The 144179-nt window shown below is 49.0% G+C and overlaps 3 protein-coding genes across 6 annotated transcripts in view; 1 reads left to right on the forward strand and 2 right to left on the reverse strand.

The window, feature by feature from the left end:
- Window positions 1–8810: 8810 nt before the first annotated feature.
- On the reverse strand, window positions 8811–26472 carry POGLUT1 (protein O-glucosyltransferase 1). Its single transcript, XM_073617607.1, has 11 exons — window positions 26303–26472; window positions 23500–23584; window positions 23266–23409; window positions 21321–21456; window positions 21108–21229; window positions 20956–21015; window positions 19404–19503; window positions 19261–19319; window positions 17114–17281; window positions 15212–15268; window positions 8811–9474 (listed from the first exon to the last, which is right to left on the reverse strand). Exons 1-11 carry the CDS (start codon window positions 26379–26381, stop codon window positions 9318–9320), a joined length of 1167 nt encoding a protein of 388 aa, XP_073473708.1. The 5' UTR covers window positions 26382–26472; the 3' UTR covers window positions 8811–9317.
- A 3700-nt stretch (window positions 26473–30172) lies between these two features.
- LOC141129525 (vang-like protein 1) lies at window positions 30173–84039 on the forward strand. 4 transcript variants are annotated; one of them, XM_073617609.1, is made up of 9 exons: window positions 30180–30317; window positions 60557–60636; window positions 64482–64545; window positions 69382–69484; window positions 71964–72568; window positions 73780–73904; window positions 80303–80411; window positions 82232–82457; window positions 83111–84039. In XM_073617609.1, exons 2-9 carry the CDS (start codon window positions 60579–60581, stop codon window positions 83384–83386), a joined length of 1566 nt encoding a protein of 521 aa, XP_073473710.1. In that variant the 5' UTR covers window positions 30180–30317; window positions 60557–60578; the 3' UTR covers window positions 83387–84039. The 4 variants fall into 4 exon arrangements, with proteins under 4 accessions (XP_073473712.1, XP_073473710.1, XP_073473711.1 ...); XM_073617610.1 differs by having other exon boundaries at window positions 64485–64545; XM_073617611.1 differs by lacking the exon at window positions 60557–60636 and having other exon boundaries at window positions 30173–30317; window positions 64485–64545.
- A 9802-nt stretch (window positions 84040–93841) lies between these two features.
- CASQ2 (calsequestrin 2) overlaps window positions 93842–144179 on the reverse strand; it is a 110331-nt gene continuing 59993 nt past the window's right edge. The window contains exons 2-11 of the mRNA XM_073617613.1: window positions 123753–123837; window positions 123534–123634; window positions 120400–120511; window positions 119091–119164; window positions 118346–118476; window positions 117127–117172; window positions 107829–107883; window positions 107528–107628; window positions 103155–103229; window positions 93842–94323 (exon numbers count right to left, since the gene is read on the reverse strand). Of these exons, the coding sequence (XP_073473714.1) occupies window positions 94093–94323; window positions 103155–103229; window positions 107528–107628; window positions 107829–107883; window positions 117127–117172; window positions 118346–118476; window positions 119091–119164; window positions 120400–120511; window positions 123534–123634; window positions 123753–123837 (1011 nt within the window). The 3' untranslated portion in view covers window positions 93842–94092. The remainder of the gene's footprint in view (window positions 94324–103154; window positions 103230–107527; window positions 107629–107828; window positions 107884–117126; window positions 117173–118345; window positions 118477–119090; window positions 119165–120399; window positions 120512–123533; window positions 123635–123752; window positions 123838–144179) is intronic.

A 144179-nucleotide genomic window follows, 5' to 3' on the forward strand; every position in this document is an offset into this window, starting at 1 on the left:
CAATATAGAACTGAGGGGCCCAATATAATGACTGAGGGGCCCAATATAGAACTGAGGGGCCCAATATAAGGACTGAGGGGCCCAATATAGGACTGAGGGGCCCAATATAAGGACTGAGGGGCCCAATATAAGGACTGAGTCCCTATTATAGGACCGAGGGGCCCAATATAAGGACTGAGGGGCCCAATATAAGGACTGTGTCCCCATTATAGGACTGAGGGGCCCAATATAAGGACTGTGTCCCCATTATAGGACCGAGGGGCCTAATATAAGGACTGTGTCCCCATTATAGGACTGAGGGGCCCAATATAAGGACTGAGGGGCCCAATATAAGGACTGTGTCCCCATTATAGGACTAAGGGGCCCAATATAAGGACTGAGGGGCCCAATATAAGGACTGAGGGGCTCAATATAGGACTGAGGGGCCCAATATAAGGACTGAGGGCCCAATATAAGGACCGAGGGCCCAATATAAGGACTGAGGGGCCCAATATAGAACCGAGGGGACCATATAAGGACAGAGGGGCCCAATATAGAACCGAGGGGACCAATATCAGGATTGTGTTCCATTATAGGGCCCTCAGTCCAATAATAGAGACACAGTCCCAGTCCTTATATTGGGGCCCTCAGTCCTATAATAGGGACACAGTCCTAGTCCTTATATTGGGGCCCTCAGTCCTATAATAGGGACACAGTCCTTATATTGGGCCCCTTGGTCCTATAATGGGGACACAGTCCTTATGTTGGGCCCCTCAGTCCTATAATGGGGACACAGTCCTTATGTTGGGCCCCTCAGTCATATATTGGACCCCTCAGTCCTATAATGGGGACACGGTCCTAATATTGGGCCCCCCGGTCCTCTAATGGGGACACAGTCCTTATGTTGGGCCCCTCAGTCCTATAATGGGGACACTGTCCTAATATTGGGCCCCTCGGTCCTCTAATGAGGATACAGTCCTTATATTGGGCCCCTCGGTCCTATAATGGGGACACAGTCCTTATATTGGGCCCCTCAGTGCAATAATGGGGACACAGTCCCAGTCCTTATATTGGGGCCCTCAGTCCTATAATGAGGACACAGTCCTTATATTGGGCCCCTTGGTCCTATAATGGGGACACAGTCCTTATGTTGGGCCCCTCAGTCCTATAATGGGGACACAGTCCTTATGTTGGGCCCCTTAGTCCTATAATGGGGACAAAGTCCTTATATTGGGCCCCTCAGTCCTATATTGGGCCCCTCAGTCTTATAATAGGGACACAGTCCTTATATTAGACCCCTTGGTCCTATAATGGGGACACAGTCCTTATATTGGGTACCTCTGTCCTTATATTGGGCCCCTCGGTCCTATAACGGGGACACAGTCCTTATGTTGGGCCCCTCAGTCCTATAATGGGGACATAGTCCTTATATTGGGCCCCTCAGTCCTATAACGGGGACACAGTCCTTATATTGGGCCCCTCAGTCCTATAACGGGGACACAGTCCTTATATTGGGCCCCTCAGTCCTATAATGGGGACACAGTCCTTATGTTGGGCCCCTCAGTCCTATAATGGGGACATAGTCCTTATATTGGGCCCCTCAGTCCTATAACGGGGACACAGTCTTTATATTGGGCCCCTCAGTCCTATAATGGGGACACAGTCCTTATATTGGGCCCCTCAGTCCTATAATGGGGACACAGTCCTTGTGTTGGGCCCCTCAGTCCTTATATTGGGCCCCTCAGTCCTATAATGGGGACACAGTCCTTGTGTTGGGCCCCTCAGTCCTTATATTGGGCCCCTCAGTCCTATAATGGGGACACGGTCCTTATATTGGGCCCCTCGGTCCTATAATGGGGACACAGTCCTTGTGTTGGGCCCCTCAGTCCTATAATGGGGACGCAGTCCTTATATTGGGCCCCTCAGTCCTATAATGGGGACACAGTCCTTGTGTTGGGCCCCTCAGTCCTTATATTGGGCCCCTCAGTTCTATATTGTTCCCATTATAGGACTGAACAAAATATTACAGCACACATGCAAAAAATTACATTTGGTCACATCATATTGCTATATAGGACTGAGGGTTCCATTATTGGCCTGAGGGGCCCCTAAATAGGACTGAGGGGCCCAAAATAGGAGTGTCACTGTCCTCTCCCCCACCCAGAACTGACACTGTCCTCGCAACTGACACTCCCCTCCCCCACCAGGTCCTGCTACTGAAGAGTAAAGCTGAGTGTGAGCAGGGCGCCCCCTATAGGAGAGAACCAGGCCCTGCTACTGGAGGGTGTGAGCAGGGCGCCCCCTATAAGAGAGAACCAGGCCCTGCTACTGGAGGGTGTGAGCAGGACGCCCCCTATAGGAGAGAACCAGGTCCTGCTACTGGAGGGTGGAGCTCAGTGTGAGCAGGGAGCCCCCTATAGGAGAGAACCAGGTTCTTCTACTGGAGGGTGGAGCTCAGTGTGAGCAGGGTGCCCCCTATAGGAGAGAACCAGGCCCTGCTACTGGAGGGTGTGAGCAGGGCGCCCCCTATAGGAGAGAACCAGGCCCTGCTACTGGAGGGTGGGAGCTCAGTGTGAGCAGGGAGCCCCCTATAGGAGAGAACCAGGTTCTTCTACTGGAGGGTGGGAGCTCAGTGTGAGCAGGGCGCCCCCTATAGGAGAGAACCAGGTTCTTCTATTGGAGGGTGGAGCTCAGTGTGAGCAGGGAGCCCCTATAGGAGAGAACCAGGTCCTGCTACTGGAGGGTGGAGCTCAGTGTGAGCAGGGTGCCCCCTATAGGAGAGAACCAGGTCCTGCCACTGGAGGGTGGGAGCTCAGTGTGAGCAGGGCGCCCCCTATGGGAAAAAAACAGGTCCTGCTACTGGAGGGTGGAGCTCAGTGTGAGCAGGGCGCCCCCTATAGGAGAGAACCATGTTCTGCTACTGGAGGGTGGAGCTCAGTGTGAGCAGGGCGCCCCCTATAGGAGAGAACCAGGTCCTGCTACTGGAGGGTGGGAGCTCAGTGTGAGCAGGGCGCCCCCTATAGGAGAGAACCAGGCCCTGCTACTGGAGGGTGTGAGCAGGGCGCCCCCTATAAGAGAGAACCAGGCCCTGCTACTGGAGGGTGTGAGCAGGACGCCCCCTATAGGAGAGAACCAGGTCCTGCTACTGGAGGGTGGAGCTCAGTGTGAGCAGGGAGCCCCCTATAGGAGAGAACCAGGTTCTTCTACTGGAGGGTGGAGCTCAGTGTGAGCAGGGTGCCCCCTATAGGAGAGAACCAGGCCCTGCTACTGGAGGGTGTGAGCAGGGCGCCCCCTATAGGAGAGAACCAGGCCCTGCTACTGGAGGGTGGGAGCTCAGTGTGAGCAGGGAGCCCCCTATAGGAGAGAACCAGGTTCTTCTACTGGAGGGTGGGAGCTCAGTGTGAGCAGGGCGCCCCCTATAGGAGAGAACCAGGTTCTTCTATTGGAGGGTGGAGCTCAGTGTGAGCAGGGAGCCCCCTATAGGAGAGAACCAGGTCCTGCTACTGGAGGGTGGAGCTCAGTGTGAGCAGGGTGCCCCCTATAGGAGAGAACCAGGTCCTGCCACTGGAGGGTGGGAGCTCAGTGTGAGCAGGGCGCCCCCTATGGGAAAAAAACAGGTCCTGCTACTGGAGGGTGGAGCTCAGTGTGAGCAGGGCGCCCCCTATAGGAGAGAACCATGTTCTGCTACTGGAGGGTGGAGCTCAGTGTGAGCAGGGCGCCCCCTATAGGAGAGAACCAGGTCCTGCTACTGGAGGGTGGGAGCTCAGTGTGAGCAGGGCGCCCCCTATAGGAGAGAACCAGGTCCTGCTACTGGAGGGCGGGAGCTCAGTGTGAGGAGGTTGCTCCCTATAGGGCGCCCCCTATAGGAGAGAACCAGGCCCTGCTACTGGAGGGTGTGAGCAGGGCGCCACCTATAAGAGAGAACCAGGCCCTGCTACTGGAGGGTGTGAGCAGGGCGCCCCCTATAGGAGAGAACCAGGTCCTGCTACTGGAGGGTGGGAGCTCAGTGTGAGCAGGGAGCCCCCTATAGGAGAGAACCGGGTTCTTCTACTGGAGGGTGGTAGCTCAGTGTGAGCAGGGCGCCCCCTATAGGAGAGAACCAGGTTCTTCTAATGGAGGGTGGAGCTCAGTGTGAGCAGGGCGCCCCCGATAGGAGAGAACCAGGTTCTTCTATTGGATGGTGGAGCTCAGTGTGAGCAGGGAGCCCCCTATAGGAGAGAACCAGGTTCTTCTACTGGAGGGTGGAGCTCAGTGTGAGCAGGGTGCCCCCTATAGGAGAGAACCAGGTCCTGCTACTGGAGGGTGGAGCTCAGTGTGAGCAGGTTGCTCCCTATAGGGCGCCCCCTATAGGAGAGAACCAGGCCCTGCTACTGGAGGGTGTGAGCAGGGCGCCCCCTATAGGAGAGAACCAGGCCCTGCTACTGGAGGGTGTGAGCAGGACGCCCCCTATAGAAGAGAACCAGGTTCTTCTACTGGAGGGTGGAGCTCAGTGTGAGCAGGGAGCCCCCTATAGGAGAGAACCAGGTTCTTTTACTGGAGGGTGGAGCTCAGTGTGAGCAGGGCGCCCCCTATAGGAGAAAACCAGGTCCTGCTACTGGAGGGTGGAGCTCAGTGTGAGCAGGGCGCCCCCTATAGGAGAGACCCAGGTCCTGCTACTGGAGGGTGGAGCTCAGTGTGAGCAGGGCGCCCCCTATAGGAGAGAACCAGGTCCTGCTACTGGAGGGTGGAGCTCAGTGTGAGCAGGGCGCCCCCTATAGGAGAAAACCAGGTCCTGCTACTGGAGGGTGGAGCTCAGTGTGAGCAGGGCGCCCCCTATAGGAGAGAACCAGGTCCTGCTACTGGAGGGTGGAGCTCAGTGTGAGCAGGGCGCCCCCTATAGGAGAGAACCAGGTCCTGCTACTGGAGGGTGGAGCTCAGTGTGAGCAGGGCGCCCCCTATAGGAGAAAACCAGGTCCTGCTACTGGAGGGTGGAGCTCAGTGTGAGCAGGGCGCCCCCTATAGGAGAGAACCAGGTCCTGCTACTGGAGGGTGGAGCTCAGTGTGAGCAGGGCGCCCCCTATAGGAGAGAACCAGGTCCTGCTACTGGAGGGTGGAGCTCAGTGTGAGCAGGGCGCCCCCTATAGGAGAGACCCAGGTCCTGCTACTGGAGGGTGGAGCTCAGTGTGAGCAGGGCGCCCCCTATAGGAGAGAACCAGGTCCTGCTACTGGAGGGTGGGAGCTCAGTGTGAGCAGGGAGCCCCCTATAGGAGAGAACCAGGTTCTTCTACTGGAGGGTGGAGCCCAGTGTGAGCAGGGTGCCCCCTATAGGAGAGAACCATGTCCTGCTACTGGAGGGTGGAGCTCAGTGTGAGCAGGGCGCCCCCTATAGGAGAGAACCAGGTCCTGCTACTGGAGGGTGGAGCTCAGTGTGAGCAGGGCGCCCCCTATGGGAAAAAAACAGGCCCTGCTACTGGAGGGTGGGAGCTCAGTGTGAGCAGGTTGCTCCCTATAGGGCGCCCCCTATAGGAGAGAACCAGGCCCTGCTACTGGAGGGTGTGAGCAGGACGCCCCCTATAGAAGACAACCAGGTTCTTCTACTGGAGGGTGGAGCTCAGTGTGAGCAGGGCGCCCCCTATAGGAGAGAACCAGGTCCTGCTACTGGAGGGTGGGAGCTCAGTGTGAGTAGGGCGCCCCCTATAGGAGAGAACCAGGTCCTGCTACTGGAGGGTGGGAGCTCAGTGTGAGCAGGGCGCCCCCTATAGGAGAGAACTAGTTTTTGCTACTGGAGGGTGAAGCTGAGTGTGAGCAGGGCGCCCCTATAGGAGAGAACCAAGTCCTGCCACTGGAGGTTGGGAGCTCAGTGTGAGCAGGGCGCCCCCTATAGGAGAGAACCAGGTCCTGCCACTGGAGGGTGGGAGCTCAGTGTGAGCAGGGCACCCCCTATGGGAAAAAAACAGGTCCTGCTACTGGAGGGTGGAGCTCAGTGTGAGCAGGTCGCCCCCTATAGGAGAGAACCATGTTCTGCTACTGGAGGGTGGAGCTCAGTGTGAGCAGGGCGCCCCCTATAGGAGAGAACCAGGTCCTGCTACTGGAGGGTGGGAGCTCAGTGTGAGCAGGGCGCCCCCTATAGGAGAGAACCAGGTCCTGCTACTGGAGGGCGGGAGCTCAGTGTGAGCAGGTTGCTCCCTATAGGGCGCCCCCTATAGGAGAGAACCAGGCCCTGCTACTGGAGGGTGTGAGCAGGGCGCCCCCTATAAGAGAGAACCAGGCCCTGCTACTGGAGAGTGTGAGCAGGGCGCCCCTATAGGAGAGAACCAGGTCCTGCTACTGGAGGGTGGGAGCTCAGTGTGAGCAGGGAGCCCCCTATAGGAGAGAACCAGGTTCTTCTACTGGAGGGTGGGAGCTCAGTGTGAGCAGGGCGCCCCCTATAGGAGAGAACCAGGTTCTTCTATTGGAGGGTGGAGCTCAGTGTGAGCAGGGCGCCCCCTATAGGAGAGAACCAGGTTCTTCTATTGGAGGGTGGAGCTCAGTGTGAGCAGGGAGCCCCCTATAGGAGAGAACCAGGTCCTGCTACTGGAGGGTGGAGCTCAGTGTGAGCAGGGAGCCCCCTATAGGAGAGAACCAGGTCCTGCTACTGGAGGGTGGAGCTCAGTGTGAGCAGGGAGCCCCCTATAGGAGAGAACTAGTTTCTGCTACTGGAGGGTGAAGCTGAGTGTGAGCAGGGCGCCCCCTATAGGAGAGAACCAGGTTCTTCTATTGGAGGGTGGAGCTCAGTGTGAGCAGGGAGCCCCCTATAGGAGAGAACCAGGTCCTGCTACTGGAGGGTGGAGCTCAGCGTGAGCAGGGAGCCCCCTATAGGAGAGAACCAGGTCCTGCTACTGGAGGGTGGAGCTCAGTGTGAGCAGGGCGCCCCCTATAGGAGAGAACTAGTTTCTGCTACTGGAGGGTGAAGCTGAGTGTGAGCAGGGCACCCCCTATAGGAGAGAACCAAGTCCTGCCACTGGAGGTTGGGAGCTCAGTGTGAGCAGGGAGCCCCCTATAGGAGAGACCCAGGTCCTGCTACTGGAGGGTGGAGCTCAGTGTGAGCAGGGAGCCCCCTATAGGAGAGAACCAGGTCCTGCCACTGGAGGGTGGGAGCTCAGTGTGAGCAGGGCGCCCCCTATGGGAAAAAAACAGGTCCTGCTACTGGAGGGTGGAGCTCAGTGTGAGCAGGGCGCCCCCTATAGGAGAGAACCATGTTCTGCTACTGGAGGGTGGAGCTCAGTGTGAGCAGGGTGCCCCCTATAGGAGAGAACCAGGTCCTGCTACTGGAGCGTGGAGCTCAGTGTGAGCAGGGCGCCCCCTATAGGAAAGAACCAGGTCCTGCTACTGGAGGGTGGGAGCTCAGTGTGAGCAGGGCGCCCCCTATAGGAGAGAACCAGGTCCTGCTACTGGAGGGTGGGAGCTCAGTGTGAGCAGGGCGCCCCCTATAGGAGAGAACCAGGTCCTGCTACTGGAGGGTGGAGCTCAGTGTGAGCAGGGCGCCCCCTATGGGAAAAAAACAGGTCCTGCTACTGGAGGGTGGGAGCTCAGTGTGAGCAGGTTGCTCCCTATAGGGCGCCCCCTATAGGAGAGAACCAGGCCCTGCTACTGGAGGGTGTGAGCAGGGCGCCCCCTATAGGAGAGAACCAGGCCCTGCTACTGAAGGGTGTGAGCAGGACGCCCCCTATAGAAGAGAACTTCTACTGGAGGGTGGAGCTCAGTGTGAGCAGGGCGCCCCCTATAGGAGAGAACCAGGTCCTGCTACTGGGGGTGGAGCTCAGTGTGAGCAGGGCGCCCCCTATAGGAGAGAACCAGGTCCTGGTACTGGAGGGTGGGAGCTCAGTGTGAGCAGGGCGCCCCCTATAGGAGAGAACCAGGTCCTGCTACTGGAGGGTGGGAGCTCAGTGTGAGCAGGGCGCCCCCTATAGGAGAGAACCAGGTCCTGGTACTGGAGGGTGGGAGCTCAGTGTGAGCAGGGCGCCCCCTATAGGAGAGAACCAGGTCCTGCTACTGGAGGGTGGAGCTCAGTGTGAGCAGGGAGCCCCCTATAGGAGAGAACCAGGTCCTGCTACTGGAGGGTGGGAGCTCAGTGTGAGCAGGGCGCCCCCTATAGGAGAGAACCAGGTCCTGCTACTGGAGGGTGGAGCTCAGTGTGAGCAGGGCGCCCCCTATGGGAAAAAAACAGGTCCTGCTACTGGAGGGTGGGAGCTCAGTGTGAGCAGGTTGCTCCCTATAGGGCGCCCCCTATAGGAGAGAACCAGGCCCTGCTACTGGAGGGTGTGAGCAGGGCGCCCCCTATAGGAGAGAACCAGGCCCTGCTACTGAAGGGTGTGAGCAGGACGCCCCCTATAGAAGAGAACTTCTACTGGAGGGTGGAGCTCAGTGTGAGCAGGGCGCCCCCTATAGGAGAGAACCAGGTCCTGGTACTGGAGGGTGGGAGCTCAGTGTGAGCAGGGCGCCCCCTATAGGAGAGAACCAGGTCCTGCTACTGGAGGGTGGGAGCTCAGTGTGAGCAGGGCACCCCCTATAGGAGAGAACCAGGTCCTGCTACTGGAGGGTGGGAGCTCAGTGTGAGCAGGGCGCCCCCTATAGGAGAGAACCAGGTCCTGCTACTGGAGGGTGGGAGCTCAGTGTGAGCAGGGCGCCCCCTATAGGAGAGAACCAGGTCCTGCTACTGGAGGGTGGAGCTCAGTGTGAGCAGGGCGCCCCCTATAGGCGAGAACCAGGTCCTGCTACTGGAGGGTGGAGCTCAGTGTGAGCAGGGCGCCCCCTATAGGCGAGAACCAGGTCCTGCTCGCATCATAATCATTACACACAATGGATGCCAGAAATATCTTAGAAAACATTTATTGTACAAAAACAGGACTGGGAGATTGATGTGTGGGTGAGCGCCCCCTAGCATAAGCATGATGTACACCAGCGCCCTCTAGTGTCCAAGTTATGATGTAGCATGTATATGATATACATCAGCCCCCTCTAGTGGCAGAGATCTAATATGACATATATATGCTGTACACTAGCTCCTCCTGGTGTCAGAGTTCTGATGTAGTATAGCCCCACCTACAGGCTTTGTTGAGGAAGTGAGGTTCTGAAGAGGTTCTATGGGCAGGATTGGCACAGAGCCAATAGGAAGAACTTGCAGCTCATCCAATCATTTCCAGAGTCCAGCACACGAGGGGAGACCCCCTTCCTCTGTATATCTCTGTACTCCGCTCCGGTAGATGTAGAAGTGATTTCATTCTCCAGCCGGGCTTGGTTCTTCTCATATCTTGGGATCGGATGTGGGGGACGCAACATGTTGGGGTGGAGTCTGTCCATCTGATTCCAGGGATGAAAGGTTAGAGTTCCTGGTGGTCGGGATTCCTGGTTACCTCCCGGTAGTCCTTCCGCCGGCGGACCTTGTATGTGAGAAGCTGGGAGTACTGTGTGAGGAGAGAGCGCCAGTACCGGGCGACGTCCTCCATCCGCAGGTGCTCAGCGATGAACTGCTCACCCCTGCAGACACAAGAGGGTTAAATAGTGAGGAAAGCGGAGGATGGGGGTGCAAGCTACTGACCCCACCCAATGAAGAGCCAGAGGATTAACTGGATCTCCTAGTACATCTGATCAGAGCTCAGGAGCCACCCAGAGGACTGATTGCCTACTGTCCCCTCAGAGACCCCAGGGAGGACAAGGCCACCCACTGCTCCTCAGGGGGCCCAGGAATAACAAGGCCACCCACTGTCCCTAAGAGACCCCAGGGAGGACAAGGTCCCCCACTGCTCCTCAGTGACCCCAGAGAGGACAAGGTCCCCCACTGCTCCTCAGTGACCCCAGAGAGGACAAGGTCCCCCACTGCTCCTCAGTGACCCCAGAGAGGACAAGGCCACCCGCTGCTCCTCAGTGACCCCAGAGAGGACAAGGTCCCCCACTGCTCCTCAGAGACTCCAGGGAGGACAAGGCCACCCACTGCTCCTCAGTGACCCCAGAGAGGACAAGGTCCCCCACTGCTCCTCAGTGACCCCAGAGAGGACAAGGTCCCCCACTGCTCCTCAGTGACCCCAGAGAGGACAAGGTCCCCCACTGCTCCTCAGTGACCCCAGAGAGGACAAGGCCACCCGCTGCTCCTCAGTGACCCCAGAGAGGACAAGGTCCCCCGCTGCTCCTCAGAGACTCCAGGGAGGACAAGGCCACCCACTGCTCCTCAGTGACCCCAGAGAGGACAAGGTCCCCCACTGCTCCTCAGTGACCCCAGAGAGGACAAGGTCCCCCACTGCTCCTCAGTGACCCCAGAGAGGACAAGGTCCCCCACTGCTCCTCAGTGACCCCAGAGAGGACAAGGTCCCCCACTGCTCCTCAGTGACCCCAGAGAGGACAAGGTCCCCCCACTGCTCCTCAGTGACCCCAGAGAGGACAAGGTCCCCCGCTGCTCCTCAGTGACCCCAGAGAGGACAAGGTCCCCCGCTGCTCCTCAGTGACCCCAGAGAGGACAAGGTCCCCCGCTGCTCCTCAGTGACCCCAGAGAGGACAAGGTCCCCCGCTGCTCCTCAGTGACCCCAGAGAGGACAAGGTCCCCCGCTGCTCCTCAGTGACCCCAGAGAGGACAAGGTCCCCCGCTGCTCCTCAGTGACCCCAGAGAGGACAAGGTCCCCCACTGCTCCTCAGTGACCCCAGAGAGGACAAAGTCCCCCCGCTGCTCCTCAGTGACCCCAGAGAGGACAAAGTCCCCCCGCTGCTCCTCAGTGACCCCAGAGAGGACAAAGTCCCCCCGCTGCTCCTCAGTGACCCCAGAGAGGACAATGCCACCCCACTGCTCCTCAGTGACCCCAAAGAGGACAAGGTCCCCCACTGCTCCTCAGTGACCCCAGAGAGGACAAGACCACCCGCTGCTTCTCAGTGACCCCAGAGAGGACAAGACCACCCACTGCTCCTCAGTGACCCCAGAGAGGACAAGGTCCCCCACTGCTCCTCAGTGACCCCAGAGAGGACAAGGTCCCCCACTGCTCCTCAGTGACCCCAGAGAGGACAAGGTCCCCCACTGCTCCTCAGTGACCCCAGAGAGGACAAGGTCCCCCACTGCTCCTCAGTGACCCCAGAGAGGACAAGGTCCCCCACTGCTCCTCAGTGACCCCAGAGAGGACAAGGTCCCCCACTGCTCCTCAGTGACCCCAGAGAGGACAAGGTCCCCCACTGCTCCTCAGTGACCCCAGAGAGGACAAGGTCCCCCACTGCTCCTCAGTGACCCCAGAGAGGACAAGGTCCCCCACTGCTCCTCAGTGACCCCAGAGAGGACAAGGTCCCCCACTGCTCCTCAGTGACCCCAGAGAGGACAAGGTCCCCCGCTGCTCCTCAGTGACCCCAGAGAGGACAAGGTCCCCCGCTGCTCCTCAGTGACCCCAGAGAGGACAAGGTCCCCCGCTGCTCCTCAGTGACCCCAGAGAGGACAAGGTCCCCCGCTGCTCCTCAGTGACCCCAGAGAGGACAAGGTCCCCCGCTGCTCCTCAGTGACCCCAGAGAGGACAAGGTCCCCCGCTGCTCCTCAGTGACCCCAGAGAGGACAAGGTCCCCCGCTGCTCCTCAGTGACCCCAGAGAGGACAAAGTCCCCCCGCTGCTCCTCAGTGACCCCAGAGAGGACAAAGTCCCCCCGCTGCTCCTCAGTGACCCCAGAGAGGACAATGCCACCCCACTGCTCCTCAGTGACCCCAAAGAGGACAAGGTCCCCCACTGCTCCTCAGTGACCCCAGAGAGGACAAGACCACCCGCTGCTTCTCAGTGACCCCAGAGAGGACAAGACCACCCACTGCTCCTCAGTGACCCCAGAGAGGACAAGGTCCCCCACTGCTCCTCAGTGAACCCAGAGAGGACAAGGTCCCCCACTGCTCCTCAGTGACCCCAGAGAGGACAAGGTCCCCCACTGCTCCTCAGTGACCCCAGAGAGGACAAGGTCCCCCACTGCTCCTCAGTGACCCCAGAGAGGACAAGGTCCCCCACTGCTCCTCAGTGACCCCAGAGAGGACAAGGTCCCCCACTGCTCCTCAGTGACCCCAGAGAGGACAAGGTCCCCCACTGCTCCTCAGTGACCCCAGAGAGGACAAGGTCCCCCACTGCTCCTCAGTGACCCCAGAGAGGACAAGGTCCCCCACTGCTCCTCAGTGACCCCAGAGAGGACAAGGTCCCCCACTGCTCCTCAGTGACCCCAGAGAGGACAAGGTCCCCCACTGCTCCTCAGTGACCCCAGAGAGGACAAGGTCCCCCACTGCTCCTCAGTGACCCCAGAGAGGACAAGGTCCCCCACTGCTCCTCAGTGACCCCAGAGAGGACAAGGTCCCCCACTGCTCCTCAGTGACCCCAGAGAGGACAAGGTCCCCCACTGCTCCTCAGTGACCCCAGAGAGGACAAGGTCCACCACTGCTCCTCAGTGACCCCAGAGAGGACAAGGTCCCCCACTGCTCCTCAGTGACCCCAGAGAGGACAATGCCACCCCACTGCTCCTCAGTGACCCCAGAGAGGACAAGGTCCCCCACTGCTCCTCAGTGACCCCAGAGAGGACAAGGTCCCCCACTGCTCCTCAGTGACCCCAGAGAGGTCAAGGTCCCCCACTGCTCCTCAGTGACCCCAGAGAGGTCAAGGTCCCCCACTGCTCCTCAGGGGGCCCAGGAAGGACAAGGCCACCCACTGCTCCTCAGTGACCCCAGAGAGGACAAGGTCCCCCACTGCTCCTCAGTGACCCCAGAGAGGACAAGACCACCCACTGCTCCTCAGTGACCCCAGAGAGGACAAGGTCCCCCACTGCTCCTCAGGGGGCCCAGGAAGGACAAGGCCACAAACTGCTCCTTAGTGACCCCAGAGAGGACAAAGTCGCCCACTGCTCCTCAGTGACCCCAGAGAGGACAAGGCCACCCACTGCTCCTCAGTGACCCCAGAGAGGACAAGGTCCCCCACTGCTCCTCAGTGACCCCAGAGAGGACAAGGTCCCCCACTGCTCCTCAGTGACCCCAGAGAGGACAAGGTCCCCCACTGCTCCTCAGTGACCCCAGAGAGGACAAGGTCCCCCACTGCTCCTCAGTGACCCCAGAGAGGACAAGGTCCCCCACTGCTCCTCAGTGACCCCAGAGAGGACAAGGTCCCCCACTGCTCCTCAGTGACCCCAGAGAGGACAAGGTCCCCCACTGCTCCTCAGTGACCCCAGAGAGGACAAAGTCCCCCACTGCTCCTCAGTGACCCCAGAGAGGACAAGGTCCCCCACTGCTCCTCAGTGACCCCAGAGAGGACAAGGTCCCCCACTGCTCCTCAGTGACCCCAGAGAGGACAAGGTCCCCCACTGCTCCTCAGTGACCCCAGAGAGGACAAGGCCACCCACTGCTCCTCAGTGACCCCAGAGAGGACAAGGTCCCCCACTGCTCCTCAGTGACCCCAGAGAGGACAAGGTCCCCCACTGCTCCTCAGTGACCCCAGAGAGGACAAGGTCCCCCACTGCTCCTCAGTGACCCCAGAGAGGACAAGGTCCCCCACTGCTCCTCAGTGACCTCAGAGAGGACAAGGTCCCCCACTGCTCCTCAGTGACCCCAGAGAGGACAAGGTCCCCCACTGCTCCTCAGTGACCCCAGAGAGGACAAGGTCCCCCACTGCTCCTCAGTGACCCCAGAGAGGACAAGGTCCCCCACTGCTCCTCAGTGACCCCAGAGAGGACAAGGTCCCCCACTGCTCCTCAGTGACCCCAGAGAGGACAAGGTCCCCCACTGCTCCTCAGTGACCCCAGAGAGGACAAGGTCCCCCACTGCTCCTCAGTGACCCCAGAGAGGACAAGGTCCCCCACTGCTCCTCAGTGACCCCAGAGAGGACAAGGTCCCCCACTGCTCCTCAGTGACCCCAGAGAGGACAAGGTCCCCCACTGCTCCTCAGTGACCCCAGAGAGGACAAGGTCCCCCACTGCTCCTCAGTGACCCCAGAGAGGACAAGGTCCCCCACTGCTCCTCAGTGACCCCAGAGAGGACAAGGTCCCCCACTGCTCCTCAGTGACCCCAGAGAGGACAAGGTCCCCCACTGCTCCTCAGTGACCCCAGAGAGGACAAGGTCCCCCACTGCTCCTCAGTGACCCCAGAGAGGACAAGGTCCCCCACTGCTCCTCAGTGACCCCAGAGAGGACAAGGTCCCCCACTGCTCCTCAGTGACCCCAGAGAGGACAAGGTCCCCCACTGCTCCTCAGTGACCCCAGAGAGGACAAGGTCCCCCACTGCTCCTCAGTGACCCCAGAGAGGACAAGGTCCCCCACTGCTCCTCAGTGACCCCAGAGAGGACAAGGTCCCCCACTGCTCCTCAGTGACCCCAGAGAGGACAAGGTCCCCCACTGCTCCTCAGTGACCCCAGAGAGGACAAGGTCCACCACTGCTCCTCAGTGACCCCAGAGAGGACAAGGTCCCCCACTGCTCCTCAGTGACCCCAGAGAGGACAATGCCACCCCACTGCTCCTCAGTGACCCCAGAGAGGACAAGGTCCCCCACTGCTCCTCAGTGACCCCAGAGAGGACAAGGTCCCCCACTGCTCCTCAGTGACCCCAGAGAGGACAAGGTCCCCCACTGCTCCTCAGTGACCCCAGAGAGGACAAGGTCCCCCACTGCTCCTCAGTGACCCCAGAGAGGACAAGGTCCCCCACTGCTCCTCAGTGACCCCAGAGAGGACAAGGTCCACCACTGCTCCTCAGTGACCCCAGAGAGGACAAGGTCCCCCACTGCTCCTCAGTGACCCCAGAGAGGACAATGCCACCCCACTGCTCCTCAGTGACCCCAGAGAGGACAAGGTCCCCCACTGCTCCTCAGTGACCCCAGAGAGGACAAGGTCCCCCACTGCTCCTCAGTGACCCCAGAGAGGACAAGGTCCCCCACTGCTCCTCAGTGACCCCAGAGAGGACAAGGTCCCCCACTGCTCCTCAGTGACCCCAGAGAGGACAAGGTCCCCCACTGCTCCTCAGTGACCTCAGATATGGGCAGAGCTCAGGAGTCACCCAGTGAGCTGACACTCCTCATTGCCCCTTTGGGACCCTGTAAAGGACGGGCCCCTTCTCATATCACTGGTTCAGGTACCAGGAGTCACCCAGTGAGGTGACCCACCCACCACCCCTCAGGAAGGACTGGGGCCTCTCTGGTATATGAACTGATCAGATACAGGCAGAGCTCCAGGAACATCAATGTCCTTCCACAGGCAACACAAATTCTGAATGAAATACGGGGCAGAGGTCAGGAATGAGAGATGTACCTTTCTGCAATCTTCTTCGCTTCATCATCATTGTCCTTCACAAACTGCAGCAACTCCCTGGAGGAACAAGAGAGGCCGTGAGTGGAGGAGAGAGCAGAGAAATGAGGAACAAGAGAGGCCGTGAGTGGAGGAGAGGAGAGAAATTAGGAACAAGAGAGGCCGTGAGTGGAGGAGAGAGCAGAGAAATGAGGAACAAGAGAGGCCGTGAGTGGAGGAGAGGAGAGAAATGAGGAACAAGAGAGGCCGTGAGTGGAGGAGAGGAGAGAGCAGAGAAATGAGGAACAAGAGAGGCCGTGAGTGGAGGAGAGGAGAGAGCAGAGAAATGAGGAACAAGAGAGGCCGTGAGTGGAGGAGAGAGCAGAGAAATGAGGAACAAGAGAGGCCGTGAGTGGAGGAGAGGAGAGAGCAGAGAAATGAGGAACAAGAGAGGCCGTGAGTGGAGGAGAGGAGAGAGCAGAGAAATGAGGAACAAGAGAGGCCGTGAGTGGAGGAGAGAGCAGAGAAATGAGGAACAAGAGAGGCCGTGAGTGGAGGAGAGGAGAGAAATGAGGAACAAGAGAGGCCGTGAGTGGAGGAGAGGAGAGGAGAGAGGAGAGAAATGAGGAACAAGAGAGGCCGTGAGTGGAGGAGAGGAGAGAAATGAGGAACAAGAGAGGTCGTGAGTGGAGGAGAGGAGAGGAGAGGAGAGAGGAGAGAAATGAGGAACAAGAGAGGCCGTGAGTGGAGGAGAGGAGAGAGCAGAGAAATGAAGAACAAGAGAGGACGTGAGTGGAGGAGAGGAGAGAAATGAGGAACAAGAGAGGCTGTGAGTGGAGGAGAGGAGAGAAATGAGGAACAAGAGAGGCCGTGAGTGGAGGAGAGGAGAGAGCAGAGAAATGAGGAACAAGAGAGGACGTGAGTGGAGGAGAGGAGAGAAATGAGGAACAAGAGAGGCTGTGAGTGGAGGAGAGGAGAGAGCAGAGAAATGAGGAACAAGAGAGGCCGTGAGTGGAGGAGAGAGCAGAGAAATGAGGAACAAGAGAGGCCGTGAGTGGAGGAGAGGAGAGAGCAGAGAAATGAGGAACAAGAGAGGACGTGAGTGGAGGAGAGGAGAGAAATGAGGAACAAGAGAGGCTGTGAGTGGAGGAGAGGAGAGGAGAGAGCAGAGAAATGAGGAACAAGAGAGGCCGTGAGTGGAGGAGAGAGCAGAGAAATGAGGAACAAGAGAGGCCGTGAGTGGAGAGGAGAGAAATGAGGAACAAGAGAGGCAGCGAGTGGAGGAGAGGAGAGAGCAGAGAAATGAGGAACAAGAGAGGCCGTGAGTGGAGGAGAGGAGAGAAATGAGGAACAAGAGAGGCCGTGAGTGGAGGAGAGAGCAGAGAAATGAGGAACAAGAGAGGCCGTGAGTGGAGGAGAGGAGAGAGCAGAGAAATGAGGAACAAGAGAGGACGTGAGTGGAGGAGAGGAGAGAAATGAGGAATAAGAGAGGCTGTGAGTGGAGGAGAGGAGAGAGCAGAGAAATGAGGAACAAGAGAGGCCGTGAGTGGAGGAGAGAGCAGAGAAATGAGGAACAAGAGAGGCCGTGAGTGGAGGAGAGGAGAGAGCAGAGAAATGAGGAACAAGAGAGGCCGTGAGTGGAGGAGAGGAGAGAAATGAGGAACAAGAGAGGCCGTGAGTGGAGGAGAGGAGAGAAATGAGGAACAAGAGAGGCCGTGAGTGGAGGAGAGGAGAGCAGAGAAATACAGAGAGTGCGGGAGAGAAGAGGGGGGGGGGGGAGAAGTACGAGGGTCTTTGACCTTGGATGAGGGAAGAGTCATGTGTTAGGAGGGGGAGGGTGTCACTTATGCTGGGAGGGGGATATGGGGGGCGATTCACCCTCCTAAGTCTGTATCTGATTGGACAGGCCTCATAGCTCCTCCCCACCTGAGCTCGGTCAGCTCCTGGCTGACGGGAATGTAGTGCACCCACGGCTCCAGGCGATGGTAGAAGAATTCCTGCCACGTGTCCCCGACATGGAACACCAGAGAGCCGCACAGGAAGAGATGCTTCAACCGGAAACTGGCCGCCACACCGCGGAAATTAAATAAATACCTGCCGGGAAAAAGAGGACATTTATTACAGGTACAAGAGAGAGGGGGAGGGGCCACAGGTGAGAAGGAAAGAAAGGAGGGAGGGAGGGGCCACAGGTGAGAAGGAAAGAAAGGAGGGAGGGAGGGGCCACAGGTGAGAAGGAAAGAAAGGAGGGAGGGAGGGGCCACAGGTGAGAAGGAAAGAAAGGAGGGAGGGAGGGAGGGGCCACAGGTGAGAAGGAAAGAAAGGAGGGAGGGAGGGGCCACAGGTGAGAAGGAAAGAAAGGAGGGAGGAGCCACAGGTGAGAAGGAAAGAAAGGAGGGAGGAGCCACAGGTGAGAAGGAAAGAAAGGAGGGAGGGGCCACAGGTGAGAAGGAAAGAAAGGAGGGAGGGGCCACAGGTGAGAAGGAAAGAAAGGAGGGAGGGGCCACAGGTGAGAAGGAAAGAAAGGAGGGAGGGGCCACAGGTGAGAAGGAAAGAAAGGAGGGAGGGGCCACAGGTGAGAAGGAAAGAAAGGAGGGAGGGGCCACAGGTGAACCAGAGGGGAGGGGCCACAGGTGAGAAGGAAAGAAAGGAGGGAGGGGCCACAGGTGAGAAGGAAAGAAAGGAGGGAGGTGCCACAGGTGAAACAGAGGGGAGGGGCCACAGGTGAGAAGGAAAGAAAGGAGGGAGGGGCCACAGGTGAAACAGAGGGGAGGGGCCACAGGTGAGGAGAGAAAGGAGGGGCCACAGGTAAAAACAGGGAAGGGAGGGGCCACAGGTGAGAAGGAAAGAAAGGAAGGAGGGGCCACAAGGGAAACAGAGAGGGGAGGGGCCACAGGTGAGAAGGAAAGAAAGGAGGGAGGGGCCACAGGTGAAACAGAGAGGGAGGGGCACAGGTGAGAAGGAAAGAAAGGAGGAGCCACAGGTAAAAACAGAGAAGGGAGGGGCACAGGTGAGAAGGAAAGAAAGGAAGGAGGGGCCACAAGGGAAACAGAGAGGGGAGGGGCCACAGGTGAGAAGGAAAGAAAGGAAGGAGGGGCCACAAGGGAAACAGAGAGGGGAGGGGCCACAGGTGAGAAGGAAAGAAAGGAGGGAGGGGGCCACAGGTGAGGAGAGAAAGAAAGGAGGGGCCAGAAGTGAAACAGAGGGAGAGGGGCCACAAGTGAGAAGGAAAGAAAGGAGGGAGGGGCCACAGGTGAAACAGAGGGGAGGGGCCACAGGTGAGAAGGTAAGAAAGGAGGGGCCACAAGTGAAATAGAGAAGGGAGGGGCCACAGGTGAGATGGAAAGAAAGGAGGGGCCACAAGTGAAATAGAGAAGGGAGGGGCCAAAGGTGAGATGGAAAGAAAGGAGGGGCCACAGGTAAAAACAGGGAAGGGAGGGGCCACAGGTGAGAAGGAAAGAAAGGAGGGAGGGGCCACAGGTGAAACAGAGAGGGGAGGGGCCACAGGTGAGAAGGAAAGGAGGGGCCACAAGGGAAATAGAAGGGAGGGGCCACATATGAAAACAGGGGAGGAACCACAGGTGAAAAGAAAAGATGGGCCACAGGAGGAGAGGTCACAGATGACAAGGAGACGGGGGAGTGGTCGCAGAGGACAATGAGATATGGAAGGCGTGGTCAGAGGTGACAATGATACGGAGGAGGAGTGGTTAGAGGTGACAAGGAGACGGGGGAGGGGCCCCAAGTAAAAAGTAATGCTGAAGGGGCGGACCTTTAGGTAGATGGTGGTAACAGGAGAAATGAGGAAGGTAAGATGAGGGGCTGGATGGGGGGGGCACTAAGCAGGGGGTTGCTATAGAGACAGTCTAGGGCCGAGGCTGTAGAATAGGAGGAGTAGGCGAGACGGGGAGGGGTATTAGTTAAGGAGGCGGAGCCAAGTCTGAAAAGAGAACCGGTACTGAGAGCTGCCCCATGATCAGGGAGCACAGGACAGTGAGTAATGATTGGTTACCGTAAGGAAGGTGGGAAGACGGAAAGAGATGGAGCAGGTATGTAGAAGAGACAGAAGGCGGCCATACTTAAACGCACAGTGATCCACTAATGGCACCTCCTTGGCTGGCGGTCTGCCCAGGGTGTCCTGATGAGAAGAACGATGGAAGGTGAACATTATATGAAAAAAAAAAACATGGGAGATCATCCCATTCCTAATCCTCCTCTTTACCTTCTCCGACCTCCAGGCCTGGTTCTTGGTGTATTCGGCATCCACCAGATCTGGGTTTTCCCGGGATAGAAGAATCAGAGGGTCCCGCTCAGGGCTGGTCCTGTGTCATGGAAGGAAGGGAGGGAGGGATGTCATTGAGGTCACAGCCAAGGTTCCTCAAAAAAAAAACAAAAAAAAAACCTTCATCCTCACTTCCCCTAATCTGCCTGGTAAGGTCTGGGCAGGAAATGGGAGTCCATTCAAGGACACAGGAAGTCTCATACTGTTGGGTTATACTGCCACCTATGGAAGGACTGGACACAGGAAGTCATATACTGTTGGGTTATACTGCCACCTATGGAAGGTTTGGACACAGGAAGTCTCATACTGTTGGGTTATACTGCCACCTATGGAAGGTTTGGACACAGGAAGTCTCATACTGTTGGGTTATACTGCCACCTATGGAAAGATTGGACACAGGAAGTCTCATACTGTTGGGTTATACTGCCACCTATGGAAGGATTGGACACAGGAAGTCATATACTGTTGGGTTATACTGCCACCTATGGAAGGTTTGGACACAGGAAGTCTCATACTGTTGGGTTATACTGCCACCTATGGAAGGATTGGACACAGGAAGTCTCATACTGTTGGGTTATACTGCCACCTATGGAAGGTTTGGACACAGGAAGTCTCATACTGTTGGGTTATACTGCCACCTATGGAAGGATTGGACACAGGAAGTCTCATACTGTTGGGTTATACTGCCACCTATGGAAGGATTGGACACAGGAAGTCATATACTGTTGGTTTATACTGCCACCTATGGAAGGTTTGGACACAGGAAGTCTCATACTGTTGGGTTATACTGCCACCTATGGAAGGTTTGGACACAGGAAGTCATATACTGTTGGTTTATACTGCCACCTATGGAAGGTTTGGACACAGGAAGTCTCATACTGTTGGGTTATACTGCCACCTATGGAAGGTTTGGACACAGGAAGTCATATACTGTTGGTTTATACTGCCACCTATGGAAGGTTTGGACACAGGAAGTCTCATACTGTTGGGTTATACTGCCACCTATGGAAGGATTGGACACAGGAAGTCTCATACTGTTGGGTTATACTGCCACCTACGGGAGGACTGGACAAAGAATCACTGTAGGTGAGCAGCAGAAAAAGATCGAAGTTCCACATGGCTCGTTGCAAGCAGAAGGATATGGAAAACCAAAAGCCAGGACAACCATGTCAGCTGCAATCAGACAATTTCTCCAGCAACAATGTAGAAGAGAGACTTCAGTAAAGTAAAAATAAAGAATAAGAAACAACAACACTATTAAAAAATGTAATTTACCTGAAAAAAAGAGGTCCATCCTCCTAGAACATCAGCAAACAAATAAGGCATGCTGGGAGCAGGAGGGGCTTATATAGGGACTGTCTTTTCTTTTTGTTTGCCAGTGTCCATGTCTCCTACAGGAGGCAGTATAACCCGAAGGTGAACAACTTCCTGTGTTGTCAATGGACATGAAGGAACATGGACGACCGTCAGAGCTCCGGCCACCAGACCTTACCTGGAGCCTCGGAAATATCCTTTGGACATCTTCTTCTCCCAGGGCCAACGCCTGGCTGACCTAAAAAAACAAGAACAAAATTTGAGAAATACAATGCTCTGGGAGAGCCCGCTCACGGTCCTGCACTGCGGGAGAGCCCACTCATCACTCACTGCTTTAGGTCCTCCCTCATCAGGTCCCAGCGTCCCAGTCCGGTGGGGTAGATGGGCCACACAGCAGGGCCACCTTCCCAAAACGTCCAGGCGGGGTACATGATGTCTCGGTAATCTGATGTCTTTCAGAGAAAGGAAAAAAGAAATGTCACATACATACTGCACACGGGAACACACCACCTTGGACTAGGAACGTCAGAGAGCTCTCCTCACCTTACTAAACGAGAAGACAGGAATAACCGGCTTCATCCAGTGAGGAACCTGAGGATAATCCCTCACATTTATCACCATCTCCATATCTGGGAGATCCGGCAGAAGCTCCAGGAAAAAGTGCTCCACCCCACTACATCTGTGTGGGAAAACATGGAGGACACATGGGATAAGACATGAGAAAAACGAGGAGGAGCTCCACCCCACTACATCTGTGTGGGAAAACATGGAGGACACATGGGATAAGACATGGGAGGAGGAGCTCCACCCCACTACATCTGTGTGGGAAAACATGGAGGAGGACACATGGGATAAGACATGAGAAAAACGAGGAGGAGCTCCACCCCACTACATCTGTGTGGGAAAACATGGAGGACACATGGGATAAGACATGAGAAAAACGAGGAGGAGCTCCACCCCACTACATCTGTGTGGGAAAACATGGAGGACACATGGGATAAGACATGGGAGGAGGAGCTCCACCCCACTACATCTGTGTGGGAAAACATGGAGGACATATGGGATAAGACATGGGAGGAGGAGCTCCACCCCACTACATCTGTGTGGGAAAACATGGAGGAGGACACATGGGATAAGACATGGGAGGAGGAGGAGGAGGCGCTCCACCCCACTACATCTGTGTGGGAAAACATGGAGGACACATGGAATAAGACATGGGAGGAGGAGGAGGAGGCGCTCCACCCCACTACATCTGTGTGGTAAAACATGGAGGACACATGGGATAAGACATGGGAGGAGGAGGAGGAGCTCCACCTCACTACAAGGAGGACACATGGAATAAGACACAAGAGGAGGAGCTCCACCCCACTACATCTGTGTGGGAAAACATGGAGGAGACATGGGAGGAGGAGGCGCTCCACCCCGCTACATCTGTGTGGTAAAACATGGAGGACACATGGGATGAGACATGGGAGGAGGAGGAGCTCCACCCCGCTACAACTGTGTGAGAAAACATGGTGGACACATGGAATAAGACATGAGAGACGGAGGAGCTCCACTTCACTACATGGAGGACACATGGGATAAGACATGGGAGACGGAGGAGCTCTATCCGACTACATGGAGGACACATGGGATAAGACATGGGAAGAGGAGGAGCTCTATCCGACTACATGGAGGACACATGGGATAAGACATGGGAAGAGGAGGAGCTACACCCCACTACATGGAGGACACATGGGATAAGACATGGGAGAAGGAGGAGCTCCACCCACTACATAGAGAACACATGGGATAAGACATGGGAGATGGAGGAGCTCCACCCACTACATAGAGAACACATGGGATAAGACACGAGAGGAGTAGCTCCACCCACTACATGGAGGACACATGGGATAAGACATGGGAGGGAGGAGGAGCTCCACCTACTACATGGAAGACACATGGGATAAGACATGGGAGGGAGGAGGAGCTCCACCTACTACATGGAGGACACATGGGATAAGACATGGGAGGGAGGAGGAGCTCCACCTACTACATGGAGGACACATGGGATAAGACATGGGAGGGAGGAGGAGCTCCACCTACTACATGGAAGACACATGGGATAAGACATGGGAGATGGAGGAGCTCCACCCACTACATGGAGGACACATGGGATAAGACATGGGAGGAGGAGGAGCTACACCCGACTACATGGAGGACACATGGGATAAGACATGGGAGGAGGAGCTACACCCGACTACATCTGTGTGGGTAAACATGGAGGACACATGGGGGGGAGGAGGAGACCTGCCCTTAGCAGAATAGAATGGACATAGAAGAGATGTTGGCAATGCTCCGATGGTTCCAGTACCAGACATGGTGGACATCCTCAGCAGCTTTACACATCATGTATTATCAGTCCAAAGTGACCCCCCAATACCCTCACACAGCAGAGTTCTGAATCCCGGGGTGACAATGGCATTGTCCTAGGATGGGGACTCACCGTGCCGGGAACATGCACTCCTCCTCTCGGTACAGCCGGTGGTTGATGATCTGGTAGTGGGTCCCCAACTTACGACTGATAAGATTTTTCATCACATCCCGAGATATTCCGGAGCGGAACGGAGCCAAATCCTGCTGTGTGACCCTGGAGGAGGAGGAGAGGGGCGGGGTCACATACAACTTGTGGGCGGTACAGGAGGGGGTGGGTGGGGTCATGGAGGGAGGGGACACTCACCATTCATAACAGGTGTCATTGTGACAAGGGGCGTGGCTTTCCACCCTCTTCTGGATACGATGGAGATAAGGAAACCAGCGAGGATCTAATGAGAGAAAATAGTCCAACTGTATACAGACATCACCGCCTACTTACCCCCAAACCCCGCCTACCTACCCCTAAATCACCACCTACCTCCCCCCAAATCACCGCCTACCTACACCCCAAATCACCGTCTACCTCCCCCCAAATCACCGCCTACCTACACCCCAAACCCCGCCAACCTACCCCCAAAAACCCCGCCAACCTACACCCCAAATCACCGCCTACCTACACCCCAAATCACCGCCTACCTACACCCCAAATCACCACCTACCTACACCCCAAATCACCACCTACCTACACCCCAAATCACCGCCTACCTCCCCCCAAAACCCCGCCTACCTCCCCCCAAAACCCCGCCTACCTCCCCCCAAATCACCGCCTACCTCCCCCCAAATCACCGCCTACCTCCCCCCAAATCACCGCCTACCTCCCCCCAAAACCCCGCCTACCTCCCCCCAAATCACCGCCTACCTCCCCCCAAATCACCGCCTACCTCCCCCCAAATCACCGCCTACCTCCCCCCAAAACCCCGCCTACCTCCCCCCAAAACCCCGCCTACCTCCCCCCAAATCACCGCCTACCTCCCCCCAAAACCCCGCCTACCTCCCCCCAAATCACCGCCTACCTCCCCCCAAATCACCGCCTACCTCCCCCCAAATCACCGCCTACCTCCCCCCAAAACCCCGCCTACCTCCCCCCAAATCACCGCCTACCTCCCCCAAATCACCGCCTACCTCCCCCCAAATCACCGCCTACCTCCCCCCAAAACCCCGCCTACCTCCCCCCAAAACCCCGCCTACCTCCCCCCAAAACCCCGCCTACCTCCCCCCAAATCACCGCCTACCTCCCCCAAAACCCCGCCTACCTCCCCCCAAATCACCGCCTACCTCCCCCCAAATCACCGCCTACCTCCCCCCAAATCACCGCCTACCTCCCCCCAAAACCCCGCCTACCTCCCCCCAAATCACCGCCTACCTCCCCCCAAAACCCCGCCTACCTCCCAACAAATCACCGCCTACCTCCCCCCAAAACCCCGCCTACCTCCCCCCAAAACCACGCCTACCTCCCCCTAAATCACCGCCTACCTCCCCCCAAAACCCCGCCTACCTCCCCCCAAATCACCGCCTACCTCCCCCCAAAACCCCGCCTACCTCCCCCCAAATCACCGCCTACCTCCCCCCAAATCACCGCCTACCTCCCCCCAAAACCCCGCCTACCTCCCCCCAAATCACCGCCTACCTCCCCCCAAAACCCCGCCTACCTCCCCCCAAATCACCGCCTACCTCCCCCCAAAACCCCGCCTACCTCCCCCCAAATCACCGCCTACCTCCCCCCAAAACCCCGCCTACCTCCCCCCAAATCACCGCCTACCTCCCCCCAAATCACCGCCTACCTCCCCCCAAAACCCCGCCTACCTCCCCCCAAATCACCGCCTACCTCCCCCCAAAACCCCGCCTACCTCCCCCCAAAACCCCGCCTACCTCCCCCCAAAACCCCGCCTACCTCCCCCCAAATCACCGCCTACCTCCCCCCAAAACCCCGCCTACCTCCCCCCAAATCACCGCCTACCTCCCCCCAAAACCCCGCCTACCTCCCCCCAAATCACCGCCTACCTCCCCCCAAATCACCGCCTACCTCCCCCCAAAACCCCGCCTACCTCCCCCCAAATCACCGCCTACCTCCCCCCAAAACCCCGCCTACCTCCCCCCAAATCACCGCCTACCTCCCCCCAAAACCCCGCCTACCTCCCCCCAAATCACCGCCTACCTCCCCCCAAAACCCCGCCTACCTCCCCCCAAATCACCGCCTACCTCCCCCCAAAACCCCGCCTACCTCCCCCCAAATCACCGCCTACCTCCCCCCAAATCACCGCCTACCTCCCCCCAAAACCCCGCCTACCTCCCCCCAAATCACCGCCTACCTCCCCCCAAATCACCGCCTACCTCCCCCCAAAACCCCGCCTACCTACCCCCAAATCACCGCCTACCTACCCCCAAAACCCCGCCTACCTCCCCCCAAATCACCGCCTACCTCCCCCCAAAACCCCGCCTACCTCCCCCCAAATCACCGCCTACCTCCCCCCAAAACCCTGCCTACCTCCCCCCAAAACCCCGCCTACCTCCCCCCAAATCACCGCCTACCTCCCCCCAAATCACCGCCTACCTCCCCCCAAATCACCGCCTACCTCCCCCCAAAACCCCGCCTACCTCCCCCCAAATCACCGCCTACCTCCCCCCAAATCACCGCCTACCTCCCCCCAAAACCCCGCCTACCTCCCCCCAAATCACCGCCTACCTCCCCCCAAATCACCGCCTACCTCCCCCCAAAACCCCGCCTACCTCCCCCCAAATCACCGCCTACCTCCCCCCAAAACCCCGCCTACCTCCCCCCAAATCACCGCCTACCTACCCCCAAATCACCGCCTACCTCCCCCCAAAACCCCGCCTACCTCCCCCCAAATCACCGCCTACCTCCCCCCAAATCACCGCCTACCTCCCCCCAAATCACCGCCTACCTCCCCCCAAAACCCCGCCTACCTCCCCCCAAATCACCGCCTACCTCCCCCCAAATCACCGCCTACCTACCCCAATATGGAGGTCCCCCCCCCCCCAATACAGACATCCTGCCTACCTCCCGCTCCCCCCCCATAGTTCTGTATTACCCCTCCCCCATAGTGCACTATTACCCCCCATAGTCCTCTATTGCCCCCAGCACTCACCTCCCGTCTGCCCCTCCCCCTGAGCGCTCAGAGCCCCCAGAAGGAGCAGACACAGCAGCGCCATCTCTCCGCCATCCATTGATCGGGTCTGATCCGCCCGCTCGGCTATCTCCACATAACAGAGATCAGGAGCCGGAAATAGATCCACCTCCACCCCACCAACATGATGGCGGCCAGAGATGTCGCCGCTTCCGGAAACCCACCACTAATATGGAGACCAATGTTTCATGAGAATCGGCGACCCGTTAGAATGTGTAACGGAAGTGACGTTTAGCCGCCGCCATCTTGCTACACCCCACACTCCTCTACAGTAAGGATACACTGAGAAGGGGGAAGGCGGACATCTTGTTACACCCACCAGAGTTTTGCATTTTACTTATTTGTAACAGTAAAGTGAGTTTATATAATGCAATACAATACTTAGAACTCCGTCTAACTGTTTAGATGTTTAATTTTAAAAGCAGCAAACTTCTGTCAGATTAGCAAATCTATGAGATCAGCAGGCTCACCGCTGCTTTTAAAATTCAACATCTAACCAGTCAGATGGAGTTCTAAGTATTGTACCCCACTATATAAACTCACTTTACTGTTAAAAATAAGTAAAATGCAAAACTCCGGTGGGTGTAACAAGATGTCCGCTTTCACCTTCTCGGTGTATCCTTACTGTGGAGGAGTTCGGGTGTAGCAAGATGGCGGCGGCTAAATGTCACTTCCGTTACACATTCTGACGGGTCGCCGAATCTGACGAAACACTGGCCGGGGTCATGTGATCTGAAACGATAGGAAACCTCCCATCCTTCCCCATGATTGTGTATAGAGGATGGAGATGACGGCTCATTCCTCATTATGGGGGCTGTGCGTACAGGATGGGCGCAGTCACCATCTTAATAATCTATATAAATATTAAATCTTAATAATCTATATAAATATGTGAGGGGTACACTTATATCAGCCTGACCTTACTGGAGTCTGTATTTACCATTATGGGGCCCCCTGAGCTCACTGCTTCCATTAATGGGTATTCTTGTCCCACCCGACCGTCCAAGGTTCTGCAATGACTTTTCTGAGACCCCCCAGACCTTAGAGAGTTCTATAATAGCTATTTGGGTGCCCCCCCCCTGACCCCACCAGATCATGTATTAGGTATTCTGGGCCCCGCTGACATTACTGGGTCCTCTAATGGCTATCCTGGGGACCCCTGACCTTACCGGGTCCTGTATTTACTCGTCCAGGCTCCCTGACCTTATTAGGTCCTGTAATGGCTATTCTGGAGCCCCTGACCCTAATGGATCCTATAATGGCGATTCTGGGTCCTCTGCTCTTACGAGGTCCTCTAACAAGCTATTCAGGGGCTCCCTGACCCTACTGTATCCTGTATTTGATATTCTGGGGCGCCCTGACTTTACTGAGTCCTGTAATGGCTATTTTGGGGCTCCTGACCTTACCTGGTACTGTAATGCCTGTTCAGGCACCACTTGACCTCACCAGGTTCTACAATGCCTAATATGGGGCCTCCTGACCTTACCGGGTCCTGTAATGGCTATTCAGAGGCCCTCTGATTTTACTGGATACTGTCTGTGCAATTGTAGCCCCCCCCCCGACATTACTGGGTCCTGTAATGAAGATCGTGGGTTCCCCTGAACTTACTGGGCCCATTACAGGGGGCCCTGACATTACTGGGTGTTATAATGGCTATTCTGGGCTCACTGCCAACCTTACAGGGTCCTGTAATGTCTTATCTGGGGTTCCTGACCTTACCTGGTCCGGTAATGCCTATTCAGGGCCCTACTGACCTAACCAAGTCCTACAATGATGATTCTGAGGACCTCTTACCTTTCTAGATCATCAAATGGCTATTCTGGGGCCCCCACCAGTGGTGTGTAGTAGTGGTCGGTGAGGTCTCTCTGGTGTATTATAGTGACACAGTGGTATGTAGTAGTGATCACTGAGATCTGATTCCCCTATATACACCACCTCTATATAGATCTTTATATCACTAGAGGGGTCACCAGGAGGAGGAAGGAGGTCCCGATTCCTCTATATAGATCTTTACATCACTAGAGGGATTACCAGCAGGAGGAAGGAGGTCCTGATTCCTCTATATAGATCTTTATATCACTAGAGGGATTACCAGCAGGAGGAAGGAGGTCCTGATTCCTCTATATAGATCTTTATATCACTAGAGGGGTCACCAACAGGAGGAAGGAGGTCCTGATTCCTCTATATAGATCTTTATATCACTAGAGGGGTCACCAGCAGGAGGAAGGAGGTCCTGATTTCTCTATATAGATCTTTATATCACTAGAGGGATCACCGGCAGGAGGAAGGAGGTCCTGATTCCTCTATATAGATCTTTATATCACTAGAGGGGTCACCAGCAGGAGGAAGGAGGTCCCGATTCCTCTATATAGATCTTTATATCACTAGAGGGGTCACCAGCAGGAGGAAGGAGGTCCTGATTTCTCTATATAGATCTTTATATCACTAGAGGGATCACCGGCAGGAGGAAGGAGGTCCTGATTCCTCTATATAGATCTTTATATCACTAGAGGGGTCACCAGCAGGAGGAAGGAGGTCCCGATTCCTCTATATAGATCTTTATATCACTAGAGGGATCACCGGCAGGAGGAAGAAGGTCCTGATTCCTCTATATAGATCTTTATATCACTAGAGGGGTCACCAACAGGAGGAAGGAGGTCCTGATTCCTCTATATAGATCTTTATATCACTAGAGGGGTCACCAGCAGGAAGAAGGAGGTCCTGATTTCTCTATATAGATCTTTATATCACTAGAGGGATCACCAGCAGGAGGAAGGAGGTCCTGATTTCTCTATATAGATCTTTATATCACTAGAGGGGTCACCAGCAGGAAGAAGGAGGTCCTGATTTCTCTATATAGATCTTTATATCACTAGAGGGGTCACCAGCAGGAAGAAGGAGGTCCTGATTTCTCTATATAGATCTTTATATCACTAGAGGGGTCACCAGCAGGAAGAAGGAGGTCCTGATTTCTCTATATAGATCTTTATATCACTAGAGGGGTCACCAGCAGGAAGAAGGAGGTCCTGATTTCTCTATATAGATCTTTATATCACTAGAGGGATCACCGGCAGGAGGAAGGAGGTCCTGATTCCTCTATATAGATCTTTATATCACTAGAGGGGTCACCAGTGGGAGGAAGGAGGTCCTGATTCCTCTATATAGATCTTTATATCACTAGAGGGGTCACCAGCAGGAAGAAGGAGGTCCTGATTTCTCTATATAGATCTTTATATCACTAGAGGGATCACCGGCAGGAGGAAGGAGGTCCTGATTCCTCTATATAGATCTTTATATCACTAGAGGGATCACCAGGAGGAAGGAGGTCCTGATTCCTCTATATAGATCTTTAGTGAGACTTCATTTAGAAAACTGAGTCCAGTTCTGCAGACCTCATATCAGGAAAGACTTCAAGAACTTATTATGTACAGTCTGGAGGAAAGAAGGGAAAGGATGGACATGACTGAAACCTTTAAATACAATAAGGGGGTGAATAAGGTGGTGGAGGGCCGGATTTCCAGTATGAAGATAAGGTGAAGAACACGGGGGACATGACCTCAAACTTGGAGGAAATTCCAAACTCAGTATTATTTTACTGAAAGAGTAGTTGATACTTGGAATAAACTTCCAGCAGAGGTAGTGAGACAGTCTAAAGGGAGTGAATTCTCACATTCTCAGGACAAACTTAGATCTATAGTCAGATAAAAAAGTTACCGAAAAAAAAATAAAAAATGGGCAGACGTGATGGACCACTTGGTCTTTTTTTTTTCCGCCGTCGCTCTTCTATATTTGCTGTGTGTGGTATGTGATAGTCACACATTGGTGTGTAGTAGTGATCGGTGAGGCCTGTCAGTGGTGTGGGGGAGGGGAGGACGCACCTCAGGCATAGGAGTGGTGGAGCAGGTTTGGTGAGCGGTGTGCAGGTTCTGCAGACTCGGAGTGGGGGGGTCTCTGCACTCTGGTCGCATTCTATGAGGTGAGCAGCTTCAGGTGGGCTGTATGGGGGTACCTTACACTGTGCGGGATATATGGGGGGGTGTTATATGGTGTGTGGGGGCAGGAACGGTGACCGGTACACACACAGGAATTCACATACACAGGTGAGTGTTGTGACGTTTATATCTCTCCATAGTAATGGAGGACAAGGTGAGATACAATGTGACTTGTGTTATTTATACACAACCGGCACTTCCTGTAAGACAATTACACATTATATATTGTATATTATCACACCGCTCTGTATAATAGCTCTGAGTATATACCACCGCTCTGTATAATAACAAAGAATGTTATTGCATTATTGTAACTACAGAGAACTTCATTATAACACTATGGGGGAGATTTGCTAAAACGGGTGCACACAGAATGTTCATACCGGTAGTAACCAATCAACTTCCAGGTTTTATTGTCAAAGTTTATTAGAAAAACCTGAAGCTGGAAGCTGATTGATTATTATTTAAAACTGCACCTTATTCTGTGTGCTCCAGTTTTAGTAAATCTCCCACAGCGTGGGTATATTACAAGCATTGTGAGGATGATTGTGTGGTGTGGTGTGGTGTGGGGTCTGGTTGGGTATTATGAGGACAGGTTGGAATGATGATGATTGTGTGGTGTGGGGTCTGGTTGGGTATTATGAGAACATGTTGGGATGATGATGATTGCATGGTGTGGGGTCTGGTTGGGTATTATGAGGACAGGTTGGGATGATAATTGTGTGGTGTGGGGTCTGGTTGGGTATTATGAGGACAGGTTGGGATGATGATGATTGTGTGGTGTGGGGTCTGGTTGGGTAATATGAGGACAGGTTGGGATGATGATGATTGTGTGGTGTGGGGTCTGGTTGGGTATTATGAGGACAGGTTGGGATAATGATGATGATTGTGAGGTGTGGGGTCTGGTTGGGTTTTATGAGGACAGGTTGAGATGATGATTGTGTGGTGTAGGTTCTGGTTGGGTATTATGAGGACAGGTTGGGATGATGATGATGATTGTATGGTGTGGAGTCTGGTTGGGTATTATGAGGACAGGTTGGGATGATGATGATGATTGTGAGGTGTGGGGTCTGGTTGGGTTTTATGAGGACAGGTTGGGATGATGATGATGATTGTGTGGTGTGGGGTCTGGTTGGGTAATATGAGGACATGTTGGGATAATGATGATTGTGTGGTGTGGGGTCTGGTTGGGTATTATGAGGACAGGTTGGGATAAAGATGGTTGTGTGGTGTGGGGTCTGGTTGGGTATTATAAGGACAGGTTGGGATGATGATGATGATTGTGTGGTGTGGGGTCTGGTTGGGTATTATGAGGACAGATTGGGATGATTATGATTGTGTGGTGTGGGGTCTGGTTGGGTTTTATGAGGACAGGTTGGGATGATGATGATTGTGTGGTGTGGGGTCTGGTTGGGTATTATGAGGATAGGTTAGGATGATGATGATGATTGTGAGGTGTGGGGTCTGGTTGGGTAATATGAGAACATGTTGGGATGATGATGATTGTGAGGTGTGAGGTCTGGTTGGGTATTATGAGGACAGGTTGGGATGATGATGATTGTGAGGTGTGGGGTCTGGTTGGGTATTATGAGGACAGGTTGGGATGATGATGATTGCGTGGTGTGGGGTCTGGTTGGGTATTATGAGGACAGGTTGGGATGATGATGATTGTGTGGCGTGGGGTCTGGTTGGGTATTATGAGGACAGGTTGGGATGATGATGATGATGATGATTGTGTGGTGTGGGGTCTGGTTGGGTATTATGAGGACAGGTTGGGATGATGATGATTGTGTGGTGTGGGGTCTGGTTGGGTATTATGAGGAACGGTTGGAATGATGATGATTGTGTGGTGGCGGGTCTGGTTGGGTATTATGAGGACAGGTTGGGATGATGAAGATTGTGTGGTGTGGGGTCTGGTTGGGTATTATGAGGACAGTTTGGGTTGATGATGATTGTGTGGTGTGAGGTCTGGTTGGGTATTATGAGAACATGTTGGGATGATGATGATTGTGTGGTGTGGGGTCTGGTTGGGTATTATGAGGACAGGTTGGGATGTTGGTGATGATTGTGTGGTATGGGGTCTGGTTGGGTTTTATGAGGACAGGTTGGGATGTTGGTGATGATTGTGTGGTATGGGGTCTGGTTGGGTTTTATGAGGACAGGTTGGTGATGATGAAGATGATGATTGTGTGGTGTGGGGTCTGGTTGGGTATTATGTGGACAGGTTGGGATGATGAAGATTGTGGGGTGTAGGGTCTGGTTGGGTATTATGAGGACAGGTTGGGATGATGATGATTGTATGGTGTGGGGTCTGGTTGGGTATTATGAGGACAGGTTGGGGTGATGAAGATTGTGAGGTGTGAGGTCTGGTTGGGTATTATGAGGACAGGTTGGGATGATGATGATGATTATTGTGAGGTGTGGGGTCTGGTTGGGTAATATGAGGACAGGTTGGGATGATGATGATTGTGTGGTGTGGGGTCTGGTTGGGTATTATGAGGACAGATTGGGATGATGATTGTGTGGTGTGGGGTCTGGTTGGGTATTATGAGAACATGTTGGGATGATGATGATTGTGTGGTGTGGGGTCTGGTTGGGTAATATGAGGACAGGTTGGTATGATGATGATTGTGTGGTGTGGGGTCTGGTTGGGTAATATGAGGACAGGTTGGGATGATGATGATTGTGTGGTGTGGGGTCTGGTTGGGTATTATGAGGAGAGGTTGGGATGATGATGATGATTGTGTGGTGTGGGGTCTGGATGGGTATTATGAGAACATTTTGGGATGATGAAGATTGTGTGGTGTGAGGTCTGGTTGGGTATTATGAGAACATGTTGGGATGATGATGATGATTGTGTGGTGTGGGGTCTGGTTGGGTATTATGAGGACAGTTTGGGTTGATGATGATTGTGTGGTGTGGTGTCTGGTTGGGTATTATGAGGACAGGTTGGAATGATGATGATGATTGTGTGGTGTGGGGTCTGGTTGGGTATTATGAGGACAGGTTGGGATGATGATGATGATCATTGTGTGGTGTGGGATCTGGTTGGGTATTATGAGGACAGGTTGGGGTGATGAAGATTGTGTGGTGTGGGGTCTGGTTGGGTGTAATGAGGACAGGTTGGGATGATGATGATTGCGTGGTGTGAGGTCTGGTTGGGTAATATGAGGACAGGTTGGGATGATGATGATGATTGTGTGGTGTGAGGTCTGGTTGGGTAATATGAGGACAGGTTGGGGTGATGATGATGATTGTGTGGTGTGGGGTCTGGTTGGGTTTTATGAGGACAGGTTGGGATGATGATGATTGTGAGGTGTGGGGTCTGGTTGGGTATTATAAGGACAGGTTGGGATGATGATGATTGTGTGGTGTGGGGTCTGGTTGGGTATTATGAGGACAGGTTGGGATGATGATGATTGTGAGGTGTGGGGTCTGGTTGGGTATTATAAGGACAGGTTGGGATGATGATGATTGTGAGGTGTGGGGTCTGGTTGGGTATTATAAGGACAGGTTGGGATGATGATGATTGTGTGGTGTGGGGTCTGGTTGGGTATTATGAGGACAGGATGGGATGATGATGATTGTGTGGTGTGGGGTCTGGTTGGGTATTATGAGGACAGGTTGGGATGAGGATGATTGTGTGGTGTGGGGTCTGGTTGGGTATTATGTGGACAGGTTGGGATGATGAAGATTGTGTGGTGTGAGGTCTGGTTGGGTTTTATGAGGACAGGTTGGGATGATGATGATGATTGTGTGGTGTGGGGTCTGGTTGGGTATTATGAGGATAGGTTGGGATGATGATGATTGTGTGGTGTGGGGTCTGGTTGGGTAATATGAGGACAGGTTGGGATGATGATGATTGTGAGGTGTGGGGTCTGGTTGGGTAATATGAGGACAGGTTGGGATGATGATGATTGTGTGGTGTGGGGTCTGGTTGGGTATTATGAGGACAGGTTGGGGTGATGAAGATTGTGTGGTATGGGGTCTGGTTGGGTATTATGAGGACAGGTTGGGGTGATGAAGATTGTGTGGTGTGGGGTCTGGTTGGGTGTAATGAGGACAGGTTGGGGTGATGATGATTGTGTGGTGTGGGGTCTGGTTGGGTATTATGAGGACAGGTTGGGATGATGATGATGATTGTGTGGTGTGGGGTCTGGTTGGGTATTATGAGGACAGGTTGGGATGATGATGATGATTGTGAGGTGTGGGGTCTGGTTGGGTATTATGAGGACAGGTTGGGATGATGATGATTGTGTGGTGTGGGGTCTGGTTGGGTATTATGAGGACAGGTTGGGATGATGATGATGATTGTGTGGTATGGGGTCTGGTTGGGTATTATGAGGACAGGTTGGGGTGATGAAGATTGTGTGGTGTGGGGTCTGGTTGGGTGTAATGAGGACAGGTTGGGATGATGATGACTGTGTGGTGTAGGGTCTGGTTGGGTAATATGAGGACAGGTTGGGATGATGATGATTGTGTGGTGTGGAGTCTGGTTGGGTATTATGAGGACAGGTTGGGATATTGATGATTGCATGGTGTGGGGTCTGGTTGGGTATTACGAGGACAGGTTGGAATGATGATGATGATTGTGTGGTGTGGGGTCTGGTTGGGTATTATGAGGACAGGTTGGGGTGATGAAGATTGTGTGGTGTGGGGTCTGGTTGGGTATTATGTGGACAGGTTGGGATGATGATGATTGCATGGTGTGGGGTCTGGTTGGGTATTACGAGGACAGGTTGGAATGATGATGATGATTGTGTGGTGTGGGGTCTGGTTGGGTATTATGAGGACAGGTTGGGATGATGATGATTGTATGGTGTGGGGTCTGGTTGGGTATTATGAGGACAGGTTGGGGTGATGAAGATGATTGTGTGGTGTGGGGTCTGGTTGGGTATTATGAGGACAGGTTGGGATGTTGGTGATGATTGTGTGGTATGGGGTCTGGTTGGGTTTTATGAGGACAGGTTGGGATGTTGGTGAGGATTGTGTGGTATGGGGTCTGGTTGGGTTTTATGAGGACAGGTTGGGATGATGGTGATGATTGTGTGGTGTGGGGTATGATTGGGTAATATAAGGACAGGTTGGAATGATGATGATTGTATGGTGTGGGGTCTGGTTGGGTTTTATGAGGACAGGTTGGGATGATGATGATTGTGTGGTGTGGGGTCTGGTTGGGTATTATGAGGACAGGTTGAGATGATGGTGATTTTGTGGTGTGGGGTCTGGTTGGGTATTATGAGGACAGGTTGGGATGATGATGATGATGATGATTGTAAGGTGTGGGGTCTGGTTGGGTAATATGAGGACAGGTTGGGATGATGATGATTGTGGGGTGTAGGGTCTGGTTGGGTATTATGAGGACAGGTTGGGATGATGATGATTGTATGGTGTGGGGTCTGGTTGGGTATTATGAGGACAGGTTGGGGTGATGAAGATGATTGTGTGGTGTGGGGTCTGGTTGGGTATTATGAGGACAGGTTGGGATGTTGGTGATGATTGTGTGGTATGGGGTCTGGTTGGGTTTTATGAGGACAGGTTGGGATGTTGGTGAGGATTGTGTGGTATGGGGTCTGGTTGGGTTTTATGAGGACAGGTTGGGATGATGATGATGATTGTGTGGTGTGGGGTATGATTGGGTATTATAAGGACAGGTTGGAATGATGATGATTGTATGGTGTGGGGTCTGGTTGGGTTTTATGAGGACAGGTTGGGATGATGGTGATTTTGTGGTGTGGGGTCTGGTTGGGTATTATGAGGACAGGTTGGGATGATGATGATGATTGTATGGTGTGGAGTCTGGTTGGGTATTATGAGGACAGGTTGGGGTGATGATGATTGTGTGGTGTGAGGTCTGGTTGGGTAATATGAGGACATGTTGGGATGATGAAGATTGTGTGGTGTGGGGTCTGGTTGGGTTTTATGAGGACAGGTTGGGATGATGATGATGATGATTGTGTGGTGTGGGGTCTGGTTAGGTATTATGGGGACAGGTTGGGATGATGATTGTGTGGTGTGGGGTCTGGTTGGGTATTATGAGGACAGGTTGGGATGATGATGATTGTGTGGTGTGGGGTCTGGTTGGGTATTATGAGAACAGGTTGGGATGATGATGATGATTGTGTGGTGTGGGGTCTGGTTGGGTTTTATGAGGACAGGTTGGGATGATGATGATTGTGTGGTGTCTGGTTGGGTTTTATGAGGACAGGTTGGGATGATGATGATAATTGTGTGGTGTGGGGTCTGGTTGGGTAATATGAGGACAGGTTGGGATGATGATGATTGTTTGGTGTGGGGTCTGGTTGGGTATTATGAGGACAGGATGGGATGATGATGATTGTGTGGTGTGGGGTCTGGTTGGGTTTTATGAGGACAGGTTGGGGTGATGATGATGATTGTGTGGTGTGGGGTCTGGTTGGGTAAAATGAGGACAGGTTGGGATGATGATGATTGTGAGGTATGGGGTCTGGTTGGGTAATATGAGGACAGGTTGGGATGATGATGATTGTGTGGTGTGGGGTCTGGTTGGGTATTATGAGGACACGTTAGGATGATGATTGTGTGGTGTGAGGTCTGGTTGGGTATTATGAGGACAGGTTGGGGTGATGATGATGATTGTGTGGTGTGGGGTCTGGTTGGGTAAAATGAGGACAGGTTGGGATGACGATGATTGTGAGGTGTGGGGTCTGGTTGGGTAATATGAGGACAGGTTGGGATGATGATGATTGTGTGGTGTGGGGTCTGGTTGGGTATTATGAGGACAGGTTAGGATGATGATTGTGTGGTGTGAGGTCTGGTTGGGTATTATGAGGACAGGTTGGGATGATGATGATTGTGAGGTGTGGGGTCTGGTTGGGTAATATGAGGACAGGTTGGGATGATGATGATTGTGTGGTGTGGGGTCTGGTTGGGTATTATGAGAACAGGTTGGGATGATGATTGTGTGGTGTGAGGTCTGGTTGGGTATTATGAGGACAGGTTGGGATGATGATGATTGTGAGGTGTGGGGTCTGGTTGGGTAATATGAGGACAGGTTGGGATGATGATGATTGTGTGGTGTGGGGTCTGGTTGGGTATTATGAGGACAGGTTGGGATGATGATGATTGTGTGGTGTCTGGTTGGGTTTTATGAGGACAGGTTGGGATGATGATGATGATTGTATGGTGTGGGGTCTGGTTGGGTATTATGAGGACAGGTTGAGGTGATGATGATTGTGTGGTGTGGGGTCTGGTTGGGTTTTATGAGGACAGGTTGGGATGTTGGTGATGATTGTGTGGTATGGGGTCTGGTTGGGTTTTATGAGGACAGGTTGGGATGTTGGTGATGATTGTGTGGTATGGGGTCTGGTTGGGTTTTATGAGGACAGGTTGGGATGATGATGATGATTGTGTGGTGTGGGGTATGATTGGGTATTATAAGGACAGGTTGGAATGATGATGATTGTGTGGTGTGGGGTCTGGTTGGGTTTTATGAGGACAGGTTGGGATGATGATGATTGTGTGGTGGAGGGTCTGGTTGGGTATTATGAGGACAGGTTGAGATGATGGTGATTTTGTGGTGTGGGGTCTGGTTGGGTATTATGAGGACAGGTTGGGATGATGATGATGATGATGATGATGATGATGATTGTGAGGTGTGGGGTCTGGTTGGGTTTTATGAGGACAGGTTGGGATGATGATGATGATTGTATGGTGTGGAGTCTGGTTGGGTATTATGAGGACAGGTTGGGGTGATGATGATTGTGTGGTGTGAGGTCTGGTTGGGTAATATGAGGACATGTTGGGATGATGAAGATTGTGTGGTGTGGGGTCTGGTTGGGTTTTATGAGGACAGGTTGGGGTGATGATGATTGTGTGGTGTGGGGTCTGGTTGGGTATTATGAGGACAGGTTGGGATGATGATGATGATGATTGTGTGGTGTGGGGTCTGGTTGGGTATTATGAGGATAGGTTGGGATAATGATGATTGTGTGTTGTGGGGTCTGGTTGGGTATTATGGGGACAGGTTGGGATGATGATTGTGTGGTGTGGGGTCTGGTTGGGTATTATGAGGACAGGTTGGGATGATGATGATTGTGTGGTGTGGGGTCTGGTTGGGTATTATGAGAACAGGTTGGGATGATGATGATGATTGTGTGGTGTGGGGTCTGGTTGGGTATTATGAGGACAGGTTGGGGTGATGAAGATGATTGTGTGGTATTGGGTCTGGTTGGGTATTATGAGGATAGGTTGGGATGATGATGATGATTGTGTGGTGTGGGGTCTGGTTGGGTTTTATGAGGACAGGTTGGGATGATGATGATTGTGTGGTGTCTGGTTGGGTTTTATGAGGACAGGTTGGGATGATGATGATGATTGTGTGGTGTGGGGTCTGGTTGGGTAATATGAGGACAGGTTGGGATGATGATGATGATTGTGTGGTGTGGGGTCTGGTTGGGTATTATGAGGACTGGTTGGGGTGATGATGATTGTGTGGTGTGGAGTCTGGTTGGGTATTATGAGGACAGGTTGGGATGATGATGATGATTGTGTGGTGTGGGGTCTGGTTGGGTATTATGAGGACAGGTTGGGGTGATGAAGATTGTGTGGTGTGGGGTCTGGTTGGGTGTAATGAGGACAGGTTGGGATGATGATGATTGCGTGGTGTGAGGTCTGGTTGGGTAATATGAGGACAGGTTGGGATGATGATGATTGTGTGGTGTGGAGTCTGGTTGTTTTTTATGAGGACAGGTTGGAATGATATTGATTGTGTGGTGTGGGGTCTGGTTGGGTATTATGAGGACAGGTTGGGATGATGATATTGATTGTGTGGTGTGGGGTCTGGTTGGGTATTATAAGGACAGATTGGGATGATGATGATTGTGAGGTGTGGGGTCTGGTTGGGTATTATAAGGACAAGTGGGGATGATGATGATTGTGTGGTGTGGGGTCTGGTTGGGTATTATGAGGAGAGGTTGGGATGATGATGATTGTGTGGTGTGGGGTCTGGTTGGGTATTATGAGGACGTGTTGGGATGATGATGATTGTGTGGTGTGGGGTCTGGTTGGGTATTATGAGGACAGGTTGGGATGAGGATGATTGTGTGGTGTGGGGTCTGGTTGGTTATTATGTGGACAGGTTTGGATGATGAAGATTGTGTGGTGTGGGGTCTGGCTGGGTTTTATGAGGACAGGTTGGGATGATGATGATGATGATTGTGTGGTGTGGGGTCTGGTTGGGTAATATGAGGACAGGTTGGGATGATGATGATTGTGGGGTGTAGGGTCTGGTTGGGTATTATGAGGACAGGTTGGGATGATGATGATTGTATGGTGTGGGGTCTGGTTGGGTATTATGAGGACAGGTTGGGGTGATGAAGATGATTGTGTGGTGTGGGGTCTGGTTGGGTATTATGAGGCAGGTTGGTATGATGAAGATTGTGTGGTGTGGGGTCTGGTTGGGTATTATGAGGACAGTTTGGGTTGATGATGATTGTGTGGTGTGAGGTCTGGTTGGGTATTATAAGAACATGTTGGGATGATGATGATTGTGTGGTGTGGGGTCTGGTTGGGTATTATGAGGACAGGTTGAGGTGATGATGATTGTGTGGTGTGGGGTCTGGTTGGGTATTATGAGGACAGGTTGGGATGTTGGTGATGATTGTGTGGTATGGGGTCTGGTTGGGTTTTATGAGGACAGGTTGGGATGTTGGTGATGATTGTGTGGTATGGGGTCTGGTTGGGTTTTATGAGGACAGGTTGGGATGATGATGATGATTGTGTGGTGTGGGGTTTGGTTGGGTTTTATGAGGACAGGTTGGGATGATGATGATTGTGTGGTGTGGGGTCTGGTTGGGTATTATGAGGACAGGTTGAGATGATGGTGATTTTGTGGTGTGGGGTCTGGTTGGGTATTATGAGGACAGGTTGGGATGATGATGATGATGATGATGATGATTGTGAGGTGTGGGGTCTGGTTGGGTTTTATGAGGACAGGTTGGGATGATGATGATGATTGTATGGTGTGGAGTCTGGTTGGGTATTATGAGGACAGGTTGGGGTGATGATGATTGTGTGGTGTGAGGTCTGGTTGGGTAATATGAGGACATGTTGGGATGATGATGATGATTGTATGGTGTGGAGTCTGGTTGGGTATTATGAGGACAGGTTGGGGTGATGATGATTGTGAGGTGTGGGGTCTGGTTGAGTATTATGAGGACAGGTTGGGATGATGATGATGATTGTGTGGTGTGGGGTCTGGTTGGTTATTATGAGGATAGGTTGGGATGATGATGATTGTGTGTTGTGGGGTCTGGTTGGGTATTATGGGGACAGGTTGGGATGATGATTGTGTGGTGTGGGGTCTGGTTGGGTATTATGAGGACAGGTTGGGATGATGATGATTGTGTGGTGTCTGGTTGGGTTTTATGAGGACAGGTTGGGATGATGATGATGATTGTGTGGTGTGGGGTCTGGTTGGGTAATATGAGGACATGTTGGGATGATGATGATTGTGTGGTGTGGGGTCTGGTTGGGTTTTATGAGGACAGGTTGGGATGATGATGATGATGACTGTGTGGTGTGGGGTCTGGTTAGGTATTATGGGGACAGGTTGGGATGATGATTGTGTGGTGTGGGGTCTGGTTGGGTATTATGAGGACAGGTTGGGATGATGATGATTGTGTGGTGTGGGGTCTGGTTGGGTATTATGAGAACAGGTTGGGATGATGATGATGATTGTGTGGTGTGGGGTCTGGTTGGGTTTTATGAGGACAGGTTGGGATGATGATGATTGTGTGGTGTCTGGTTGGGTTTTATGAGGACAGGTTGGGATGATGATGATAATTGTGTGGTGTGGGGTCTGGTTGGGTAATATGAGGACAGGTTGGGATGATGATGATTGTTTGGTGTGGGGTCTGGTTGGGTATTATGAGGACAGGATGGGATGATGATGATTGTGTGGTGTGGGGTCTGGTTGGGTTTTATGAGGACAGGTTGGGGTGATGATGATGATTGTGTGGTGTGGGGTCTGGTTGGGTAAAATGAGGACAGGTTGGGATGATGATGATTGTGAGGTGTGGGGTCTGGTTGGGTAATATGAGGACAGGTTGGGATGATGATGATTGTGTGGTGTGGGGTCTGGTTGGGTATTATGAGGACAGGTTAGGATGATGATTGTGTGGTGTGAGGTCTGGTTGGGTATTATGAGGACAGGTTGGGGTGATGATGATGATTGTGTGGTGTGGGGTCTGGTTGGGTAAAATGAGGACAGGTTGGGATGACGATGATTGTGAGGTGTGGGGTCTGGTTGGGTAATATGAGGACAGGTTGGGATGATGATGATTGTGTGGTGTGGGGTCTGGTTGGGTATTATGAGGACAGGTTAGGATGATGATTGTGTGGTGTGAGGTCTGGTTGGGTATTATGAGGACAGGTTGGGATGATGATGATTGTGAGGTGTGGGGTCTGGTTGGGTAATATGAGGACAGGTTGGGATGATGATGATTGTGTGGTGTGGGGTCTGGTTGGGTATTATGAGAACAGGTTGGGATGATGATTGTGTGGTGTGAGGTCTGGTTGGGTATTATGAGGACAGGTTGGGATGATGATGATTGTGAGGTGTGGGGTCTGGTTGGGTAATATGAGGACAGGTTGGGATGATGATGATTGTGTGGTGTGGGGTCTGGTTGGGTATTATGAGGACAGGTTGGGATGATGATGATTGTGTGGTGTCTGGTTGGGTTTTATGAGGACAGGTTGGGATGATGATGATGATTGTATGGTGTGGGGTCTGGTTGGGTATTATGAGGACAGGTTGAGGTGATGATGATTGTGTGGTGTGGGGTCTGGTTGGGTTTTATGAGGACAGGTTGGGATGTTGGTGATGATTGTGTGGTATGGGGTCTGGTTGGGTTTTATGAGGACAGGTTGGGATGTTGGTGATGATTGTGTGGTATGGGGTCTGGTTGGGTTTTATGAGGACAGGTTGGGATGATGATGATGATTGTATGGTGTGGGGTCTGGTTGGGTATTATGAGGACAGGTTGAGGTGATGATGATTGTGTGGTGTGGGGTCTGGTTGGGTTTTATGAGGACAGGTTGGGATGTTGGTGATGATTGTGTGGTATGGGGTCTGGTTGGGTTTTATGAGGACAGGTTGGGATGTTGGTGATGATTGTGTGGTATGGGGTCTGGTTGGGTTTTATGAGGACAGGTTGGGATGATGATGATGATTGTGTGGTGTGGGGTATGATTGGGTATTATAAGGACAGGTTGGAATGATGATGATTGTATGGTGTGGGGTCTGGTTGGGTTTTATGAGGACAGGTTGGGATGATGATGATTGTGTGGTGGAGGGTCTGGTTGGGTATTATGAGGACAGGTTGAGATGATGGTGATTTTGTGGTGTGGGGTCTGGTTGGGTATTATGAGGACAGGTTGGGATGATGATGATGATGATGATGATGATGATGATTGTGAGGTGTGGGGTCTGGTTGGGTTTTATGAGGACAGGTTGGGATGATGATGATGATTGTATGGTGTGGAGTCTGGTTGGGTATTATGAGGACAGGTTGGGGTGATGATGATTGTGTGGTGTGAGGTCTGGTTGGGTAATATGAGGACATGTTGGGATGATGAAGATTGTGTGGTGTGGGGTCTGGTTGGGTTTTATGAGGACAGGTTGGGGTGATGATGATTGTGTGGTGTGGGGTCTGGTTGGGTATTATGAGGACAGGTTGGGATGATGATGATGATGATTGTGTGGTGTGGGGTCTGGTTGGGTATTATGAGGATAGGTTGGGATAATGATGATTGTGTGTTGTGGGGTCTGGTTGGGTATTATGGGGACAGGTTGGGATGATGATTGTGTGGTGTGGGGTCTGGTTGGGTATTATGAGGACAGGTTGGGATGATGATGATTGTGTGGTGTGGGGTCTGGTTGGGTATTATGAGAACAGGTTGGGATGATGATGATGATTGTGTGGTGTGGGGTCTGGTTGGGTATTATGAGGACAGGTTGGGGTGATGAAGATGATTGTGTGGTATTGGGTCTGGTTGGGTATTATGAGGATAGGTTGGGATGATGATGATGATTGTGTGGTGTGGGGTCTGGTTGGGTTTTATGAGGACAGGTTGGGATGATGATGATTGTGTGGTGTCTGGTTGGGTTTTATGAGGACAGGTTGGGATGATGATGATGATTGTGTGGTGTGGGGTCTGGTTGGGTAATATGAGGACAGGTTGGGATGATGATGATGATTGTGTGGTGTGGGGTCTGGTTGGGTATTATGAGGACTGGTTGGGGTGATGATGATTGTGTGGTGTGGAGTCTGGTTGGGTATTATGAGGACAGGTTGGGATGATGATGATGATTGTGTGGTGTGGGGTCTGGTTGGGTATTATGAGGACAGGTTGGGGAGATGAAGATTGTGTGGTGTGGGGTCTGGTTGGGTGTAATGAGGACAGGTTGGGATGATGATGATTGCGTGGTGTGAGGTCTGGTTGGGTAATATGAGGACAGGTTGGGATGATGATGATTGTGTGGTGTGGAGTCTGGTTGTTTTTTATGAGGACAGGTTGGAATGATATTGATTGTGTGGTGTGGGGTCTGGTTGGGTATTATGAGGACAGGTTGGGATGATGATGATGATTGTGTGGTGTGGGGTCTGGTTGGGTATTATAAGGACAGATTGGGATGATGATGATTGTGAGGTGTGGGGTCTGGTTGGGTATTATAAGGACAAGTTGGGATGATGATGATTGTGTGGTGTGGGGTCTGGTTGGGTATTATGAGGAGAGGTTGGGATGATGATGATTGTGTGGTGTGGGGTCTGGTTGGGTATTATGAGGACGTGTTGGGATGATGATGATTGTGTGGTGTGGGGTCTGGTTGGGTATTATGAGGACAGGTTGGGATGAGGATGATTGTGTGGTGTGGGGTCTGGTTGGTTATTATGTGGACAGGTTTGGATGATGAAGATTGTGTGGTGTGGGGTCTGGTTGGGTTTTATGAGGACAGGTTGGGATGATGATGATGATGATTGTGTGGTGTGGGGTCTGGTTGGGTAATATGAGGACAGGTTGGGATGATGATGATTGTGGGGTGTAGGGTCTGGTTGGGTATTATGAGGACAGGTTGGGATGATGATGATTGTATGGTGTGGGGTCTGGTTGGGTATTATGAGGACAGGTTGGGGTGATGAAGATGATTGTGTGGTGTGGGGTCTGGTTGGGTATTATGAGGCAGGTTGGTATGATGAAGATTGTGTGGTGTGGGGTCTGGTTGGGTATTATGAGGACAGTTTGGGTTGATGATGATTGTGTGGTGTGAGGTCTGGTTGGGTATTATAAGAACATGTTGGGATGATGATGATTGTGTGGTGTGGGGTCTGGTTGGGTATTATGAGGACAGGTTGAGGTGATGATGATTGTGTGGTGTGGGGTCTGGTTGGGTATTATGAGGACAGGTTGGGATGTTGGTGATGATTGTGTGGTATGGGGTCTGGTTGGGTTTTATGAGGACAGGTTGGGATGTTGGTGATGATTGTGTGGTATGGGGTCTGGTTGGGTTTTATGAGGACAGGTTGGGATGATGATGATGATTGTGTGGTGTGGGGTTTGGTTGGGTTTTATGAGGACAGGTTGGGATGATGATGATTGTGTGGTGTGGGGTCTGGTTGGGTATTATGAGGACAGGTTGAGATGATGGTGATTTTGTGGTGTGGGGTCTGGTTGGGTATTATGAGGACAGGTTGGGATGATGATGATGATGATGATGATGATTGTGAGGTGTGGGGTCTGGTTGGGTTTTATGAGGACAGGTTGGGATGATGATGATGATTGTATGGTGTGGAGTCTGGTTGGGTATTATGAGGACAGGTTGGGGTGATCATGATTGTGTGGTGTGAGGTCTGGTTGGGTAATATGAGGACATGTTGGGATGATGATGATGATTGTATGGTGTGGAGTCTGGTTGGGTATTATGAGGACAGGTTGGGGTGATGATGATTGTGAGGTGTGGGGTCTGGTTGAGTATTATGAGGACAGGTTGGGATGATGATGATGATTGTGTGGTGTGGGGTCTGGTTGGTTATTATGAGGATAGGTTGGGATGATGATGATTGTGTGTTGTGGGGTCTGGTTGGGTATTATGGGGACAGGTTGGGATGATGATTGTGTGGTGTGGGGTCTGGTTGGGTATTATGAGGACAGGTTGGGATGATGATGATTGTGTGGTGTCTGGTTGGGTTTTATGAGGACAGGTTGGGATGATGATGATGATTGTGTGGTGTGGGGTCTGGTTGGGTAATATGAGGACATGTTGGGATGATGATGATTGTGTGGTGTGGGGTCTGGTTGGGTTTTATGAGGACAGGTTGGGATGATGATGATGATGACTGTGTGGTGTGGGGTCTGGTTAGGTATTATGGGGACAGGTTGGGATGATGATTGTGTGGTGTGGGGTCTGGTTGGGTATTATGAGGACAGGTTGGGATGATGATGATTGTGTGGTGTGGGGTCTGGTTGGGTATTATGAGAACAGGTTGGGATGATGATGATGATTGTGTGGTGTGGGGTCTGGTTGGGTTTTATGAGGACAGGTTGGGATGATGATGATTGTGTGGTGTCTGGTTGGGTTTTATGAGGACAGGTTGGGATGATGATGATAATTGTGTGGTGTGGGGTCTGGTTGGGTAATATGAGGACAGGTTGGGATGATGATGATTGTTTGGTGTGGGGTCTGGTTGGGTATTATGAGGACAGGATGGGATGATGATGATTGTGTGGTGTGGGGTCTGGTTGGGTTTTATGAGGACAGGTTGGGGTGATGATGATGATTGTGTGGTGTGGGGTCTGGTTGGGTAAAATGAGGACAGGTTGGGATGATGATGATTGTGAGGTGTGGGGTCTGGTTGGGTAATATGAGGACAGGTTGGGATGATGATGATTGTGTGGTGTGGGGTCTGGTTGGGTATTATGAGGACAGGTTAGGATGATGATTGTGTGGTGTGAGGTCTGGTTGGGTATTATGAGGACAGGTTGGGGTGATGATGATGATTGTGTGGTGTGGGGTCTGGTTGGGTAAAATGAGGACAGGTTGGGATGACGATGATTGTGAGGTGTGGGGTCTGGTTGGGTAATATGAGGACAGGTTGGGATGATGATGATTGTGTGGTGTGGGGTCTGGTTGGGTATTATGAGGACAGGTTAGGATGATGATTGTGTGGTGTGAGGTCTGGTTGGGTATTATGAGGACAGGTTGGGATGATGATGATTGTGAGGTGTGGGGTCTGGTTGGGTAATATGAGGACAGGTTGGGATGATGATGATTGTGTGGTGTGGGGTCTGGTTGGGTATTATGAGAACAGGTTGGGATGATGATTGTGTGGTGTGAGGTCTGGTTGGGTATTATGAGGACAGGTTGGGATGATGATGATTGTGAGGTGTGGGGTCTGGTTGGGTAATATGAGGACAGGTTGGGATGATGATGATTGTGTGGTGTGGGGTCTGGTTGGGTATTATGAGGACAGGTTGGGATGATGATGATTGTGTGGTGTCTGGTTGGGTTTTATGAGGACAGGTTGGGATGATGATGATGATTGTATGGTGTGGGGTCTGGTTGGGTATTATGAGGACAGGTTGAGGTGATGATGATTGTGTGGTGTGGGGTCTGGTTGGGTTTTATGAGGACAGGTTGGGATGTTGGTGATGATTGTGTGGTATGGGGTCTGGTTGGGTTTTATGAGGACAGGTTGGGATGTTGGTGATGATTGTGTGGTATGGGGTCTGGTTGGGTTTTATGAGGACAGGTTGGGATGATGATGATGATTGTATGGTGTGGGGTCTGGTTGGGTATTATGAGGACAGGTTGAGGTGATGATGATTGTGTGGTGTGGGGTCTGGTTGGGTTTTATGAGGACAGGTTGGGATGTTGGTGATGATTGTGTGGTATGGGGTCTGGTTGGGTTTTATGAGGACAGGTTGGGATGATGATGATGATTGTGTGGTGTGGGGTATGATTGGGTATTATAAGGACAGGTTGGAATGATGATGATTGTATGGTGTGGGGTCTGGTTGGGTTTTATGAGGACAGGTTGGGATGATGATGATTGTGTGGTGGAGGGTCTGGTTGGGTATTATGAGGACAGGTTGAGATGATGGTGATTTTGTGGTGTGGGGTCTGGTTGGGTATTATGAGGACAGGTTGGGATGATGATGATGATGATGATGATGATGATGATTGTGAGGTGTGGGGTCTGGTTGGGTTTTATGAGGACAGGTTGGGATGATGATGATGATTGTATGGTGTGGAGTCTGGTTGGGTATTATGAGGACAGGTTGGGGTGATGATGATTGTGTGGTGTGAGGTCTGGTTGGGTAATATGAGGACATGTTGGGATGATGAAGATTGTGTGGTGTGGGGTCTGGTTGGGTTTTATGAGGACAGGTTGGGGTGATGATGATTGTGTGGTGTGGGGTCTGGTTGGGTATTATGAGGACAGGTTGGGATGATGATGATGATGATTGTGTGGTGTGGGGTCTGGTTGGGTATTATGAGGATAGGTTGGGATAATGATGATTGTGTGTTGTGGGGTCTGGTTGGGTATTATGGGGACAGGTTGGGATGATGATTGTGTGGTGTGGGGTCTGGTTGGGTATTATGAGGACAGGTTGGGATGATGATGATTGTGTGGTGTGGGGTCTGGTTGGGTATTATGAGAACAGGTTGGGATGATGATGATGATTGTGTGGTGTGGGGTCTGGTTGGGTATTATGAGGACAGGTTGGGGTGATGAAGATGATTGTGTGGTATTGGGTCTGGTTGGGTATTATGAGGATAGGTTGGGATGATGATGATGATTGTGTGGTGTGGGGTCTGGTTGGGTTTTATGAGGACAGGTTGGGATGATGATGATTGTGTGGTGTCTGGTTGGGTTTTATGAGGACAGGTTGGGATGATGATGATGATTGTGTGGTGTGGTGTCTGGTTGGGTTTTATGAGGACAGGTTGGGGTGATGATGATTGTGTGGTGTGGGGTCTGGTTGGGTAATATGAGGACAGGTTGGGATGATGATGATGATTGTGTGGTGTGGGGTCTGGTTGGGTATTATGAGGACTGGTTGGGGTGATGATGATTGTGTGGTGTGGAGTCTGGTTGGGTATTATGAGGACAGGTTGGGATGATGATGATGATTGTGTGGTGTGGGGTCTGGTTGGGTATTATGAGGACAGGTTGGGGAGATGAAGATTGTGTGGTGTGGGGTCTGGTTGGGTGTAATGAGGACAGGTTGGGATGATGATGATTGCGTGGTGTGAGGTCTGGTTGGGTAATATGAGGACAGGTTGGGATGATGATGATTGTGTGGTGTGGAGTCTGGTTGTTTTTTATGAGGACAGGTTGGAATGATATTGATTGTGTGGTGTGGGGTCTGGTTGGGTATTATGAGGACAGGTTGGGATGATGATGATGATTGTGTGGTGTGGGGTCTGGTTGGGTATTATAAGGACAGATTGGGATGATGATGATTGTGAGGTGTGGGGTCTGGTTGGGTATTATAAGGACAAGTTGGGATGATGATGATTGTGTGGTGTGGGGTCTGGTTGGGTATTATGAGGAGAGGTTGGGATGATGATGATTGTGTGGTGTGGGGTCTGGTTGGGTATTATGAGGACGTGTTGGGATGATGATGATTGTGTGGTGTGGGGTCTGGTTGGGTATTATGAGGACAGGTTGGGATGAGGATGATTGTGTGGTGTGGGGTCTGGTTGGTTATTATGTGGACAGGTTTGGATGATGAAGATTGTGTGGTGTGGGGTCTGGTTGGGTTTTATGAGGACAGGTTGGGATGATGATGATGATGATTGTGTGGTGTGGGGTCTGGTTGGGTAATATGAGGACAGGTTGGGATGATGATGATTGTGGGGTGTAGGGTCTGGTTGGGTATTATGAGGACAGGTTGGGATGATGATGATTGTATGGTGTGGGGTCTGGTTGGGTATTATGAGGACAGGTTGGGGTGATGAAGATGATTGTGTGGTGTGGGGTCTGGTTGGGTATTATGAGGCAGGTTGGTATGATGAAGATTGTGTGGTGTGGGGTCTGGTTGGGTATTATGAGGACAGTTTGGGTTGATGATGATTGTGTGGTGTGAGGTCTGGTTGGGTATTATAAGAACATGTTGGGATGATGATGATTGTGTGGTGTGGGGTCTGGTTGGGTATTATGAGGACAGGTTGAGGTGATGATGATTGTGTGGTGTGGGGTCTGGTTGGGTATTATGAGGACAGGTTGGGATGTTGGTGATGATTGTGTGGTATGGGGTCTGGTTGGGTTTTATGAGGACAGGTTGGGATGTTGGTGATGATTGTGTGGTATGGGGTCTGGTTGGGTTTTATGAGGACAGGTTGGGATGATGATGATGATTGTGTGGTGTGGGGTTTGGTTGGGTTTTATGAGGACAGGTTGGGATGATGATGATTGTGTGGTGTGGGGTCTGGTTGGGTATTATGAGGACAGGTTGAGATGATGGTGATTTTGTGGTGTGGGGTCTGGTTGGGTATTATGAGGACAGGTTGGGATGATGATGATGATGATGATGATGATTGTGAGGTGTGGGGTCTGGTTGGGTTTTATGAGGACAGGTTGGGATGATGATGATGATTGTATGGTGTGGAGTCTGGTTGGGTATTATGAGGACAGGTTGGGGTGATGATGATTGTGTGGTGTGAGGTCTGGTTGGGTAATATGAGGACATGTTGGGATGATGATGATGATTGTATGGTGTGGAGTCTGGTTGGGTATTATGAGGACAGGTTGGGGTGATGATGATTGTGAGGTGTGGGGTCTGGTTGAGTATTATGAGGACAGGTTGGGATGATGATGATGATTGTGTGGTGTGGGGTCTGGTTGGTTATTATGAGGATAGGTTGGGATGATGATGATTGTGTGTTGTGGGGTCTGGTTGGGTATTATGGGGACAGGTTGGGATGATGATTGTGTGGTGTGGGGTCTGGTTGGGTATTATGAGGACAGGTTGGGATGATGATGATTGTGTGGTGTCTGGTTGGGTTTTATGAGGACAGGTTGGGATGATGATGATGATTGTGTGGTGTGGGGTCTGGTTGGGTAATATGAGGACAGGTTGGGATGATGATGATTGTGTGGTGTGGGGTCTGGTTGGGTATTATGAGGATAGGTTGGGATGATGATGATGATTGTGTGGTGTGGGGTCTGGTTGGGTTTTATGAGGACAGGTTGGGATGATGATGATTGTGTGGTGTCTGGTTGGGTTTTATGAGGACAGGTTGGGATGATGATGATGATTGTGTGGTGTGGGGTCTGGTTGGGTAATATGAGGACAGGTTGGGATGATGATGATTGTGTGGTGTGGGGTCTGGTTGGGTAATATGAGGACAGGTTGGGATGATGATGATTGTGTTGTGTGGGGTCTGGTTGGTTATTATGAGGACAGGTTGGGGTGATGATGATGATTGTGTGGTGTGGGGTCTGGTTGGGTAATATGAGGACAGGTTGGGATGATGATGATTGTGTGGTGTGGGGTCTGGTTGGGTATTATGAGGATAGGTTGGGATGATGATGATGATTGTGTGGTGTGGGTTCTGGTTGGGTTTTATGAGGACAGGTTGGGATGATGATGATTGTGTGGTGTCTGGTTGGGTTTTATGAGGACAGGTTGGGATGATGATGATGATTGTGTGGTGTGGGGTCTGGTTGGGTAATATGAGGACAGGTTGGGATGATGATGATTGTGTGGTGTGGGGTCTGGTTGGGTAATATGAGGACAGGTTGGGATGATGATGATTGTGTGGTGTGGGGTCTGGTTGGGTATTATGAGGACAGGTTGGGGTGATGATGATTGTGTGGTGTAGGGTCTGGTTGGGTAATATGAGGACAGGTTGGGGTGATGATGATTGTGTGGTGTAGGGTCTGGTTGGGTATTATGAGGACAGGTTGGGATGATGATGATGATTGTGTGGTGTAGGGTCTGGTTGTGTAATATGAGGACAGGTTGGGGTGATGATGATGATTGTGTGGTGTGAGGTCTGGTTGGGTATTATGAGGACAGGTTGGGATGATGATGATTGTGAGGTGTGGGGTCTGGTTGGGTAATATGAGGACAGGTTGGGATGATGATGATTGTGTGGTGTGGGGTCTGGTTGGGTATTATGAGGACAGGTTGGGATGATGATGATTGTGAGGTGTGGGGTCTGGTTGGGTAATATGAGGACAGGTTGGGATGATGATGATGATTGTATGGTGTGGAGTCTGGTTGGGTATTATGAGGCAGGTTGGTATGATGAAGATTGTGTGGTGTGGGGTCTGGTTGGGTATTGTGAGAACATGTTGGGATGATGATGATTGTATGGTGTGGGGTCTGGTTGGGTATTATGAGGACAGGTTGTGGTGATGATGATTGTGTGGTGTGGGGTCTGGTTGGGTATTATGAGGACAGGTTGGGATGTTGGTGATGATTGTGTGGTATGGGGTCTGGTTGGGTTTTATGAGGACAGGTTGGGATGTTGGTGATGATTGTGTGGTATGGGGTCTGATTGGGTATTATAAGGACAGGTTGGAATGATGATTGTATGGTGTGGGGTCTGGTTGGGTTTTATGAGGACAGGTTGGGATGATGATGATTGTGTGGTGTGGGGTCTGGTTGGGTATTATGAGGACAGGTTGAGATGATGGTGATTTTGTGGTGTGGGGTCTGGTTGGGTATTATGAGGACAGGTTGGAATGATGATGATGATGATGATGATGATGATTGTGAGGTGTGGGGTCTGGTTGGGTTTTATGAGAACAGGTTGGGATGATGATGATGATTGTATGGTGTGGAGTCTGGTTGGGTATTACGAGGACAGGTTGGGGTGATGATGATTGTGTGGTGTGAGGTCTGGTTGGGTAATATGAGGACATGTTGGGATGATGAAGATTGTGTGGTGTGGGGTCTGGTTGGGTTTTATGAGGACAGGTTGGGGTGATGAAGATTGAGTGGTGTGGGGTCTGGTTGGGTATTATGAGGACAGGTTGGGATGATGATGATGATGATGATTGTGTGGTGTGGGGTCTGGTTGGGTATTATGAGGATAGGTTGGGATGATGATGATGATTGTGTGGTGTGGGGTCTGGTTGGGTATTATGAGGACAGGCTGGGGTGATGAAGATGATTGTGTGGTATTGGGTCTGGTTGGGTATTATGAGGATAGGTTGGGATGATGATGATGATTGTGTGGTGTGGGGTCTGGTTGGGTTTTATGAGGACAGGTTGGGATGATGATGATTGTGTGGTGTCTGGGTTTTATGAGGACAGGTTGGGATGATGATGATGATTGTGTGGTGTGGGGTCTGGTTGGGTAATTTGAGGACAGGTTGGGATGATGATGATTGTGTGGTGTGGGGTCTGGTTGGGTATTATGAGGACAGGTTGGGGTGATGATGATGATTGTGACGTGTGGGGTCTGGTTGGGTAATATGAGGACAGGTTGGGATGATGATGATTGTGTGGTGTGGGGTCTGGTTGGGTATTATGAGGACAGGTTGGGGTGATGATGATTGTGTGGTGTAGGGTCTGGTTGGGTAATATGAGGACAGGTTGGTGTGATGACGATTGTGTGGTGTAGGGTCTGGTTGGGTATTATGAGGACAGGTTGGGATGATGATGATGATTGTGTGGTGTAGGGTCTGGTTGTGTAATATGAGGACAGGTTGGGGTGATGATGATGATTGTGTGGTGTGAGGTCTGGTTGGGTATTATGAGGACAGGTTGGGATTATGATGATTGTGAGGTGTGGGGTCTGGTTGGGTAATATGAGGACAGGTTTGGATGATGATGATTGTGTGGTGTGGGGTCTGGTTGGGTATTATGAGGACAGGTTGGGATGATGATGATGATTGTGTGGTGTGGGGTCTGGTTGGGTATTATGAGGACAGGTTGGGATGATGATGATTGTGAGGTGTGGGGTCTGGTTGGGTAATATGAGGACAGGTTGGGATGATGATGATTGTGTGGTGTGGGGTCTGGTTGGGTTTTACGAGGACAGGTTGGGATGATGATGATTGTGTGGTGTCTGGATGGGTTTTATGAGGACAGGTTGGGATGATGATGATTGTATGGTGTGGAGTCTGGTTGGGTAATATGAGGACAGGTTGGGGTGATGATGATTGTGTGGTGTGGGGTCTGGTTGGGTATGATGAGGACAGGTTGGGATGATGATGATGATTGTGTGGTGTGAGGTCTGGTTGGGTAATATGAGGACAGGTTGGGATGATGATGATGATGATTGTGTGGTGCGGGGTCTGGTTGGGTATTATGAGGACACGTTGGGATGATGATGATTGTGTGGTGTGGGGTCTGGTTGGGTATTATGGGGACAGGTTGGGATGATGATTGTGTGGTGTCGGGTCTGGTTGGGTATTAGGAGGACAGGTTGGGATGATGATGATTGTGTGGTGTGGGGTCTGGTTGGGTAATATGAGGACAGGTTGGGATGATGATTGTGTGGTGTGGGGTCTGGTTGGGTATTATGAGGATAGGTTGGGGTGATGAAGATGATTGTGTGGTATTGGGTCTGGTTGGGTATTATGAGGATAGATTGGGATGATGATGATGATTGTGTGGTGTGGGGTCTGGTTGGGTTTTATGAGGACAGGTTGGGATGATGATGATGATGATTGTGTGGTGTGGGGTCTGGTTGGGTAATATGAGGACAGGTTGGGATGATGATGATTGTGGGGTGTGGGGTCTGGTTGGGTATTATGAGGACAGGTTGGGATGATGATGATGATTGTGTGGTGTAGGGTTTGGTTGTGTAATATGAGGACAGGTTGGGGTGATGATGATTGTGTGGTGTAGGGTCTGGTTGGGTAAAATGAGGACAGGTTGGGGTGATGATGATTGTGTGGTGTAGGGTCTGGTTGGGTATTATGAGGACAGGTTGGGATCATGATGATGATTGTGTGGTGTAGGGTCTGGTTGTGTAATATGAGGACAGGTTGGGGTGATGATGATTGTGTGGTGTGGGGTCTGGTTGGGTATTATGAGGACAGGTTGGGATGATGATGATGATTGTGTGGTGTGGGGGTCTGGTTGGGTATTATGAGAACAGGTTGGGATGATGATGATGATTGTGTGGTGTGAGGTCTGGTTGGGTATTATGAGGACAGGTTGGGATGATGATGATTGTGAGGTGTGGGGTCTGGTTGGGTAATATGAGGACAGGTTGGGATGATGATGATTGTGTGGTGTGGGGTCTGGTTGGGTTTTATGAGGACAGGTTGGGATGATCATGATGATGGTGTGGTGTGGGGTCTGGTTGGGTAATATGAGGACAGGTTGGGGTGATGATGATTGTGTGGTATGGGGTCTGGTTGGGTATTATGAGGACAGGTTGGGGTGATGAAGATTGTGTGGTGTGGGGTCTGGTTGGGTGTAATGAGGACAGGTTGGGATGATGATGATTGCATGGTGTGAGGTCTGGTTGGGTAATATGAGGACAGGTTGGGATGATGATGATGATTGTGTGGTGTGGGGTCTGGTTGGGTATTATGAGGATAGGTTGGGATGATGATGATGATTGTGTGGTGTGGGGTCTGGTTGGGTATTATGAGGACAGGTTGGGATGATGATGATTGTGTGGTGTGGGGTCTGGTTGGGTATTATGAGGACAGGTTGGGATGATGATGATTGTATGGTGTGGGGTCTGGTTGGGTATTACGAGGACAGGTTGGAATGATGATGATGATTGTGTGGTGTGGGGTCTGGTTGGGTATTATGAGGACAGGTTGGGATGATGATGATTGTGTGGTGTGGGGTCTGGTTGGGTATTATGAGGACAGGTTGGGGTGATGATGATTGTGTGGTGTAGGGTCTGGTTGGGTAATATGAGGACAGGTTGGGGTGATGAAGATGATTGTGTGGTATTGGGTCTGGTTGGGTATTATGAGGACAGGTTGGGATGATGATGATGATTGTGTGGTGTGGGGTCTGGTTGGGTAATGTGAGGACAGGTTGGGATGATGATGATTGTGTGGTGTCTGGTTGGGTTTTATGAGGACAGGTTGGGATGATGATGATGATTGTGTGGTGTGGAGTCTGGTTGGGTAATGTGAGGACAGGTTGGGATGATGATGATTGTGTGGTGTGGGGTCTGGTTGGGTATTATGAGGACAGGTTGGGGTGATGATGATGATTGTGTGGTGTGGGGTCTGGTTGGGTAATATGAGGACAGGTTGGGATGATGATGATTGTGTGGTGTGGGGTCTGGTTGGGTATTATGAGGACAGGTTGGGGTGATGATGATTGTGTGGTGTAGGGTCTGGTTGGGTATTATGAGGACAGGTTGGGATGATGATGATGATTGTGTGGTGTAGGGTCTGGTTGTGTAATATGAGGACAGGTTGGGGTGATTATGATGATTGTGTGGTGTGAGGTCTGGTTGGGTATTATGAGGACAGGTTGGGATGATGATGATTGTGAGGTGTGGGGTCTGGTTGGGTAATATGAGGACAGGTTAGGATGATGATGATTGTGTGGTGTGGGGTCTGGTTGGGTATTATGAGGACAGGTTGGGATGATGATGATGATTGTGTGGTGTGGGATCTGGTTGGGTATTATGAGGACAGGTTGGGATGATGATGATTGTGAGGTGTGGGGTCTGGTTGGGTAATATGAGGACAGGTTGGGATGATGATGATTGTGTGGTGTGGGTTCTGGTTGGGTATTATGAGGACAGGTTGGGATGATGATGATTGTGTGGTGTGGGGTCTGGTTGGGTTTTATGAGGACAGGTTGGGATGATGATGATTGTGTGGTGTCTGGTTGGGTTTTATGAGGACAGGTTGGGATGATGATGATGATGATTGTATGGTGTGGAGTCTGGTTGGGTATTATGAGGACAGGTTGGGGTGATGATGATTGTGTGGTGTGAGGTCTGGTTGGGTAATATGAGGACATGTTGGGATGATGAAGATTGTGTGGTGTGGGGTCTGGTTGGGTATGATGAGGACAGGTTGGGATGATGATGATGATTGTGTGGTGTGGGGTCTGGTTGGGTATTATGGGGACAGGTTGGGATGATGATTGTGTGGTGTCGGGTCTGGTTGGGTATTAGGAGGACAGGTTGGGATGATGATGATTGTGTGGTGTGGGGTCTGGTTGGGTAATATGAGGACAGGTTGGGATGATGATTGTGTGGTGTGGGGTCTGGTTGGGTATTATGAGGACAGGTTGGGGTGATGAAGATGATTGTGTGGTATTGGGTCTGGTTGGGTATTATGAGGATAGGTTGGGATGATGATGATGATGATTGTGTGGTGTGGGGTCTGGTTGGGTTTTATGAGGACAGGTTGGGATGATGATGATGATGATTGTGTGGTGTGGGGTCTGGTTGGGTAATATGAGGACAGGTTGGGATGATGATGATTGTGTGTTGTGGGGTCTGGTTGGGTTTTATGAGGACAGGTTGGGGTGATGATGATTGTGTGGTGTGGGGTCTGGTTGGGTATTATGAGGACAGGTTGGGATGATGATGATGATTGTGTGGTGTAGGGTCTGGTTGTGTAATATGAGGACAGGTTGGGGTGATGATGATTGTGTGGTGTAGGGTCTGGTTGGGTATTATGAGGACAGGTTGGGATGATGATGATTGTGTGGTGTGGGGTCTCGTTGGGTATTATGAGGACAGGTTGGGATGATGATGATAATTGTGTGGTGTGGGGTCTGGTTGTGTAATATGAGGACAGGTTGGGGTGATGATGATTGTGTGGTGTGGGGTCTGGTTGGGTATTATGAGGACAGGTTGGGATGATGATGATGATTGTGTGGTGTGAGGTCTGGTTGGGTATTATGAGGACAGGTTGGGATGATGATGATTGTGAGGTGTGGGGTCTGGTTGGGTATTATGAGGACAGGTTGGGATGATGATGATGATTGTGTGGTGTGGGGTCTGGTTGGGTATTATGAGGACAGGTTGGGATGATGATGATGATTGTGTGGTGTGAGGACAGGTTGGGATGATGATGATTGTGAGGTGTGGCGTCTGGTTGGGTAATATGAGGACAGGTTGGGATGATGATGATTGTGTGGTGTGGGGTCTGGTTGGGTATTATGAGGACAGGTTGGGGTGATGAAGATTGTGTGGTATGGGGTCTGGTTGGGTATTATGAGGACAGGTTGGGGTGATGAAGATTGTGTGGTGTGGGGTCTGGTTGGGTGTAATGAGGACAGGTTGGGGTGATGATGATTGTGTGGTGTGGGGTCTGGTTGGGTATTATGAGGACAGGTTGGGATGATGATGATGATTGTGTGGTGTGGGGTCTGGTTGGGTATTATGAGGACAGGTTGGGATGATGATGATGATTGTGAGGTGTGGGGTCTGGTTGGGCATTATGAGGACAGGTTGGGATGATGATGATTGTGTGGTGTGGGGTCTGGTTGGGTGTAATGAGGACAGGTTGGGATGATGATGACTGTGTGGTGTAGGGTCTGGTTGGGTAATATGAGGACAGGTTGGGATGATGATGATTGTGTGGTGTGGAGTCTGGTTGGGTATTATGAGGACAGGTTGGGATGATGATGATTGCATGGTGTGGGGTCTGGTTGGGTATTACGAGGACAGGTTGGAATGATGATGATGATTGTGTGGTGTGGGGTCTGGTTGGGTATTATGAGGACAGGTTGGGGTGATGAAGATTGTGTGGTGTGGGGTCTGGTTGGGTATTATGTGGACAGGTTGGGATGATGATGATTGCATGGTGTGGGGTCTGGTTGGGTATTACGAGGACAGGTTGGAATGATGATGATGATTGTGTGGTGTGGGGTCTGGTTGGGTATTATGAGGACAGGTTGGGGTGATGAAGATTGTGTGGTGTGGGGTCTGGATGGGTTTTATGAAGACAGGTTGGGATGATGATGATGATGATTGTGTGGTGTGGGGTCTGGTTGAGTATTATGATGAAGATGATTGTGTGGTGTGGGGTCTGGTTGGGTATTATGAGGACAGGTTGGGATGATGATGATGATTGTGTGGTGTGGGGTCTGGTTGGGTATTATGAGGATAGGTTGGGATGATGATGATGATTGTGTGGTGTGGGGTCTGGTTGGGTATTATGAGGACAGGTTGGGATGATGATGATGATTGGGTGGTGTGGGGTCTATTTGGGTGTAATGATATTGAGTATTTTGTTGGGTATTGAGGTTCTCAGGTTACATAGTCAGGCCACAGAAATAGAATATATTCATTGGGCTCAACCAAGAGATGTACATAAATCAGTAAATTAAAAGGCTCTATTCTTAGAAGTTTAGATCTACATATGATGCAGAGAACAGCAATAACCCTCAACCTTTTGGGGTAATAAAGTGTACGCCGATGGAGGATCATGATTAGCCATGGAGGGTCCGGGGTTGGGACAAGGGGTGGGCAGAAGGGAAAGCTGCCCTGGGCGCAGAGTTGCAAAGGGGCAAAGAATAGACACAGGGTGGTACACCCATTCTACAGCACGTACTAACAGAGGGGGAAGGGTCCACTTTGGTATGCTTGCCCTGGGCACTGGATTACCCTGCCATGGTACTGTGCAGGGTGTTCTGTGTATCTCCACATGGGCAATCCCATTGGTGTCAATTGAGACGCAGCAGCAGCTTTTTTTTTTTTACTAATTCCTGTCATAGCCTATCACACATTTTTTTACAGCTCTTACTGTAAAGAAGTCTTTCAGTTTCCAGAGGTTTAACCCCTTTACTTGCATGCACAGAGTCCCCCCCCCCCCCCTTCTCATTTTGAGCTGAAAAACTTTGTAGCAAGTTTGACAACTGAAATGACGGATTTCACAAGTGGTGACTCTGAGGTCGGGGAATGCGGAGGATGGGAGGAATGTGGGATAAGTGCTGAGCATACAAGTGGTCAGCGGCTGAGTCATCGGGAACCGTTCCACTATTGTAACTGGTACGGCTGGGGAGATGGATCCTGGTAGTCCCTCACACATCCTGAGGGCTTCTGGGAGTGAGATGTCTTCCCTCCTCGCGGAATGACCACCTGTCCTCTAGTTATAAAGATATTGTAAGAAGAGATCTGGGGAGGCAAGACTTTTCTCTTAGACATTTCTAGAAGGTTTATCATACTGCAGTGTAGGCCCGTGCTCCTCCGGCTCTTTGTCTGTCACTATGGCCATACTAGGAGGATAGGATGCAGGAGAGTTAGGTGAGGTAGATGTCCTTCTAGGAAGTAGATTAGACATGTGGATCTCGTTTCCTTCCAAATCGAAATTCGGACAAATGTTTCATTATTCGGAAATTCGTATGCATCCGAATTACAAAAGTAACGAATTTAAACGAATCCGAAAAAAGCGAACAAATTCAAAAACAAATTTGAATAGAATCAGAAAAAAATAGAAATTGATTTTCTAATTAATACAATAAAATAGAATATAATATAAATAATAAAGCAATAGAATATATATATATATATATGTATGATTTTTTTTATTCTTTTCTATTATTTTCTATTTTATTCTAATCTTTTCTATTTGAATGGGAATTCATTCTGTACGAAATTCGAATTTTGGAAAATGGTAACATAGAAATAGAATGAAATTGAATTCTAATAGAAAAGACTAGAATAGAAAAAATTATAATATATATAGCACAAAACAGAAAAAAAAATATTTTATATATATATATAACCATCTGCTGAAATTGAAATGTAGTACAGAATAAATTCAAATTCCAATAGAAAAGATTAGAATAGAATATATTATATTTTTTCTATTCTGTTCTATTGTTTTTCTCTGCAATTCTTTTATATTATTTTCTATTCTATTCTAATCTTTTCTATTGGAATTTGATTTCATTCTGTACCAAATTCCAATTTCAGAAGACGTGTTTTATATATAAATATATATTTATTTTTTCTGTTTTGTGCTATTGTTTTTCTATGCTATTCTTTTCTAGTATTTTCGATTCTATCCTAAACTTTTCTATCCAAATTCAGTTTGATTCTATACGAATTTCGAATTTTGCAAAATGGTTATTTATAGTTTACTTTTTCAAATTCGGTCAAATTTTTTCGAATGCTGTAGATTTTTTTTTCGCATTCGAAACGAAACGAAACGAAATGAATCCCCGAAAACGAATGTAATGAATTTAAGTAAACGAATTTGGTTAAATTAACGAATCGAAATGAAATGAAACTAAACACATTTTTTCATCCTGCACATGTGTAAAGTAGATGTTATAGATGAAGGGACGCGATGGATATAAATGGCGCTGGAGAAGACGTCTTCTACCCCAAGACACAAAGAATAAAAAGTCTGTATTATGCAATAACCACTCACTGCGAACCGCCGTAGCTGAACGTTGGCACTTTGACGTAGAATTCCGGGGGGGGGGTTATGACAGCAGATAACGGCCACAGCCCCGGTATTTGCTGAAACGGCGGGCGGTCCTCTTTAAGATAACAGCATCACTTTTATCGGCGGCGGGAGAGGTGGGGCGTTCCGGTCGTCTCCACCCCTTACCGGTAGCGGCGGTGACGATCCGATGCTGTCCCCTCAGCACCGTGTTGAGTGAGGGAAAGATGGCCCCTCCCCCTCTCGACTCGATGACATTGGATGACGGAAGCGACATCAAACGTCACTTCCGCCCAACGACTTTAAAGGGGAAAAAAAATGTTATTGAAAAAAATACTTTTTATTTATTTATTTTTTTTATTGTTGCATTTAAATGTAAATATGAGATGTGAGATCTTTTTTGACCCCCCAGATCTCAAATTTAAGAGGCCCTGTCATGGTTTTTTTTTTTCTATTGCAGGGGATTTTTACATTCCTTGTAATAGGAATAAAAGTGATCCAATTTTTTTTTTTTTTAAAGGGACAGTGTTAAAATAAAAAATAAAAAGTAAAATAAATAGTAAAAAAGAGATAACATTTTTTTAAAGTGCCCCGTCCCGTCGTGCTCGAAGCGAACGCATGTGTAAGTCGCGCCCTAGCAAAAGACCCCCCTCTGTAACTCAAAACTGGTAACCTGTAGACATTTTTTAGCGTCACCTATGGGGATTTTTAAGAGTCAGAGATTTTTTTCGCCATTCCACAAGCGGCCGCAATTTTGAAGCGTGACGTGTTGGGTATCAATTTACTCGGCGTAACATTATATTTCACAATTAAAAAAAAAAAATTGGGCTAACTTTACTGCTTTCTTTTTTTTTTTTTTTTTTTTTTGTAATTCAAAAAAGTGTATTTTTTCCCTAAAAAAATTGCGTTTGTAGGACCACTGCGCAAATACGGTGCGACATAAAGTATCGCAACGGCCACCATTTTTATTCTATGAGGTAATGGTAAATAAAGAATACCGCGCTAAAACAAACCAACTTCTAAAAAAAAAGCTGCAGCTAAAAAGTGAGATACACCAACGAAAGTAACGATAAATAAATCTGCGCTATGACAATATCGTGAAAATCATATACAGTGATTATATGAGTGAATCAAAAATATTAATTGAAAAAAATCATATAAATTGAGTCATATAAATAAAATCACTATAGTAATATTGTGTTATTTACGTTATTACTATTGTGATTTTATTTAAATTAATCAATTTATATGATTAAAAAAACAACAACAAAAAAAAAAACATCACTATATATGTGGTTATTCACATTATTACTATAGTGATTTTATTTATATGACTCCAATTTATATGATTTTTTTCATTAATATTTTTTATTCACTCATGTAATCACTGTATATGATTTTCACGATATTGTCATAGCACAGATTTATTTATTCTCTAGGGTGTCTGAAAAAAAAATATATAATATTTTGGGGTTCAAAGTCATTTTCTAGCAAAAAAAATAAAAGATTTTAACTTGTAAAGAACAAGATTAAAAAAATAGGCCCGATCCTTGGGTGGGTAAAGTCCATAACAGTTCATGGTTTTAATAGCAGAAAGTGTCAGTGGCCCCACAGAGTGAAGAAAACTCTGTCAATCTTTAAGATGTGGGGCGCTAACTGAGTGCAGTATTCGACTTTATTTCAGCTCTTCAGTATCAAAGAGAAGACAGACCGACTTACAAACCGAAAAATGGAGAGTAAAAATACTGTGCTAAAAAGTCTTCTATCACATTTCTTTTGCACTGTTTCTGTTTCATGGAAGGTCAGACTGGCCTTTAGGTTATATCTTCCTGATTTAAACGATTGTAATGGAGCTCTACAAGTTCTGCTCTGTATTCCTCCTACACTATGATTGGTTGTCTGTGTGTCTTGGAGACTGCCCTTTTTCTCTTAAATTAAAATTACAATTTGAAAAAAAATTCTTCCATCACTTCATCTATAACAGGAACATGAGGGGGCGCCAACTAAGTGCAGTATTAAAACACAGCTTTATTAAAAAAGCCAATGGGCAACTCGCATGCAAAAAGAGAAAAGGCAGTCAGGTCTGGTTTATCTGCGGACTGATAGCGGGCACAAGTCAGGTTCTCTGGCTGGACTGATGTTTCCTCTCTTCCGCATGCTCAAGGACCATGGGGGGGGGGGGGTCACGACTGGAAGTAGCAGGGCCTGAGTGGAACGCAACCAGAAGTGACGTCATCAAGAAGGAGCCGCAGGAGACGTCACATCCAGCTGTGTTCCATGCTGGTCCTGCTACTTCTGGTCGTGATCTCCTGTGGTCCTTGGGCTCGGCGAGGAGAGGAAACATCGGGCCAGCAGGAGAATCTGACTTGTGCCCATCATCAGGCCGCAGATAAATCAGACCTGACTGCCTTCCTTTTTTTACATGTTATTTTCCCATTGGCTTTTTAATAAACCTGTGATTTAATACTGCACTTAGTTGGCGCCCCCGCGTGTTTTTGTTATAGATGAAGTGTAGGAAGACTTTTTTCCATTTTTTTCGGTTTATAAGTTGGCCTGACTGCTCTTTGATGTGGAAGAGCTGAAATAAAGTGATGATTTTTGATGGCCAGATAAATCGATTTCATTGGAGGGTTTCTCATACACATGGTGGTGGGGTGAGGGGGGAGGGGGGGTTCCGGTCTTTGTATCTGTGGAGAAAACACAAACTTTGTTGTCTTCTTATGCCCCGTACACACGATCGGAAATGCGGCCAGCAAAAGACCGATGAGAGATTTTGGTCAGAAAATGCGACCGTGTGTAGTACGCTCCATCGGACTTTTGCTGGCCGAATTCCAGCCAGCAAAATATTGAGAGCAGCTTCTCAATTTTTCGGTCGGAAAAAGTTCAGATCGAAAACTCCGATCGTCTTTAGCAATTCCGACGTGCAAAATTCCTACGCATGCTCGGAGACAATTGGACGCATGCTCGGAAGCATTGAACTTCATGTTCTTGGCTCGTCGTGGTGTTGGAAGTCACAGCGTTCTTGACGAAAGAGAACGTTTGTGTGACCCGTGTGTATGCAAGCCAAGCTTGAGCGGAATCCCGTCGAGAAAACCATCCAAGTTTTTTCTGATGGAAAATCCGCTCATGTGTGCGGGGCATTAGAATCCTTCTGATCTCAGTTCCGGGTCCTGGAGAGCGGTGGCTTTGTAGAGCTTTGGAATGGGATGAAGCCTCCATTCTGAGGTCCTCACCTGGTAGGTGGACCTCATTGTTAGTCTTAGCGGTCTATAGGCCCTTCTATATATATGATGTGGCTTATGGTCGGGCTTTGCTGTAGACTCCTGCTGCTGGGTGAAAGATTGGACTGCTGACCCAACACTAAAGAGTACAAGAGCTGGCTGTTTTGTTTTGGGGAACCCATTGAGGGGCGCCCCGTTATTCCGGTACTGATCTGAGTTTAGTTAGTCGCTCGACAGGCCAGATAAATCGTTTGTTTTGTTCGATGGACTTGCTGTACGAATCCCTCCTACATTTGTTTGCTGCTTTGCTGAATAAAAGTGAAGGACAAACCAGCATGGTCCGTGTCCGGGTGTCCCTGTCCTGTGCGTTGTGCCAGTACCGGTTGAGCCTGTTCCCCCTACAATGGTTGCTTAGCAACGTGATAAACATGGATCCATCCAGGGACATGACAACGGGTGTGGGAAACCTACAGAATGGGTAACAGAGTGCGGCACATTACTATAATAAAGGTGACCACTCCCCCCGACCTCTGACCCCACGTCGCTGTGATTGGTTCCTTTACTGACCTTTCCTTCTCTCCAGCAGGGATGGATGAGGAATCCGTGTATTCAGCCCAGTCATTCCACATCAGACCGGGATCTGAGAGGTAATCAATTGTCTATCAATTACCAATTATCAGTCCTCCACACATTGGTCCCTCAGTCTGTCCATACACCTACACATTGGTCCCTCAGTCTGTCCATACACCTACACATGGGTCCCTCAGTCTGTCCATACATCTACACATTGGTCACTCAGTCTGTCCATACATCTACACATTGGTCACTCAGTCTGTCCATACATCTACACATTGGTCACTCAGTCTGTCCATACATCTACACATGGGTCCCTCAGTCTGTCCATACATCTACACATTGGTCACTCAGTCTGTCCATACATCTACACATTGGTCCCTCAGTCTGTCCATACACCTACACATTGGTCCCTCAGTCTGTCCATACACCTACACATGGGTCCCTCAGTCTGTCCATACATCTACACATTGGTCACTGTCTGTCTATACATCTACACATTGGTCCCTCAGTCTGTCCATACACCTACACATGGGTCCCTCAGTCTGTCCATACATCTACACATTGGTCACTCAGTCTGTCCATACATCTACACATTGGTCCCTCAGTCTGTCCATACACCTACACATTGGTCCCTCAGTCTGTCCATACACCTACACATGGGTCCCTCAGTCTGTCCATACATCTACACATTGGTCACTGTCTGTCTATACATCTACACATTGGTCCCTCAGTCTGTCCATACATCTACACATTGGTCCCTCAGTCTGTCCATACACCTACACATTGGTCACTCAGTCTGTCCATACATCTACACATTGGTCACTCAGTCTGTCCATACACCTACACATTGGTCCCTCAGTCTGTCCATACATCTACACATTGTTCCCACAGTCTGTCCATACACCTACACATTGGTCACTCAGTCTGTCCATACACCTACACATTGGTCCCTCAGTCTGTCCATACACCTACACATTGGTCACTCAATCTGTCCATACACCTACACATTGGTCCCTCAGTCTGTCCATACATCTACACATTGGTCACTCAGTCTGTCCATACATCTACACATTGGTCACTGTCTGTCCATACATCTACACATTGGTCCCTCAGTCTGTCCATACATCTACACATTGGTCCCTCAGTCTGTCCATACATCTACACATTGGTCCCTCAGTCTGTCCATACATCTACACATTGGTCACTGTCTGTCTATACATCTACACATTGGTCACTCAGTCTGTCCATACACCTACGCATTGGTCACTCAGTCTGTCCATACACCTACACATTGGTCCCTCAGTCTGTCCATACATCTACACATTGGTCACTCAGTCTGTCCATACATCTACACATTGGTCACTGTCTGTCCATACACCTACACATTGGTCACTGTCTGTCCATACACCTACACATTGGTCACTGTCTGTCCATACATCTACACATTGGTCACTGTCTGTCCATACACCTACACATTGGTCACTGTCTGTCCATACACCTACACATTGGTCACTGTCTGTCCATACATCTACACATTGGTCACTGTCTGTCTATACATCTACACATTGGTCCCTCAGTCTGTCCATACACCTACACATTGGTCACTCAGTCTGTCCATACATCTACACATTGGTCACTCAGTCTGTCCATACACCTACACATTGGTCACTCAGTCTGTCCATACACCTACACATTGGTCACTCAGTCTGTCCATACATCTACACATTGGTCCCTCAGTCTGTCCATACACCTACACATGGGTCCCTCAGTCTGTCCATACATCTACACATTGGTCACTGTCTGTCTATACATCTACACATTGGTCCCTCAGTCTGTCCATACATCTACACATTGGTCACTGTCTGTCTATACATCTACACATTGGTCCCTCAGTCTGTCCATACATCTACACATTGGTCACTCAGTCTGTCCATACATCTACACATTGGTCACTCAGTCTGTCCATACACCTACACATTGGTCCCTCAGTCTGTCCATACATCTACACATTGTTCCCACAGTCTGTCCATACACCTACACATTGGTCACTCAGTCTGTCCATACACCTACACATTGGTCCCTCAGTCTGTCCATACACCTACACATTGGTCACTCAATCTGTCCATACACCTACACATTGGTCCCTCAGTCTGTCCATACATCTACACATTGGTCACTCAGTCTGTCCATACATCTACACATTGGTCACTGTCTGTCCATACATCTACACATTGTTCCCTCAGTCTGTCCATACATCTACACATTGGTCACTCAGTCTGTCCATACATCTACACATTGGTCACTGTCTGTCCATACATCTACACATTGGTCCCTCAGTCTGTCCATACATCTACACATTGGTCCCTCAGTCTGTCCATACATCTACACATTGGTCACTGTCTGTCTATACATCTACACATTGGTCACTCAGTCTGTCCATACACCTACGCATTGGTCACTCAGTCTGTCCATACACCTACACATTGGTCCCTCAGTCTGTCCATACATCTACACATTGGTCACTCAGTCTGTCCATACATCTACACATTGGTCACTGTCTGTCCATACACCTACACATTGGTCACTGTCTGTCCATACACCTACACATTGGTCACTGTCTGTCCATACATCTACACATTGGTCACTGTCTGTCCATACACCTACACATTGGTCACTGTCTGTCCATACACCTACACATTGGTCACTGTCTGTCCATACATCTACACATTGGTCACTCAGTCTGTCCATACATCTACACATTGGTCACTCAGTCTGTCCATACACCTACACATTGGTCCCTCAGTCTGTCCATACATCTACACATTGGTCACTCAGTCTGTCCATACACCTACACATTGGTCACTCAGTCTGTCCATACACCTACACATTGGTCACTCAGTCTGTCCATACATCTACACATTGGTCCCTCAGTCTGTCCATACATCTACACATTGGTCCCTCAGTCTGTCCATACATCTACACATTGGTCACTCAGTCTGTCCATACATCTACACATTGGTCACTCAGTCAGTCCATACACCTACACATGGGTCACTCAGTCTGTCCATACACCTACACATTGGTGAGTAAGATTGGTCTGTAGGACAAGAAGAGAACAGGGAACGGGACGGGAACTGACAAACAGCTGAACTATGTACACAGTCCATTCCTATTATATTCTCAGTGTCCTGTATAAAGCTGGATACAGCCATAGCTGGGCTATATGCGCAGGCCAATATGGAGAAAGTGAGAGGGGGAGCTGGCTCCTTTATTGTTCTATCAGATGACTATATAGGGGAAGTGAGAGGGGAGCTGGTCCCTTCCTTGTCCCATCGTATAACCATAGAGAGGGATGTGAGAGGGGAGCTGTTCCCTTCATTGTCCCATCAAGGAACCATAGAGAGGGATGTGAGAGGGGAGCTGTTCCCTTCATTGTCCCATCAAGGAACCATAGAGAGGGATGTGAAAGGGGAGCTGGTACCTTCATTGTCCCATCATGGAACCATAGAGAGGGATGTGAGAGGGGAGCTGGTACCTTCATTGTCCCATCAAGGAACCATAGAGAGGGATGTGAGAGGGGAGCTGGTCCCTTTATTGTCCTGTTATGGAACCATAGAGAGGGATGTGAGAGGGGAGCTGGTACCTTCATTGTCCCATCATGGAACCATAGAGAGGGATGTGAGAGGGGAGCTTGTACCTTCATTGTCCCATCATGGAACCATAGAGAGGGATGTGAGAGGGGAGCTGGTACCTTCATTGTCCCATAAAGGAACCATAGAGAGGGATGTGAGAGGGGAGCTGGTCCCTTTATTGTCCTATCATGGATCCATAGAGAGGGATGTGAGAGGGGAGCTGGTACCTTCATTGTCCCATCATGGAATCATAGAGAGGGATGTGAGAGGGGAGCTGGTACCTTCATTGTCCCATCATGGAACCATAGAGAGGGATGTGAGAGGGGAGCTGGTACCTTCATTGTCCCATCATGGAACCATAGAGAGGGATGTGAGAGGGGAGCTGGTACCTTCATTGTCCCATCAAGGAACCATAGAGAGGGATGTGAGAGGGGAGCTGGTCCCTTTATTGTCCTATCATGGATCCATAGAGAGGGATGTGAGAGGGGAGCTGGTCCCTTTATTGTCCTATCATGGAACCATAGAGAGGGTTGTGAGAGGGGAGCTGTTCCCTTCATTGTCCCATCAAGGAACCATAGAGAGGGATGTGAGAGGGGAGCTGGTACCTTCATTGTCCCATCAAGGAACCATAGAGAGGGAAGCAAGAGAGGAGTTGGTTCCTTCATTGTCCAATCATGGAACCATATAGAGGGAAGTGAGGGGCAAGCTGGTCTTTTCATTGTCCCATCATTGAACCAAAGAGAGGGAAGTGAGAGGGGAGCTAGCCCCTTTATTGTCCCATCACAGGACTGTTTAGAGTTAAATAGAGAGAGAAAGCTGGTCCCTTCATTGTCCTTTTCAGAGGACTATATAGAGCAGGGATATGCAATTAGTGGATCTCCAGCTGTTGCAGAACTACAAGTCCCATGAGGCATAGCAAGACTCTCACAGCCACAAGCATGACACCCAGAGGCAGAGGCATGATGGAACTTGTAGTTTTGCAACAGCTGGAGGTCCGCTAATTGTATATCCCTGATATAGAGGGAAGTGACTGGGAAAGCTAGTCCCTTCATTGTCCTATCACTGGGCTAAAAAAGAGAAAGCGAGAGGATTAGCTGACCCTTCATTGTCCCATCACAGGACTGTATAGAGGTAAGTGAAAGGGAGAGCAGGTCCTTTCATTGTCCCATCACAAGGCCATGTTTAGTGATGACCCTTCTTTACCACCTGCTATAATCAGTTCTACATTACGGTAACATAGGACTTGTGTGTGATGAAATCTGTCTTCCCATCCAGATACAATGATAGCCAGAAGTCGGTCACCATCCAGACCCCGGCCAGTCAACCGCTATTGGATGCCGAGGAAACAGGACGAGAAGATGAGGAGGAGGAGGGGAGGGTGAGATCTATATATCTAGTTTTCTAAATTACATCCTTCCAACAATCCATTCATTCCTCTGTTCATCCCATCAACCAAGCCAATCAAACAACTTTCCATCCATCATTCAATCAATCCATCCATTCATCCCTCAGTTCATCCCACCAACCAACCAACCAATCAATCAACCAACCAACAAGCCAACCAACTTTCCATCCATCCATTCATCCTTCTGTTCACCCCATCAACCAACCAACCAATCAATGAACAAACCAACCAATCAACCAATAAGCCAACCAACCAACTTTTCATCCATCCATCAATCCAGCCTTTCATCCAGTCATCCATCCACTCAAACAACTAACCAAATTTCTATCCCTTCTTCCAACCATATCCCTTTTCTAATTTTTTAACCACCTTTCCAAACAACCAATCAACCAACTTTCAATTCTTTCATCCAACCACCCACGCCTCTACTCAACTCTTTGACCCAACAACCTTTCTACCATCCGTCCATCCATCCATTCACCAAATAAACCAAACAACCAAATCAAAAAGGTGCTCGGACCAATCCTGTTTATTTTGTTCATAAACGACCTGGAGGATGGGATAAACGGTTCAATCTCTGTATTTGCAGACAATACTAAGCTAAGCAGGGCAATAACTTCTCCGCAGGATGTGGAAACCTTGCAAGAAGATCTGAACAAATTAATGGGGTGGGCGACTACATGGCAAATGAGGTTCAATGTAGAAAAATGTAAAATAATGCATTTGGGTGGTAAAAATCTGAATACAATCTATAGACTGGGGGGAGAACCTCTGGGGGAATCTAGGATGGAAAAAGGACCTGGGGGTCCTAGTGGATGATAGGCTCAGCAATGACATGCAATGCCAAGCTGCTGCTAATAAAGCAAACAGAATATTGGCATTAAAAAGGGGATCAACTCCAGAGATAAAACGATAATTCTCCCGCTCTACAAGACTCTGGTCCGGCCGCGCCTGGAGTATGCTGTCCAGTTCTGGGCACCAGTCCTCAGGAGGGATGTACTGGAAATGGAGCGAGTACAAAGAAGGGCAACAAAGCTAATAAAGGGTCTGGAGGATCTTAGTTATGAGGAAAGGTTGTGAGCTCTGAACTTATTCTCTCTGGAGAAGAGACGCTTGAGAGGGGATATGATTTCAATGTACAAATACCGGACTGGTGACCCCACAATAGGGAAATACCGGACTGGGGACCCCACAATATATAAATACCGGACTGGTGACCCCACAATATATAAATACCGGACTGGTGACCCCACAATATACAAATACCGGACTGGTGACCCCACAATATACAAATACCGGACTGGTGACCCCACAATATATAAATACCGGACTGGTGACCCCACAATATACAAATACCGGACTGGTGACCCCACAATATATAAATACCGGACTGGTGACCCCACAATATATAAATACCGGACTGGTGACCCCACAATATACAAATACCGGACTGGTGACCCCACAATATACAAATACCGGACTGGTGACCCCACAATATATAAATACCGGACTGGTGACCTCACAATAGGAAAAAAACTTTTTCGCAGAAAACAAGACTCGTGGCCACTCATTAAAATTAGAAGAAAAGAGGTTTAACCTTAATCCTTAATAGAGGGTTCTATTTAGTAATGCCCCGTACACACGACTGGTTTTACCGTCGTAATAAACTCTGAAGGTTTTTGCGACGGAATTCCGCTCAAGCTGTCTTGCATACACACGGTCACACCAAATTCCGACCGCCAAGAATGCGGTGATGTACAACACGTACGACGGCACTAGAAAAAGGAAGTTCAATAGCCAGTACGCCACCCTTTGGGCTCCTTCTGCTATTCTTGTCGGAACAGCATAGAGACGAGTGGTTTTTCCGATAGTAATTTGTTCCGTCTGAAAAATATAGAACATGTTCTCTATCTAAGTCCGTCTGAATTTTCGACTGAAAAATTCCAATGGGGCATACACACGGTTGGAATATATGATGAAAAGCTCCCATCGGACTTTTTCTGACGGAAATTCCGACCGTGTGTACGTGGCATTAGAGCGGCAAGGGTGTGGAATTCCCTTCCACAGGCGGTGGTCTCAGTGGGGGGCATCGATAGTTTCAAGAAACTATTAGATAAGCACCTGAATGACCACAACATACAGGGATATACAATGTAATACTGACACATAATCACACACATAGGTTGGACTTGATGGACTTGTGTCTTTTTTCAACCTCACCTACTACCGGTATGTAACTATGTGACCAACCAAATAAACCAACCTTTTACCCATCAGATTGCCCCCTTCCCTTCCTCCTTTCACTGGTCCGTCCATCCATTACAACATTCTTCCACCTACCCGTCATTCATCTTTTGTCCCATCTGTCTATTGCTCCATCAGTTTGCCGGTCCTTCTATCCCCCCCCTCCATCCATCAATCTCTTCATCCATATCTCTCTTTTCTTCTCCAGGATGATAATTGGGGTGAAACGACCACGGCGGTGACATCGGAGCGCAGTGCCTCCCTTGAGGATGTATCTCTGCGGCGTGGACCCTCAGAGTCTCAGCCAGGCAGGCCTGGTGCTCGGACCATGTTAGGGTTCTATACTTTCTGTGTTCTGGGGGTTCTTACAGTTCTGACTCCTCCTCTCTTTATCCTTCTTCCTCAGGTGCTGTGGCGCTCCGACCTGGAGCCCTGTGGGGTCATCTGTGAGGGTCTTTATGTCTCTGTAGCATTTAAGATGCTGTTCATGATTCTGGGCTCCTGGGCGGTTTTCCTTCGCACTCCACGCCATGTTCTGCCCCGTCTAGTGGAGTTTCGGGCTTTCTTGCTTCTTCTGCTGTGCATCTTCCTTCTCTCCTATTGGCTGTTCTATATAGTGAGGGTCCTGGGGGGCCGGGAGCGGAACTTGCTGAGTGTGGTCCAGTATGCCGCCTCCCTGGTGGATGCCTTCATCTTCATCCATTACCTGGCTGTGGTCCTACTGGAGCTGAGACAACTGCAGGCTTACTACATCCTGACGGTGGTGCGGAGCAGTGATGGGGAGAGCCGCTTCTACACTCTGGGGACAGTCAGGTATGACCACAGCTATCACCCTCTATAGCCACCACAGCCCTCACCCTATATGCCCACTTAAATGGCACCTTTAGTTCCATACTGTATAATCCACTGCCACGAAGTCCAAAAAGTCATGGGACCGTCCAGCACCCAGCTTGGGTGCTTCCGTTAAGATATAGCTTCCTCCGGTCTGGACATAGGAACCAGCTATTATAACTGACCATCCAAGACTATACGGCACTAGCTTGGATACAACTGGAACCCTTTATTAAAAGCTTACAGAGAACATATAGTACACTAGATCAGGCGAGCCTGATCACATTCTCGTATACTGTAAACAGGAATATAATTAACATGAGCTAATTAACTAGTCACTTAAACCAGCCTAGGTGACCAGAACGTTCTGCATCTATAACCCTGAATACAAAGTACTGAACATTACACACAGAGATGATCAGACAGACAGAAACAATAGGTGACTCCATTAACACAATTAACAATGGGAGAGACATGCTTAGCAGAATCGGGTTACTTTGAGCTGATGATATTAACATCTGCTCTGAATATCACAATCTAAAGCAGTCATTGCTGATTATAGGCATAGAGGCCCTCAATATGGATCCCGGGCCTAGATTCCCAAAGTCTGTGTGTTTTGGGGAGACATGGACTTGAAACTAGACCACTCCAAGGGTCCCCCAGGCACACACCTCCCAAAGAGTAGTGTTCCCTTAAAAGCCAGGGCCCACCCTGCAGTCCCCTCCAAAATCCCCTGTCCTTGTTGGGTCTATCCCATTTCTCTCCCATCCAAAGTTAACTAACAAGGTCCTAGACCTCCACCCGGTCTGGACATGCATTAGTCGGGCAAAGTGAACTCACATAGTCGGTTTACATGATTTCCATTCTTGGCTGCAGGGAATGATTGTCATCAGTAGGTGTGGGGCCGAGGTCGTTGACTCTCTGTCCGGCTGCCTTCGCTTCAGCTGGAAGTAGGAGCTTCACTACATCAGCTTGACACTGGGGAGTGGGGCCACATGCCCCGGCTCCCTGGAAATCTGGAGCTGTTTCCAGTGCTGGGCAGAGGTTGGCGGCTCTCTGCCCTGTTGTGTTTTGGTTGGGTCTGTCACAGTCACATACTATTATTATACATTTATATAGCTCTGACATATACCGCAGTGCTGTACAGAGAACACTGACCAGTCACATTAGTGTTATCTTCTTCTTCCCTGCAGTATACAAAGAGCTGCTCTGTATGTGTTGGAGAATTACTCGAAGGATTTCCCTATTTACACTCCGGAGCCGAATAGCAGAAAGTCGGCAAAATCTTCCCGTCACTCGGAGGGGAAAAGTGTGGATGGTGAGTGGTGTGTTGGAATGGATGGGGCGGGGGGGATCCAGAGCCCAACTGTGTATTTTTCTTTCGATCTTTTTATTATTTTGAACAAATAGAGTAAAAAATTACATAGAAACATGAGGCCAGAGCACTGGCAGAACATAGTAAGATTACAGTATGATGTAAACCCCGAGGAGCACCCAGACATCGCATTATTGGCAGGTAACCATTGAACAAGTAAAAGGACCATCCAGCCCAGGGGAAGGAACATCTGTCCTCTGTTATCAATATGCAGTGGTGAAGATTACAACAAGACTATAAAACGGTACTCTTTGATCTCACGGGATATACATTGTAAGGAAGTGTCTGAAGCAACACAAGAACGATGCAGACAAAGAAGAAGTGGAAGAAGGGAAAGAAAAGGAGGCGAGGACGAGAAGAAGTGAAAGAAGGAGCCTGGAGGAAGAACATAAGGCACATTAAGCTAAAAGGAAACATTAGATACATTGCAAATCTCTAGAGGTCACTATGGACATAGCTGGCCCATGGATTCCAAACCCTTTAAAAGTGTTGACAAGTGTCATTAAGTTTGCTGGTGAGGCGCTTGTTTAGCATGATCCAAGAGACCTCGCGCCTAAACATAGAAACTGCAACAGAGGGTCTTTTCCATGAGCGAGCTATAGTAAGGTAAGCAGCCAGTTGCATAAAGAAGATCAGTCTTTGTGTTAAGCGAGGAAGCTTCTCTACTGGTTCATTTAGTAAAGCAACTTGTGGAGTTTGAGGTACCTGGGCCCCAGAGACCCTCCTGATTAAGGCAAACACCCTATTCCAGAAGCCCCGCCGTTTAGGACATTGCCACCAAATGTCATACATTGTGCCAATAGAGTGACAGCTACGAAAGCATAAAGGCGAGAAATTTGGAAAAAAGCCTCGAAAGACGGGAAGGGACCATATACCATCTAGTCATAACTTTCAAATTCACCTCCACCAAGGAAATTTTCAAAACACCCGCAAAAAGGAAAAAGGCATCCCAATAGTCTGCATCCCTCTCCGAAGCCAAGTCCGAGTCCCAGGCCTGCATATAAGGCAGTTTGTCAGCTGTGTCCAGCATAGCCTATAAATAATCAAAATTCCCCCCTCTCTGACCTGGGCGCACCATTTTTCAGAAAGAGCTACCTTAGAATCCTCAAGAACCCCTGGGCCCAGAGACCGTAGAAAATGGGAAATTTGGTAGAATCAAAAGATTTCCGTTGTAGGCATTTTCAGCTTGGAACGACAGTGTTGTATAGTAAAGGGGCCCTTAGGGGTCAAAAAGTGGCCAATCTTATATCCCCCGTCCTGATTTTCTGTTCAGTCTTTTCCAGGTCTACTTCATAAATGGAAAGAGGAGAGTGAAGCTGTCATTAGAAGAAATGATAATATAATGTCATAACCTTATGTTTGGAGACAACCCAAATCCAGAATATGATACATGAGACTAGAAGGCAAATTCGGGGTTCCCGGGTCCTGGATAGGTCCTGTAAATTATCAAAAACCCAGCTGTTTGGTTTAAACCACTATCCAGTTGTTCAAAATATATTACGAACAAACACATAAAAGACCTTAGAGTACTCAGAGCAGTCCACTTTTGTAGAATATCCCCATATCGTTTGCATCAATACATTGTAGGGATGAAGCTCGAAGGAGCTTCCTGATTTCACAAGCTCTTCTAGCCTACTTACTGGTGATTTCCTCTGTATCTGCACCCAAACACTCACTGACTCACCAATGATCAATGACAGACTGGCTTCTACTCCGTCAATCTTTTCTTTGCTATTTTATTGGATCAGATGTCCAAGGAAGACGGGGGTGGGGATTACAGGATATCCAAAAACAGCAGCCAAATGTCCCCCCTACTCAACAGTATTTTTTAGTTCACCTCTGCCACAGGCTAATGCATATTGGGTAGGTCAGATGGATGTTTAGCATCCTGTAGCTTAGTCAGGGAGCTCCTCACAAAATCACTTGCCAGGAGTAGTTATCCTGGTTGATTGATAGAGATCTATTGATTTCTCCCTAAATTTGACCTTGTTGCACTTTTTCTCTTCTACCACTAGGTGGCCGGGTACTTGGCGGTTCTAGATATGAGAAGGGCAGCTCAGGTTATGGGTATATGGGGGTATCTCAGCCAATGGGCAGGGGTTTTCCTGAATTCCGTGGCCTGCTGGGAGCACCTATATATTTGGGTGGAGTCAGGTGATCTACGTTCTGTGCCACCTGGACGGCTGTCTGGGTGGACGTGTGTCCAGAGATTGGGCCTGTCCCAGGGGCATCTGGCTGCCAGGCTGTCTGAGGGCCAATCCAGAAGTAAAAGGGCAGCACAGGGTTGGGATTGCGGCTTGCAGTCCAACTAAAAGTGATGGTTCTGCCGGGCGGAGAACCTGTCGGGGTCGGAGGTAGAAGGGAAGCTGTCATCACAAAGGGACCAATCGTCTTTACCGGGGACCACAGTGAGTAACTGAAGCAAGTACCGGAGTAGTATTCTCACCGAACGGGCACGGTGGAGAATTGGGAAACTTCAGGCGGTGATCAAGTCAGGGACCCAACCAGCGGAGGTGACACTTGCAGAGCAGCCTTGTGTGTCAAGCCAGGGACCGAGCCGGTCAGCAAGAGTGAAGCTTGAGAAGTATCTGGAGTGCCAAGCTAGGGACCCAGCAGAAAGGCGGGGGTGACGCTTGAGGGAGATACCACCGCAAAGATTGGAGGAGCTCAAGGAATTCAGAGTCAGTGAATAAGTGGGTCTAGTGAGAGACCGGGAGCTCAGTGTTGAAGAACTACAAGAAGCGGTTGTAGTGAAGTTGAAGGAACTATTACGTTTGAGTTAGAAACTGTTAAAGACTGTTACCATATGAGACAGCATTCCTGCATGTGCAGATATGGCACCTTGCTGGGGCCTTTCCCTGCACGGCTGTCCTCCTATTGAAGTCTCAGAGTCTGCCAATTAAATCTACAGCTACTTAAGGGTGTCCTGGCCCCTAACCTTCTTTCCCCCCAAAAATACAAAAAAAGGACTGTCAAAAGAAATAAAACCTCTTTTACATCCATGATGTGTCTGGCGCCCAATGACTTTCATCATCTTTGCACCCACTATGCCTCACAACCCACCACATATTGACGAATGTCAGCTAGCTTTGCCCTTAGAGGTCCTCATTAGACTGGAAGAGGCTAAAGACTCTGCTACAGGTGCCTACCTTTAAGAATCTTCAGACCCTCGGACAGGCTAGTCATGGTCATGGAACTTTAGGCCCATTTGATTAATTTGGACTATTCTTCAGCTTCAGCTTCCTCCCCCAAGCAGCAGGCCTGGAAAGTATGAACGGGACTTATCTGGAGCTATACCCTCCCGAGGCAGCAGGAGACGAGAACCCTCTACCACACACATACCATCCAGGCAGCAGCCCTGAGAAACAAGGACCTTCCACTACACAACTTCTCTCCAGGTAGCAGGCCATGAAGCATGATCTGGACCACTGTGGAGCTATACCCTGTCCAAGCAGCAAGCCTAGGAGGCAAAGACCTTCCACCACTCGCATCCTCTCAAGGCAGCAAACCTGAAAGAGAGACAATGACTTTCCACCATACAAATTGTCTCCAGGAAGAAGCATAAACTGGACCACTCTGGAACTATATGCTGCTCAGATAACAGGTCTAGGAGGCAAAGACCTTCCACCACACACATTTTCTCCAGGTAGCAGGCCTTTGAAGCATTAACTTGACCACTCTAGACCTATACCCTCCCCAGGCAGCAGGCCTGGGAGACAAGGACCTCCCACCACTCACATCTTCTACAGGCAGCAGGTCTTGGAGGCAAGGATCTTCTACCACTCGCATCCTCTCTAGGCAGCAGGCCTTATACCACACACACCTTCTCCAGGAAGCAGGCCTTAGAAACATTAGAAGGCTTAGAAGCATGAATTGGACCACTCTAGAGTCGTACCTTCCCCAGGCATCAGGCCCAGGAGAGAAGGACCTTCCACCACACACATCCTCTCCAGGCAGCAGGCCCAGGGGGGAAGGACCCTTCTATAAGGTGTCCCAAGTGTGTATCATCTTCATCGTACAGTATCTGCTCACTGTAGAACACTCATTAGAAGCTGGAAAAAAGAATCCATGCCCTTGGGCTTAGGAGAAACCCAGCAAACCGAGATGACATAAACAAGGCTCAGACCGGCTATAGCCTGGTGGCCAAATCTAAATCGGGACTAACGACACTTCAGCTTAAGGCAGGGACCCTACAGAATAACTAGCCCAGGAAGGGAAGAACAGTATACTAAGCCATAGAAAGACTCCCCAGCACTCAGTCCAGATAGTCAGCATAAAAAGGATCTAACAGATCAAAATGTGGAATGAAAGTAAAGATTGAAGCTGTGTGAAGCTGGATAGATGCCAACTGTCCTGGAATTCCTGGGACAGTTCCACATCCTAGACCTCTGTCTGTGTCTCGGGAATCACAGCATCACTTTTATTTCAGTTACTGAGCAAGGTATTAAATGATTGGACCATGGCTGTGAGTGGGTACTCTATGTATATTTAGGGTACCATGTAAGAAAGCGGCCGTGGACTGGGCATGGCCACCCGAAAAGTAAGCATGTAAAATGTGGGCCATGGGTGGGGGTGAATAATATGTTGGTAAGTATGGGAGTGTGTAATTATTGCTTGTGCTGGCCCAGCTCCTCCACCCCCTCACCTCCCTACATAACTATTTATGTGGATGCAAGGGAAAGAGTGAAGGGAAATACTAGAGTGACAGTTTCTGAGTCTGCTGGGTCTTCTGACATTACATCCAAGATGGCGTCACTCAGCAGCAGGCTCAGGGTTTTGGATGTCTTCAAAAGGGAGGATAACATGAAAACAATACATTAAATTTAGTATATACAGCGATCAGCCATAACTTTATGACTACTGAGAAGTTAAGTAATAACATTGATTACCTTATTACAATGGCATCTGAAAGTGGGTGGGATGTATTAGGCAGCAAGTGAACATGTTGTCCCTGAAGTTGATGTGTTGAAAGCAGAAAAAAATGTTTCTTGCAGTTTTTTGTGTATGGGGCTGTGTAGCCGCAGACAGATCAGGGTGCCCATGCAGTCCCATGTCCCCATCCGAATGTGCCTCCAATGGGCACGCGCACATCAGAACTGGGGCACGGAGCATTGGAAGAAGGTGGCCTAGTCTGATGAATTCAAGAATGGTTTGAGTAACACGACAACGAGTCTGAGGAGTTGACTTGGCCTCCAAATTCTCTAGATCTGAATCCAGTCGAGCATCTGTGGGATGTGCTGGAAAAAAGTCCAATCCATGGAGACCCCACCTCACTACTTATAGGATTTAAAGAATCTGCTACTGGTGGCTACAGAACTGGAGCACAGAGCAATGGAAGAAGGTGGCCTGGTCTGACGGATCACATTTTCTTTTCCATCATGTGAATGACCGGGAGCGTCGCTTACCTGGGGAAGAGATGGCACCAGGATGCAGTATAAAAAGAAGACAAGCTGGCGGAGGCAGTGTGATGCTTTTGCCAATGTTCTTCTGGGAATCCTTGGCTCCTTCCATTCATGCGGATGTTACTGGGCACGAAGCACCTACCTAAACATTGTTGGTGACAAAGTACACTCCTTCATGAAAACCGTATTCCCTGCTGGCAGTGGCCTTTTTCTGCAGGATAATGCACTCTGCCACACTGCAAAAATGGTTCAGGAATGGTTTGAGGAGCACAACAGGTTCAAGCTGTTGACTTGACCTCCAGATTTTCCAGATCTCAATCCAATTGAGCATCTGTGGGATGTGCTGGAAAAAGTCCGATCCATGGAGGCCTGACCTCACAACTTACAGGAACCAAAGGATCTGCCAGTGCTTGGTGCAGATACCACAGCATACCTTCAGAGGTCTAGTGGTGTCCATGTCTCGACAGGTTAGGACAAAAGGGGGACCTACTCAATATCAGGTGGGACATCACAATGGCTAGTCACCGTATAATCCTATATGGAGGTCATTGTTAAAATGAATGGTTTGGTGACAAGGTCTTAAAGGTACAATCATCAGAGCAGCCGCCATTTTTGCCGTGTTGGATTTGGTCTATGAAAAGGCTCAAGGGATTCGTATTCACCACAACCATCTTCATCTATTCCATGCTTCACATCCCTCAGACCAACAGTGCAACTGATATAGCAGTTCATGACCAAAAAGCTCTGTTTTTGGCCAATAAAAAAAGGTTCTTAACTCACCCAGAACACTTCCAGTGATGTGAAGGATAGAAGAGAGCGGATAATATGACTGTGCTGAATGCAAACCCCTTGATGTCGTGTCTGCTATTCTAATTTGGAGGGTTTTGATATGTACTAAGTTCATGTATGCAGACACTGACTTATTTTAACTTTCCCCAGGCCTGGGACACAGCACAGCCAGCCAATCACAGCTCACCAACTCCAACTACAAGGACCGCTACTATGAAGACATAGAATATGAGCGCAAAATACGCAGACGCCACGCCAGGTGACATATGGTACAACCTTCTCACATGGAGAGTGTGGCACTGTAAAGATCTGCACAGTCATCCCTATCATTGTTCCCTGTAACAGGGGATCATGGGAAAGGCCATGCTGGTCCGTCTTTAGGATAGTCATGTGACTACTCAGCACAACACCATATTTCCAGTAACAGGGGATCATGGGAAAGGCCATGCTGGTCCGTCTGTAGGATAGCCATGTGACTGTTTAGCGCAGCTCCATGTTTCCAGTAAAAAGGGATTATGGGAAATACACCCATGGTTGTCCTTCTGTAGAAAAGTCATGTGACTACTCAGCTCAGTGCCATGTTCTCAGTAAGAAGACATTATGGGAAAGGCCCTGCTGGTCCATCATTGGATTGATCAGCACAGTGCCATGTATTCAGTGGCAAGAGGTTGTGGGAAATACATAGTGGATGTCCATGATGAACCTTCTGTAGAATAGCCATGCGACTAGTCAGCACAGCATCATGTTCTCAGTAACACAGGATTATTGGCAATACATAGGGTCACCCATGCTGGTCCTTCTGTAGAATAGCCATGTTACTGCTCAGCTCAGTGCCATGTTTCCAGTAAAAAGGGATTATGGGAAATACATAGTCACCCATGATGGTTCTTCTGTAGGATAGTCATGTAATTACTCAGCTCTGTGCCGTGTTTCCAATAACAGGGGATTATTGGAAATATGTACATAGGGTCACTCATGATGGTTCTTCTGTAGGATAGTCATGTGACTACTCAACTCAGTGCCATGTTTCCAGTAAAAAGGGATTATAGGAAATACATAGAGTCACCCATGATGGTTCTTCTGTAGGATAGTCATGTAATTACTCAGCTCTGTGCCATGTTTCCAATAACAGGGGATTATTGGAAATATGTACATAGGGTCACTTATGATGGTTCTTCTGTAGGATAGTCATGTGACTACTCAACTCAGTGCCATGCTTCCATTAAAAAGGGATTATGGGAAATACATGGAGTCACACATGATATGATGGTCCTTCTGTAGAAAAATCATGCGATAACTCAGCTCAGTGCCATGTTTCAAGTAACAAGGAATTCTGGGAAATACAAAGAGGACGCCCATGATGGACCTTCTGTAGGATAGTCATGTGAATTCTCTGCACGGTGCCATGTTTCCAGTAATACAGGATTATGGGAAATACATAGGGTCACCCATGATGGCCCTTCTGTAGGATAGTCATGTGATGACTCAGTGCAGTACCATTTTTCCAGTAACAGGAGAATATGGGAAATACATTGGGGTTGCTTTACTAAAAGCAAATAGACTGCAGTTGCCCCAGAGCTTAGTAAATGAGGTAAAGCTTTACTTTGCAAAGAATACCCATTAACTTGCCAGAAATAAATAAATAAAAATAGCATTTTTGCTTACACATGACTGGATGAAGGAAGTCAGCAGAGCTTCTGCTCAGTTACTAAGCTCTGGAGCAACTGCATAGTCTATTTGCCTTTAGTAGATCAACCCCATAGGGTCACCCATGGTGGTCCTTCTGTAAGATAGTCATATGACTACTCAGGTCAATGCCATGTTTCCAGTAACAAAGGATTATGGGAAATACATAGGGGGGGGGGGGGGGGGTGACCATGATGATCTGTCTGTAGGTTAGCCATATGACTACTCAGTACAGCACCATTTTTCCAGCAGTAAGGGATTCTGGGAAATATATAGGAGTCGGTGACGATGGTTCTCCTGAAGGATATCCATGTATTGTAGATCTGTAGATGATACGCTGCGTGATTTTTACGTTCGGTGATAAATTGTTGGTTTCTTTGCATGTGTCGGCAGGCTGGTGGTCGCGGTGCATCGCGCCTTCTCACAGGTGAATCTCTTGGATGACGGCACAAAATCTTCACAAGCTTTACCACCAAGAGAGGCCGCCCAGAGCATCTTCCCCCTTGTCGCACAGAGCCTGCAACGATACCTCCGCACGACACGGCAGGCCCATCTGTACAGCATGGAGGCCATCATCCACCATCTCAGCCAGTGTCTTACCCACAATATGTCCGCTCAGGTACTCTAGCTCTCTGGGCCTACAATATACTCTACAGAGCTCTGATCGCTTCCAGTCAGCTGAGATCAGATATTATGGGTGGAGTCAGTGCCATCTCCAGTCCTCCAGTGTCCCCTACGGGTCATACTATCAGGATTTCCCTCAGTTGGGAACATCAGTGGTGCCTACTGATCCAGCTGGGATCCTCCACTAGATGCAGGAAATCCAGAGCACATGACCAGTTAGAGGAACCTGAGGACCACACCTCCATGTTTTCAGTAAGGGAGGATTATGGGAAGGACGGAGGTAGGTGTAGGTAGGTTCTCTTTTGTGGGAGGGACACATGGGGATAGATTTACTAAAACTGGCACACTCATAATCTGGTGCAGCTGTGCATGGTAGCCAATCAGCTTCTAACCTCAGCTTGTTTTATTAAGCTCTGGCAATAAAACCTGGGAGCTGACTGGTTTCTATGCAGAAATGAGCCTGATTTTTCACTCTCCAACCTTAGTAAATAAACCCCATGGAGTCTTATGACACTTTTAGCAATTGTTTGCGGTTTGGTTGTATTTTTTGAGGATTCTGGGTACAGAGATGAGTTTTGGGGTGTACAGTCAATGATCTCAGTCTATTCTGTGACATCTCCTGATATCACCTATCTCTCTCCCCCACAGGCCTTCCTGGAGCAGTACCTGCGGCCGGGGCCCACCTGCCAGTATTCTGGGGTCAACGTGGATCAGTGGACACTGTTGAGTGAGGAGTCGGTCACTGGGACCCTGCACTCCTCTCTCACCTTCTGCCTGCGGGGAGGAGACACTCAGCTGGTGGTCAGTGTGAGTCGGATCCCCAGACTGACGCTGAGCGAGAGCTTCGTCCCCCCCAACTCCCATCGTTTTGTGGTGAGACTCTACCCTCCTGTCCTGGACATGTCCACCATCTCCCCAGCTTGAATGCACAGGATGTATATTCGCTATATGAAAGGCTTGGGGGTCGGGGGTCCCGGTGTAACCCTGTCCTACCTGCCAGGCTTTGTAAACTCTTCAGCTTCAGTGAGGTTACATAAACTATATATCCAAAGGGCCAGTATATTGACCTCAGTGCAGGTACGCTGTTGCCTGCAGTGGCAATATTTCAGGCTCTGGTGCCTCAGGAAGAAAAGGAGTGTCTCTGCTAAATGTATGAGCATTGGGGTCTGCTGCCCCTCCGGCACATAACCTTTATATTTATCAGGTAACATACAAAGTTCTATACACATAGCGCTCTCACTAACCCCAACGCAGCACACATATGTTGTACAAAGCACACGTAACGTACAAAGTTCTCTACATATAGCGCTCTCACTAACCCGAGGGGGGCGCACTTATGTCTTCTAACATTGTATTAGCTGACATCTGAGGACGCATCTATCTCGCACATATATAGGAATGATGTATATTCGCTATCACCTGTCATGGAAAGCTGTATTACCTTGTGCATGGTGGGGTCATGGATAGCGGTGACATCACCACGAACGCAGTATTATAAAAGCCGACAAGAACTTGGAATATTCAGAATCTTGAGAGATCTCGATAATGTACAGATGCAATAAAATTGATATACTTTATTGTGTCTGTCTGTGTTATATCAGAACTAATGTCATCATGATGACCCACATTCTGTGTGGCCCCTGCTGGACAGCCATCATTCTGTGTCTGACCTCCTGATAGACTGCCATCATTCTGGTTCTGACCCCCTAGTAGACAGCCATCATTTTTTTTTGGTTGAACTAAATGGACTGTCTTTTTTCAACCTGGCTAACTATGTAACCGTGACCCTCTGGTAGACTGCCATCATGACCCTCTGGTAGACTGCCATCATGACCCTCTGGTAGACTGCCATCATTCTGTGTCTGGCCCCCAGGTAGATTCCACCTTTCCAGAGAGAAAAGTCCCTATGACCCCTCAAGGGCATTTGGATAGCCTTTCCAGATGGAGATATCCCTGTATTATCAATTGGTCATGAAATCTGAGAATACTTGTTGTAGGAAAACCATTTTGGTTATATATACCACCATTGCATTTGCCATTTGTACATCACCCGGTGAAGCAATCTAAAGCTTATTCACTCTTACTGTGAAGAATCTCTTCCTGAACTGATGGTAGGATCTGCCTTTAATATTTCACAGCTGATGTCCCCTCGTCCCCATCCTCAGCTGATATCCCCTCGTCCCCATACACAGCTAAAATTCTCTTATCCCTATCCACAGCTGATAACCACTTGTCCCCATTGTACCCATCGAAAGTTGATGCCTCCCGTCCCCATATACAGCTGATGTTCCCTCACCCCTTGTCTTCATACACAGCATATATACATTTAGCCACATTCACTCATTCACAACTAATGCCCTACATGCCCAATCACAGCTGATATCCCCTCATCCCCATACACAGCTGATGTCCCCTCGTCCCCATACACAGCTGATGTCCGCTCGTCCCCATACACAGCTGATGTTTCTTCATCCCCATACACAACTGATGTCCGCTCGCTCCCATACACAGCTGATGTTTCTTCATCCCCATACACAGCTGATGTCCCCTCGTCCCCATACACAACTGATGTCCCCTCCTCCCCATACACAGCTGATATTCCCTCATCCCCATACACAACTGATGTCCACTCGCCCCCATACACAGCTGATGTTTCTTCATCCCCATACACAGCTGATGTCCCCTCGTCCCCATACACAACTGATGTCCCCTCCTCCCCATACACAGCTGATATTCCCTCATATCCATACACAACTGATGTCCACTCGCCCCCATACACAGCTGATGTTTCTTCATCCCCATACACAGCTGATGTCCCCTCGTCCCCATACACAACTGATGTACCCTCCTCCCCATACACAGCTGATATTCCCTCATCCCCATACACAACTGATGTCCGCTCGCCCCCATACACAGCTGATGTTTCTTCATCCCCATACACAGCTGATGTCCCCTCGTCCCCATACACAACTGATGTCCCCTCCTCCCCATACACAGCTGATATTCCCTCATCCCCATATACAGCTGATGTCCGCTCGCCCCCATACACAGCTGATGTTTCTTCATCCCCATACACAACTGATGTCCGCTCGCTCCCATACACAGCTGATGTTTCTTCATCCCCATACACAGCTGATGTCCCCTCGTCCCCATACACAACTGATGTCCCCTCCTCCCCATACACAGCTGATATTCCCTCATCCCCATACACAACTGATGTCCACTCGCCCCCATACACAGCTGATGTTTCTTCATCCCCATACACAACTGATGTCCCCTCCTCCCCATACACAGCTGATATTCCCTCATCCCCATACACAACTGATGTCCACTCGCCCCCATACACAGCTGATGTTTCTTCATCCCCATACACAGCTGATGTCCCCTCGTCCCCATACACAACTGATGTCCCCTCCTCCCCATACACAGCTGATATTCCCTCATCCCCATACACAGCTGATGTCCGCTCATCCCCATACACAGCTGATGTTTCTTCATCCCCATCCATAGCTGATGTTCCCTTGTCCCCATTGAAAAATGATGCCCACTTGTCCCCATCTAAAGATGGTGCCTCCTTATCCCCATGTCCCCTTGCCCCCATTCACAGCTGATGTCCCCTCAACTCTATACACAGCTGATGTCCCCATTGTCCCCATCCATGGCTAATGCACTTTCATCCTCATACACAGCTAATGTCCCCTCATCCCCATTTATAGCTTATACCTCCTTGTCCCCATCCACAGCTGCTGTCCCCTCCTCCCTCCTCTGAACAATGAGGTGTAATACATGAATAAAAATGAGATTCCCTATTTGTATTTTGGGATGTCTGTGATTTATGTTACATTATTTCTTTCACACAACTTTGAATTCACACTGCGGGGAGTGGCCAATGGGTCAGTGAGTACCCTTCAAGAATACCCAGCACTGTCTGCCAGAGGATCTAAAGTGGACATAAAACCACATCAAGGCAGGAAGGAGGTAAAGAAAACACAACATAAGAAGCTGAGTGAGATAATATCACCATGAGAAAATGTCTGGTCTTCAGTTCCGTCCATATCCTGTTTATACTGCCCCCAGTGGGGCTCTCCTTACTGGTCCTCTTACCTGTCTATGTTGTCCACAATAGGACTATCTTTACTGGTCTTCTATCCTGTCCATACTGTCCACAATAGGACTGTCCTTACTCGTCTTCTTTCCTGTCCATACTGTCCACAATAGGACTGTTCTTACTGCTCTTCTATCCTGTACACACAGTCCACAGTGGAACTGTCCTTACTGGTCTTTTATTCTGTCCATACTGCCGACAATGGGATTGTCCTTACTGGTCTTCTATTCCGTCCATACTATCCACAACGGGACTGTCTTTAGTGATGTTCTATCCCATCCATACTGCCCACAATGGGACTGTCTTTACTGGTCTTCTATCCTGTCCATTCTGTCCGCAATAGGACTGTCCTCACTGGTCTTCTATCCTGTCTATACTGCCCACAATGGAACTGCCCTTACTGGTCTCCTATCCCGTTCATTTTGTCCACAATGAGACTGTCCTTACTAGTCTTCTATCCTGTCCATACTGTCCACAATGGGACTGTCCTTACTGGTCTTCTATCCTGTCCATACTGCCCACAATGGGACTGTCCTCACTGGTCTTCTATCCTGTCCATACTGCCCACAATGGGACTGTCCTTACTGGTCTTCTATGCCATCTATACTGTCCACAACGGAACTGTCCTTACTCTTCTTCTTTCCTGTCCATACTGCCCACAATGGGACTGTCCTTACTGGTCTTCTATCCTGTCCATACTGTCCACAATGGGACTGTCCTTACTAGTCTTCTATCCTGCCCATACTGTCCACAGTGGAACTGTCCTTACTGGTCTTCTATCCTGTCCATACTGTCCACAATGGGACTGTCCTTACTGGTCTTCTATCCTGTCCATACTGTCCACAATGGGACTGTCCTTACTAGTCTTCTATCCTGCCCATACTGTCCACAGTGGAACTGTCCTTACTGGTCTTCTATCCTGTCCATACTGTCCACAGTGGAACTGTCCTAACTGGTCTTCTATCCTGCCCATACTGCCCACAATGGGACTGTCCTTACTGGTCTTCTATGCTGCCTATACTGTCCACAATGGGACTGTCTTAACTGGTCCTCTATGCTGCCTATACTGTCCACAATGGGACTGTCCTTACTGGTCTTCTATCCTGTCTATTCTGTCCACAATAGGACTGTTCTTACTGCTCTTATATCCTGTACACACTGTCCACAGTGGAACTGTCCTTACTGGTCTTCTATCCTGTCCATACTGTCCACAATGGGACTGTCCTTACTGGTCTTCTATCCTGTCCATACTGCCCACAATGGGACTGTCCTTACTGGTCTTCTATCCTGTCCATACTGCCCACAATGGGACTGTCCTTACTGGTCTTCTATCCTGTCCATACTGCCCACAATGGGACTGTCCTTACTGGTCTTCTATCCTGTCCATACTGTCCACAGTGGAACTGTCCTTACTGGTCTTCTATCCTGTCCATACTGTCCACAGTGGAACTGCCCATACTTCCCACAATAGAACTGTCCTTACTGGTCTCCTATCCCGTCCATATTGTCCACAATGGGACTGTCCTTACTGGTCTTCTATCCTGTCCATACTGTCCACAATGGGACTGTCCTTACTGTTCTTCTATCCTGTCTATACTGTCCACAATAGGACTGTTCTTATTGCTCTTCTATCCTGTACACACTGTCCACAGTGGAACTGCCCTTACTGGTCTTCTATGCCATCTATACTGTCCACAATGGAACTGTCCTCACTGGTCTTCTATCCTGTCCATACTGTCCACAGTGGAACTGTCCTTACTGGTCTTCTATCCTGTCCATACTGCCCACAATGGGACTGTCCTTACTGGTCTGCTAGCCTATCCATACTGTCCACAATGGGACTGTCCTTACTGGTCTTCTATGCCATCTATACTGTCCACAATGGAACTGTCCTCACTGGTCTTCTATCCTGTCCATGCTGCCCACAATGGGACTGTCCTTACTGGTCTTCTATGCCATCTATACTGTCCACAATGGAACTGTGCTCACTGGTCTTCTATCCTGTCCATACTGCCCACAATGGGACTGTCCTTACTGGTCTTCTATCCTGTCCATACTGTCCACAATGGAACTGTCCTCACTGGTCTTCTATCCTGTCCATACTGTCCACAGTGGAACTGTCCTTACTGGTCTTCTATCCTGCCCATACTGTCCACAATGGAACTGTCCTCACTGGTCTTCTATCCCGTCTATACTGCCCACAGTTGAACTGTCCTTACTGGTCTTCTATCCTGTCCATACTGCCCACAATGGGACTGTCCTTACTGGTCTTCTATCCTGTCCATACTGTCCACAATGGGACTGTTCTTACTGGTCTTCTATGCCGTCTATACTTTCAACAGTGGAACTGTCCTCACTGGTCTTCTATCCTGTCCATACTGCCCACAATGGGACTGTCCTTGCTGGCCTCCTATCCTGTCTATACTGTCCACAATGGGACTGTCCTTACTGGTCTTCTATCCTGTCCATACTGCCCACAATGGGAATGTCCTTACTGGTCTTCTATCCTGTCCATACTGTCCACAATGGGACTGTCCTTACTGGTCATCTACCCCGTCTATACTGTCCACAGTGGAACTGTCCTTACTGGTCTTCTGTCCTGTCCATACTGTCCACAATGAGATTGTCCTTACTGGTCTTCTATCCTGTCCATACTGCCCACAATGGGACTGTCCTTACTGGTCTTCTATCCTGTCCATACTGTCCACAATGGAACTGTCCTCACTGGTCTTCTATCCTGCCCATACTGTCCACAATGGAACTGTCCTTACTGGTCTTCTATCCCGTCTATACTGCCCACAGTTGAACTGTCCTTACTGGTCTTCTATCCTGTCCATACTGCCCACAATGGGACTGTCCTTACTGGTCTTCTATCCTGTCCATACTGCCCACAATGGGACTGTCCTTACTGGTCTTCTATCCTGTCCATACTGTCCACAATGGAACTGTCCTCACTGGTCTTCTATCCTGTCCATACTGTCCACAGTGGAACTGTCCTTACTGGTCTTCTATCCTGCCCATACTGTCCACAATGGAAGTGTCCTCACTGGTTTTCTATCCCGTCTTTACTGCCCACAGTTGAACTGTCCTTACTGGTCTTCTATCCTGTCCATACTGCCCACAATGGGACTGTCCTTACTCGTCTTCTATCCTGTCCATACTGTCCACAATGGGACTGTTCTTACTGGTCTTCTATGCCGTCTATACTTTCAACAGTGGAACTGTCCTCACTGGTCTTCTGTCCTGCCCATACTGCCCACAATGGGACTGTCCTTGCTGGCCTCCTATCCCGTCTATACTGTCCACAATGGGACTGTTCTTACTGGTCTTCTATCCTGTCCATACTGCCCACAATGGGAATGTACTTACTGGTCTTCTATCCTGTCCATACTGTCCACAATGGGACTGTCCTTACTGGTCGTCTACCCCGTCTATACTGTCCACAGTGGAACTGTCCTTACTGGTCTTCTATCCTGCCCATACTGCCCACAGTGAAACTGTCCTTACTGGTCTTCTGTCCTGTCCATGCTGTCCACAATGGGACTGTCCTTACTGGTCTTCTATCCTGTCCATACTGCCCACAATGGGACTGTCCTTACTGGTCTTCTATCCTGTCCATAGTGTCCACAGTGGAACTGTCCTTACTGGTCTTCTATCCTGTCCATACTGCCCACAATGGGACTATCCTTACTGGTCTTCTATCCTGTCCATACTGTCCACAATGGAACTGTCCTCACTGGTCTTCTATCCTGTCCATACTGTCCACAGTGGAACTGTCCTTACTGGTCTTCTATCCTGCCCATACTGTCCACAATGGAACTGCCCTCACTGGTCTTCTATCCCGTCTATACTGCCCACAGTTGAACTGTCCTTACTGGTCTTCTATCCTGTCCATACTGGCCACAATGGGACTGTCCTTACTGGTCTTCTATCCTGTCCATACTGTCCACAATGGGACTGTTCTCACTGGTCTTCTATGCCGTCTATACTTTCAACAGTGGAACTGTCCTCACTGGTCTTCTGTCCTGCCCATACTGCCCACAATGGGACTGTCCTTGCTGGCCTCCTATCCCGTCTATACTGTCCACAATGGGACTGTCCTTACTGGTCTTCTATCCTGTCCATACTGCCCACAATGGGAATGTCCTTACTGGTCTTCTATCCTGTCCATACTGTCCACAATGGGACCGTCCTTACTGGTCGTCTACCCAGTCTATACTGTCCACAGTGGAACTGTCCTTACTGGTCTTCTGTCCTGTCCATACTGTCCACAGCGGAACTGTCCTTACTGGTCTTCTATCCTGCCCATACTGCCCACAGTGGAACTGTCCTTACTGGTCTTCTGTCCTGTCAATACTGTCCACAATGGGACTGTCCTTACTGGTCTTCTATCCTGTCCATACTGCCCACAATGGGACTGTCCTTACTGGTCTTCTATGCCATCTATTCTGTCCACAATGGGACTGTCCTTACTGGTCTTCTATGCTGTCTACACTGTCCACAATGGGACTGTCCTTACTGGTCTTCTATGCTGTCTACATTGTCCACAATGGGACTGTCCTTACTGGTCTTCTATCCTATCCATACTGCCCACAATGGGACTGTCCTTACTGGTCTTCTATCCTTTCCATACTGCCCACAATGGGACTGTCCTTACTGGTCTTCTATCCTGTCCATACTGCCCACAATGGGACTGTCCTTACTGGTCTTCTATGCCATCTATTCTGTCCACAATGGGACTGTCCTAACTGGTCTTCTATCCTATCCATACTGCCCACAATGGGACTGTCCTAACTGGTCTTCTATCCTATCCATACTGCCCACAATGGGACTGTCCTAACTGGTCTTCTATCCTATCCATACTGCCCACAATGGGACTGTCCTTACTGGTCTTCTATCCTGTCCATACTGCCTATAGTGAGAATTTAATTACTGGCCTTCTATCTTACCCATACTTACTCCAGTGGGATTGTTATTATCAGTCTTTTATCCTGCCTATACTGGTCCCAGTGGGACTGTCAATTCATATTCTCTATCCTCTCCAAAATGGCCCCAATAGGACTGTCATTACTAATCTCCTATTCTGTCTATAATGATCACAGGGAAACTTCCATTACTGGTTTGCTATTCTGTCCATACTGGCCCCAATAGGACTGTCATTACCAGTCTTTTATCCTGTTTATACTAACCACACGGGGACTATCATTACTGGACTTCTATTATGCCCATACTGGCCTGAGTGGGACTGTCATTACTGGTTTTCTATCCTTTCCATAATGAACCCAATGGGACTGTCCTTATTGGTCTCCTATCCTGTCCATTCTGAGCCAAATGGGGCCTTCATTACTGGTCTTCTATTCTTCCCATAACGGTCATGGTGGATTTGCCATCACTGTTCTTCTTTCTTGTCCATACTGGCCCCAGTGGGACCTTCATTATTGGTCTTCTATCCTGCCCATATTGACCATGGTAGAACTGCCATTACTGGTCTTCTATCCTGTCCATACTGGCCCCAGTTGGACCTTCATTACTGGTCTTCTATCCTGTCTATACTGACCGCAATGGGACCTTCATTACTGGCCTTCTATCCTGCCCATATTGACAATGGTGGAACAACCATTGCTGGTCTTCTATCTTGTCTATACTGACCCCAGTGGGACCTTCATACTGGCCTTCTATTCTGCCCATATTGACTGATGGAACTTTCATTACCGGTCTTCTATTCTGTCCATACTGACCCCAGTGGGACCTTCATTACTGGCCTTCTATCCTGCCCATATTGACAATGGTGGAACAACCATTGCTGGTCTTCTATTCTGTCCATACTGACCCCAGTGGGACCTTCATTACTGGTCTTCTATCCTGTCCACACTGATCCCAATGGAAACTTCATTACTGGTCTTTTATCCTGCTCATATTGATCACTGTGAAACTGCCATTACTGGTCTCTATACTGTCCATACTGACCCCAGTGGGACCTTCATACTGGCCTTCTATCCTGCCCATACTGACTGATAGAACTGCTATCACTGGTATTCTATCTTGTCCATTCTGACCGCAGTGAGGCCTTCATTACTGGTCTTCTATTCTTCCCATATTGAAACTGGTGGAACTGCCATTACTGGTCTTCTATCTTGTCCATACTGACCCCAATGGGACCTTCATTACTGGTCTTCTATCCTCTCCATATTGACCATGGTGGAACTGTCATTACTGGTCTTCTATCCTGCCTATACGGACCCCAATGGGACCTTCATTATTGATCTTCTATCCTGCCCATATTGACCATTGTGGAACTATCATTACTGGTCTTCTATCCTGTCCATACTGACCCCAGTGGGCCCTTCATATTGGTCTTATATCCTGCCCTTATTGATTAATGGAACTGTCATTACTGGTCTTCTATCTTGTCCATACTGATCCCAGTGGGGCCTTCATTACTGGTCTTCTATCTTTCCCATATTAACCATGGTGGAACGGCTGTTACTGGTTTTCTATCCTGTCGATACTGACCCCATTGGGACCTTCATTACTGGTCTTCTATCCTGCCCATATTGACCATTATGGAACTGTCATTACTTGTCTTCTATCCTGTCCATACTGACCCCAGTTGGACCTTCATATTGGTCTTCTATCCTGTCCTTTTTAACTGACTGAACTGTCATTACTGGTCTTCTATCTTGTCCACACTGATCCATGCGGGGCCTTCATTACTGGTCTTCTATCCTTCCCATATTGACCATGGTGGAACTGCCATTAGTAGTCTTCTATCCTATCCATACTGACCCCAGTGGGACCTTCAGACTGGTCTTATATCCTACCCATATTGACTGATGGAACTTTCATTACTGGTCTTTTATCTGTTCCATACTGACCCCATAGGGACCTTCATTACCAGTCTTCTATCCTACCCATATTGACCATGATGGATCTGTCATTACTGGTCTTCTATCCTGTCCATACTGACCCCAGTGGGGCTGTCATTACAGATCTTCTATCCTGTTGATACTGACCCCAGTTGGACTGATCTTGTTGCCATACTACAGGTGCACAGTGAGGTGGATGGGTTAATGTAGAGAGGTCTCACCTGACATCTCTTCCACCTTCTGGATATTGTAGTAGTAACATTGTGGAACTTTGGCCTGTCTGGTGAAGCATAAAATCTCTTTAACATGTCTTCAGCGATAACAGTTGAAATCATGCAACCATTTGCAGGTGGCTCTCCTCTTTAAACATGTTGTCCCCCCAATAAATAATGTGCAGACTCAATGGCATTACCTTTCCACCACTTCTTTATTTAATTATTTATACAATTTCCTGGAAATGCCAAGAAAATAAACATGAAAGAATAAAAAGTATTGCTCTACCCTTGGTTCGTCTTCCAGCTTAAAGTTGGGATTCATTGGTTGGTATTATAAGAAATAGATCATCCTCAATAGTAAACGGCACCTGGATAGAAATAGTCCATGGCTACTCAACATCAAGTTCTTGTATGAAATACTGTAGGATCTACCAGGATAAGATCTTACTTATCATCATCATCATCATCATCATCGTCGTCATCATCATCATCGTCGTCATCATCATCGTCATCATCATCATCGTCGTCATCATCGTCGTCATCATCGTCGTCGTCATCATCGTCGTCATCCTCGGTGTTGATCTTGCCAGATAACACGTCTTCAATCCACTGCTCAAGTTCAGCTGGTGATGGAAGGTCCTCTGCATCTTCCATATCCATCCACACACTATCAGCCTACGTAAGAAGAAGAAAATTGTTAGGGACACACTGTCCAATAAAGGGTGAACCTGCTAAGGTTCAATTCTCCAAGGGTTTGGTGACTCTTGTTCATAATTCAGAGAATTTGATTATTTTTAGGGCTAAATGGCAAACTACTGTCAAAAAGGCATGGGGAGCTGGGCATGGCCATGGGGGCATGTACCAAAGAAACTTACAGGTGAATCCCATTGATGTCTATAGTGGAGGGGGGGGGGGGGGGATCATATGGTTAAATTCTGGCCATTTTTGGGAACTGAAGGCAACCTATGGTCAAAAAAGACAAAGTGAGATGGGCATGGCCCATGGGGGCATGTACCAATGACATTTATAGGAGAATCCCATTGACATCTATGGGGGGCAATTGTGTGGTTAAATTTTGGCCATTTTTGGGGTTTGAAGGCAAACTACTGTAAAAAAATGACATGGTGAGCTGGGCATGGCCATGGGGACAAATAACAATGAAAGTTATAGGTGAATCCCATTGAAGTCTATAGGGGGGCCATCATGTGGTTACATTCTGGACATTTTCTAGGGCTTGAAGGGAAACTACAGTCAAAAAAGGCACAGCCATGAAAAAAAATGTAAAAAACACAGAACAGCGGGGAGACGGTATGTTCATGCGGCTTTGAGAACAGAATTGAAACTACACAAACCTTTAAAAGAACATGCTTGAAGTACACCTTAAAGCTGGACATGATGGTTTGGAATACTACAATTTTAGGGGCAATCCCAGCAACAGCGTACACTGGCAGTGCATTTTTGACTCTTGGTTTGATGAGCTTGGTTCACAAACAGCAGCAGCACCCCAATCTCATTAATATCAGTTTGAGCAAACAGGTTCTTTCTGGGTAGCTTTGACCCACAGATTGGAAGTGGCCAATAGTTGTCCCTGTTCTCACTGATGTACAACTGTCCTGAGGCTGCCCGATTTCTATCAAGACCAGCATCACTGAAGTAGCAGTAACTAGAACACTGATACTCCACAGGTATGAGCCAGGCATGGTTCATACTTATACTTATGTGTAACTTTAATAAATAAACATACCTGGAATTCAGCTTTAAAATGCCCTATCACCATAAAAGAATGTACAAATATCCTGAGCACCAGGTTGTCCAGGTCAACTACAAGTATCCTGAGGACTGACCATGTTAGGTTTACTACAAGTCCTGAGCACCAACCATGTCCTGGTCTACTACAAGTATCCTGAGGACTGACCATGTTAGGTTTACTACAAGTCCTCAGCACCAACCATGTCCGGGTCTACTACTAGTATCCTGAGGACTGACCATGTTAGGTTTACTACAAGTCCTCAGCACCAACCATGAACAGATCTACTACAAGTACTCTGAGCACCAACCAGGAACAGATCTACTACAAGTATTCTGAGCACCAATAATTGACAGTTTACTATAAGTATCCTGAGCACCACCTATATACGGTTTACTACAATTATCCTGAGCACTGACCATGTCCAAGTATTCTACAAGTATCCCGAGCACCAACCATATCTGGTTTACTACAAGTATCCTGAGCACCAACCATATCTGGTTTACTAAAAGTATCCTGAGCACCTTTCATGTCCTGTTTACTACAAGCATCCTGAGCAATAACCATGCATGCTCTACTACAAGTATCTTGAGGACTGACTATGTATGGTATACTACAAGTATCCTAAGCACAACACATGAACACTGATCATGTACAATCTACTACAAATATCCTGAGCATGAACTATGTCTGGTCTACTACAAGAATCCTGAGCACAGACCTTGTGCAGTCTACTACAAGAATGCTGAGCAGCACCAAGTGTGTCTGGTCTTCTAAATATATCCTGAGCACTGACCATGTCACGTCCTGTATCCTGAGCACCAAGCATGTCTGGTCTTCTACAAGTATCTTGAGCACTGACCATGTCCGGTCCACTACAAGTATCCTGAGCACTGACCATGTCAGGTCCTGTATCCTGAGCACCAAGCATGTCTGGTCTTCTACAAGTATCCTGAGCACAGACCATGTCACGTCCTGTATCCTGAGCACCAAGCATGTCCGGTCCACTACAAGTATTCTGAGCACAGAAATGAGGACTGCTGATGATTTTTTATCTAAATGGATACATCCCTCGTGTTGGCTGTGTGCTGATCATAAATTGTAAAGCAGCAAAGTATTTATTGACTCCTTCTTTCAATACTTCATACTAGGGTTGTCCCAATACCACTTTTTTAGGACCGAGTACAAGTACCGATACTTTTTTTCAAGTACTTGCCGATACCGATTACCGATACTTTTTTTTTTAATGTCACGTGACAGTGTTTTTTTTGTTTTTTTTTAACAGTGCTTTTTTTTGGGGGGGGGGGGGGGGGGGGGAGGGGGTGAACGTTGTATGTGTGTGTGTTTTTTTTTTATTTACAATTTTTATTTTTTACAATCATTTTTTTTTTATTCTTTATTGCAATATGTGTTTTTTTTTTGTTTTTGTTTTTTTAATCAGCCCTGTTGGGGGGCTTTGGTGAGATATCAGGGGTCTTAACAGACCTCTGATATCTCCCCCTTGAGACAGAGAAAGAGACCGAAGATAGAGATTCCCCAGTCCCTTTCTCTGCAGCCTCAGCTGCACTGAGAATGAATGGAGTAATCACAGGAGAGTACAATGTTTCAGTTATGTGAATGGACAGAGTCAGCTGACTCTGTCTATTCACAAAGGAAGGAGGAGGGGGACGGTGGAACGGAGGGGGAGAGAGAAGGAGAGGGAAACGGAGGGGACAACGGAGGGGACAGCGGAGGGGACAGCGGAGGGGACAGCGGAGAGGCACAGCAGAATGGAGGGGGACAGAAAAGGAGAGAGGAACGGAGGGGACAGTGGAGAGGCACAGATAATGAAAGAGGAACGGAGGGGACAGCGGAGAGACACAGATAATGAAAGAGGAACGGAGGGGACAGCGGAGAGACACAGAGAAGGAGAGAGGAACGGAGGGGACAGCGGAGAGACACAGAGAAGGAGAGAGGAACGGAGGGGACAGCGGAAGGGCACAGATAATGAAAGAGGAACGGAGGGGACAGCGGAGAGACACAGAGAAGGAGAGAGGAACGGAGGGGACAGCGGAGAGACACAGAGAAGGAGAGAGGAACGGAGGGGACAGCGGAAGGGCACAGATAATGAAAGAGGAACGGAGGGGACAGCGGAGAGACACAGAGAAGGAGAGAGGAACGGAGGGGACAGCGGAAGGGCACAGAGAAGGAGAGAGGAACGGAGGGGACAGCGGAGAGACACAGAGAAGGAGAGAGGAACGGAGGGGACAGCGGAAGGGCACAGAGAATGAAAGAGGAACAGAGGGGACAGCGGAGGGGGACAGAAGAGGAGAGAGAAACAGAGGGGGCACGGAGGAGGATGCAGTGACAGTCAGCGGTGACCGATCACCGCTGTATGTCACTAAAGCTGCTGAAAGCTGCTGGGGGAGAATCTTGTAACTCCCCCACGCGCCGATCACAGCTGACAGTCCAGGTATCGGGGGAAGCATTGGGAGCATTTGCCCGAGTACAAGTACTTGGGCAAATGCTCGGTATCGGTGCCGATACCGATACTAGTATCGGTATCGGGACAACCCTACTTCATACATAAAGAAACATACAGTATATAACAGATTTATAAATATATGCAAAATATATAAACTAGACCCTACATCCCATCTATAACTGTATTTACTATCTATTGCAAATACATATACTGTACTCAATATACAGTATAGTATATATATATATCTGTATACAGTATCTCACAAAAGGGAGTAGACTCCTCCCATTTGTGTAAATCTTTTCTTCTATCTTTTCATGTGACAACAGTGAAGAAATGACACTTGTCTACAATGTAAAGTAGTGAGTGTACAGCTTGTATAACAGTGTAAATTTACTGTCCCCTCAAAATAACTCAACACACAGCCATTAATGTCTAAACCGCTGGCAACAAAAGTCAGTACACCCCTAAGTAAACATCTCCAAATTGGGCCCAATTAGCCATTTTCCCTCCCTGGTGTCATGTGACTCATTAATGTTACAAGGTCTCAGGTGTGAATGGGGAGCAGGTGTGTTAAATTTGGTGTTATCGCTCTCACTCTCTCATACTGGTCACTGGAAGTACAACATGGCACCTCATGGCAAAGAACTCTCCGAGGATCTGAAAAAAAGAATTGTTGCTCTACATAAAGATGGCCTAGGCTATAAGAAGATTGCCAAGACCCTGAAACTGATTTGCAGCACGGTGGCCAAGACCATACAGCGGTATAACAGGACAGGTTCCACTCAGAACAGGCCTCGCCATGGTCCACCAAAGAAGTTGAGGTCACGTGCTCAGCGTCATATCCAGAGGTTGTCTTTGGGAAATAGACGTATGAGTGCTGCCAGCAATGCTGCAGAGGTTGTAGGGGTGGGGGGTCAGCCTGTCAATGATCAGACCATACGCCGCACACTGCATCAAATTGGTCTGCATGGCTGTCATCCCAGAAGGAAGCCTCTTCTAAAGATGATGTACAAGAAAGACCACAAACAGTTTGCTGAAGACAAGCAGACTAGGGACATGGATTACTGGAACCATGTCCTGTGGTCTGATGAGACCAAGATAAACGTATTTGGTTCAGATGGTGACAAGCGTATGTGGGGGCAACCAGGTGAGGAGGACAAAGACAAGTGTGTCTTGTCTACAGTCAGAGGCGGCTCTAGACTTTGTGAGGCCTTAGGCAAAACTTAGACATGAGGCCCCACTCACTCCCATAATGGGAAAAAAAATTCAAGGGATGAAAATGAACTGTATTAGGAGGGTACAGTATAGGCGAGTGGACAGTATAGGGGGTAGGTGAGTGGGCATAATAAAGATATATTTTCCTCAAGCAGAGCTGCACAGGGAAGCTGCTCTCACAGATCCTACCCATTCTGGTAGGCTGTCACAAAGAGAGAAATAAAAGGGGGATGGGTGGAGAAGGAAGAAAGGAAGGAAGGAAGGAAGGAAGGAAGGAAGGAAGGAAGGAAGGAAGGAAGGAGAAAAGAAAGAAAGAAAGATGGAAGGAAAGAAAGATGGAAGGAAAGAAAGAAAGAAAGAAAGAAAGAAAGAAAGAAAGAAAGAAAGAAAGAAAGAAAGAAAGAAAGAAAGAAAGAAAGAAAGAAAGATAGATAGATAGATAGATAGATAGATAGATAGATAGATAGATAGATAGATAGATAGATAGATAGATAGATAGATAGATAGAAGGAGAAAGAGAAAGAGAAAAAAAAGATGGAAGGAATGAAAGATAGATAGATAGATAGATAGATAGATAGATAGATAGATAGATAGATAGATAGATAGATAGATAGATAGATAGATAGATAGATAGAAATAAAGATGGAAAGAAAGATGGAAGGAAAGAAAGAAAGAAAGAAAGAAAGAAAGAAAGAAAGAAAGAAAGAAAGAAAGAAAGAAAGATAGAAAGATAGATAGATAGATAGATAGATAGATAGATAGATAGATAGATAGATAGATAGATAGATAGATAGATAGATAGATAGATAGATAGATAAATATCTGATATGATAACCACCCCAAACACACCTCCAAGACCACCACTGCCTTGCTAAAGAAGCTGAGGGTAAAGGTGATGGACTGGCCAAGCATGTCTCCAGACCTAAACCCTATTGATTATCTGTGGGACATCCTCAAACGGAAGGTGGAGGAGCGCAAGGTCTCTAACATCCACCAGCTCTGTGATGTCATCATGGAGGAGGGGAAGAGGACTCCAGTGACAACCTGTGAAGCTCTGGTGACCTCCATGCCCAAGAGGGTTAAGGCAGTGCTGGAAAATAATGGTGGCCACACAAAATATTGACACTTTGGGCCCCAATTTGGAGATTTTCACTTATACACGATCACACAAATCTTGTCGGAAATTCCGAACGTCAAGAACGCGGTGACGTACAACACGTACGACGAGCCGGGAAAAATGAAGTTCAATAGCCAGTACGGCTCTTCTGCTTGATTCCGGGCATGCGTGGAACTTTGTGCGTCGGAATTGTGTACACACGATCGGAATTTACGAGATTTTGTTGTCGGAAAAATTTGAGATCCAGACCTCAAATTTTGTTTGCTGGAAATTCCGACGGAAAATGTCAGATAGAGCCTACACACGGTTCGGAATTTCCGACAACAAGCTCCCATCGAACATTTTCCGTCGGAAAATCCGACCGTGTGTACGCGGCATTGGATGGAATAGTCTGCGGGGGTTGAGCCGCAGGGGGAGCAACAGTCTGCATGGAGATGCAGGAGGAAACTAATACTAAATCCTATATGCACATTATTTCTTCTGGCTCTAACTTTATTCAAAGTGTACTCAAATCCTTAAATATGATGGCAAATATATACTGTATACCCACTGATATATAAACTAGGCATAAAGCAGGCTGGATACTGCAGTCATAGGTCCAGGCAATGAGACCCTTGCATGGCTCCGGGACAAAACAACCAATAGTAGGTGGAACAGATATGTTCTCCATATAATCTATACATGATGAACTTCAAATAACTGCAAGCTTGTATTACTCATCAAGTGGAACATCCACACATCTATAATCCCACAGAAATGATGAATGTATTTCTAATGTGGATCCACGAATGACATGCAGAGTCTCCATGGTATATAGAAAGTATTGGCTTCTATCAAATGGGCCACAAATGGTGCCTCCACATCCATGATGTACAACACATTGAGCTGTAACAAACTTTCACAGACATCCACAAGCATAAGCACTTGAATTGGAGGGCTGCAGACTTCTCATGCAGACTTTTAGGCAGCGCTGCTCACCCTGGAGTCTGGATTTATCACATACAAAATATCCGTTGTGCTCCAGAGGAAGGAATGAAAATAACCCAGTGCAAAGGAATCCAAACACAGGAACACTCCTCAGGCAAGTGAAGCGGCACAGATTGTGTCTCAGTGAGGTGTCATCAGAATCTAGAATCAGTCCGATCTCACCCGGGAGCCAGCTTGTACCTGAAATAGAATACTGACGCGTTTCAACCTTGAGAACTTCCTCTGAGAGGCGTGGCGTGTCAGTACTATTGCTCTGTGGAGCTATAAACCCATCAGACTCCTAATGCATCAAATCTGAGGAGACAGATCTCCTTGTGTTTACTTCCCCCCCCTCCATCACTAGGACACGTAAACATCCAGTTAGAAACCAGAAGTTTGTGAGCTACTACAAGTATTTTTAGCGCTGATTGTTTACAGTCAACTACAGTCTACTACCATTATCCTGAGTATTGGCCACGTCCTGCGAATAAGTATCTTGAGCACCAACTATGTTGGGTCTGCTACATCAATTCAATTAATCCTGAGCACTAACCATGTCTGGTCTACTATGAGTATCCTGAGCACCAACCATGTCTGGTCTATTACAAGTATCCTGAGCACCAACCATGTCTGGTCTACTACAAGTATCCTGAGCACCAACCATGTCTGGTCTATTACAAGTATCCTGAGCACCAACCATGTCTGGTCTATTACAAGTATCCTGAGCACCAACCATGTCTGGTCTATTACAAGTATCCTGAGCACCAACCATGTCTGGTCTACTACAAGTATCCTGAGCACCAACCATGTCTGGTCTACTACAAGTACCCTGAGCACCAACCATGTCTGGTCTATTACAAGTATCCTGAGCACCAACCATGTCTGGTCTACTACAAGTATCCTGAGCACCAACCATGTCTGGTCTACTACAAGTATCCTGTGTACCAACCATGTCTGGTCTACTACAAGTATCCTGAGCACCAACCATGTCTGGTCTATTACAAGTATCCTGAGCACCAACCATGTCTGGTCTATTACAAGTATCCTGAGCACCAACCATGTCTGGTCTACTACAAGTACCCTGAGCACCAACCATGTCTGGTCTACTACGAGTATCCTGAGCACCAACCATGTCTGGTCTACTACAAGTATCCTGAGCACCAACCATGTCTGGTCTATTACAAGTATCCTGAGCACCAACCATGTCTAGTCTACTACAAGTATCCTGAGCACCAACCATGTCTGGTCTACTATGAGTATCCTGAGCACCAACCATGTCTGGTCTATTACAAGTATCCTGACCACCAACCATGTCTGGTCTACTACTAGTATTCTGAGCGCAGATTATGACCAGCCTACTACAAGTAACCTGAGCACTGACCATGTCTAGTCTACTACAAATACTCTAAGCAGTGACCTTATTTGGTCTATTACCAGTATTCTGAGCACTGACCATGTCTAGACCTCTATAAGTATTTTGAGCACTAACCACGTCTTGTCTACCACAAGTATCCTGAGCTATGATCATGTCCGATCTGCTACAAGTATCCTGAGCACTGACCATTTATAGTCTACTGCAAGTATCCTGAGCCATGGACATGTCTGATCTACTACAAGTATTCTGAGCACTGCCGCTGACCATGTCTGGTTTACTACCAATATCCTGAGCACAGACAATGCCTGGAATAGTGGGAGTGGTCAGAGAGATCATATTGGATGTTAGAACAGCAATGAAATGTTGCAAGCACAGGTTTTCCTCTAGAATTTAAAGCATGAAATTGCTTAGAAAACATGTTATGGAAATTGTGTATATATCATGAATGGAGGGATTTGGGCCATACAGACATTCTCTTTCCACCATTCACCAAACAAAACCCGCTCAGCACATTGGATGATGTGAACTATCGTAAAGGTGTTCATCAGAGTTTATTCATTTATATAAGAATCCGTTATCTGCCGGTCGTCTCTTGTGGATAAATACAATGTCTGATACTTACATCGGTTACATTAACAACTCCGATCTGAGGCCTGAACAGGTCAATGTGGAAAGTTCTCTCCCAATATGTCACCAACTGTAGATAGAATCAGATGTGACATCATCATTATATTACATCATCATACAGTAGAAGCATAACATTACATCACCCTACAATAGGAAGACTGATAATATGACATCAGGAAACAGCAAAGAGAGAACTGGCAGTATGACATCACTGAGCTGACATCACAACTTCATGGATTTGTTGAAGCAGGACTATCACATTACACAGGCACAGGATTTATCATCAGATGGCAAGGAAAGTCCTAATATGAACTCTTCAGACAATCCCAATCATTACAGAGGAGTGATTATATGACATCATTTAATCAGTGTGACATCATGCATAATAATAAACTCATTAGTGACAATAAAGATAGTTACTGAGTTATAGATTTTTCACTGTCATACAACAGAGACACAGAGTGACATCATTAGGGGAAGGGAGGGGTAATATGACATTGGTGGACATGACTCAGAGAGGAGATCATATACGGGGGTCACAATGGGGTAGATTTAATAAAACTGGAGCAATTAGAATCTGGTGCAGCTGTGCATGGTAGCCAATCAGCGTCTAACCTCAGCTTGTTCAATTAAGCTTTGGCAATAAAACCTGGAAGCTGATTGGTTTCTGTGTAGAAGTGAGCCTGATTTAGCTTCCCATCTTTAGTAAATAAACCTCAATGTGACATAATCAGAGGGGAGGGAGGAATAATGACATTGGAGGGCATGACTTCATGAGAAGATCCTATCAGAGGGACACAATGTGACATCATCAGAGGGGAGGGAGGAATAATGACATTGGAGGGCCTGGCTCCATGAGAAGATCCTATCAGAGGGACACAATGTGACATCATCAGAGGGGAGGGAGAAATAATGACATTGGAAGGCATGACTCCATGAGAAGATCCTATCAGAGGGACACAATGTGACACCATCAGAGTGGGAGGGAGGAATAATGACATTGGAGGGCATGACTCCATGAGAAGATCCTATCAGAGGGACACAATGTGACATCATCAGAGTGGGGGGGGGGGTGTGACATTGGACAGCATGACTCCATGAGAAGATCCTATCAGAGGGACACAATGTGACATCATCAGAGTGGGGGGGGGATGGTGTGACATTGGACAGCATGACTCCATGAGAAGAGCCAATCAGAGGGATACAATGTGACATCATCGAAGGGGAGGGAGGACTAATGACATTTGAGGGCCTGGCTCCATGAGAAGATCCTATCAGAGGGATACAATGTGACATCATCAGAGGGGAGGGAGGAATAATGACATTGGAAGGCATGACTCCATGAGAAGATCCTATCAGAGGGACACAATGTGACATCATCAGAGTGGGGGGGGGGGGGGGTGGTGTGACATTGGACAGCATGACTCCATGAGAAGATCCTATCAGAGGGACACACTGTGACACCATTGAAGAGCAGAGATGGTCAAGGTGATATTGGTGGTTACGACTCGGAGAGGAGATCATATAAGAGGGGAATGAAGTGACATCATCAGAAGGTAGGGAGCTGTGATGGGACATTGGTGGGCATACATCCAACTGAAGATTCTATAGGAGGGACACAATGTGACATAATCAGGGGGTAGAGAGGGGTAATGTGATATTGGCGTATGGGTTTGACATTGGGACATGCCATGGACAGGAGATTCTATTGGAGGAACACAATATGACATCATCAGAAGGTAGGGAGTTGTGATGGAACATTGGTAGACCGAGTAACAGTGGGACATGATTCGGAGAAGAGATTATATAAGAGGGACATGATATGACATTATCCGGATGGTAGAGAGCAATGATGGAACAATGGAAGATGGGGTGACAGAGGGATATGACTTGAAGATCCTATTGGGAGGACCTGTTTGTGACATCATCAGAAGGTAGGGAGCAGTGATGGGACATTGGTAGGCATGGCTCCAGGAGAAGATTCTACAAGAGGGACATGGTGTGACATCATCAGAGGGTAGAAAGAGTTAAAGTGATATTTGTGAATGGTGGGACATGACTTGAGAAGGAGATCCTATGGGAGGGACGAAATGTGGCATCATCAGAAGGTAAGGAGTTGTGATGGGACATTGGTAGACCGAATAATAGCGGGATATGATTCAGAGAAGAGATCATAGTAGAGGGACATGATTTGACATTAGCCAGATGGTAGGGAGCAGTGATGGGACATTGGTGGATCGAGTAACAGCGGGACATGACTTGGAGAGGAAATGAATGATAATGTGAAACAAATCTGACTCAGTGAGGAGGTCCTATCAAAGAGACATGATGTTGCATCAGATGGCAGATAGGTGATCATGTGACACTGATGGATATGACTTGTAGGGGAAGTCCTATGAGAGCGACATGATGTTGCATCATCAGATGGTAAGGAAGGGTGACCAAGTGACACTGGTTTAGATGAATTGGAGAGGAGGTGCTATCAGGTGGACATAATGTGACATCACCGCAGGTTAAGGAAAGGTGATCACATGACCCTGATGGATATAACTTGTAGAGGAGTTCCTATCAGAGCAACATGATGTTGCATCATCAGATAGTAAAGAAGGGTGATCATGTGACATTGGTGGACATGCCTTGGACAATCTTTAGTGGGTAAGGAAGGGTGATTACATGATTGTTTTACATGACTTGAAGAGGAGGTCCTATCAGGTGGGCATAATGTGATATCATCAGAGGTTAAGAAAAGGTGATGATGTAACATTCACAGACATGACTTGGATAGAAGGTCACATCAGAGGGACATGATGTGACATTATCAGAGGGGTGATCATGTGACATTGGTGGACATGGCAGAAGTGGTCCTAAAGGAGGGATATGATGTGGGATCACCAGATTCTGTAAGGAAAGTGTGGTCATATGACATTAATGGACAGAACTTGGAGAAGAAGTCTTATCAGAGAAACACAATGTGACATCATCAGAGGGTAAGGAAGGGTGATCATGTGACACCGGCAGACAGGACTTAAAGAGGAAGTCCTTTCAGATGGACATGATGTGACATCATCAGAAGTTAAGGAAAGGTGATCATGTGACATTGACAGGCATGACTTGGAGAGGAGGTCCTCTCAGAGGGACATGATGTGACATTATCAGAGGGGTGATCATGTGACATTGGTGGACATGGCAGAAGTGGTCCTAAAGGAGGGATATGATGTGGCATCATCAGGCTCTGTAAGGAAAGTCTGGTCATATGACATTAATGGACAGGACTTGGAGAAGAAGTCTTATCAGAGAAACACAATGGGGGTTATTTATGAAAGGCAAATCCACTTTGCACTGGAAGTGCAGTCACTGTAGATCCGAGGGGGACATGCAAGGGAAATAAAAAAAAACATTTTAGCTTGCACATGATTGGATAATAAAATCAGCAGAACTTCCCCTCATTTCAGATCTTCCCCTCAGATTTACAGCGACTGCACTTCCAAGTGCACTTTGCATTTGTGGTTTGTACTTGTAGTGGAAAGTGGATTTGCCTTTCGTAAATAACCCCCAATGTGACATCACCAGAGGGTTTAGGAAGGATGATCATGTGACACCAGCAGACAAGACTTAAGGAGGAAGTCCTATCAGATGGACACAAATGACATTGAAAGACAAGACTTGGAGAGGAGGTCCTATTAGAGGGACATGATGTGACATCATCAGAGGGTAAGGAAGTGTAATCATGTCGCACTGGCAGACAGGACTTAAAGAGGAAGTCCTTTCAGATGGACACGATGTGACATCATCAGAAGTTAAGGAACGATGATCATGTGACATTGACAGGCATGACTTGGAGAGGAGGTCCTCTCAGAGGGACATGATGTGACATTATCAGAGAGGTGATCATGTGACACATTGGTGGATATGGCAGAAGTGGTCCTAAAGGAGGGACATGATGTGGCATCATCAGGATCTCTAAAGGAAAGGGTGATCATGTGACATTATTGGACAGGACTTGAAGAGGGTGTACCAGAGAAACATTATGTGACATCATCAGAGGGTAAAGAAGAGTGATTATGTGACACTGGCATACAGGACTTAAAGAGGAAGTCCTTTCAGATGGACACGATGTGTAATTATCAGAAGTTAAGGAAAGAGGATCATGTGACATTGAGAGGCATGACTTGGAGAGGAGGTCCTATCAGAGGGACATGATGTGACATCATCGCATGGTAAGGAAGGGTGATCATGTAACATTGCTGGTCATTACTTGGAAAGGAGGTCCTATCAGAGGGACACAATGTGACAACATAGGGTAGGGAGGGACTATTTTTTAATTGGAGAATGTGATTTTGAGAAGTGAGAGATGACAGTGACACACACCAGTGGGAAGTCATCGGGGTCGATCCAAACAATGCTGAGCTCGGGGTTCTCTGTGTTTTCTCTGGCCACTTCCTTCAGGATCTGGATGAATTCATAACCATCTAAAAGCAGAAATGGGGGTTGTGAGATCAGGTCAGAAAAGACATAAAATTCTATCTTGTCACTTTGACTTCCCCAACCACTACAGAGCACTAAAGCCACCACACGTATCTAGAGGCTATCCCGTGTGCTTGAGACTGCAGACACTTCAGCTGCTGTGACATCACAGTGACAGCACACACCTCTAGTAATATAACTGTACCTGGGTCCTCCTCCTCAGCAAAGGCCACAATATGGATTCCGTCCAGATCATCCTCCTGCAAAATGGTACAATGATGTCACCGGTCATAATACACAAGATTGTCTGTAAAGAGTGTAGATGGTGGATGTAATGTTGAAATGATGTCATAGAGCAGTGTGTGATGATGTAATCAGGCCTGACTCCTCCCACAAATGGGACCACTGAGGGCCAGCTATGCCTCTACTCTAGCCCCGTCCAGCCCAGATATGTAGAAAGGATCCTGCCTGAGGTAGCCAAAACTCAGCAAAGTGCTGCTTGTTTGATCTACGAATAAACTAGTAGCACCATAGTATAGGACGGTGATATTTCACTCCCATTGATGGGGCCTCTTTATAAAGGGGTAAAGTGATGCTTAATGGATTTTAAGAGTGGATCTGAATATCGGGACTAAAGAGGATCGTAACAACCATAAGGAATGGGGAGGATAGGTACAACCCCCCAATACCCCACATGACAGGGCCTCACCCCTAAGGGACCTACTGACAATCCCTGAGTGCTGTCACATGGGGGGCCTGTACAATCGGTAGAGGGAACCCCGAGAAGGACATTTCTCCAAAAATGTTTTTTTTAAATATTTTCATGTCTTCCGACATTTCTTTGTCTTCTGTTTTTACTATTTCAAGCAGTTCACTATCACATCTTCCTGTGTCAGATTAATAAACTGGAGAAATCGCTGGGGGAGGGTAGCTGTGAGCATGGGCGTCCGCAGGTAGGTGCAAGGGGGCTCAATTGCCCCCCCCCAGAATCAGGGATCGGATTGGCACATTCAGCACAGTGGCGTTGCTATGGGGGTGTGGCAGCCAGCGGGGTGACACCATCAAAGTGCTGTCAAGCCCCCCCCCATCAGTGTAGTCTGTCTGCGGGCTCTTTTCCCTTCTCAGTCCAGCAGAGAACTCGGCGGCACTGTGTCAGGAGAAAGGTGAGCTGTGGGCTGTCAGAGGTTTCCCCCGCTCGCCCCCCTTCTCCTGTCAGGGAGAAGAGACGGCGGCTCTCACCAGGTTCTCCGCCCAGCTTCCTTCCCCATTTGCCATAACTGAGGGCCATTCAAAGGAGACTAGGAGAGGAAAGCATCATGGGACATGTAGTCCCGAAGATTGGTGGCCCCATTTTCCACAGGAAGGAGGCTACAGCTCGATCAAGAGAGAGATTGAGAGACTGCAGCCTGGAAAAAAGCTAAGGGAGTGAGTGCTACAGGACAAAGAAAGAGGCGCGTGCTGGGCGGAAGCCAGAGAGAGAGCCACGCTACCCAGCGCCACCAGAGAGAGCCACGCTACCCAGCGCCAGCCTGAATACTCAACCCTTTACTGGTCAACAGCTGAACACTCAACCCTTACCTGGCCAACACTTGAACACTCAACCCTTTCCTGGACAACACCTGAACACTCAACCCTTCTCTGACCAAAGCTTGAACACTCAACCCTTCACTGGCCAAAGCTGGAACACTCAACCCTTCTCTGACCAAAGCTTGAACACTCAACCCTTCATTGGCCAAAGCCTGAACACTCAACCCTTCTCTGGCCAAAGCCTGAACACTCAACCCTTCTCTGGCCAAAGCCTGAACACTCAATCCTTCTCTGGCCAAAGCCTGAACACTCAACCCTTCACTGGCCAAAGCCTGAACACTCAACCCTTCTCTGGCCAAAGCCTGAACACTCAACCCTTCACTGGCCAAAGCCTGAACACTCAACCCTTCACTGGCCAAAGCCTGAACACTCAACCCTTCTCTGGCCAAAGCCTGAACACTCAACCCTTCACTGGCCAAAGCCTGAACAATCAATCCTTCTCTGGCCAAAGCCTGAACACTCAAGCCTTCACTGGCCAAAGCCTGAACACTCAAGCCTTCACTAAAGCCTGAACACTCAAGCCTTCACTGGCCAAAGCCTGAACATATAACCCTTCTCTGGCCAAAGCCTGAACACTCAACCCTTCACTGGCTTCACTGTGGTTGAACTTGATGGACTTGTGTCTTTTTTCAACCTGACTAACTATGTAACCTGAGCATTCAACCCTTTTCTGGCCAAAGCCTGAACACTCAACCTGAAGTATTAAAACCCAACTCTGAGCAACTAAAAAATTATGTCCTGCAGTGGGGCTGGTCCTGTAAATCATTGCAAGAGTTAATTGCTCATTTAGGTCTAGGGGAACAAAAAAAAATTTACTTACCTGATCCTCTGTTCCTCCCCGTAACTAGGCTGGTCCCTGCAGCTTCTTCTCCCCCCGCGCTCCAGTGATTTGGAGTCCTGACATAATCAATACCAAAGCAGGGTCCCTAGCCCTGCATCGAATGTGATGATGCCAAGAGACAATCCACCACCAGAGTATTGTGGAGCAGAGGATGGGGTAAGTAGAACTGTTTCTCATCTCCCCTAGATAAAATGAGCTATTAACCCTTTCAGTGCTGGTGCAACCCCACGGCAAGGGATAATTTTTTAGTTGCCAGAGTTGGCCTTTAGCCCCCCCAACACCAAGGAGCCCATTTATAAAGAAAATAATTGTGCCACTATTTGTACAGTGAATCTGCGTATACATTTATTCTGTGTGAATTAGGCAAAATCGAACGTTGTAAATTCTGTTTTCTCTTCTGAACGACTGTAATGAAATACTGCAATATGGCTCATAGATGGAGCTGGGGAGAATAGGAAATATATGTGTCTTTGTAACCAGAGATACAATGTAACATCTAAAGAACTTTAGAGAGAATCAGCAAATAAATGTAACAAATGGTTAGAAATGTTACACTTCATCTGCCAGGGACTGGTCTTGTCTCCACCCCTTGTTTTAGTGGATGGAACCTGCTGGGCCCCTCCCACATCTCTGCTCTTTCTCCTTGTGCAGGGTGACTGGTCTTGTCTCAGTCCCTCCTGTAGGTTTCTCTAGTGGGTGGAGCCTCTTGGATCCCTCCCATAGCGCTGCTCTCTCTCCTTGTGCAGGGTGAATGGTCTAGTCTCCGCCCCTTCTGTAGTTTTCTGGAGGCAATCTGTAGTGGGTGGAGCCTGCTGGGCCCCTCCCACAGCTCTGCTCAGGATATGTACAGAACAGCGATGATGTCACTGCTGTTTTTACAAGGTAATATCTGGGTTTGCAAATGTATTTGGCACACACACAAGGTAGATTTATATCCTTTGTGATTTTTGAGCAATATATTTAAATGAATGGGTTCCTGGAGAACTGGGGCGACTTCTCAGTCGGTTACCAGCTCTATAGAAGGGACGGACTGCACCTAAATTAGGAGGGTGCAGATCTGCTGGGAGTGAAGATGGCCGAAAAGTTAGAGGGGCTTTTAAACGAGACGAAGGGGGGGATGGTCCAGAGGTAGAGATAGCCAGCGCGGAAGATATTCCAGAGGGTAGTATTGGGGGGCATTAGTGGTAGGTTGACCAAAGCACATAAACACAAGGTAAGTATAGTAGCAAGTCCTAGTTGCAATTTCGGAACACCCAATACGAGGACAATATGTGACCGGTCTAAACTATGTGGCATGTTCACCAATGCCAGGAGCCTGGCGGACAAGATGGGTGAACTAGAGATACTGTTGTACAAGGAGGATTTGGATTTTGTGGGAATTTCAGAGACCTGGTTCAACAGCTCACATGAAGGTAATACAAAGACACTGAATTTCAAAAGAGCCAACTTCCCTAAACTACAAACCTTGCTAGAAAATATAAATGGGAATAAAATCTTAGGAACAAAGAACACGGAGGAGAGATGGGTTTGCTTTAAGAGCATATTAAATAAGGGCATGAGCCAATGCATCCCAATGGGAAATAAATTTAAAAGAGCTAATATGGATGGCTTAACTCCAACGTAAAAATGCATATAAAAGCAAAGGCGAAGGCCTTCAAAAAATACAAGGCTGAGGGATCATCATCAGCACTCCAACTTTACAAAGAATGCAACAAGAAATGTAAGGGTGTAATCAGGGCAGCTACGATAGAACACAAAAGAAACATAGCGGAGGAGAGTAAAAAAATCCCAAGAAATTCTTTAAGTACATAAGTAGTAAGAAAGGGAGGTCAGATCATATTGGCCCCATAAAGAATGAGGAAGGACATCTGGTTACAAAGGATGGGGAGATGGCAGAGGTATTGAATTTATTCTTCTCCTCAGTCTTCACGAGGGAATCGGGGGGCTTCAGTAACCAAAACTGCAGTGTTTATCCTGAGGACACAACACAGGAAGCACCTACATGGTTAACAGAGGACAGAATTAAAATTAGACTTGAAAAACTTAACATTAATAAATCACCGGGACCAGATGACTTGCATCCGAGGGTACTTAGGGAACTCAGTCAGGTGATTGCCAGACCGTTGTTCCTAATTTTTACTGACAGTCTACTGACTGGAATGGTACCAGCTGATTGGAGAAAAGCCAATGTAGCACCAATATTTAAAAAGGGCCCAAAAAACATCCCTGGGAATTACAGACCAGTTAGCCTAACATCAATAGTATGTAAAATCTTGGAGGGGATGATAAGGGACTATATACAGGATTTTAGTAATAAGAACGATATCATTAGCAGTAATCAGCATGGATTCATGAAGAATCGTTCTTGCCAAACCAATCTATTAACCTTCTATGAGGAGGTGAGTTGCCATCTAGATAAAGGAAGGCCCGTAGACGTGGTGTATCTGGATTTTGCAAAAGCATTTGACACAGTTCCCCATAAACGTTTACTGTACAAAATAAGGTGCGTTGGCATGGACCATAGGGTGAGTACATGGATTGAAAACTGGCTACAAGGGCGAGTTCAGAGGGTGGTGATAAATGGGGAGTACTCAGAATGGTCAGGGGTGGGTAGTGGGGTGCCCCAGGGTTCTGTGTTGGGACCAATCCTATTTAATTTGTTCATAAACGATCTGGAGGATGGGATAAACAGTTCAATCTCTGTATTTGCAGATGATACTAAGCTAAACAGGGCAATAACTTCTCCGCAGGATGTGGAAACCTTGCAAGAAGATCTGGACAAATTAATAGGGTGGGCGACTACATGGCAAATGAGGTTCAATGTAGAAAAATGTAAAATAATGCATTTGGGTGGCAAAAATCTGAATGCAATCTATAGACTGGGGGGGAGAACCTCTGGGGGGATCTAGGATGGAAAAGGACCTGGGGGTCCTAGTAGATGATAGGCTCAGCAATGACATGCAATGCCAAGCTGCTGCTAATAAAGCAAACAGAATATTGGCATTAAAAAGGGGGATCAACTCCAGAGATAAAATGATAATTCTCCCGCTCTACAAGACTCTGGTCCGGCTGCACCTGGAGTATGCTGTCCAGTTCTGGGCACCAGTCCTCAGGAAGGATGTACTGGAAATGGAGCGAGTACAAAGAAGGGCAACAAAGCTAATAAAGGGTCTGGAGGATCTTAGTTATGAGGAAAGGTTGTGAGCTCTGAACTTATTCTCTCTGGAGAAGAGACGCTTGAGAGGGGATATGATTTCATTGTATAAATACCGGACTGGTGACCCCACAATATATAAATACCAGACTGGTGACCCCACAATATACAAATACCGGACTGGTGACCCCACAATATACAAATACCGGACTGGTGACCCCACAATATACAAATACCGGACTGGTGACCCCACAATATACAAATACCGGACTGGTGACCCCACAATAGGGAGAAAACTTTTTCGCAGAAGAGAGTTTAATAAGACTCGTGGCCACTCATTACAATTAGAAGAAAAGAGGTTTAACCTTAAACTACGTAGAGGGTTCTTTACTGTAAGAGCGGCAAGGATGTGGAATTCCCTTCCACAGGCGGTGGTCTCAGCGGGGAGCATTGATAGTTTCAAGAAACTATTAGATAATCACCTGAATGACCACAACATACAGAGATATACAATGTAATACTGACATATAATCACACACATAGGTTGGACTTGATGGACTTGTGTCTCCTACTATATGTACTACTATAAAGTTTTATGCCCGGAGTTCATCTTTAAGACATATGAGATAACAGACAATTAATTTGGCTATTTTTGGCCAGATTTGGGGAGATTATCTAGGGACCCCCGGCACAGCCATAAAGGAAGGATTGGACAAGTATGGGTGTTAAGCTTCCATCGATCGCTATTATCAGAGGCGGCAGCACCCGGCAGAGCCACATGGCAGCAGACCCCAGGCTGAGCTCCTTGTCTGTGTGCTGGAGGGGCGAGGAGGACGCCCCCCATCCATCGCCCGGGAGGTCTGTAGATTGGCTGCAGATATTGCAGACAATTCAATTAGCGTCTGTCTGAGATGAGGAGCAGATATTACTAATATCCCGGCTGAGATGTGACATTCTCCATAATGGATTCTGTAAACTGAGACTCTGCCGGATCACAACACTCTATTATTAGACATTCCATCTAAATGCTAATTCTTCTGGAGCCAACAAAGACGTCCTCTCACCGCCACCTGCTGCCACCAGCACAATGCCAGAACCGCTCACAGCCCCCCGGGGGGGCCACAGCCTGAGGGCCACATGTGGGTCTTTGGTACTTGGTGTTTGGCATTTGGACCCCAGAAGTGTGTAATAATAATGACAGAAAAATTCCTGTTGATTTGTTGGAAATCCAACGAGCTCCTAAATTCCTGCAATGAGCTGACAGCACTGCCTCTGCTCAATGACATCCCATCTAGTGTTTTCATGCCTGCTTGCTGGACTACAGAACACCTTCCCTCTCTCCTCACCTCCAAAACCTCTACCCAGTGCCGGGATATTCACACCCAAAGCCCCAATCCAAAATGCAGAACTGCACCCTGTTCCTATCGTTAATGTATAACACAGATTGAGGACGCTACACTTTGGGCGGATGCCCCTCCTGCCCCCCCCCCCTCGGTGTATGTGGATTGGTGTAAGTTTTGTGATATTCTCAGTGCCTATGGGTGTTGTGACATTCCCGGTGTCTATATAGGTGTTGTGACATTCCCGGTGTCTATAGGTGTTGTGACATTCACAGTGTCTATAGGTGTTGTGACATTCCCAGTGTCTATAGATGTTGTGACATTCCCAGTGTCTATAGGTGTTGTGACATTCCCAGTGTCTATAGATGTTGTGACGTCCCCGGTGTCTATAGATGTTGTGACGTCCCCGGTGTCTATAGATGTTGTGACGTCCCCGGTGTCTATAGATGTTGTGACGTCCCCGGTGTCTATAGATGTTGTGACATTCCCAGTGTCTATAGGTGTTGTGACATTCCAGGTGTCTATAGGTGTTGTGACATCCCCGGTGTCTATAGGTGTTGTGACATTCCCAGTGTCTATAGGTGTTGTGACATTCCCAGTGTCTATAGATGTTGTGACGTCCCCGGTGTCTATAGATGTTGTGACATTCCCAGTGTCTATAGGTGTTGTGACATTCCAGGTGTCTATAGGTGTTGTGACATTCCCGGTGTCTATAGGTGTTGTGACGTCCCCGGTGTCTATAGATGTTGTGACATTCCCAGTGTCTATAGGTGTTGTGACATTCCAGGTGTCTATAGGTGTTGTGACATCCCCGGTGTCTATAGGTGTTGTGACATTCCCAGTGTCTATAGATGTTGTGACATTCACAGTGTCTATAGGTGTTGTGACATTCCTGGTGTCTATGGGTGTTGTGACATTCCCAGTGTCTATAGGTGTTGTGACATTCCTGGTGTCTATAGGTGTTGTGACATTCCTGGTGTCTATAGGTGTTGTGACATTCCCAGTGTCTATGGGTGTTGTGACATTCCTGGTGTCTATAGGTGTTGTGACATTCCCGGTGTCTATAGGTGTTGTGACATTCCCGGTGTCTATAGGTGTTGTGACATTCCCGGTGTCTATAGGTGTTGTGACATTCCTGGTGTCTATAGGTGTTGTGACATTCCTGGTGTCTATAGGTGTTGTGACATTCCTGGTGTCTATAGGTGTTGTGACATTCCTGGTGTTTATAGGTGTTGTGACATTCCTGGTGTCTATAGGTGTTGTGACATTCCTGGTGTCTATAGGTGTTGTGACATTCCTGGTGTCTATAGGTGTTGTGACATTCCTGGTGTCTATAGGTATTGTGACATTCCTGGTGTCTATAGGTGTTGTGACATTCCTGGTGTCTATAGGTATTGTGACATTCCTGGTGTCTATGGGTGTTGTGACATTCCCGGTGTCTATAGGTGTTGTGACATTCCTGGTGTCTATAGATGTTGTGACATTCCCAGTGTCTATGGGTGTTGTGATATTCCTGGTGTCTATGGGTGTTGTGATATTCCTGGTGTCTATAGGTATTGTGACATTCCTGGTGTCTATGGGTGTTGTGATATTCCTGGTGTCTATGGGTGTTGTGATATTCCTGGTGTCTATAGGTATTGTGACATTCCCAGTGTCTATGGGTGTTGTGATATTCCTGGTGTCTATGGGTGTTGTGATATTCCTGGTGTCTATAGGTATTGTGACATTCCCAGTGTCTATGGGTGTTGTGATATTCCTGGTGTCTATGGGTGTTGTGATATTCCTGGTGTCTATAGGTATTGTGACATTCCCAGTGTCTATGGGTGTTGTGATATTCCTGGTGTCTATGGGTGTTGTGATATTCCTGGTGTCTATAGGTGTTGTGACATTCCTGGTGTCTATAGGTGTTGTGACATTCCTGGTGTCTATAGGTATTGTGACATTCCTGGTGTCTATGGGTGTTGTGACATTCCCGGTGTCTATAGGTGTTGTGACATTCCTGGTGTCTATAGGTGTTGTGACATTCCTGGTGTCTATAGGTATTGTGACATTCCTGGTGTCTATGGGTGTTGTGATATTCCTGGTGTCTATGGGTGTTGTGATATTCCTGGTGTCTATAGGTATTGTGACATTCCCAGTGTCTATGGGTGTTGTGATATTCCTGGTGTCTATGGGTGTTGTGATATTCCTGGTGTCTATAGGTATTGTGACATTCCCAGTGTCTATGGGTGTTGTGATATTCCTGGTGTCTATGGGTGTTGTGATATTCCTGGTGTCTATAGGTATTGTGACATTCCCAGTGTCTATGGGTGTTGTGATATTCCTGGTGTCTATGGGTGTTGTGATATTCCTGGTGTCTATAGGTATTGTGACATTCCCAGTGTCTATGGGTGTTGTGATATTCCTGGTGTCTATGGGTGTTGTGATATTCCTGGTGTCTATAGGTATTGTGACATTCCCAGTGTCTATGGGTGTTGTGATATTCCTGGTGTCTATGGGTGTTGTGATATTCCTGGTGTCTATAGGTATAGGAGATGAAGGACATACAAACAATAAACTCACAAACAGGAGTCTGGCTCACCCAGGTTTCAAACATGTCCTCCGGTCGCAGCTTTCGCAGTGTGGCCCTAAAACAGGAGGAGCTACAATAAGGTACTGGCTGTATATAATGGAAAGAATTGTCACAGTACGATTAATAGAGTGGAAATGAAATCCCGACTTCTCCACCCAACCTCAACCAGCCCAGAGCTTCTTCTCTACTGCTGCAGTTGGCAGTATGTGGAAGAACTACAAATCACAGATGAAATGGTTTATTTTTTGAAGCTAAAATAAACCCTGGAGATCCAAAAAGTCCTTCAAAGTTAATATGTTTAAGATGGGCTCAGAAATGGTTGGCTGAACCTAGATGGGTCTCCCGTGATGTGTTGGTACTAGGGTCATTATGTCTAGAAGTAATATGGTTCAGTAGGATCTTTATGTATAGTGTAATATGGTTCAGTAGAGTCATTATGTCTGGGGGTAGTATGGGTCTGTAGGGTCATTATGTATGAGGGTAGCATGGGTCTGGCCTGTAGGGTCTTTATGTCTGGAGGAGGTATGGGTCTGTAGGATCATTATGTCTGTAGGTAGTATGGGTCCATAGTGTCATTATTTCTGAAGGTAGTATGAATCTGTAGGGTCATTATGTCTGGAGGTAGTATGGGTCTGTAGGGTCATTATGTCTGGAGGTAGCATGGGTCTGTAGGGTCATTATGTCTGTAGGTACCATGGGTCTGTAGGGTCATTATGTCTGTAGGTAGTATGGGTCTGTAGGGTCATTATGTCTGTAGGTAGTATGGGTCCGTAGGGTCATTATGTCTGGAGGTAGTATGGGTCTGTAGGGTCATTATGTCTGGAGGTAGCATGGGTCTGTAGGGTCATTATGTCTGTAGGTAGTATGGATCTGTAGGGTCATTATGTCTGGAGGTAGCATGGGTCTGTAGGGTCATTATGTCTGTAGGTAGCATGGGTCTGTAGGGTCATTATGTCTGTAGGTAGTATGGGTCTGTAGGGTCATTATGTCTGTAGGTAGTATGGGTCCATAGGGTCATTATGTCTGGAGGTAGTATGGGTCTGTAGGGTCATTATGTCTGGAGGTAGCATGGGTCTGTAGGGTCATTATGTCTGTAGGTAGTATGGATCTGTAGGGTCATTATGTCTGTAGGTAGTATGGATCTGTAGGGTTATTATGGCTGGGGGTAGTATTGGTTAGTAGGGTCATTATGTCTTGGAGAAATGTGGGAAGTGTAGGAATCACTCACCTCTTGTGTTTGTTGATAAAGTCTACCAGCTCCTGCTCAGTGTATGGTTTATCTGGGACAGTGACTGGTTCATCCATAAAAGGTTCATAGAAGTCCACTTCATTTAGTTTCAATGTCAGAGTCTTCGCCACCTACCATCATCATCATCAAGAAACATGTTAATGCCTTTACCTTGGCTGACATAGCAGATACAATATCTGAGAGCCCCTTCCCGTACACTTTATGAATCCCTACCCCTGACCTCATCAGTTCTCACACCTATCCTCATCGGTTCCTGCACCTGACCTCATCAGTTCCCACACCTATCCTCATCGGTTCCTGCACCTGGCCTCATAAGTTCCCACACCGGTCTTCATCAATCCCTACACCTGACATAATTTGTCATTTCACCTGACCTCATCATTTCCTACAACTCTCCGATCAGTCCCTTCCCCCAATTCTCATCACTCCCTGCACTTGCCCTCCCCAGTCCCAAACCTGCCCTCATCACTCCCTGCACCTGACCTCATAAGTTCCTACAACAGTCCTTATTCATTTTTACACCTGTCCTTGTCAATCCCTACATCTGTCCCCATCAGTCCCTTCCCCCAATCCTCATCACTCACTTCACCCTCACTTCTTACACCTGTTCTGATCAGTCCAGACACCTTCCTGTACTCCTCTAGATCTGGAACACACCTAACAAGCCATGTGCCTCAATGAATTCTCCCTCTACATAAGCCGTGTTGTGATACGTCCATCTTACCGACTTGTCAAATGTCGCAAAGAACTTGATGTACGGGTGGAAATTTTCCGCAGCTTCTACAAATTCCTTGTAATCTGCAATTCAGACCGAGAACCCCAGAAACCCGTTCAGTACAGGTCATATGGATACCCCAAGGACATACACAATACTGGTCAGTATGGATACGGGGCATGGGGCACTCTTACCTTCCAACTCTGTGCTAATCACAAACAGGACCACGCAACCACCGCACAATATACAGTATATAATAATAATAGTGTGTGACTGTGGGGGAGGGGACATTAGAGTGTAAGCTCCTCTGTATAGAGACTGATGTGACTGTGGGGGAGGGGACATTAGAGTGTAAGCTCCTCTGTACAGAGACTGATGTGACTGTGGGGGGAGGGGACATTAGAGTGTAAGCTCCTCTGTACAGAGACTGATGTGACTGTGGGGGGAGGGGACATTAGAGTGTAAGCTCCTCTGTATAGAGACTGATGTGACTGTGGGGGAGGGGACATTAGAGTGTAAGCTCCTCTGTATAGAGACTGATGTGACTGTGGGGGAGGGGACATTAGAGTGTAAGCTCCTCTGTATAGAGACTGATGTGACTGTGGGGGGAGGGGACATTAGAGTGTAAGCTCCTCTGTATAGAGACTGATGTGTGGGGGGGGGGGGGACATTAGAGTGTAAGCTCCTCTGTACAGAGACTGATGTGACTGTGGGGGAGGGGACATTAGAGTGTAAGCTCCTCTGTATAGAGACTGATGTGACTGTGGGGGGAGGGGACATTAGAGTGTAAGCTCCTCTGTATAGAGACTGATGTGACTGTGGGGGGAGGGGACATTAGAGTGTAAGCTCCTCTGTATAGAGACTGATGTGACTGTGGGGGGAGGGGACATTAGAGTGTAAGCTCCTCTGTATAGAGACTGATGTGACTGTGGGGGAGGGGACATTAGAGTGTAAGCTCCTCTGTATAGAGACTGATGTGACTGTGGGGGAGGGGACATTAGAGTGTAAGCTCCTCTGTATAGAGACTGATGTGACTGTGGGGGAGGGGACATTAGAGTGTAAGCTCCTCTGTACAGAGACTGATGTGACTGTGGGGGGAGGGGACATTAGAGTGTAAGCTCCTCTGTACAGAGACTGATGTGACTGTGGGGGGAGGGGACATTAGAGTGTAAGCTCCTCTGTACAGAGACTGATGTGACTGTGTGGGGGAGGGGACATTAGAGTGTAAGCTCCTCTGTACAGAGACTGATGTGATCTGTGGCTCATTGGATCACACAGACCCCCCCCCTCTCCTTTCCCCACCACCCCATACACTTACGCTCGGAGTCCTCATTCTTGAAGTATCCGATCACTCGGGTCTCCTCCTCCATGCGGTCCAAGGCCTTCAGCTCTGCCCGACTATTAATGTTCTCCACCGGGTCCTCAATCAACTGGAGGTGTAAAGTGAGAGGGGAGATTTCACAGTATGTACTATACTGGAAGTCAGTGATTGGTCAGTGTGAGATCCTATGGAGGGGGTCAGTGATTGGTCAGTGTGAGATCCTATAGAGGGGGTCGCTGATTGGTCAGTGTGAGATCCTATGGAGGGGTCAGTGATTGGTCAGTGTGGGATCCTATGGAGGGGTCAGTGATTGGTCAGTGTGGGATCCTATGGAGGGGTCAGTGATTGGTCAGTGTGAGATCCTATGGAGAGGGTCAGTGATTGGTCAGTGTGAGATCCTATGGAGGGGGCCAGTGATTGGTCAGTGTGAAATCCTATGGAGGGGGTCAGTGATTGGTCAGTGTGGAATCCTATGGAGGGGTCAGTGATTGGTCAGTGTGAGATCCTATGGAGAGGGTCAGTGATTGGTCAGTGTGGGATCCTATGGATGGGTCAGTGATTGGTCAGTGTGAGATCCTATGGAGGGGGTCAGTGATTGGTCAGTGTGAGATCCTATAGAGGGGGTCAGTGATTGGTCAGTGTGAGATCCTATGGAGGGGGTCAGTGATTGGTTAGTGTGAGATCCTATGGAGGGGATCAGTGATTGGTCAGTGTGAGATCCTATGGAGGGGGTCAGTGATTGGTCAGTGTGAGATCCTATGGAGAGGGTCAATGATTGGTCAGTGTGAGATCCTGTAGAGGGGATCAGTGATTGGTCAGTGTGGGATCCTATGGAGGGGGTCAGTGATTGGTCAGTGTGAGATCCTGTAGAGGGGATCAGTGATTGGTCAGTGTGAGATCCTATGGAGGGGGTCAGTGATTGGTCAGTGTGGGATCCTATGGAGGGGGTCAGTGATTGGTCAGTGTGGAATCCTATGGAGGGGTCAGTGATTGGTCAGTGTGAGATCCTGTAGAGGGGATCAGTGATTGGTCAGTGTGAGATCCTATGGAGGGGTCAGTGATTGGTCAGTGTGAGATCCTATAGAGGTCGTCAGTGATTGGTCAGTGTGAGATCCTATGGAGAGGGTCAGTGATTGGTCAGTGTGAGATCCTATAGAGGGGGTCAGTGATTGGTCAGTGTTGAATCCTATGGAGGGGGTCAGTGATTGGTCAGTGTGAGATCCTATGGTGAGGGTCGCTGATTGGTCAGTGTGGGATCCTATGGAGGGGGTCAGTGATTGGTCAGTGTGGGATCCTATGGAGAGGGTCAGTGATTGGTCAGTGTGGGATCCTATAGAGGGGGTCGCTGATTGGTCAGTGTGAGATCCTGTAGAGGGGATCAGTGATTGGTCAGTGTGAGATCCTATGGAGGGGGCCAGTGATTGGTCAGTGTGGGATCCTATAGAGGGGATCAGTGATTGGTCAGTGTGGAATCCTATGGAGGGGTCAGTGATTGGTCAGTGCGGGATCCTTTGGAGGGGGTCAGTGATTGGTCAGTGTGGGATCCTATAGAGGGGGTCAGTGATTGGTCAGTGTGGAATCCTATGGAGGGGTCAGTGATTGGACATTGTGGAATCCTATGGAGGGGGTCGCTGATTGGTCAGTGTGGGACCCTATGGAGGGGGTCAGTGAGTGGTCAGTGTGGGACCCTATGGAGGGGTCAGTGATTGGTCAGTGTGGGATCCTATGGAGGGGGTAGGTGATTGGTCAGTGTGGGATCCTATGGAGGGGATCAATGATTGATCAATGTGGGATCCTACAGAGGGGGTCAGTGAGTGGACAGTGTGGGATCCTATGGAGGGGGTCAGTGATTGGTCAGTGTGGGATCCTATGGAGGGGGTCAGTGAGTGGTCAGTGTGGGATCCTATGGAGGGGGTCAGTGATTGGTCAGCGAGAGATCCTATGGAGGGTGTCAGTGAGTGGTCAATGGTCAGTGTGGGATCCTATGGAGAGGGTCAGTGATTGGTCAGTGTGGGATCCTGTAGAGGGGGTCAGTGATTGGTCAGTGTGAGATCCTATAGTGGGGGTCAGTGATTGGTCAGTGCGGGATCCTATAGAGGAGGTCAGTGATTGGTCAATGGTCAGTGTGGGATCCTATAGAGGAGGTCAGTGATTGGTCAATGGTCAGTGTGGGATCCTATAGAGGGGGTCAGTGATTGGTCAGTGCGGGATCCTATAGAGGGGGTCAGTGATTGGTCAGTGTGAGATCCTGTAGAGGGGGTCAGTGATTGGTCAGTGTGAGATCCTGTAGAGGGGGTCAGTGATTGGTCAGTGTGAGATCCTATAGAGGGGGTCAGTGATTGGTCAGTGCGGGATCCTATAGAGGAGGTCAGTGATTGGTCAGTGTGGAATCCTATGGAAGGGTCGGTGATTGGTCAGTGTGGGATCCTATGGAGGGGGTCAGTGATTGGTCAGTGTGGAATCCTATGGAGGGGGTCAGTGATTGGTCAGTGCGGGATCCTATAGAGGGGGTCAGTGATTGGTCAGTGTGAGATCCTGTAGAGGGGGTCAGTGATTGGTCAGTGTGAGATCCTGTAGAGGGGGTCAGTGATTGGTCAGTGTGAGATCCTATAGAGGGGGTCAGTGATTGGTCAGTGCGGGATCCTATAGAGGAGGTCAGTGATTGGTCAATGGTCAGTGTGGGATCCTATAGAGGGGGTCAGTGATTGGTCAGTGTGGAATCCTATGGAGAGGGTCAGTGATTGGTCAGTGTGGAATCCTATGGAGGGGGTCAGTGATTGGTCAGTGCGGGATCCTATAGAGGGGGTCAGTGATTGGTCAATGGTCAGTGTGGGATCTTAATGAGGGGGCCAGTGATTGGTCAGTGCGGAATCCTATAGAGGGGGTCAGTGATTGGTCAGTGCGGAATCCTATAGAGGGGGTCAGTGATTGGTCAGTGCGGGATCCTATAGAGGGGGTCAGTGATTGGTCAATGGTCAGTGTGGGATCCTATGGAGAAGGTCAGTGATTGGTCAATGGTCAAGGATTGGCCAGTGTGGGATCCTATGGAGGGATTATCATGTTCAGTCTAGGGGTGGAAAGTGTAGAGGTGTATCATGTAGAGTACATATATATATATATCGTACACTCACATCCAGCAGGAAATCCACCAGAACGTCAGCCGCCAGCTCACCATCAAACTCAATCACGTTGTCCTCTTTAAATGCATAGAGGCTGCCCACCTCGGTGGTCCCTATGGAAAGACAGACAGAGGCCATCATACATGGGCACTATAGACACTTGATGAGTGATATTCAATGACGTGGCCTGGAAGGGTTGGCAGCCAGGCCCACCACCATGGAGGTACCTACCCAGCTTCTTGGCAATCTTGGCATTACTCTTCGGATCGAGGATTCCAAAGCCGATATTCTTCTTCTCCAGAACCTGTGCAGACAGCTGGAGAACACAACATAGGGTGGTCAGGGAAACATAAGAGCTTCAAACAAACCCCACCCCTAACCTATAGAAGCCACACCCATACCTTCCCACCTGTCCCCTGCCCATACAAGCCACACCCATACCTTCCCACCTGTCCCTGCTCATACAAGTCACACCCATAACTTCCCACCTGTCCCTGCTCATACAAGCCACACCCATACCTTCCCATCTGCCCCCTGCCTATACAAGCCAGACCCATTACTTCCCACCTGCCCCCTGCACATACAAGCCACACCCATTACTTCCCATCTGCCCCCTGCCTATACAAGCCACACCCATTACTTCCCACCTGCCCCCTGCCCATACAAGCCACACCCATACCTTCCCACCTGTCCCCTGCCCATACAAGCCACACCCATACCTTCCCACCTGTCCCTGCTCATACAAGCCACACCCATACCTTCCCACCTGTCCCCTGCTCATACAAGCCACACCCATACCTTCCCACCTGTCCCCTGCTCATACAAGCCACAACCCATCCTGGGATATGATTGGTTACTGAGAATCACAAGCTGAAATCTAATTGGTTGCTACGGGTTACTGCAGTTGAAGACTGCGATTTGATTGGTTGCTGGGGACCCATGCAGATACACACTGAGATCTGATTGGTTGCTGGGGACCCCTGCAGATACACACTGAGATCTGATTGGTTGCTAGGGACCATTGCAGTTACTGCAGTTACTGAGATCTGATTGGTTGCTAGGAGTTACTGCAGTCAAACACTAAGATCTGATTGGTTGCTAGGGGTTAATGTACTTAAACACTGAGCTCTGATTGGTTGCTAAGCATGGTTGCAGTCACATTGTGATTCCTGATTGCTTTATGGGGGTCCCTGCAGTCAGATGCTGAGCTGTGATTGGTTGTTGGTCTGGCTGCTCTCCCTGGATGACTTTTCGGCTCTCTGGGCTTTGTCATCCCTGGCAGGAAAATCTGTCGGCTGGAGTTGGGTTACCATTGGGGGATGTCAGCTGTCCGCTCTCATCTCCTCTGTCAGAGGGACAGTCTCTGTGTCTGACATCTTCTTACTTATTCAGAGAGAGCAACGGACCGCAGTAACCCATAGCAACCACACCCAGGTGACCGCACCTCGGTGAATGCTGATTGGTTGTTGGAGGTTGGTGCCCTCCACACACGGCTGATTGGTTTTCCCGATGTGAGCAGATGTGTGAGAGGAGTCCTCACAGATCTCAGAACACATCCGCACACACATCATTCCCACCGCCATATAAGTGGGCCCCTGCTTAGGGGCTGCCCGCGAGAGGGGCCACAGATTACTCTTTAGGTTAGTAGCTCTGTTGGGCCCCCTCTGGGCGAACTGGGGGAATCCAGCAGCAGAACTGATGGGGGAAGGGGTACAGAGCCACCGAGAGAAGTCCCAAGACTCTCTGCCGCTCAGTAACACATCTATCTCCTCATGTGATATTTACAGCAGTGATATTTCCTGACCGTATATTGGGGGGAGATTTACTAAAACTGGAGAGTACAGAATCTGATGCAGCTGTGCATGGGAGCCAATCAGCTTCTACCTTCAGGTTGTTCAATGAAGCTTTGACAATAAAACCCGGAAGCTGATTGGCCACCATGCACAGCTGCATCAGACTCTGTACTGTCCAGTTTTAGTAAATCAACCCCCAATGTGTTTAACTTCTCTCTAGGGAGGATTCGGGGAGACAGGTGGGACCTCGCTGGTGTCACTGATGAGTTATGGGGGCCAAAAATAGCCAAAGAGCCCTCAGGGACCCCCCAGGGAGAACAACATGTGACTGAGGACAGGAGGGGGGGGGATAGGCGGTTACACTGGTAATTCAGAGCCCTCAGTGACCCCCCAGGGAGAACAACATGTGACTGAGGACAGGAGGGGGGGGGATAGGCGGTTACACTGGTAATTCAGAGCCCTCAGGGACCCCCCCAATAGACACGCGCATGTCGGGAATTTTCATATCATTCCAGATGATGCATCCGTTTATTAAAGAATTTCGTTTCATCGTATTCATTATGTTGACCCGATTCAGTTTCGGAATTCGCTTAGTATACTCGGCGTTTGTTTTGTATATTCGTTGGTCCCGGTGGATTTGGAAAATTTTGCAGTTCGGATGCCGGTCCAACCGGCCAAGAGAAATGGCACGAGCTGATTGGACAATATCAACTGGAGATCCAAATTAACGAATGGAACGAAATTCAGGTCACTTCATAATCCAAATCTGAATTATCTAACAAATTCGAAAATTCTACGAACTCCCCCATGGGCCCCAACTACTATCGCATCATGTGACCTCATCCGAATGTAACAATTGTATTCTTCAATTCCATTATAACTTTTTTCGCTTTTTTGTTGACATTTGTTACTATGTCCATTCGGAGATTTGTATACATCAGAAAATCTGAAAATGAAATTTTTGTCTGAAAAATGAGTTGAAATGAAACAAAACACACATACCTACCACAAAACACACATACCTACCACAAAACACACATACCTACCCCCCAGGGAGAAGAACATGTAACTGAGGATGAAGGGGAAGGAATAGAGGGTTGCACCTGATCTCTGTACCCAGAGCTCTCAGGGCTCGCACCCAGCTCCCGGTTTTCTGTGCTCGTCTTCTGCCCCAAACTGTACAAAATTGAACAGATTCTGAGATAGTGTTTGTAGTTCACCGAGGACCTGATCCAGTTTCTTGCAGATCCTGAAGGCGAGACTTAGGCTGCGTACACACGAGCGGACTTTACAGCAGACTTTGCCCGGCGGACGGGATTTCGTCGGACAATTCGATCGTGTGTGGGCTCCAGCGGACTTTGTTTTCTCAAAAGTTGGACGGACTTAGATTTGAAACATGTTTTAAATCAATCCGTCAAAATCGAGTCCGGTCGAAAAGTCCGCTCGTCTGTATGCTAGTCCGATGGACAAAAAGCCACGCTAGGGCAGCTATTTACTACTGGCTAACTTCCTTATCTTAGTCTGGTCGTACGTCATCACGTACGCATTCAACGGACTTTGGTTGATTGTGTGTAGGCAAGTCCGTTCATTCAGAAAGTCTGCCATAAAGTCCGCCGGGCAAAGTCTGCCGTAAAGTCCGCTCGTGTGTACCTGGCATTAGGTCCATTGAGCCTTCACAGAGTTCACTCTGATCTGAGGCCACAAAACACGAGTAAAAAATGCTTCAAACCACTAGAGAAGGTGGAACTCGCAAAGCGTGGGACATGGGGTGGTCACAGCATGAGAATGGGAGAACATGGAGAACATGGGATTTGGGAGCAAGGGGAGCATGGGGCACAGTGGAAACACAGAGAGAGAGGGTAAGATATGGGGACGGCATGAGGAGTGGGACATGGGGAAGGTGAGACATCAGGAATGGGACCTGGGGAGTGTGGACATAGTAGTTAGGACATGGGGGAGGTAAGACATGGGGGAGCCGGAGGTGGACATGGTGAGCATGGATATGGTGGTTGGCAGGACATGAGGGATGGGACATGGGGATTGTGGACATAATAGTTAGGATATATGTGGTGAGACATGGGGAGTGTGGACATGCCGGTTAGTATATAGGGGGTGGGACATGGGGAGCATGGACATGGTGGGTGGCAGGACATGAGGGGTGGGACATGGGGGAGGTGAGATATCAGGAGTGGGACATGGAGAACATGGGATTTGGGAGCAAGGGCAGTGTGGCGCATGGTGGAAACACAGAGAGAGGGTAGGATATGGGGACGGGCATGAGGAGTGGGACATGGCAAAGGTGAGACATCAGGAATGGGACCTGGGGAGTGTGGACATAGTGGTTAGGACATGGGGGAGGTGAGACATGGGGAGTGTGGGCATAGTGAGCATGGATATGGTGGTTGGCAGGACATGGGGGGTGGGACATGGGGGAAGTGAGACATCAGGCGTGGGGCATGGCAAGCATGTATATGGTGGGTGGCAGGACATGAGGTGATGTGAAGGTCATTGTGGAGGTGAGATATGGGGAGTGTGGACATAATTGGTGGCAAGACATGAGGAGTAGGAAATGGGGAGTGTGGACATGGGGAATGGGACATGGAGGAGGTGAGACATGAGGAGTGGGACATGGGGAGTGTGGACATAATGGGTGGGAAGACATTTGGAGTGTGTACATGGGAAATAGGACATGGAGGAGGTGAGACAGGAGGAGTAGGACATGAGGAGTGGAACATGGGGAGTGTGAACAAAGTAGTTAGGATATGTGGGGGGGGGGGGGGTGAGACGTGGGGAGTGTGGACATGCTGGTTAGGATATGGGGAGGGGGGTGAGACATGGAGAGCATGGATTTGGTGGGTGGCAGGACATGAGGGGTGGGACATGGAGCAGGTAAGACATAAGGAGTAGGATATGGGGAAGATGGACATTATGGTTGACATGACATGAGGGGTGCGGCATGGGGGAAGTGAGACATCAGGAGTGGGAAATGGGGAGTGTAGACATTGTGGTTGGCTGGACATGAGGGGATGAGAAGGTCATTGGGGAGCTGGGACATGGGGAGTGTGGATATAATGGGTGACAAGACATGAGGAGTGGGACATGGGGAGGGTGGACATGGAGAGTGGGACATCGAGGAGGTGGGACATGAGGAGTGGGACACAGATAGTGTGGACACAGGGAGTGGGACATGGTGGAGGTGAGACATGAGGAGTAGGACATGGGGAGTGTGAACATGAGGAGTGGGACATGGAGGAGGTGAGACATAAGGAGTGGGACATGAGGAGTGGGACATGGGGAGTGTGAACATAAGGAGTGGGACATGGAGGAGGTGAGACATAAGGAGTGGGACATGGTGGTTTTCAGGACATGAGTGGTGGGACTGGCACATGAGAAGGATGGGATATGGGAAGTGTGGGACATGAAGTATGGCCCAATGTGTAAAATAAGGGGACTGCCCGGCAGAAAGAGGGAATGGTAATTGAAGTAGAATTGCAAAGCCGCTGGGAGATGGTTGGAGAATATATGGAACATCTTTAATGTCCTTCTGGAAGATCAAACATGGACTTGGATCAAACATGGACTTGGCTATATTACCAGGCGGTATTCCTCCATACTTCCATCCTTCATCCCCACATTCTTACTTCCTCCGCCCTTCCATCCTCCACCTCTTCATCCTCTTAGCCTCCAACCCTCCATGCTCAGTCTTTCCATCCCTCTAATCCTCTATCTTATATCTCTATTACAATCTTTCTAGGGTCTGTATATTATCTGATACGGCCGGTATTTTATTCTTTGTAATGAAATATAAACTGTCTTGGAGATGGAAGTTCCTCCAGGAGAGAATTGAATGTCTCCTCTGGCTCCTGATGTGTGAATTCCCCAGGGTGAGGTGACAATCTCTCAGTGTATCTTGGAGGACAGGCTGGACGAGAGGCAGCCCATGGTGACAGTAAACTGATCCGGAGGACTTCCAGCCAAGAGCCCATATCCCGCCAACCTAGGATGGAGCACCTCTGACCTGCAGGAAGTTCCAGACATTTCTAGTGGGACCTTCCTTCCATTTCCCCATTTCTGCTACCTGAAAGTCTGGAGAACATGGCATGGCACTAATGATCCCTGGTGTGCTACGACCTGGAAGTCCTCAGGATTGTCCTCGCTGATCACCCTATCCTATTCACATACTTGGCTGAAGGTTCCTGTAAATTTTTATTATATAAACAAAAAAAGACGAAATGAAAAAAGAAAACATTTTCGAAAACCCCCCCCCCCCAATATTTTCTGCTTTTTTAAAAACCGCTTCAGCCCCGGAAGATTTTACCCCCCTTCCTTACCAGAGCACTTTTTACAATTTGGCACTGTGTCGCTTTAACTGACAATTGCACGGTCGTTTGACACTGTACCCAAACAAATTTGTGTCTGTTTTTTAACACAAATAGAGCTTTCTTTTGTTGGCATTTGATCACCTCTGCGGGTTTTTTTGTGGTATAAACAAAAAAAGAGTGACAATTTTGAAAAAAAAAACAAATTTCTTCATCAGTTTAGGCCTATATATATTCTTCTATAAATTTTTGGTAAAAAGAATTGCAATAAGCGTATATTGATTGGTTTGCGCAAAAGTTATAGCATCTACAAACCATGGGAAAAATTTATGGCACTTTTAATTCATTTTTATGATTTTTTTTTTTTTACTAGTAATGGCGGTGATCTGCGATTTTTAGTGGACACTTTTGACACATTTTTGGAACCATTGACATTTATACAGCGATCAGTGCTATAAAAATGCACTGAATACTGTGTAAATGACTCTGGTGGGGAAGGGGTTAACACTAGGGGGCGATCAAGGGGTTAAATGTGTGTTCCCTCAGCGTGTTCTAACTGTGAGGGGATAGGACTTGAGTAGGAGAGGAGATATTTTGCTGTTCCTACATAGTAGGAACAAACGACATGTCACCTCTCCTCTGACAGCACAGGGATTTATGTGTTTACACACACAAATCCCCGTGCTGGTGCTTGTTCACGCGATCGGCGGCGATCTCCGGCCACGTGCATTCTGGTCCCCCGCTGCACAGCACGCGTGCCCCTCTTGTGGCTCTTAAAGGAACCCCTTATCTGTGGGGGGTTTTGCGCAGGGTAGCCATTCTGCCCCCCCCCCCCCCGTATATAGACGTGAGCTGGTTGGGAACCGGTTAAAACATATCCAATAAAATCAATTTTCTTCATAAATTTAGGCCAAAATGTATTCTGCTCCATTTCTTTGGTAAAAAAATCCCAATCAGTGTGTATTAATTGTTTTGTGTAAAATGTATACGATCCACAAACTATTGGATATATATCTGAAAATTGATCAACCCTGATGTACTGAGGGCCGATCTCATTTCTTGAGGCCCGAAAACACCAGGACGGTACAAATACCCCCCAAATGACCCCTTTTTGGAAAGTAGACAGTCCAAGGTAATTAGTAAGAGGCGTGGCGAGTTTTTTGAGACTCCAACATTTTTTAGAAAATGAAGAAGTTGAATAAAATCTTTTTTATTTTTTCACAATTTTTTTTTTACATCCTGTCACCAGTACAGTACAGCGTCATCATATGACCGGTGTGCCGGTGATCAGTGACATTGGTGAAATAATTAAAAAAATTTTTTTTTTTCTTTTTTAACATTTTTTTTTTTACATTCTGTCATCAGAGTAGCTCAGTGTCACTATAGACACTAATGCTCACTGGTTCCTCCCATCTACTGAGTCACCCTGCATTACTCACTGGTTCCTCCCATCTCCTGGGTCCTCTGCAGTGCTTACTGGTTCCTCAAATCTTCTAGGTCCTCCTGCAATGCTCACTGGTTCTACCCATCTCCCGGGTCCCCTGCAGCATTTCTGGTTCTTCCCATCTCCTGGGTCCACCTGCAGCACTCTTTGGTTGCTCCCATTTCCTGGGTCCCCTGCAGCACTCTCTGGTTCCTCCCATCTCCCTGGTCCCATTTTACTGGTTCCTACCATCTATAGGGTCCCATTTTACTGGTTCCTCCCGTCTCCTAGGTCCCATCATATTGGTTCCTCCCTTCTCCTGGGTCCCATTTTACTGGTTCCTACCATCCCTTGAGTCCCATCTTACTTGTTCCTCCCATCTCCTGGGTACCATCTTACTACTTCCTCCTATCTCCTGGGTCCTCCTACAGGGCTTACTGGTTAATCTCATCTACTGGTTCCCCCTGCAGTGTTTCCTGGTTCCTCCCATCTCCTAGGTCCCATCTTACTGGTTCCTCCCATCTCCGGGTCCCATTTTACTGGTTCCTACCATCTACTGGGTCCCATTTTACTGGTTCCTACCATCCCCTGGGTCCCATCTTACTGGTTCCTCCCATCTCCGGGTCCCATTTTACTGGTTCCTACCATCTACTGGGTCCCATTTTACTGGTTCCTACCATCCCCTGGGTCCCATCTTACTGGTTCCTCCCATCTCCTGGGTCTCATTTTACTGGTTCCTCCCATCTCCTGGGTCCCATCTTACTGGTTCTTCCCATCTCCTAGGTCCAATCGCATTGGTTCCTCTCATCTCCTGGGTCCCATTTTATAGGTTCTTACCATCTCTTGGGTGCCATCTTACTGGTTCCACCAATTTCCTGGATCCCATTTTACTGGTTCCTACCATCTCCTGGGTCCTATTTTACTGGTTCCTCCCATCTCCTGGGTCCCATCTTAATGGTTCTTCCCATCTCCTGGGTCCCATCCTAATGGTTCTTCCCATCTCCTGGGTCCCATCTTACTGCTTCCTTCCATCACCTGAGTCCCCCTACAGGGCTTACTGGTTACTCCCATCTACTGGTTCCCCCTGCAGTGCTTTCTGGTTCTTCCCATCTCCTGGGTCCCATCTTACTTGTCCCTTCTGGCTCCTGGGTCCCATCTTCCAGTCTTGTGCAGCAACCAGAGAGGGACCAACCTCCAGTCTGAGGGACTCTAATACTTCTCCTGCATTGTCACCCTGTCACAAGGGCTGAAGCCTATAAGTGACCATTTCAGCATACATTACACAGACATCGAACACTGTTGTCACCATCAGGAAACCCACCCTGCAGCAATTGATTGAGTATGTATAAACATGAAGTGGCTGCCAAAGGGATGCAGGAGATTAGCAACACTGAGATGAATTGGCAGATGAAAAAAGGGGAAAACTGGATTTTATTCTAAAAATGACAAAATAGTCCCGGATCATTGTGTGGGGGGAATTGGTTTATTGGTTCCTCCAGGGTTTCTGTGTCGGGGGGATCTGGTCCAGCGTCATTGTGTGAAGGATTTGGACGATTGGTCAAAGGTTTGTTGGTTCCTCCTGGGTCTCGTGTTGGGGGATCTGGTCTGGGGTCATTGTGTGGGGGAATTGGACGATTGTTCGAAAGTTTGTTGGTTCCTCCGGAGTCTCGGTTTGGGGGATTTGGTCCAGGGTCATTGTGTGTGGGAATTAGATGATTGGTCGGAGGTTTGTTGGTTCCTTCAGAGTCCTGGTCGCGGGGTCATTGTGTGGGGGAGTTAGATGATTGATTGGATTTTTTTATTTCCTCTGGGGTCCTGGTGTTGGGGGGGGCAGTTGTAGGTTTGTTGGTTTCCCCCGGGGTCTCGGTGTCAGGGGGGATCTGGTCGGGTCATTGCGTTGGGGAATTTGATGATTGGTTGGAGGTTAGTTGGTTCCTCCGAGGCCGTGGTGTTGGGCGGGGAGGTCTGGTCCGGGATCAATGTGTGGGGGAATTGGTTGATTGGTCTAAGGTTTGGTGATTTCTCTGTGGTCTCCGTGTGGGGGGTGGCGGTTGGGGATCTGATTTGGGGTCATTGGAGGGGGGGATTAGATTAATGATTTTTGGTTTGTTGACTCCTTCCTCCAGGGTGTTGGTCTTGGGGGGGTTCTGGTCTGGGGTCATTGTGTGGGGCGATTAAATGATTGGTTGGAGGTTTGTTGGCTTTATGGGGTCTCAGTGTCAGGGGGGGTCCATTCTGGGATCATTGTGTGGGGGAATTAGATGATTGGTCAGAGGTTTGTTGATTCCTCCGGGGTCTCAGAGTTGTGGTGGGGATTTGGTCTGGGGTCATTGTGTGAAGGAATTAGATGTTTGGTTGGAGGTTTGTTGGTTTCTAGTTTCTCCGTGGTTTCAACGTCGGGGGGGGGGGGGGGATCTGCTCTGGGGCCACTGTGTGGAGGAATCAGATGATTGGTCTGTTTTTTTGGTGTCCCGGTGTGGGGGTGTATATCTGCTCTGGAGTCATTGTGTGGACGAATTAAATGATTGGGCAGAGGTTTGTTTGGGAATTGGTGTTGGGGGGGATCCAGTCTGGGGGGGTCATTGTGTGGGGAAATCAGACAAATGGTCGGTGGTTTTCTTGTGTCTCCGAGGATCCGGGGGGGGATCTGGTCTGGGGGGGTATTGTGTGGGGGAATTAGATGATTGGTAAGAGGTTTGTTGGTTTCTCTGGGGTCTCGGTGTTGGGGGTGGGGAGGGATCCGTTCTGGGGGGAGGTCATTGTGTGGGGGAATCAGACAAATGGTCGGTGGTTTGCTGGTGTCTTCGAGGTCCCAGGGGGGGGGGATCTGGTCTGGGGGGGGGGTCATTGTGTGGGGGAATCAGACAAATGGTCGGTGGTTTGTTGGTGTCTCCGAGGTCCTGGTGGGGGGGATCTGGTCTGGGGGGGGTCATTGTGTGGGTGAATCAGACAAATGGTCGGTGGTTTGCTGGTGTCTCCGAGGTCCTGGTGGGGGGGATCTGGTCTGGGGGGGGTCATTGTGTGGGTGAATCAGACAAATGGTCGGTGGTTTGCTGGTGTCTCCGAGGTCCTGGTGGGGGGGATCTGGTCTGGGGGGGGGGGGGTCATTGTGTGGGGGAATCAGACAAATGGTCGGTGGTTTGCTGGTGTCTTCGAGGTCCCAGGGGGGGGGATCTGGTCTGGGGGGGGGTCATTGTGTGGGGGAATCAGACAAATGGTCGGTGGTTTGTTGGTGTCTCCGAGGTCCTGGTGGGGGGGATCTGGTCTGGGGGGGGTCATTGTGTGGGTGAATCAGACAAATGGTCGGTGGTTTGCTGGTGTCTCCGAGGTCCTGGTGGGGGGGATCTGGTCTGGGGGGGGTCATTGTGTGGGTGAATCAGACAAATGGTCGGTGGTTTGCTGGTGTCTCCGAGGTCCTGGTGGGGGGGATCTGGTCTGGGGGGGGGGGGTCATTGTGTGGGGGAATCAGACAAATGGTCGGTGGTTTGCTGGTGTCTCCGAGTTCCTGGTGGGGGGGATCTGGTCTGGGGGGGGGTCATTGTGTGGGGGAATCAGACAAATGGTCGGTGGTTTGCTGGTGTCTCCGAGGTCCTGGTGGGGGGGATCTGGTCTGGGGGGGGGGGGGGGTCATTGTGTGGGGGAATCAGACAAATGGTCGGTGGTTTGCTGGTGTCTCCGAGTTCCCGGTGGGGGGGATCTGGTCTGGGGGGGGGGGTCATTGTGTGGAGGAATCAGACAAATGGTCAGTGGTTTGCTGGTGTCTCCGAGGTCCTGGTGGGGGGGATCTGGTCTGGGGGGGTCATTGTGTGGGGGAATCAGACAAATGGTCGGTGGGTTGCTGGTGTCTCCGAGGTCCCGGTGGGGGGGATCTGGTCTGGGGGGGTCATTGTGTGGGGGAATCAGACAAATGGTCAGTGGTTTGCTGGTGTCTCCGAGGTCCCGGTGGGGGGGATCTGGTCTGGGGGGGTCATTGTGTGGAGGAATCAGACAAATGGTCAGTGGTTTGCTGGTGTCTCAGAGGTCCCGGTGGGGGGGATCTGGTCTGGGGGGGTCATTGTGTGGGGGAATCAGACAAATGGTCAGTGGTTTGCTGGTGTCTCCGAGGTCCTGGTGGGGGGGATCTGGTCTGGGGGAGGTCATTGTGTGGGTGAATCAGACAAATGGTCGGTGGTTTGCTGGTGTCTCCGAGTTCCCGGTGGGGGGGATCTGGTCTGGGGGGGTCATTGTGTGGGGGAATCAGACAAATGGTCGGTTGTTTGCTGGTGTCTCCGAGTTCCCGGTGGGGGGGATCTGGTCTGGGGGGGGTCATTGTGTGGGGGAATCAGACAAATGGTCGGTGGTTTGCTGGTGTCTCCGAGGTCCCAGTGGGGGGGATCTGGTCTGGGGGGGGGTCATTGTGTGGGGGAATCAGACAAATGGTCGGTGGGTTGCTGGTGTCTCCGAGGTCCCGGTGGGGGGGGATCTGGTCTGGGGGGGGGGGGTCATTGTGTGAGGGAATCAGACAAATGGTCGGTGGTTTGCTGGTGTCTCCGAGGTCCCGGGTGGGGGGGATCTGGTCTGGGGGGGTCATTGTGTGGGGGAATCAGACAAATGGTCGGTGGTTTGTTGGTGTCTCCGAGGTCCCGGGTGGGGGGGATCTGGTCTGGGGGGGTCATTGTGTGGGGGAATCAGACAAATGGTCGGTGGTTTGCTGGTGTCTCCGAGGTCCCGGTGGGGGGATCTGGTTTGGGGGGGTCATTGTGTGGGGGAATCAGACAAATGGTCGGTGGTTTGCTGGTGTCTCCGAGGTCCCGGTGGGGGGATCTGGTTTGGGGGGGTCATTGTGTGGGGGAATCAGACAAATGGTCTGTGGTTTGCTGGTGTCTCTGAGGTCCTGGTGGGGGGATCTGGTCTGGGGGGGTCATTGTGTAGGGGAATCAGACAAATGGTCGGTGGTTTGCTGGTGTCTCCGAGGTCCCGGTGGGGGGATCTGGTTTGGGGGGGTCATTGTGTGGGGGAATCAGACAAATAGTCGGTGGTTTGCTGGTGTCTCAGAGGTACCGGCGGGGGGTTCTGGCCCGGGGGAGGGGGGGATCATTGTATAGGGGAATCAGACAATTGTTGGGGGTTCTCCTCCCTCCGATATGGCGAGGATTTCCTTCCTCCTCTATCTCCTCCATGCTGATGTCACAGAATTCTATCCCTCGGCTCCTCTTACACCTCCTCCAGCTAAATGTCATTCTTCCTTCTATTTCCAGCTCATCTGACATTATCCCACTCAGAGGTGTCATGTGCCTCGTGCCTCCTCCCTGCAGCTGTTCCCTTCTCCTGATCTGAGGACTGATAATAGACAGATGTCAGAGGCTGTGCTCTGTGTGATGACTACCTGTCCTGCAGAACAAGCCCCTCCCACTGGCAGGATGACATCACACAGGTGTATCAGGCCAGGTAGTCACAGGTCCATCACACTCAGTGTAGAGGGAAGGCAGATCATTACCTCTGACTGGAGTGATCTCACCGGACTCCCCCACCTGGCGATCGCCCATCATTATTGGTCCTCACGAATGGTCACAGGACTGACACCACATCTCTCCACTCTCAGAGAATGGGAAGGTTTGTGACATTTCATTATTCCTCCCAATTTTCCTCTTTTCCATTCTCATTGTACTTACAGAGGACACCAGCAATGTGTCCTCCCAGGAACAGGGAGTTGGGAACACCAGAAAGATTCCTTATATCAAGGGTTTGGGCTGAGGGGCAGGCAGAAGAGGCAGCCGCCTTGGGCGATTCAACAGGAGGGGGCACATAAAGTGTGGAATCTGCAACCTGTAACGCTGGGGGAGGTTGTAGCCCATGATGGGGGCATATTGGTTGTTAACAGACCTTGTTCCGGATCAGCTCTTATCTAACATACATTATGACCAGCAGGAAATATTTCCTTATATCCAGGGCCAGGATGGGGGAGGGATTAGGCAAAATAGGCAGCTGCATTGGGCGCTTCAGGAGGAGGGGCGCATAAAGAGGGAATTCTGCAACCTATGCTGCTGGGTCAGGTCACAGGTCATGATCATGTCCCGGCTCTACTCATATCTAATATACACTATGGCTAGCAGGAGATAGCTCCTTATATATATAGGGGCCTGGCTGACGAGCCGACGATACCTGATCGGACACGCCTACCGCTGAGCAGAACCGTTTTTTCCTAAAACCACGTTTTATGATCAAAATGGCCATCAACTAAAACATGAAAGTCACTTTATCGCTGTAAAGTTCAAAAATCATCTGCCAAGTTTGTTCCAGCAGTGCGGGAGGTTAGGACATAGCCAGCCACACGTATTGAGTGCCATCACTTCGGCAGGCGAGGGGTTAATACATTTCCAGACAGCTATTTGATAATGTTCCCAGACTAATCATAGAAACTGAGAATGAGGGCGCTCCACCATCAATGGGAGGATTACGTGCTCCACCATCAATGGGAGGATTATGTGCTCCACCATCAATGATAGGATTATGTGCTCCACCATCAATGGGAGGATTATGTGCTCCACCATCAATGAGAGGATTATGTGCTCCACCATCAATGAGAGGATTATGTGCTCCACCATCAATGGGAGGATTATGTGCTCCACCATCAATGGGAGGATTATGTGCTCCACCATCAATGAGAGGATTACGTGCTCCACCATCAATGGGAGGATTATGTGCTCCACCATCAATGGGAGGATTATGTGCTCCACCATCAATGGGAGGATTATGTGCTCCACCATCAATGGGAGGATTACGTGCTCCACCATCAATGGGAGGATTATGTGCTCCACCATCAATGGGAGGATTATGTGCTCCACCATCAATGGGAGGATTATGTGCTCCACCATCAATGGGAGGATTATGTGCTCCACCATCAATGGGAGGATTACGTGCTCCACCATCAATGGGAGGATTATGTGCTCCACCATCAATGGGAGGATTATGTGCTCCACCATCAATGGAAGGATTACGTGCTCCACCATCAATGGGAGGATTACGTGCTCCACCATCAATGGGAGGATTATGTGCTCCACCATCAATGGAAGGATTACGTGCTCCACCATCAATGGGAGGATTACGTGCTCCACCATCAATGGGAGGATTATGTGCTCCACCATCAATGGGAGGATTATGTGCTCCACCATCAATGGAAGGATTACGTGCTCCACCATCAATGGGAGGATTACGTGCTCCACCATCAATGGAAGGATTACATGCTCCACCATCAATGGAAGGATTACATGCTCCACCAACAATGAGAGGATTATGTGCTCCACCATCAATGGAAGGATTACGTGCTCCACCATCAATGGGAGGATTACGTGCTCCCCCATCAATGGGAGGATTACGTGCTCCACCATCAATGAGAGGATTATGTGCTCCACCATCAATGAGAGGATTATGCGCTCCACCATCAATGGGAGGATTATGCGCTCCACCATCAATGGGAGGATTACGTGCTCCACCACCAATAAGAGGATTATGTGCTCCACCATCAATGGGAGGATTATGTGCTCCACCATCAATGGGAGGATTATGTGCTCCACCATCAATGGGAGGATTATGTGCTCCACCATCAATGGGAGGATTATGTGCTCCACCACCAATAAGAGGATTCTGTGCTCCACCATCAATGGAAGGATTACATGCTCCACCATCAATGGAAGGATTACATGCTCCACCATCAATGGAAGGATTACATGCTCCACCATCAATGGGAGGATTATGTGCTCCACCATCAATGGAAGGATTACGTGCTCCACCATCAATGGGAGGATTACGTGCTCCACCATCAATGGGAGGATTACGTGCTCCACCATCAATGAGAGGATTATGTGCTCCACCATCAATGAGAGGATTACATGCTCCACCATCAATGAGAGGATTATGCGCTCCACCATCAATGGGAGGATTATGTGCTCCACCATCAATGAGAGGATTATGTGCTCCACCATCAATGGGAGGATTATGTGCTCCACCATCAATGGGAGGATTACGTGCTCCACCACCAATAAGAGGATTCTGTGCTCCACCATCAATGGAAGGATTACATGCTCCACCATCAATGGAAGGATTACATGCTCCACCTTCAATGGAAGGATTACATGCTCCACCAACAATGAGAGGATTATGTGCTCCACCATCAATGGAAGGATTACGTGCTCCACCATCAATGGGAGGATTATGTGCTCCACCATCAATGGGAGGATTACGTGCTCCACCATCAATGGGAGGATTACGTGCTCCACCATCAATGAGAGGATTATGTGCTCCACCATCAATGAGAGGATTACGTGCTCCACCATCAATGAGAGGATTATGCGCTCCACCATCAATGGGAGGATTATGTGCTCCACCATCAATGAGAGGATTACATGCTCCACCATCAATGGGAGGATTATGTGCTCCACCATCAATGGGAGGATTATGTGCTCCACCATCAATGGAAGGATTACGTGCTCCACCATCAATGGGAGGATTATGTGCTCCACCTTCAACGGGAGGATTATGTGCTCCAACATCAATGAGAGGATTAAGTGCTCCACCATCAATGGAAGGATTATGTGCTTCAACATCAATGGGAGGATTATGTGCTCCACCATCAATGGAAGGATTATGTGCTCCACCATCAATGGGAGGATTATGTGCTCCACCATCAATGGGAGGATTATGTGCTCCACCATCAACGGGAGGATTACGTGCTCCACCATCAATGAGAGGATTATGTGCTCCACCATCAATGGAAGGATTACGTGCTCCACCATCAATGGGAGGATTATGTGCTCCACCATCAATGGGAGGATTATGTGCTCCACCATCAACGGGAGGATTACGTGCTTCAACATCAATGGGAGGATTATGTGCTCCACCATCAATGGGAGGATTACGTGCTTCAGTATCAATGGGAGGATTAAGTGTTCCACCATCAATGGAAGGATTATGTGCTCCACCATCAATGAGAGGATTACGTGCTCCACCATCAATGAGAGGATTATGTGCTCCACCATCAATGAGAGGATTACGTGCTCCACCATCAATGAGAGGATTATGTGCTCCACCATCAATGAGAGGATTAAGTGCTCCACCATCAATGGGAGGATTATGTGCTTCAACATCAATGGGAGGATTATGTGCTCCACCATCAATGGGAGGATTACGTGCTTCAGCATCAATGGGAGGATTACGTGCTCCACCATCAATGGAAGGATTATGTGCTCCACCATCAATGAGAGGATTACGTGCTCCACCATCAATGAGAGGATTATGCGCTCCACCATCAATGAGAGGATTATGTGCTCCACCATCAATGAAAGGATTATCTGCTCCACCATCAATGAGAGGATTATGTGCTCCACCATCAATGGGAGGATTACGTGCTCCACCATCAATGGGAGGATTATGTGCTCCACCATCAATGAGAGGATTAAGTGCTCCACCATCAATGGAAGGATTATGTGCTTCAACATCAATGGGAGGATTATGTGCTCCAACCATTGGGAGGATTACGTGCTTCAGCATCAATGGGAGGATTAAGTGCTCCACCATCAATGGGAGGATTATGTGCTCCACCATCAATGGGAGGATTATGTGCTCCACCATCAATGGGAGGATTATGTGCTCCACCATCAATGGAAGGATTATGTGCTCCACCATCAATGAGAGGATTACGTGCTCCACCATCAATGAGAGGATTATGCGCTCCACCATCAATGAGAGGATTATGTGCTCCACCATCAATGAAAGGATTATCTGCTCCACCATCAATGAGAGGATTATGTGCTCCACCATCAATGGGAGGATTACGTGCTCCACCATCAATGGGAGGATTATGTGCTCCACCATCAATGAGAGGATTAAGTGCTCCATCATCAATGGGAGGATTATGCGCTCCACCATCAATGGGAGGATTATGTGCTCCACCATCAATGAGAGGATTACGTGCTCCACCATCAATGGGAGGATTATGTGCTCCACCATCAATGGGAGGATTATGTGCTCCACCATCAATGGGAGGATTATGTGCTCCACCATCAATGAGAGGATTACGTTCTCCACCATCAATGAGAGGATTATGTGCTCCACCATCAATGAGAGGATTATGTGCTCCACCATCAATGAGAGGATTACGTGCTCCACCATCAATGAGAGGATTACGTGCTCCACCATCAATGAGAGGATTATGTGCTCCACCATCAATGAGAGGATTACGTGCTCCACCATCAATGAGAGGATTACGTGCTCCACCATCAATGGGAGGATTACGTGCTTCACCATCAATGGGAGGATTATGTGCTCCACCATCAATGAGAGGATTATGTGCTCCACCATCAATGGGAGGATTACGTGCTTCACCATCAATGGGAGGATTATGTGCTCCACCATCAATGGAAGGATTATGTGCTCCACCATCAATGAGAGGATTACGTGCTCCACCATCAATGAGAGGATTATGTGCTCCACCATCAATGAGAGGATTATGTGCTCCACCATCAATGAGAGGATTACGTGCTCCACCATCAATGAAAGGATTATCTGCTCCACCATCAATGAGAGGATTATGTGCTCCACCATCAATGAGAGGATTATGTGCTCCACCATCAATGGGAGGATTACGTGCTCCACCACCAGTGGAAGGATTACATGCTCCACCATCAATGGGAGGATTAAGTGCTCCACCATCAATGGAAGGACTACGTGCGCCACCATCAATGGAAGGATTACGTGCTCCACAATCAATGGGAGGATTATGTGCTCCACCATCAATGGGAGGATTACGTGCTCCACCATCAATGAGAGGATTATGTGCTCCACCATCAATGGGAGGATTATGTGCTCCACCATCAATGGGAGGATTACGTGCTCCACCATCAATGGGAGGATTATCTGCTCCACAATCAATGGGAGGATTATGTGCTCCACCATCAATGGGAGGATTATGTGCTCCACTATCAATGGGAGGATTATGTGCTCCACCATCAATGGGAGGATTATGTGCTCCACCATCAATGGGAGGATTATGCGCTCCACCATCAATGGGAGGATTACGTGCTCCACCATCAATGGGAGGATTATGTGCTCCACCATCAATGGGAGGATTATGTGCTCCACCATCAATGGGAGGATTATGTGCTCCACCATCAATGGGAGGATTATGTGCTCCACCATCAATGGGAGGATTATGTGCTCCACCATCAATGGGAGGATTATGTGCTCCAAAGTCAATCAACAATTGAGCTAATTGAAAATCACGGGAGGGATGCTTCAGAATCGCGCTCTGTCCTGGAAGTGTCGCAATTTCACTTATTAAGATTCTTATATTAAACTTGCTTTAAAAAAAAAAAAGGATCCCCACTTTTTTCATTTCCTGATTGGTCAGCAGTGATGGGCGGGTCTGCGTGGGTCAGATTCGGGGGCGTGTTTTCGTACATGGGGAAAAAATGCGCAATTGTGAACTTCGATGAGAATCCATAGAAGTCAATGGGAGGCGAATTGTGTAAATGAATTGTCTTCCTTTCCAAGGCTAATAGGCAGGAAATTGTCATATAAGATGAAGGGGGGAGGGGCAGCGCGGGGGGGATATGGATTAAAAATACATTTATAAAAAATGTGCTTTAGGGGGAGCAGCTCTTTTAATAAAGCTTAAAGTGTTACAATGAAAATGTACATTTCCTTTAAATAGCATGTCTGGGGGTGCCCTGGCCCGGCCTATGAGGGGGCCCCTCCGTACGATGCATACAATCTACTACAAACACCGACAAAGATAAAAACAAACCAACGTTCATTCAGGAGCTTCGCTCTGCTTGTAAACAAACCTATTATCAGAAGGAACAGGCCGGGGATAGTCCGGGGGAGTTTCTGGAGTTATGAAAGTCCTGAGCCACCTGGTGACACCCCGAGGAGAAGAGTAAGGCAGTGCGCTAAGAGCGTCTCGCCAAATGGTCGGTGAGGCTAAATTTGCACACACTCTTCTTAAAGGGACCATTGACCGTATACACGTCGCACACGGGACACACGGGACACACGGCACACACATGGGACACACGGCACACACACGGGCCTTCTATTCCCTGTACACACGGCACACACAGCACACACGGGACACACACGGGCCTTCTATTCACTGTACACACGGCACACACGGCACACACATGGGACACACGGGACACACGGCACACACACGGGACACACGGCACACACACGGGCCTTCTATTCCCTGTACACACGGCACACACAGCACACACGGGACACACGGCACACACACGGGCCTTCTATTCACTGTACACACGGCACACACGGCACACACATGGGACACACGGGACACACACGGGACACACGGCACACACACGGGCCTTCTATTCCCTGTACACACGGCACACACACTGTACACACGGCACACACACGGGCCTTCTATTCACTGTACACACGGCACACACACTGTACACACGGCACACACACGGGCCTTCTATTCACTGTACACACGGCACACACACGGCAAACACGGGACACACGGCACACACACGGCGCACACACGGCACACACGGGACACACGGCACACACACGGCACACACGGGACACACGGCACACACACGGCACACACGGCACACACGGGACACACGGCACACACACGGCACACACGGGACACACGGCACACACACGGCACACACGGCACACACACAGCACACACACACGGGACATACGGCACACACACGGCACACACACGGCACACACGGGAAACACGGCACACACACGGCACACACGGCACACACGGCACACACACGGCACACACGGGACACACGGGACACACGGCACACACGGCACACACGGCACACACACGGCACACACGGCACACACACGGCACACACACGGGCCTTCTACCCACTCATTTCTTGATGACTGTGCCACAAGTGAGCTGGTTGAACAAAAAAACAACCCAATTTCTCCATCCAAGTCAGATAGAAGAATGCCCCCCACCCTCTGTGCACAATTCGATTGATAGAACTACAGAGCCCGTACATGGATTGAAATTCAGCTGATCCCTGCTGATCCCTGCTGAATTTCAATCCATGAATGGCCTGCTTAAAAGACACACACAAAACAAAAATCAAACTTCCATTAC

Source organism: Aquarana catesbeiana, linkage group LG02, assembly GCF_042186555.1.
Source record: "Aquarana catesbeiana isolate 2022-GZ linkage group LG02, ASM4218655v1, whole genome shotgun sequence".
NCBI classification, from domain to species: domain Eukaryota; kingdom Metazoa; phylum Chordata; class Amphibia; order Anura; family Ranidae; genus Aquarana; species Aquarana catesbeiana.

Excerpts from the sequence above, each read along its gene's own strand:
- LOC141129525 (XM_073617609.1), top strand. The coding sequence starts at position 60,579 with ATGGATATAAATGGCGCTGGAGAAGACGTCTTCTACCCCAAGACACAA. Across the intron at positions 73,905-80,302 it reads GGAGGGGAAAAGTGTGGATG|GCCTGGGACACAGCACAGCC; the intron begins GTGAGTGGTGTG and ends AACTTTCCCCAG. Across the intron at positions 82,458-83,110 it reads CCCACAATATGTCCGCTCAG|GCCTTCCTGGAGCAGTACCT; the intron begins GTACTCTAGCTC and ends TCTCCCCCACAG.
- POGLUT1 (XM_073617607.1), bottom strand. The coding sequence starts at position 26,381 with ATGGATGGCGGAGAGATGGCGCTGCTGTGTCTGCTCCTTCTGGGGGCT. Across the intron at positions 19,320-19,403 it reads AGGCCTGGAGGTCGGAGAAG|GACACCCTGGGCAGACCGCC; the intron begins GTAAAGAGGAGG and ends TCTTCTCATCAG. Across the intron at positions 15,269-17,113 it reads CAGGAGCTGACCGAGCTCAG|GGAGTTGCTGCAGTTTGTGA; the intron begins GTGGGGAGGAGC and ends TTGTTCCTCCAG.